Source organism: Amblyraja radiata, chromosome 12, assembly GCF_010909765.2.
Source record: "Amblyraja radiata isolate CabotCenter1 chromosome 12, sAmbRad1.1.pri, whole genome shotgun sequence".
Taxonomy (NCBI): domain Eukaryota; kingdom Metazoa; phylum Chordata; class Chondrichthyes; order Rajiformes; family Rajidae; genus Amblyraja; species Amblyraja radiata.
The window spans coordinates 3115757-3259935 of record NC_045967.1 but is presented as its reverse complement, the minus strand read 5'-3'; the positions used below and the strand labels follow the sequence as shown (position 1 = coordinate 3259935).

General features: G+C 42.9%; 1 protein-coding gene across 5 annotated transcripts; it reads left to right on the top strand.

Annotated features, from left to right (window-relative positions):
- The first annotated feature begins 23975 nt into the window (after positions 1–23975).
- On the top strand, positions 23976–138961 carry brwd3 (bromodomain and WD repeat domain containing 3). Of its 5 annotated transcripts, none has more exons than XM_033030113.1 (40): positions 23976–24221; positions 24360–24418; positions 24500–24529; positions 24616–24675; positions 28933–29083; positions 29937–30035; positions 37850–38010; positions 38950–39171; positions 42990–43090; positions 43979–44049; positions 45732–45832; positions 47114–47154; positions 53208–53312; positions 55336–55489; positions 55798–55932; positions 56735–56863; positions 62290–62515; positions 63702–63887; positions 64817–64979; positions 69031–69124; positions 77221–77358; positions 79211–79287; positions 81652–81823; positions 86277–86423; positions 90661–90768; positions 93986–94110; positions 95166–95248; positions 96621–96732; positions 105826–105887; positions 109394–109549; positions 109686–109806; positions 116825–116950; positions 117066–117144; positions 122462–122509; positions 122978–123127; positions 123734–123886; positions 127551–128242; positions 131338–131429; positions 132654–132812; positions 135975–138961. In XM_033030113.1, the coding sequence occupies exons 1-40, from the start codon at positions 24185–24187 to the stop codon at positions 136568–136570; spliced, it is 5721 nt and encodes a 1906-aa protein (XP_032886004.1). In that variant the 5' UTR covers positions 23976–24184; the 3' UTR covers positions 136571–138961. The 5 variants fall into 5 exon arrangements, 4 of the variants coding, with proteins under 4 accessions (XP_032886004.1, XP_032886005.1, XP_032886003.1 ...); XM_033030114.1 differs by having other exon boundaries at positions 79208–79287; positions 86310–86423; XM_033030112.1 differs by having other exon boundaries at positions 79208–79287.
- The last annotated feature ends 5218 nt before the right edge of the window (positions 138962–144179 follow it).

The following is a 144179-nucleotide window of genomic DNA, read 5'->3' as shown; positions in this document are numbered from 1 at the left end:
GGATTTTTCCCATCGATGACAAACCAGAGAGATATTAATGGTTTTTTTTTAAATCACCATTCTCTTTACTGCCCCTGCTGAAGGGAGGGGGAGAGACTATAAAACCAGGAAGTGGTGTGCCTCAGTCTCTGCAAGATGGATGAAGACAAAGGGTCACGCCTCTCTGAGCTCTGAATAACACTGAACACATGTATACTCAACTGTGAGTCTGTACATTTGAAGTTTGAAGTAAAAAGGCACTGCCTGCAAATGGTTGTTTGGGTGCTTTGGCTTGAAGTTGAAAGGCACTACTTACTGCAAATGGTGGCTTGGGTGCTTTGGCTTGAAGTTGAAAGGCACTACTTACTGCAAATGGTGGCTTGGATGCTTTGGCTTGAAGTTGAAAGGCACTACTTACTGCAAATGGTGGCTTGGATGCTTTGGCTTGAAGTTGAAATGCACTACTTACTGCAAATGGCTGTTTGGGTGCTTTGGCTTGAAGTTAAAAGGCACTACTGCAAATGCACTTACTTCCTGTTTGCACTGTATATTGATTTTGGATAAAACGCTACCAATTACGGCTGTGATTTTTGGCCATCTAACTCATTCCCCCTCTGGAATTCTTCCCATCAATGAAAAATAAATGTGTTATTAGCTTTTAAAGATTTTTGAGAATCTCTCTCAATCACGCCGTGAAGGCCACACCTCTTCGGTGGGAGGGGGAGGGGTTATGGTTATTAAACTCGGAAGTGTGGGTGTGGCTCAGTCTCTGCATGATGGGGGGGGAAGAGATCACGACTGTCTGAGCTGTGAATCAATTGAACACACTGAATGTCTACTGAACTGAGTTTGGTGTTTTGTCTGGTTTTATGGTGGTTTCACCCTGCATGAAATGGTATGAAGCTGCATTTGAATTTGGTGGCCTTGCACCCTGCTTGAAGCGGAATGAAACTGCACTTGAATTTGGCGGCCTTACATCCTGCTTGAAGTGGTAGGAAACTGCACTTGAATTTGGTGGCCTTGCACCTTGCTCAAAGTGGTAAGAAACTGCACTTGAATTTGGTGGCCTTGCACCCATGCTTGAAATGGTAGGGAAATGGATTTGAATTTGGTGGCCTTGCACCCTGCTTGAAATGGAATTTCATGGAATAGCCATGAGTCACCAGCCAGCCCACCAGCCGTGCGTGAGCCGCCAGCAGATCAGGCTTGAGGGACTGACCTGCCACTCCAAGAACCCATACCAGCGCTCCAGAAAGCCCCCCCACTGGCCACCAATATTGGAATTGGTGGAGAGGTGGAATATTGCATCGGGGGACAAGCCCTCCTGTGTGAACATGGGACCCAACGGGTCCCACTTAGTCTAGTTTATTATTATATGTATGACTGCAGGCAACGAAATTTCATTCAGACCGAAAGGTCTGAATGACAATAAAGGAATCCAATCCAATTCAATCCACTCTTGTTTTAGTGTGTGAGTGTGCTACATTCTGCAGTGTTGATTTCCATGGAAATTTGCCAGATTCTCAGAATGTTTTGGTGAGATACGTGGGCATTGGGAACACACGTTTAACTTTGCAAAAGAGGGTGAAATCCAGTTTCAAGACATTAATACCTATCTACTCGAGTAGGTTTGATTGTGCGATATCATATAGATGACAATTAATTAGCAGCCAAGTTAACATTATTCCCAACTTTCATTTTTATAAAGTTCAGAATTGGAAGTTAAACAAAGTATAATTGACTCTACCACTTGGGAACAAGATTAACATGTACTTCAGTGGAGTTCCTCAGGGGTACTGATGCCCCATTCACTAAGTAGCACAACAATCCGCTTCTTACGCTAGCAAACAAGCCAAGCCACACTTTAAAGAATGCTTTTCTTTAACAGGGACTTGGTTTGTTACCTGTTATTTCAATGTCAGACACAAAAAGCTGGAGTAATTCAGCGGGAGAGGCAGCATCTCTGGAGAGAAGGAAAGGGTGACATTTTGGGTCGAGACCCTTCCTCAGACTAGTTAGGGATAAGGGAAATGAGGGATATAGACGATGATGTAGCGAGATAAAGAACAATGAATGAAAGATATGCAAAAAAGTAACAATTATAAAGGAAACAGGGGTTTCCCCAGGGAACAGGGGTTCCCCTCTATCATGGATGAGGCCCTCAATCGTGTCTCCTCGATAGCCCAGAGCTCCGCCCTTGCTCCCCCTCCCCCTAATCGTAACAGAGAGAGTCCCAAAGTCCTTACCTTTCACGCCATCAGCCATCACATACAACACATAATACTCCAACATTTTTGCCACCTCCAACAGGATCCCAGTCACTTCTTCCCATCCCCACCCCTTTCCGCCTTCCGCAGAGACAGTTCCCTCTGCAACACCCTGGATGACTCATCCAATCCCACCCAAACCACCCCCTGCAACCGCAGAAGATGCAACACCTGTCACTATACCTCCTCCCTCGACTCTGTCCAAGGACCCCGACAGTCCTTTCAGGTTAGGCAGATGTTCACTCACACCTCCTCCAATCTCATCCACTGTGTCCCGTTGTTCAAGTTGTGGACTCTTATACATCAAACGTAGACTGGGCAATCGTTTCACTGAACACCTTCGTTGAGTCTGCTCGAACCTACCTGATCTCCCGGTTGCTAAACTCCTTAATTCTCCTTCCCACATTGACCTTTCTGTCCTAGGCGTCCTCCATTGTCAACGCGAAGCTAAATGCAAATTGGTGGAACAGCATCTCATATTTCACTTGGGCAGCTTACAGCCCAGTGGTATGGTATGATCTCTCCCCCTCTCTCTCCCCGCCAGCTTCTTGTTCATCACCCAACAAACGTTCATTCATTGTTCTTTATCTCTCTACATTCTCATCCATATCTCTAGTTTCCCTTATCCTCAACTAGCCTGAAAAAAGTTCTCGACCCAAAACGTCACCCATTCGTTCCATGGCCATCTGAAGGGGGGAGGCGTTGGGTGTGCTCGCACCCCCATTTTTTCCCCCCAGAGTAAGAAGAAATTCTCCCCCAAGGAGAAAAAAAAAAATAGGAGCGCAATCAGCGTTTACCCGAAATACTGGTTCCGGCCTGCTGGATGATTTGGGGGGGGAAAAATGCGACAGTCCGCATCTGTGCAGTTGGGGGAAGCCGGTGACGCAGTAGCGATGCAAAATGACGCTGTCTCTCCTCGCATGTGCAGTGGGCCCGGGCGGGATCAGATCGCCATTTGAACTCCACACCAAGGATCTCCACACAATCGGAGATCGCCTCGATGTCTACTCTGGGTAAGTAGTGGAAGACTTTCTTGTTGCATCATATTTTTAATATAATTTGAATGTTACAAAAATCTGCATGTTTTCAGGGTCATGGATCTGTCCACAGTAATGCAGCAGATGATGTTGCTGCTGAGGAAGCTAGGGAGAAGATGGAGTTGGAAGATCTCCTTGGTGCCAAAGGTTAAAAGATGGAAAACATTATCACCAATTTTATTCAGAGCCAATTGTGATTCTTTATGGTTAAAAACGAAAAAATGTTGACACAGGATTTTCTGACTAGATTTTCTGACCTTTTTGTGTAATTGAAATGCACTCATTTTTGTACCAAAATCAGCACTGTATGGTAACCCCCCTTAAAACTAAGTTACAGAGGTATGAATTAAGTAGAGTATGATTTTAATTCCCATGTTCAAATTATGACATATTTGCAGATCTACCCCTTCCATCTTATAACAAAAGTACTTAACCAAAAGTACGTAGCCAAATTTAGTATAAAATATTGGAAATTTATAAAATTTACATTTTAATGGGATTATATACAGATGTAACATTTCCATTTTGAGATCGGGGGAGGGTGTTTCTGAGGACAGTTCTCAGCTAGTGACACTTCTTCAGTTTGGAAGGGCATGCAAGAAATTACCAGCTATAAGAGGAAAGCCCCCTGCTCTTTGGACAATCATCAGCTGACCAACGACCTGAATGAGTTTAACTGCAGGTTTGAAAATCAGAAACGTACCTCCACCCCTCCCCAACAAACACAGCCAGACCCCAGTCTGCAAAGAATGGACCCTTCAGCCACTCCTCCCCATTCACCACTTACAAGGATACAAAGGACATTTATTATCACATTTGGTGTAGTGAAATTTGACTTGCCATTGCAGCACACCAACAAAAATAAGACACAACATTAGAGAATATACCAATAAACATAAAAACATCCCCCCACAATGATTCCCACTGTGAGGGAAGGCAGCAAAGTCCAGTCCTTTCCCCTGTTCACCCATGGCCGGGCCTATTGAGGCCTCCGCAGGCGCCGCTATGGCAGCCTGATGCTTCTGGCCCTCTCGCCGGATAATGGAACTCCGGCGTTGGGAGAACCCTCTCAGCGGCTTGGAGTGTCTGGAATGGCCGCTTCCTCCCCAGAGACCACGGCTCCCAAAGTCCATGGTCCGCGCTGGTCGGAGCTGTCGATCTCGGCGAGAGATCCCAGGCTCCGCGGTGTTTAAAGTTCAGCGCTGCCCACAGCTGGACGCTCCACAGACCGCAGCTCCGCGATATTGGAGTCGGCAGTCTCAGCACTCCGGAGCCCACCGCACGGCGACCCGGGTAAGGTATCACCTGCTCCGTGATGGCGCTTCAGCGCTGTGCCGCCGCCGAAGCTGAAGTCCTGGCCGGTCCCGGCAGGAAACGCCGCTCCAGTCCCGTTGGTAGGCCGCGCGGAGTTGGGAAGATACGGCTCGGAGAAAAGCCGCATCTCCGACCAGGTAGGGACTGAGAAAAACAGTTTCCCCCTTCCCCCCCTCCCACCCCCCACATAAGAAGACTAGGCCTCCAAAACAAACACTTTTTAACTCACTAAACATTTTTTTAAAGGGTGAAAGGACTAACAGCTGCTGGCAGGGCAGCCATACTCGACGGCGCCCCCTACTTCACACCTACTTAAGGAAAGACTCCAGTATGAAAAGACTGGACCCTTTCCCACCCCAACCAACACGTCACACCCACTCACAGCCTGACCTCCGTCTGCAAAGACTGGGCCCTTCTACACCCACCCCTCTCAAATCACTTCACCCACAATTACCCACACCCTCCTTGCTGAACAACATCACTTCATCAACAATAAAAATAGAGGAGGTGGAGAGGTTTTTCAGAAAACATCTCCAGGACCTTACAATGTTTCCCCCTCTACTCTCAATCTGATCTGTGCCAAACAACAGGCACCAATCTACAGACATATTTAACCAGTCCCTGCAAACATGTACTGTCCCCGCCTACTTCAAAGTCTCCACTATTGTCCCTGTACCCAAAAAGGCAAGGATTACTTGTCTTAATGACTACAGGCCTATCGCACTGACCTCTGTAGTCATGAAGACCCTCAAAAGGCTTGTGCTGGCCAAGCTGAAAAATATCACAATCCCCCTGCTGGACCCTCTGCAGTTTGCATATCGGGCCAATAGATCTGTGGATGTCGCAGTCAACCTGGGCCTGCACTTCATCCTCCAGCACCTAGACCGCCAGGGGACCTATGCAAGGATTTTATTTGTTGATTTTAGCTCTGCATTCAACACCATTGTGCCAGAGCTACTACACTCCAAACTCTCCCAGTTGACTGTACCTGAACCCCTCTGTCGGTGGATCACCGGCTTCCTGACGTACAGGAAGCAGCATGTGAGGCTGGGAAAGCACATCTCGGACCCGCAAACACTCAGCATAGGAGCACCACAAGGCTGCGTACTCTCCCCTCTCCACCAATGAATGCACCTTCACAGCCACCTCTATCAAGCTTCTCAAGTTTGCGGACGACAGAACCCTGATTGGACTGATCCACGATGGGGAGGAATCTGCCTACAGACAGGAAGTGTCACAGCTGGCGTCCTGGTGCCATTGCAACAACCTGGAGCTCAATGCTCTTAAGACAGTGAAATTGATTGTAGACTTTAGGAAAGCTCACCCCACTCACCATCAACAACACCACAGTCATATCTGTGGAGTCTTTTAAGTTCCTGGGAACCATCATCTCCAAGGACCTTAAGTGGGGGCTACCATCGAATCCACGGTCAAAAATGCACAACAGAGGATGTACTTCCTGCGGCAGCTGAGGAAGCACAATCTTCCACAGCTGGTCAGGCAGCATCTTTGGAGAACATGGATAGTCATAGGGTGACACAGTGTGGAAACAGGCCCTTTGGCCCAACTTGCCCACACTGGCTAAGAATGTCCCAGCTACACTAGTTCCACTTGCCTGCGTTTGGTCCATATCCCCCCCAAACCTGTCCTATCCATGTACCTGCCTAACTGTTTCTTAAACAATGGGATAGTCCCAACCTCAACTACCTCCTCTGGCAGCTTGTTCCATACACCCACCATCCTTTGTACACCTCTATAAGATTTCCCCTCATCCTCCTGCGCTCCATGGAATAGATTCCCAACCTACTCAACCTCTCCCTATAGCTCACACCCTCTAATCCTGGCAAAATCCTCATAAATCTTCTCTGTGCTCTTTCAAGTTTGACATCTTTCCTACAACATGGTGCGCAGAACTGAACACAATATTCTAAATGCGGTCTCACCGTCTTATACAACTGCAACATGACCTCCCAACTTCTATACTGAATACTCTGACTGATGAAGGCAAAGTGCCAAAATACATTTTGACCACCTGATGTACCTGCGACTCGACATTCAAGGAACCATGCAACCATCAACCATTCCTCTACCCACCTGGCCAATTGATCCAGATCCTGCTGCAATTTTTCAGAACCATCTTCACTATCTGCAAAATGACTCACTTTTGTATCATCAGCAAACTTGCTAATCTTGTCCTGTTCTGAGACATTGCACAGAGTGCTGGAGTAACTCAGCGGGTCAGGCCGAGTATAGAAGTTGGAAGGTCATGTTGCGGTTGCATAAGAAGTTGGTGAGGCCGTATTGAGAGTATTGTGTTCAATTCTGGGCACCATGTTATAGGAAAGGTGTCATCAAACTTGAAAGGGTACAGTGAAGATTTACGAGGATGTTGCCAGGACTAGAGGGCCAGAGCTATAGGGAGAGATTGAGTAGGCTGGGACTCTATTTCATGGAGCACAGGAGGATGAGGGATGATCTAATAGAATCATGATTTGACTAGATCAGATTGAGTCTTTTGCCCAGAGTAGGTGAATCGAGGAGCAGAGGACATAAGTTTAAGGTGAAGGGGAAAAGATTTAATAGGAATCTGAGGGGTATATTTTTCACACAAAGGGTGGTAGGTGTATGGAACAAGCTGCCAGAGAAGGTAGTTGAGGCAGGAACTATCGCAACGTTTTAGAAACAGTTAGACAGGTACATGGATCAAACGTGGGCAGGTGGGACATGCTGGGCCGAAGGGCCTGTTTCCACACTGTATCACTCTATGACTATCTTTCCCTCTCAAACCCATTATCCTGCCTTCTTCCCATTACCTCTGACACCCATATCAATCAAGAATCTATCAATCTCCTCCTGAAAAATGTCCATTGACTTGGCCTCCACAGCTGTCTGTGGCAATTAATTCCACAGTTCACCACCCTCTGACTTAAGAAATTCCTACTCATCTCCTTTCTGAAGGAACGTCTTTTAATTCTGAGGCTGTGGCCACTGGTCCTAGACTCTCCCACTAGTGGAAACATCCTCTCCACATCCACGCCATCCAGGCTTTTACCAGGCTGGGACAGACTGCAACGGCTTCACACCATGTCCCAAAGCTTGTGTCCTGTAACTGCATCACCCAAGGCAGCAGAGACATTATAGTAGAGGGCAAGCACCGTAACAAAGTAGCTCACGATGGTTTGGGTAACATTCAGGAATGTCTATACATGTCACATCATGAATATTACTGACGAAGCGTCTTGACCCAAAATATAATCTATACCTTTTCTCCAGAAATGCTGCCTGACCCACTGAGTTACTCCAGCACTGTGAAATGTCACCTATCCATATTCTCGAGAAGCTGCCTGACCCACTGAGTTACTCCAGCACTCTGAAACGTCACCTATCCATGTTCTCCAGAGATGCTGCCTGACCCACTGAGTTACTCCAGCACTTTGTGTCTATTTTCCCTTCACCCATCTGCCCAAGCCCACCCTCCCCCCTCCTTTCCTATGTTCCTTTTCACCCATAAACCTCTCTGCCTTTACATTTCACTCCCGTTTCAAATCTGCTCTACTTATCCACATGCATTTTTCTTCTTAACTTTTTAGTCAGAGTGATGCAGTGTGGAAACAGGCCCTTCAGCCCAACTTGCCCACACCGACCAACATGTCCCATCTACACTAGCCCCACTCACACACATTTGGCCCATATCCATCTAAACCTGTCCTACCCATGTATATGTCCAAATGTCTCTTAAACATTAGGATAGTCCCAGCCTTAACTACCTCCTCTGGCAGTTCCATACACCCGCCACCCTTTGTGTGAAAAAGCTACTTCTCAGATTCCTGTTAATTTCTGAAATATTGGTCATACATTTGGTGCACAATTGCTCCAAAATAAGGCTCAGAATGCATCAGAGAGCATCTAAAACCTCAGAGCATTCAGGGCCCTTAAGCGGGCCCTGGACCCCAGCATTGAGGGATTTCATGCTTCATGCTCGTGATGTGCGCAGCGCGCACATTATTTCACATTCAAATTTTTGTAATCCTGTCATGCCACCCCCCTTTTTGAAAAGCTTCATGCGGGCCTGCCTTCTCTCCAGAGAAGCTGCCCGTCTTGAGTTGCCCCAACTTTGTGTGTCCATCTTGAGTTTATCAGCATCTGCATCTCCTTCCTTTACAATACTAATGTCAGATTAGGTGGCATTGCAATCTTTCCACCCAGGTGGTGTTTGTAGTGTAAACAATTTTTCAGTTTAAAAAAAAAAGTGATCTTTTCAACTTATTCTATGCATGACGTCGCATTCATATTTACTTTAAAGCATTCAACCTAGAAAAGAAATATTGATATTTGACAAAAACAAAGTTAGAAAGAGAGAGCTGGTGTTTGTCTGCCCCCTGCAGGAAGAGCATGACTTCTGTGTTTTAGTTTTAAGGGGCTGTCCCACTGCGGCGACCTAATTCGCAAGTTTAGAAGAGTTTAGGAGAGTTTGAAAATAATATCATGTTGAAGATCTCCTTCGACTATGTAGAAGGCCTCCTTCGACTACGTTGAAGACTAGCTTCAGGAAAATTGGATACCGAATAGTGGAGAGTGAAGACGACCTCCTTCCACCTCCCTTCGACTATGTTGAAGACTATCTACGACTACCTTAGACTACCCTCGATTACCTACGAATAACATGCCGACCTACTTTGACTAAACCTACGAGTAATAAAAGTATCGATTTTTTCCTTTTTTCAACATGTTCAACACTCGAGCATGAAGGAGAGTTACAAAGACCTCCTAGGACCTCGTGTCGACCATGCTGCGAGTACGAGTCGAGGGCAAACTCGCCAGAACTCGCGGATTAGGTTGCCGCAGTGGTACAGCCCCTTTAGATATACAGCACAGAAACAGGCCCTTCAGCCCACCGACCATCATTCACCCACACACTAGTTCTATGTTTTTCCCCTTTCGCATTCTACACACTAGGGGCAATTTCCAGAAGCCAACTAACGTACAAGTCTTTGGAATATGGGAGGAAACCGAATCACCCAGAGAAAACCCACTTGGTCACAGGGAGAACATACAAACTACGCACAGACAGCACTCGTAGCAGAATCGAATCCGGATCCCCGGCACTGTGAGGCAGCAGCTCTACTGCTGCGCCACTGTGCCACCCTTATGACATTTCCTTTGCAAAGCCAAATAGTGGCAGTGTGATTATCACTTAATTAATTATTCTAATCAAACTAAATTTTCTTGGGATGGTATTAACATTTCTTTAGAGATGTTGCTTCAAATGATTAAATAAACCTTTTTATTATGAATTCAAATATTTTAAAGACGTTTAGATTATTAAGGAGCATAGACTACATTTCTCCTGTTATAGTGATGCAGGAATTGTTAAAAAGGTCACAGTGGAAATTCAAACCGAATTGTCATGTCCATACAGTATGTGGTTTACTACTGCTCCTTTTGGAGTTCAGTGCAGATAAGTGTAAGGTGTCATATTTTGGAAGTCAAACTGGCAGGACCTTCAGATTGAATGGGAGGGGTTTAGGGAGTGTTGTGGAGCAGAGGGATCGGGGAATACAGTATACAGTTCCTTGAAAGTGGCATCACAGGAAGATATGGTGGTGTAGAAAGTATTTGATACATTGTCCTTCATCAGTCAGGGTACTAAGACTCAACTACAAGCTGCTCTAAGAAACTATCTCATAAGTACTCTACAAATTGCCACTCTTGGGGTCCAGTACCAATCTGATTTTCCCAGTTGACCTGCATGTTGACAATAAAGGATGTATCTATCTATCTATCTATCTATCTATCTATCTATCTTGAAATCCCCCACGACCACTGCAACATTGCCTTTCTTACATGCCAATTGTATCTCCTGATGTAATTTGTGCCCAACTTCCAGGCTACTCCCATCAGGGCCTTTTTACAGGTTACTCCCATCAGGGCCTTTTTACCCTTGCAGTTTCTCAAGGATTCTACGTCTTCAGATCTTATGTCACCCCTTGCTAAGGACTGAATTTCATTCCTTACCAGCAGAGCTATCCCATCCTATAATGCTATATTTAAGAGGGAGTTAGATGTGGCCCTTGTGGCTAAAGGTATCAGGGGGTATGGAGAGAAGGCAGGTACAGGATACGGAGTTGGATGATCAGCCATGATCATATTGAATGACGTTGCAGGCTCGAAGTGCCGAATAGCCTACTCCTGCACCTATTTTCTATGTTTCCATCCCCTCTACCCACCTGTCTGTCATTTCAAAATGACGTGTAACCTTGGAGCTCCCAGCTCCTATCGCAGCCACGTCTCTGCAATACCCACAACATTGCACCTACCAATTTCTAACTATGCTATAAGCTCACCCATGGTGGCCTGAGTCCGGGGTTCGGCCGCGGGCCAGCGGCTGCGTCAGCAGGACTGGTGGGCGGCAGCTTCGACCACCCCGGGCCGCGGTGTTTGAGCCGCGGGACAGGTTTTAACATCGCCCGGGGGGTATCGCCTCAGCGCAGAGGGAGAAGAGGAGGGAAGAGACTGGAGACCTAAGACTTTTGCCTCCATCACAGTGAGGAGATGTTGGGTGGACTCACTGTGGTGGATGTTAATATGTGTTTATTGTTGTTTTTTTATTGTATTGTATGTATGACTGCTTCAATTTCGTTCAGACTTCGGTCTGAATGACATTAAAGGTTATCTTATCTTATCTTATCTTTTTTTGTTCTGTATACTACATGCATTCAAATACAACACCTTTGGCTCAGTTTTCACTACCCCTCTTCTCACATTGGTCCTGATTTTACTTAACCCTAGTCACTTATCATTCGACCACTTGGACAATAAAAACATACGTCAGGCAGTTGTTTAATCACTGACAGGAGTCGCTGCCTCAAAAAGGCAGCCAGAATCAGAGACCCACATTACCCTGGTCACACACTCATTTCAACCCTGCCATCAGAAAGGTGGACCCGGAACCTGAAAACTGTAATGTCAAGGTTCAGGAACAACTTCTTCCCTACAGCCATCAGGCTATTAGACACTGCAAACTCCAAATAAGCTGAACTACATAGGCAGGGGCATTGGTTTTGCCTTTTTGCACTATATTTGTTTGTCTATTATTATTTTGTACGCATGTGCATGCGGGCCCGCACGCGAGCTTGTGCATACACACACATTGAACTTTTAGTTTCTCATTTATTATATTATTTACAGTACACCATGTCTACATATTCGGTTGTGCTGCTTCAAGTAAGAAGGTCATTGTTCCATCTGGGACATATGACAATAAAAAACTCTCAACTCTCTTGACTTTGTCCTACTACTTCTGGAGACTTCAGAAGTCTCTCCTTCCCTTTAACTTAATCTATACATTTCAATTTGTTGACCCCATCCCCCACTACTTAGTTCAAAGCCCCATGTACAGCCCGGGCTTTGAAGTTTGCCAAGGGCCTGGTCTCAGTCGAGTTCAAGTGGAATCCGTCCCTTCAGAACAGCTCCCTCCATCCCCAATACTGCAGCCACTGACCCACAAATTCAAATCCATTTCTTCCACACCAATCTTTAAACCATGTGTTCAACTCTTTAATCTTAACAAACCTATGCCGATTTGCACGTGGCTCAGATAGCAATCCAGAGATTATTACCGTTTTGGGTCTGATGTTCAATTTAGTGCCGTGCTGCTCAAATTCCCCGAGCAGAACCCCTTTCCTTGTTCTACGTCATTGGGACCCATACGGACCAGGATGACTGGATCTTTCCCCTCCCACTCCAAGTTTCTCAGCAGGTCAGATGGGAAGTCCAGAACCTAGACACCAGGCAGGAAACACAGCCTTCGGAAATATCGATCATGTTGTCTTCGAATATCATGTTCCGTTTTGGTCACCCTGATATAGAAAATATATTAAGGCTGGAAAGAGTACAGAGAAGATTTACAAGGATGTTGCAAGGTCTTGAAGGGCTAAGCTTTGGGAGAGGTTGGGCAGGCTAGGACTATATTCCTTGGGACATAATGGGGATGAGGGAAGACCTTAGAGGTGTAAAAGATCATGAGGAGAATAGATAGGGTGAATGTACAGAGTCTTTTTTCCCCCCAGAGTAGGGGTGTCAAGAACCAGGGGACATAGGTTTAAGGTGAGAGGAAAGATTTAATAAGAACCCAAGGGACAACTTTTTCACATGAGTATATGGAACAAGCTGCCAGAGGAGGCAGTTGAGGCAGATACTACAACATTTAAAATACATTTGGATAGCTACATGGACAGAAAAGATTTGGAGGAGTAAGGGCTAAACGTAGGCAGGTGGAACTAGTGTAGATGGGGCATCTTGTTCGGAACTGGCAAGTTGGGCTGAAGGGCCTGTTTCTGCACTGTATGACTGATTTGATGACGAAGCAGAGAGTTAAAGTTATGGAAATCAAAAATAAATGTGGAACGCAGAATATACTCAGTAAGTCTAGTCTCGTCTGTGGGAAGAGATAGAGTCTACATTTCAGGGCAGAGACCCTTCATCAGTTCCAACATATCAGGAATATATTTTCCCAGAGACTCACCTGACCGACTAAGCATTTCCAGGGTTAAAGTCACTTTGCTTTTGTCATGTCAGTACAGATCACATCCGCAAAAGACCATTTAACATAAGTGTTGAATTCTGCACTGCATCAAAACTTTTGAAAGATGTCTTTTGGATCATTTTATTCATCTTATGATGTTTAGAATGTATAATGGAATGGAATTGATCCAATAGCCAGCAGAAAGCTTTCCCTGGCATGTTTGCTCAGGACAGTGATGACAGTGCTGCAGGTAATAGGCGAACACAGGCAGGGGGATTTTTGTTGGTGACAGGGTTGGACAAAGGCCAGAGATGAAGAAAATGTGTGAGACAAGAACAATGAAGAGTTGTAAATTGTGAAGTCACAGGAAAGAATGTAGGTGGATGGGTGGAGGAGGAGAGAAATAGGTGCAAGTCTAGGTGGGGTACAGGGGAGATGAGGGGAGGATTGTTTAAAGGTTACCCAAAATTGGGGGATTCAATGCTCATATAGTTGGGTTGGAAGCCATCCAAGTGGAATATGAGGTGCTGTTCTCCAGTTTGCGTGTTTCTCACTCTAGAAATAGAGGTGGCCCAGGACAGAAAGGCAATATGGGAATGAAAAGTTAAAATGATTAGCCACTCAGATGTTGGGTAGGCCTTGGCAGACCAAGCACAAATGTCTGGAGAAACAGTCACCAAGTCAACGCTTGGTCTTGCCGATGTACAGGCCATATCGGGAATATTGCTCACTCCTTGGTCCCTAACTCCTTGGTTCAGTCATGTCTTCCCACCTAAAATACCCCCTCCCCAGATAGTTTCCCCTGCAACTGGGAGATCTGGTAGGCCTTAGCAAACCATAACACAATATATTATTGACAGATTTTGAAAGGTTAGAATCCCTGGCTTTGTCTGCCTCTACGAGAGTGACACAAATTTACAGGTTAGCCAGAATCCCTGTTTTCTGCCCCTCTATTAGTGATGCCAATTTACAGGAAGTTCAGAAAACTGTTCAATCTCCATTACGTCTTCTCTTACACCATGATCAGAACAACTCTCGTCACAGACAACACCTGCATTAAGGCATACATGAAGGACAAGCTCCCAAATACCATCAATTCTCTCTTCCTCAGAAGGAAGAATGGAGCACAGATTAAGGTTCTTGAAACTACTCAAGCCCAGTTTGAAGATAAATAAGTGCGCAAAAGCATTACAGGAAAAACTACGGTAGTTGTACGTCCTTTGGTATTTCTGGAATCTTGATTGAGGTTCTAACGGCCTTTGACTTCATAAGAGATGAGAAAGTACAGTATGATCATCATGGGTCACTTACCAGATCTCAAGTGTTTCCTCTAAACAAGGAGAAACAGAAACGTTAGCATATTCCAAGGCAAATTAGCCAATTGGATTAAAGATTTGGAATTGGAAAGAGTTACAGGGAATTGCTTTTCTGATTGGAGGTCTATGATCAGTAGAGTACTGCAAGGGTTGGTGCTGAGTTCCCTGCTGTCTGTTATATACATTAATAACTTTATTGGCAAAGTGGCTTACATCAAGATCATTTGCAGATTACACCAAAATTGGTGGTATAGTAGAAAATGAGGAATAAGCAATTTACAACAAGATCTCAAACAATTGGGAAAACATTGCCAGAAGTGAAGAAGGTACAATAATGACTTTTAAAATACAATACACACAGACGTATTGATTGGTTAGGGTTTAGAGTGCCAAATATAGGAACATGGGAGCACAATATGGCAATTTGGTCAGTATGAACAAGATAGGCCAAAGGGCACATTTCCATGCTCTACATCTCTATGACTATTACATTTTTCTGTAGGTAACCAGGACCTAAAATGTAGTAGCAAACTAATGGTGTACTGGGCAGCTGTAATCCAGCCCACCTATATGCAGAGATAAACAAATGATGGAAGGCAGTCAAAGCCCAAGTATCACATCATCATAATAGCCACCTTTGTGTGTGGCTGCATCAGGCAGAGCATAGAGCCAAAGCACTTGGGCACGAAGTGTCACGACCTGCTAAAGGTCTACCCGTGTTGCAAAGGATGGACCTGGCACAGATGCCACGCAATATACTAGTCAGCTGGACTGCCGCACCATCTGTCATTTGTGGCAAGGTTCTACCGGACCAACACCGTTGACCACAAGACCATCAGGCAGTGGTCAGCAGGGAACATCCTGCAGGCACGATAGGGGGAATTGACTCCATGGATCCTGTGATACACGTCCCAGAGCAGACTGCCCAGTTTATCTGGCAAATGTGGGAGGTCATGGAGTCTGAGTGCCCTCCAGACGTCCACATCTGCGCCAGGTGCGTCGAGATGGGGCTCCTAAGGAACCGTATTAGGAACCTGGAACAGCAACTCAATGACCTGTCTGCTCAGGGAGAGCGAGGAGGTCATAGAAAGGAATTACAGGGAGGTGGTCACTCCAAGACCGCGGGAGACAGAAAACTGGGTCACGGTTAGGAAGGGCAACGGGCAGAGGCAGGGACTGGTGAGTGCCCCGGTGGATGTACACCTTAAAAATAAGTACTCATGTTTGAGTAAGGGTGGGGGAGACAGTCTACCTGGGGGCAGCAACAGCGGCCGGGCCTCTGGCACAAAGACCGGTCCTGTTGCTCAGAAGGGTAAGGAAAAGAAGAGGAGGGCAATTGTAATAGGGGACTCTATAGTCAGGGGGTCGGATAGGCGATTCTGTGGACGCAGACAGGAGACCCGGATGGTAGTTTGCCTCCCTGGTGCCAGGGATGTGTCTGAACGGGTCCAAGAAATCCTGAAATGGGAGGGAGAGGAGCTTGAGGTTGTGGTACATATAGGTACCAATGACATAGGTAAAAAAAGAGAAGAGGTCCTGAAAGAAGAATTTAGGGAGTTAGGTAGAGAGTTAAGGAGAAGGACTGCAAAGGTAACAACCTCAGGATTACTGCCTGTGCCACACGACAGTGAGAGTAGGAATGGAGCGAGGTGGAGGATAAATGAGTGGATGAGGGACTGGTGTAGTGGGTATGGATTCAAGTTTCTGGATCATTGGGACCTCTTTTGGGGAAGGTGCGACCTGTACAGAAAGGACGGGTTGCACTTGAACTCGAGGGGGACCAATATCTTGGTGGGGAGATTTGCAAAGGCTACTGGGGAGACTTCAAACTAGTATGGTTTGGGGGAGGGACTCAAATTGGGAAAGCTAGTAGTCAGTGTGTGAGGCAGGAGGCAGAGAATGGTAGCACTCTGACCCAAAATGTAGGGGAGAGAGAAGAAAAAGACAATAAACAGAGAATAAGAGAGGGTGGGTTACTTAAATGTGTATATTTTAATGCTAGGAGCATTGTAAGAAAGGTGGATGAACTTAGAGCCTGGATTGACACCTGGAAGTATGATGTTGTGGCGATCAGTGAAACATGGTTGCAGGAGGGCTGTGATTGGAAACTAAATATTCCAGGATTTCGTTGCTTCAGGTGTGATAGAATTGGAGGGGCAAGAGGTGGAGGTGTTGCATTGCTTATCAGGGAAGATATTACAGCAGTGCTTTGGCAGGATAGATTAGAGGGCTCGTCTAGGGAGGCTATTTGGGTGGAACTGAGAAATGGGAAAGGGGTAGCAACACTTATAGGGGTGTATTATAGACCGCCAAATGGGGAGCGAGAATTGGAAGAGCAAATATGTAAGGAGATTGCAGATATTAGTAGTAAGCACAAGGTAGTGATTGTGGGAGATTTCAATTTACCACACATAGACTGGGAAACACATTCTGTAAATGGGCTGGATGGGTTGGAGTTTGTAAAATGTGTGCAGGATAGTTTTTTGCAGCAATACATAGAAGTACCTACTAGAGAAGGGGCGGTGCTGGACCTCCTGTTAGGAAATGAGACGGGTCAGGTGGCAGAGGTATGCGTTGGGGAACAGTTCGGGACCAGTGATCACAATACCATTAGTTTCAATATAATTATGGAGAGGGTCAGAACTGGACCTAGGGTTGAGATTTTTGATTGGAGAAAGGCTAACTTTGAGGAGATGCGAAAGGATTTAAAAGGAGTAAATTGGGACAGTTTGTTTTATGGGAAAGATGTGGAAGAGAAATGGAATTCATTCAAAGGTGAAATTTTAAGAGTACAGAATCTTTATGTCCCTGTTCGGTTGAAAGGAAATAGTAAAAATTGGAAAGAGCCATGGTTTTCAAGGGAAATTGGACACGGTTCGGAAAAAGAGGGAGATCCACAATAATTATAGGCAGCATGGAGTAAATGAGGTGCTTGAGGAGTATAAAGAATGTAAAAAGAATCTTAAGAAAGAAATTAGAAAAGCTAAAAGAAGATACGAGGTTGCTTTCGCAGTAAATCCAAAGGGTTTCTACAGCTTATATTAATAGCAAAAGGATAACGAGGGATAAAATTGGTCCATTCGAGAGTCAGAGTGGACACCTAGCTGCAGAGCCAAAAGAGATGGGGGAGATATTGAACAATTTATTTTCTTCGGTATTCACCAAGGAGAAGGATATTGAATTATGTGAGGTAAGGGAAACAAGTAGAGTAGCTATGGAAACTATGAGATTCAAAGAAGAGGAAGTACTGACACTTTTGAGAAATATAAAAGCGGATAAGTTTCCAGGTCCGGACAGGATATTCCCTAGGACATTAAGGGAAGTTAGTGTAGAAATAGCAGGGGCTATGACAGAAATATTTCAAATGTCATTAGAAACGGGAATAGTGCCGGAGGATTGGCGTACTGCGCATGTTGTTCCATTGTTTAAAAAGGGGTCTAAGAGTAAATCTAGCAATTATAGACCTGTTAGTTTGACGTCAGTGGTGGGCAAATTAATGGAAAGGATACTTAGAGATAATATATATAAGCATTTGGATAAACAGGGTCTGATTAGGAACAGTTAACATGGATTTGTGCCTGGAAGGTCATGTTTGACTAATCTTCTTGAATTTTTTGAAGAGGTTAATCGGGAAATTGATGAGGGTAAAGCAGTGGATGTTGTATATATGGACTTCAGTAAGGCCTTTGACAAGGTTCCTCATGGAAGGTTGGTTAAGAAGGTTCAATGGTTGGGTATTAATGGTGGAGTAGCAAGATGGATTCAACAGTGGCTGAATGGGAGATGCCAGAAAGTAATGGTGGATGGTTGTTTGTCAGGTTGGAGGCCAGTGACTAGTGGGGTGCCACAGGGATCTGTGTTGGGTCCACTGTTGTTTGTCATGTACATCAATGATCTGGATGATGGTGTGGTCAATTGGATTAGTAAGTATGCAGATGATACTAAGATAGGTGGGGTTGTGGATAATGAAGTAGATTTTCAAAGTCTACAGAGAGATTTATGCCAGTTGGAAGAGTGGGCTGAAAGATGGCAGATGGAGTTTAATGCTGATAAGTGTGAGGTGCTACATCTTGGCAGGACAAATCAAAATAGGACGTACATGGTAAATGGTAGGGAATTGAAGAATGCAGGTGAACAGAGGGATCTGGGAATAACTGTGCACAGTTCCCTGAAAGTGGAATCTCATGTAGATAGGGTGGTAAAGAAAGCTTTTGGTGTGCTGGCCTTTATAAATCAGAGCATTGAGTATAGAAGTTGGGATGTAATGTTAAAATTGTACAAGGCATTGGTGAGGCCAATTCTGGAGTATGGTGTACAATTTTGGTCGCCTAATTATAGGAAGGATGTCAACAAAATAGAGAGAGTACAGAGGAGATTTACTAGAATGTTGCCTGGGTTTCAGCAACTAAGTTACAGAGAAAGGTTGAACAAGTTAGGGCTTTATTCTTTGGAGCGCAGAAGGTTAAGGGGTGACTCGATAGAGGTCTTTAAAATGATGAGAGGGATAGACAGAGTTGACGTGGATAAGCTTTTCCCACTGAGAGTAGGGAAGATTCAAACAAGGGGACATGACTTGAGAATAAAGGGACTGAAGTTTAGGGGTAACATGAGGGGGAACTTCTTTACTCAGAGAGTGGTGGCTGTGTGGAATGAGCTTCCAGTGAAGGTGGTGGAGGCAGGTTAGTTTTTATCATTTAAAAATAAATTGGATAGTTATATGGACGGGAAAGGAGTGGAGGGTTATGGTCTGAGCGCAGGTATATGGGACTAGGGGAGAATACGTGTTCGGCTCGGACTAGAAGGGTCGAGATGGCCTGTTTCCGTGCTGTAATTGTTATATGGTTATTATATGGTTAAAATGGCTCATCGCCAGAACACCAACAAGCACCAAGACCTGGCTTGGCTGGCAGTGAGGGGAGCCCTCCTAGTCGGATCTTTCCTGCACAGTCAGAACCTCACTACTGGTGTATGCGGCTCTCGGGACGGTTGCCCACCTCTTCGCAGGGTGTGGATTTTCAAAGAGTCTGTTTGCAAGGGTCCCTTTCACGATTTATTCCGAACAGCTCCGCAACAGAGGACTCCCTGATTTACGGATTTTCCAAGGGACATAGTCGGAGACGGATGTCGAATGCTGCTGGAAGTTCAACAACTCAGTAAAAGACACTCTTTGGTCTTTGTTGACTTCCCAGGAAAGCGAGATGTCTGTCAGGGAATGATGTGGACTGGCCCGCTCCAGACTGCAGGAGTATGTGCTGAGGGATGCACTGAAGCTTGGTGCAGTCAACGGCAAGGTCCTGTGGGGGAGGGCAACAGTCTTGGGTCTTTCTGCTGCTAGACATTCGGGGGAGGGTGTGGTGGAGATGCCTCTCAAATAAGGGAAGGGTTTTCACCCCAGGAGGCCACATGAATGGCAAGGGTACGGTGTAAAATTGCGAAAATACTACATAACAACAAATTTAATGTATGTATAACCTCCGAGAATGTCAGAAGAATTTTTTGCACAGTTCCTTTATTGTATTCCTTCCTTGGCTCCATAGAATGCTGCCTCACCCGCTGAGTTTCTCCAGCATTTTTATCTACCTTCCTTTATTGCATGTATTGTTTTACTGTGAATTAATTTTATTTAGAATTTTTTTTAAATCACTGTTGCAAGTTTGGGTCTGACCCTGAGCTCCCAGACTGAAAAGTCACCTATCAATGTTCTGCAGAGATGTTCGACCTGTTACTCCTGCACATTTTTTTTTGTTAACCAACATCTGCAGTTCCTTGCGTCTACAAACCCATTTGCTGGATTGCAAAAAGGCGGCACCCTGACACAGGCCAACAGAAACCGTTCCGACCCTGCTCAATAAGTGGATGACATCGCTCACTTGCCTCCTAAAGCAAAATCCTTGCCAAGGAAGGATCAAAAAACATTCAGACCATTCTCACAGCTTCCTTGAAAATATCACTTACTTGTAGAAATCTCGAGCACAAGACCTTTCAAAGGGGATGAAAATCATCAATGCAGGCCAGGAGCATTTCAGTCCTTCCGAATGAGACACGGAAGCACAGAATCATTATGCAAAATCCTAACTCTGTCAACCCCCTATTGAATCAAGCAGCAGCTGCCTTTTGGGACAGCCTACATATCCGACAGACTCAAAACATCTCAGAACTGTAGTGGAAACAAAATTCTTTAACCTAATTTTAGCCAAGGAGGCCAAGGAGTGCTTTGAACTGGAGCATTACAGGAAGCAAGCCAGATGTTTACTCAAACTCCTAAATTAATAATCTGAAATTATACATGATAAATTGATTTATCAAGCATGGATTTCTTCAATGCATGGATTTGAAGTGCTTTTTAATTTAAGGTAGTCTTCATTCAATGCGAACATTGACTTTCCATGCCTCAAGTATTCTGAAATCCTTGTGATTTGCTGAATAGTAGGCCACGGCTGCCATTTTGGCTGCAGACCGAGGTGACCATTAATGGCAGCCAACGGAGGCAATTCCTGGATGCGTGTGGGGCGGCAGGCATCAACGGGCCTCACCCCACCGCTGCAGGTAGGGACTCCACCCGCTGTCGCGGGTGTCGTTGGAGACCGGCTGTGCTTCCGCGCCCTCTGCAGAGACTGGAAGCTGCCGGGGAATCCGTTGCGGAACTGCCGACTCACGACCGGCTGAGGCTCCACCCCGCTGCTAGGCCAACCACAGCCCGCCCGGATGGGCAGCCAGCAGCCAGGGATCGTGGAGGTCCATGATGGTAAGTAGCAGAAGGATGTCTTCGGGCAGCCGCCCCAGGTAGACCCGCTCGATCGAGAGTCTAGACCTTAAGCAGCGGCCGTCGGAGTGTCGGGTAGGCGACGACCGGTGGTTGCTGGGCGGCTCCGGGCGGGAGAGAAAGCGAGGGCCGAGGCTTCTGCGCCGCTGTCTGCTGCAGTGAGCTGGGGATGCGGGCGTGCGACCCAGGCGACCTGCGATCAGCGGGAGTCGAGCGGCCCGACCCCGACGGTAGGGCCCAAGTCGGCGTCCGGGTGCAGCGCAGAGTTGACGGCTGCATCCATAGCGTTAATTATCGTAGAGCTGGGCTGTCGACTGCAGACACAAGGTCACCACGGTAGAGGCACCAAACGTTGTGAACAAACGGGTTACTTTATTCAGGCATAATAAGTTCGAAATACATACATGCTGGTCTTCTAACACAAAATTGTTGTTGCTGCCGCGAGGCTGTTGCCTCGTGGGCTCGAGCTGAGCTCCTGCTGAGGTGGCAGGACACTCACGCGAAGCGAGAGGAAGAGAAAAAAAAAAAGAGAGGGTTGACCCGGGGTTCATTATATATACCAGGACACACCCCTATACCCTGTGACAACTCGTCCCTGCCATTGCCCAGTCACGTGACCGTACCCCCGACTGCTGAGGGTTCGTGTAGCAAGTGGGTCGCCACATTGAAATGAAAAAGCAGCTATAAGACGGCCACAATGGATAGAACAGGCAATGGGCTGACCCTTCAAAGTGTTTATAAATATATATAGCAAAGATACTAGAGATATATAGCTAGTGTGACCAAAATCTTAAAGATGCTGGTTTGTGTTAATTTTTAAAGCAAGAACTCAGACGCTCAGGCAGCATTCGTGGTGGGAAACGGACAGTCGATGTTTAAGTCAAGACCCTTCATCTGGAATTTTTAAACTAAACCAAATTTAAATGCTTATTCCCATTGGGAAAGGTTTATGACCAAAATAATAAAGCAATGCTTGGTACATTACAGGTTTGTTCGTGAACAAAGGATGGTGAAGTATTAAAGGTTCCAGCACTGTAAAACCTAGTAGGAAAGACTTGGAAAAATGTTAGAAATATTGAAGCTACAGGCTAGCCAGGCAAATGGTTGGAGGGAATTCCAATGCTGTCATTTGGAAAAGTATATCGTAATAAATGAATGTCAGCACTTTTAAAGACACATGTCAAATAAAGTTTTGTTTTAAACAAAATAAATAAACAAAAAGGATAAAGTCATTATGGGTTTATGAAACTGATCATTAGCTTTTTTTTTTAAACACCACAAATGCAATAGTGAAATCAAAGACCACATCAGAGGCAACAGGAAGACACCCAGATTAAAAATTAGGATGGCAAAGCATTTACATTTTTCTTACTGTCTTGATAGATGGAACCTAAACAGGGCACAATTTCATAGTTATACACAAAGTTCTAGAATAACTCAGCAGAAGATACACAAAATACTTGAGTAACTCGGCGGGTGAAGTAGTTACTCCAGCACGTGTTTTGTTTTAAACCAGTATCTGCAGTTTCTTAGTCTCCATAATCTCTACGTTTGCACTCCAAAAAGAGTCCAAGAGGAAAAAGAGTCCAAGAGGAAAACAGACACAGAAAAATCATGAACTGTTTTCCGAGAAGTAGATGACAAGAAATGTTACTTTACCAGCAAAAATATCAATAAACGTTACTTTACCAGTAAAAATATCAATAAACAGATTTTAAGGTGACTGGAAAAAAAGACAAGACATTTTAATGATGTTTTAACTGTACATTGCAGCCATCAGGAGTGCCACTGTTTGGAAATGTGACAAAACCAAATTTAACAGGAACAGTGAGGAACAAACTGGACAAATACTTCAAAAATATGGAGCAACGTGCAGTGATGTGCTATGACAACATAGAAAGAGGGAACATAAATATAGATGAAAAAGATCCATTTATGTATGTTATCAAATCAGATTTAAGCAGCACAAGGCAATGAAAATAAACTAAACCTCATCGATATTGGTAATTAACAAATAAAGATAAACCCAATAAAGCCGAGTTTCTCTGAAAACATATTAGTCATTCAGTACTTCGATGACACATCGCTTCCGGAAAAAGATAAAGATAGCAAGTTAATAGTTACCCCAACTATTTCCCTCATTGTATTCGAGAATTCCGCAATAACACTGCCTCGGTAACCCGTTGCACAATACACGGACTTTGAGAACCACCAGAAAATGATGGCTTTAATAAGACCACGACTCGAGTCTGAGCAACCCTGGTTGGTACAGCACTTCCCCACCCATCCAGGTGCAGAGACTTCATGTCCAGGTACAAGCTTACTACTGGTACAAGCTTACTACTAACACATCGCAAAACACTAGTTCAACAAACGGTTCCGCCGTTAACTGCCCAGTTGTCAGGCCTAATGAACAGTAAACGCCTCTTATTATCAACAGTCCCGCCCCGGAGCAGGCTCTTTAAAGCAGTTAAAGACAGCTGCCGTGTTGTCCGTTGGCTGCCTCCAATGTCGATCAAGTCAGCTGTTTCCGCCATCACGTTCAGTTGCCTCAAGCCGGACGAGTTACAGAAAATAGACGTATCCCTCCGCCACTCCTTATAAAATAAATTTACGTTAGGCATTAAATCCCTTTTTTTTAAGGAATGTTATTGTGGGGAAGCGATTGAGCCAAAGAGATCTAGCCATAGCCATGGTGGGTTATGAGGGGAAAGGGAGAGGGTAAAGGGGAAGATGTGGAGGATTATTTGGCGGTGGGCGGGTTGAGCGCGGGTGGTGAGGAGGCGGGCCGGCGTGCCCCCTGAATGGCGATCGGAGCGTGTGGCGCTCGGGCAGCGCCAGCATCAACATCAACCAGGCGGCCGTCTACATCGAGCCCGGGCAACACCAACACCAGGCGGCCGTCCACAGCGAGCTCGGGCCGTGGGTAGCGTTAATACCAGCACCAGCCGACCGACCCCAGCCAGCCCGGGCCCAGCCTCAACATGTCCGACTGCAGCCGAGTATCGCAGCTCGAGTGCGGTAAGTGTCGCCGCCTGTGTCCCCGCTCTCCCTGGCGGCGGCGGCGGTGGTGAGAGGAGATAGAAAGACATTATTTTAAACGCGAGAGCCGGCGCCCTGTTTGACTTTCTTCCTTTCTCTCCCCACCTCACCCGGCAGAGCTCTACTACTTGATCGCCCGCTTCCTCCTCGCTGGACCCTGTCAGAAATCGGCGCGGGTAAGTCAAACCCATCACTTTTTCAAACTGTATATGTATTTTTTAAACATATTTATTTCATTCTCGGTTCTTTTCGCGCAGGTCCTGATCCAGGAGTTGGAGGAATATCAGGTAAAAACACTGCGAGGCGGATTTGTTGTTGCTTTCACCGGCGCTTCCTGCTTGACTCACTCACTCTTCACATTTCCATCCTCTAGCTGGTCCCTCGGCGTCTGGACTGGGAAGGGAAGGAGCATCGGATGAGCTTTGTGAGCCTGGTGAGAGTTAACAAAAGCGCTCGGCAAAATGAAACGGAAGGAATACAAACTTTTTTTTATTGCTGTATTTTCTGGAGGAGTTAAATCTCCCGCAAAAAAAAAAAAAAGCTGCCTTTAAAGAAAATCTCTTTACAAATAAATGGTATCAACAAAAGTTTAGTAGCTTTTCGCTTGATAGCCCCCTTTGAAATTGCGGCAGTTGTACACAAAAAATGCGAGGTGAAATTATAACTACAATGAATTAGAACAAAGCAATTTTAGTTTAATCAAAATTATTATGGTACGTTTATTGTGGTTTGGGAGTTAATAGGTTATGGAGGGATACTGCGATTCGGTCCAATCGGGGTGCGCCTCTGATTTGCTGCCGCGGTACGGTGAAATGTGACGGCGTCTCTCATAGGCGGGTTGGCAAGCAGGCCTGACACAGGAAACTAATGTCGATCACGTCTGAAAATTCATTAGTTGCCTTGGACTGACTGCACATAAAAGACAGCTGGAATATCTTATGGCAATGACCTTTTTTCCCCTCTATTAGTTACCTTTAAATTTACGTAGAAACATTTAACAGATATTCTAAAACTAATGATGTGTGTTAGTGATTATCCACCTCATTTCATTAATAATCGAACAAATAATAACAGTTTAAAATGATGCAAATGTGAATGTAGAGCTGTTTGGAAGCAAGAGATTTTTCTGCTCAGAATCTGACCTATTTCTGACACTTTAACATGGGATGCCATAAATCATTCAGTGAATAACTGAATATGTTTCTTGTCATCGTGTTAAGTGTGTTCATATTCATTGGTTAAAAATGAAATTTATCAATTGATTGTATCTTTCTTTATATGCTTTCATTTTATTTGCACGTGCTTTAAAGGAAAGTTTTGTGTTGTCTTGTAGACTAATTATTTAAAAGTAATAGATTTTCTGTAGTCATTTGGACAAACTCGAAAGTTCTAAAAAAAATTATCAGTGTGAAGAAGGGTCCCGACCTGAAATGTCAATTATCCATGTTTTCCAGAGATGCTGCCTGACCCACTGAGTTACTGTCATCTTTTGTAAACACTAGCATCTGTAGTTCCATGTATCTCATAACAAAATGATGCTTTAATACCATAATTGAAGTTTCAGCAATGTATAAAAGATGTTGGTAGCAGGTATTAATGATCAATTACATATAACAGCTATTAATATCATTTAGTAAAACATTTATCCAGAGATGCAAGAAAATGGAATGTTTTAGTATATTGCTGACTAGGTATGAGCCCATACTGAAGATGCCTAGGTATTTCGCTCCGTAGTATCAGTTATTTCTCCTATTTGCAATCAATAAACTTGCATCCATTACACTTGTCTGTTATTAGTCTGATTGAAGCAGGATTTTTTCAATTGGGATTTGTAGATATGAGAGAGAATTGTCCCTTTATCGTGCCATTCCACACGCCATAGCTGGATCCTGTCCTTGATTTTGGCTTTAAGTTTTGACGTTTAGTTGTCCAATGTTAGTCATATAACTAAAATGAAGCCGATACCAGGTTCTTCTAAATCTTGTAATGACAAACAATGTGTTGTTAGCGCAGTGGTAGAGTTGCTGCCTTACAGCGTCAGAGACCCGGGTTCGATCCTGACTACGGGTGCTTGTCTGGACGGAGTTTGTATTTTCTTCCTGTGAATGTATGGATTTTCCTCAGGGTGCTCTGGTTTTCTCCCACATTCCAAAGACTTGCATATTTGTAGGTTAATTGGCTTCTGTAAATTGTCCCTAGTGTATAGGGTAGAACTAGTGATCACCAGTCGGCATGGACTTGGTGGGCTAAGGGCTTGGTGGACCACGCTGTATTGCTAAGCTAAACTAAGACTTGGATAGGAATGATTTAGAGGGATATGGGCCAAATGCAGGCAAATGGGAATAGCCAAATATGCCAACTTGGTCGGCACAGACAAGTTGAGTTGAAGGCCTGGTTCATGCTGACTTGTTGCAAGATAGTTGTGCATAATATCAAAGCCAAGAAAATGCTGTTTTATTCTGGGGCCCATTTGTAGCAATTTAAGAATTGATGAAATTGTGCCAGTAATTTTCAGGCAATGATTGAGCTCAGTATATAAGATTACTTTTAAGGCATTGATGATTTATTAAGAAGTGCACACAATCTTTTTGAATTTCATGACTTGCCTCAATTCCAACTAAAGAAATCCCTGATAGAAAATATTATCTTCATGCATAGGTCTAAAAAGTTCACTGAGCAAACTCTACTTTTCTTTGCTTTTGTGGATTTGGTAATGCCAGTACCATGGACTCCACCTGATGCTAGAAAGAAAATGGTTGACCCCCAAACCTCTCTGGTGATTTTCATAGCATGCATGACACTTTTGAGTTTGGTGGCTTTACTTCCGGTAGTTTTGTGTTTGAAAAATGAGTCTGTGTTATGGCCCCTAAGTCATTGTTTGTCATTTCAAGATTTGGATATTTAGGCCACTACTTTTGGCATCTTTTGTTTGCTCTCCTGAGTTGCTGTTTGCCCATTTCCACAGAAAAACCATCCGAATACTAACATTTTCAGTCTTTTTAGATTGAAGAAAGTGCAGCAAGTTCTGATTCTGTGCTGCATTCATTACTTGGACAGAAGGTCAGCTTATGGATCATTTATTTTCCATGGTGCGCACAACATGCTGGAGTAACTCAGCGGGACAGGCAGCATCTCTGGAGAGAAGGAATGTAATCTCCAGAGATGCTGACTGTCCCGCTGAGTTACTCCAGCATTTTGTGTCTACATTCAATTTAATCCAGCATCTGCAGTTCTTTCCTACACATTTCTTTTCCATGCTTGTACCATGTTCTCCCTTGGTACTAGTGTGAAGAAAACTGCAGTTATGGGATGTGGCATTGTGTCTTCATCTGCAATCAGCGTTAAAAACATTTCACTAGAAGAAGAATTTTTGATCTTGGGCCCATTGAGGTGGCCAATATTTATCTTAAAGAATGCAATATTACTTTGGAAAGGCAATTACTTTGGAAAGACAAATCACTTAACTTCCAGGACTGAGATGTTGATCAATAAGATCTGCTGTATGGCAGTGAGTATGTATAGTGTCAAGAATTAAGACTCTACAGGTTCTGCTTATTGTCTGCAATGTATTCTTGGCATCCCATTGAAGGGAAAATAAGGTTTTCAACGTAATTGTTTTGTCAGAGACATAGATGTCTTGCATCCCAGCATTCATTAAGCACATGCTGGGCAGACATGTACACATGGAAGATATCTGCATCCTCAAGAATGTACTATATCAGACAGTGATCCAAGTCAAAATATAACTGAAGTAGTGTTCCATGCTCCATTTTAAAGATATTACCAAAGAATAGTAAAAGCCTCAAACATTAATAATGATAAGGAGGAGGTAGCTGTTGACGGTATTTGGTTGTTGGTAAGGATGTAAATGATCAGCTTCAGCTCCATTGTAGACTACAGCACCATAGCAAGGACACAGAATTATTGGTCACCCTACTTGATTAATCAATATCAATTTTGGTGGTTGTACATATGGTAAACTCTTTTTTTCAGAATTAACTTGGTTAGTCACCATTAGAAATGCAGTACATGCTATGGATTCCTCAGAGCTTGTTAGCTGTACATCTACCATCTACAGATGGAAGGATGCCAACTGATTATTCTTGTGTAAGCAATTGGATATTGTGAATTGTGAACTAAATTTCCTTTTGCCGTGGCTTTTAATATATTTTGTTATAACTATTTTGTGACTTCAAAACTTTCCTTGCAAGTTAGTACAAAATTATATTTAGATTTAAATTTTATTTTTGTTCTTTCCTTTATAATGCTGATATTCTGGGTTATATTATGGATTGTATAGGATAGGCAAAAATAAGCTTTGTGGCTTCAGCCTATTCCTTTTTCGGTAATTGATTATGTGAATGTTGTGTGAAATGGATACAGTGTTGGTTCATATTCACACAGATTGTAAAATATTTGTTCTTTGTTCTTTTTAATGTATGACCAAAATAAACCATTCATTCATAGCAAAGCAATAAATGTAAGCCAATATTTTGAAAACTAATTTTTGAAAGTATTGTGGAACAGGAGAGCTGCAGATTATTTATGTTTGTATTTACCATGTGCTTTAAATGTTTATTCTTAATTTTTATATTTGGATTATATTTACATTCCCAATGACTGCTCGGGTACAATGCTACTGTGCACCAATTAGAAACCATTTAACAAAGTATTTGAATGTTGATTTTAGGTATTAGCCAACAAACATGTATCTTCAGATCACTTGCTGCAAATCTGTCAACGGTTTGGCCCCCTGTTGGATAAGGAAATCCCACCCAGTGTTCCTGGAGTGCAAACCTTACTGGGAGTTGGGCGACAGTCATTGTTACGGACTATAAAAGGTAAATAAAATGGATGATTCCATTTTAGGTTTCCTTACTGATTTTGGCAATGATGGTGGAGAAGTATTAAATGAGTTCTGAATTTAATTGTTTTGGTTATTTCATAGAAATGTTTCTGGTCTGTTGTGCGTTGAACCTTATTTTTCTAGGAAATCTATGGATGGGTTACTAAAGATAGAATCTCATTGGCAAAAGCAGATTATTTAAAAGCACACGGATGCATGTCATTATTATACCTAATTTGCACAGACGTTTGAGATAGTTTGTGGTCTTGATAGAGCTGGGAATTGGCATTTCTCCATATGTCTGTTCACATTACGTCAGTGATAGATAATGGTTTTTTTTCCGTGCTTTATTTAATGTAGCGGCAGATTCCCCATTCTTATCTGAAATTTGGGCTAGTATATTCATGTGCTTGGAGGGTTTGTTTTGGTCTTTTGCAGTAAGGTGTGGCCTCTGAACATCAACCCTAATTAATGTTACATTCAGAAGAGTAGTTAAGAATTTGAGTTGGTATTTTCCAACCATTTAGAGTATCAACCCTAAACGACTATCTATTTGTTCTACAAATGTTGCCTGGCTGCTGTTTAGTGTAATTAGAATGCTGGTTTTAGTATGCTTTAATTACCATGCAAGCCACAAAACATACTGCTGTGGAAATATGCCATTGTTCCTTTTTGTTGTTTGGATAGAATTTAAATCTTAACATCATTGGGGGTAGCTTCTTGCATTGTAGCAGTTTAAGAGGTGGTTCACCACGATCTTCTCAAATGTACAAATGCAGGTTTTGCCAGTAAAACATGTATACCAGCAATTGGGTTAAAAAAAGTTTTGGTGTTTGTTTAACCTACAGATTGCAAACATGTAGTGTGGAAAGGTTCGGCCTTCGCTGCTCTTCATCGTGGAAGACCACCAGAACCTCCTGTGAGCTACGGAAAATGTCCAAATGCTGGTAAATTGGAAATATATTGAAAATTTGTTCCAAAAACCACCTCTGGTTGGTACATCTGTATTATTTTTGCATTACAAATTAAAAGGTAAGGTAAAATTAAGTGAAGGGTCTTGACCCAAAACATCACCCATTCCTTCGCTCCAGAGATGCTGCCTGTCCCGCTGAGTTACTCCAGCTTTTTGTGCCTATCTTTGGTTTAAACCAGCATCTGCAGTTCCTTCCTACACATTAATTTCACTATGATGGAATGAAGGTTAAGGATCCCCTTATAATGAGCAAACAAAAAAGTGCTGCAGGAACTGTGGGGGGAATAGACCAATAACGTTTCAGATTAGGGCCCTTCCTCAGACCTATGGATTGGTATTGAGTGAGTGGAGGGCTGCACGTTTGGACGAGGTGATATTGGAGTGGAGAAGTCGAGACGGTCAATGGTCCTGCAGCATTTGGAGATGAAAAGGATGAGAGAGGGCAGAAGAATGGTGGGGCAGTCTAAGAGGAGGAGGAGTGTTGGGGGCTGGAGAAGGTGTTGTCCTTGCCAGAGACAAAGGCATGGTGCTGATGAACGAAAAGGTCACTGATGTTGGGCTCAGAAAATGTTGAGGTGTGGGCGTTGTGTACAAAGGTTATGCCTCTGCTGAGGACAGGCTGTTCAGCATTGGAATGAGGGTGGTCAAGGGTGATGGGGTAGACATGATAGGATGGGGCTGAGGGCAGACACAGTTGAGAAGGGCAGAGGGCTGGCAGGGCTTAGGAGGGGTACTGTGAAGGGAAGAGGAGCTCGGAGGAAAGGAGGGTGTATGGGCTGATGTAGGAATGGGTGTTAGGGGAAGTGGCGTGATTAGCATCAGGGAATGGTTGGTGAGACCCAGTGATGTTGAGGGCCCTGGTCTGGACAGTGGGACCTAGCAGAGCGAATGGTCCTGGCCTGTGGGTGACCAGGGAAGTTGCAGGAACTGGTAGTGGTGAAGTCTCAGTGGCCTGGAAGTGGCTGGGAACGTTGCATGAAGAAGACTCCTGACCCAAATTGTTGTCTGTCCATTCCCTCCACAGATGCTCCCCGTTCTGGCGAATTTATACTTTGTACAGTCCAGTCACCATTAGGAGGCTATAGACTAGTCTCACCAATATCCTCTTACTGATTTTTTTAAAGTTGATTTTATGTCTTGATCTTCTAAGCTAACATTTCTGACTGAGGTATGGACCTCATTCTTTATTAAGCGAATTGTCCCGGAGTCCTTTTTCGTTCTGTATGTTTATCACATACTCTGAATTATTCAGTTCTCATCCTTGAGCACTGAAATGTCTCTAATTGCCATTGGATTGTGCCCATTTATTTACATTTGTCATTATAGTATTTGATCTTGATAAAGAGCCTTCCAATTTTGTAATGTTTCTGTTTTCCCCACTGACTCTGCACACTTGAGTTTGTATGTTTCATCTCTTACATGCACGATGTAAGGTCCAGGGATTCCCTAAGAGTTTTAGCTCGGAGGAATTAACTCCGCTTTGAGCTCATGGATGTAATGCAGAGGCTCTATAAGGTGCAGGTCAGGCTGCATTTGGGCACCCTATCAGAGGAAGGATGTGCTGGCTCCTGGGAGGGTCCATAAGAGGTTTGCAAGAATGATTTCAGGAATGAGTAGATTAACATATGATGAGCGTTTGACAGCACTGGACCTGCACTTGCTGGAGTTTAGAAAAATGAGAGGGGACCTCATTGAAAAGGCACAGAATAGTGAAAGGCTTGGATAGAGTGGAAAAGAAGGAATTTTGTATTTATTTTTTGTCGGGGATGGGGCCCTGGTACGTATTGAGCAAGGATTGTTCGACGTACCCGACAAAGAGGCAGGCGTAGCTGGGGCCCATGCGTGTGCCCATAGCTACGCCTTGTATTTGGAGGAAATGGGAGGAGTCAAACATGAAGTCATTGAGGGTAAGGACCAGCTCCGCTAGACGGAGGAGAGTGTCAGTAGCTGGGTATAGGTTGCTTCTCTGGTCGAGGAAGAACCAGAGGGCTTTGAGACCATCCTGGTGGGGGATGGAGGTGTAGAGTGACTGGATGTCCATGGTGAAGATGAGGGGGTGAGGGCCTAGAGAATGGAATGCGCGGAGGCGGCGGAGAGTGTCTGATAGAGTGGATGTGGGAGAGCCTAGGACTAGAGGCCATAGCCTCAGAATTAAAGGACGTTCTTTTAAGAAGGAGATGATGAATTTCTTTAGTCAGAGGGTGGTGAATCTGTGGAATTCTTTGCCACAGAAGGCAGTGGAGGCCAAGTCAGTAAATATATTTAAGACAGAGATAGATTGTTTCTCGATTAGTGTAGGTGTCAGATGTTATGGGGCAAAGGCAAAAGAATGGGGTTAGATGGGGGAGATGTGATGGATTATCATCTTGCTTGGAATAATATATTAAGCTTGATAGAACAAACCAATCTGCTTGATAGGTTCTATTTCTGAGTCTGCCACCAGTGCACTATGGCTGCCAGTGTGTAATCTGTAAAATGCACTGCTGTGGCTTGTGTTCTTGGAAGGACAAGAGCAGTCGGCATATTTGAATATGCACGTGCTTTTTTAAAATTTAGTTTATTGTCACGTGTACTGAGGTACAGTGAAAAGCTTTTATTGTTTGCTAACCAGTCAGCGGAAAGACTATATGTGATTGCAATCGAGACGACCACATGACAAAGGGAATAGGGAATTAGAAATTGCATAAATTAAGTACAGGTGCACAACCTTTTATCCGAAGATCCAAATAACGAAAACCTCCGAATAGCGGCCATTTTTTCGGTCCTTGAAGAAAGGTCCTTGAAAACGTTCACCGAGGGCGGCCCGCAGAGGTGACAGCGGAACCTCCGGTCGGTCCTCGAAGAAAGGGGAACTAAATCCCCATTCATAAAAGAGAAGATGAGGGTATATTGCGCGGGAGGGTTAATAATTGACAATATGCTGCTGCCTGCCCGCTGAATTAAAAAGTTCCCACGGTAGACTCACGATATACAGTGTTTCGTGAGTCTTGCGTGGGAACTTTTTAACTCAGCGGGGCAGGCAGCAGCAGATTGTCGCTCGCTTCAGTATCACCCCACCTACACCCCTCTGCTTCCCGGCCATGTGTGTGACCCCTTCCCTCCCCTCTCCAGCTCCCCGCCCATTGCACCGGCGCGGGGGCTTTGCACTGTCTTCACGTCGGTGATTGCAGCAGGGCAGTGCCAGTCACCGGAGACGTCAGGACCAACGGGACACCGACCACCAGGCCCACCGCAAGCACGGAGATCCCAGAGACCCACAGCCAACAGCAGCCCAGCCCAGCCCCACTCCAACTACAGAGGAACCTGGGTTGCGGATGACGGGGCGCAGCTCGGGGCGTCGTAGGGGCCCATCGGGGAGCGGCCATGCAAAGCCACGCCGGGAGATGTAGGGCCCTGCCCCGGTCTTGATGTTGGAGCCCCCGGCGGGCGCTAGCAAGTCCGCGGCAATTTACAGCCGCGCCGGGCGTTGTAAGCCCCCCCCTCCAGGTCATTCTCAACCTCTATGATGTTTGCTCTCAACCCCGTAATTCGGGCGGGAGAAGTCACCGCTGCCGGTGCCCCGCAAAGCAGTCTCCCACCGGAGACCCGCGAGCTCCCCGTGTCACCATCCACCGGAGTCGGGTCGCAGCAGCTCGCCCCCGCAACTCTCCACGCTCCGAAGCTGGCTAGCTCCACGGAGGTAGGTCCGTAGGTCCACAGCTCCCACCGCCGCCCACCGACCCCCAGGCCCACTGCAAGCACGGAGATCCCAGAGACCCACAGCCAGCAGCAACTCCAGCCCAGCCCCGCTCCAACTCCAGAGGAACACGTAGGGGCAGAAGCTGATGGTGTGCAAGGTACGTCTTGTTCTTGGGGTGGCGGATGAGGGGGCGCAGCTCGGGCTGTGGGCGAACTGCCACTTGTCGCTGTAGCGGCCAAAGATCATAGAGGAGCTCCTCTATGATCTTTGGTAGCGGCCCATCGGGGAGCGGATTCCTCTGGAGTTGGAGGGGGAGAGGGGTATTGTGCTGTTTGATCGCCCCCTGCTATCCCAGGGACAGGGAGACACATCGGCTTTTTAGACTGGTGGGCAATCACTTCCAAAGTTCTGCCCACACAGTCAGTACACTTCTCCTACACTGTATTTCATACAAACATTTATTCTGCAAGAAAAAACGACATTGAAGACTCAAACTCGCGATCGAGTAACTGCCAGGATCAAGGCGCAAGCTCGCGACCTTGCGGATATGAGCCGAGCACTCTACCACTGAGCCAGCCATTAAAATCTACGCTAAAAAAATTCCATTCCGAAGACCGACAAATTCTGAATTACGAAAAGTGTCTGGTCCCAAGGCTTTCGGATAAAAGGTTGTGCACCTGTAGTATATTTTCTGCTATTATTTGTTTTTAATGCTTATTCACAAAAGTAAATGTTTCCAAGTATTTAGGAATTTTGGCTTTTTTAAGCAGCTTCTGGACTATTATTTTGGATTTTTAGACCAGGTTTATTAACTTCCCTCTTCTGTGTTAAAGGGTGATAATAAACAAATGGTTTGAGTTGAATTACTAGAGTTAGCCCCTGGCTATCTGACCTAAACATGACATGTCAGTTAGATGTATGTTCTGCTTAAACAACTGAGTTTAGGACAGGACTGATTAGTCTAACATTACTGTAATGTGAACATATGTTCTGGGTGGTAAGCTCTGGGGAAAAAAAGTCTTAAGTGCTTGGGTTTCACTTGGGTTTTAGTTATACTACTCTGTGGGAAGGGAAGAGATTCTTTTGGGATCTGGTTGTGGGTTTTTTAAAGTATTCACTGGATACAAGTGAGGTACAAGTTAATTGGAGGATAGCAAATATACCGCTTCCCTTTTCTCATGGTAGTTTAGTTTTAGTTTAGTGTATTGTTGCAGTGAACAACTTTTGTTGCGTGCTCAGGCCAGGTGTCAGCTCTTCCTCATACTAGTCCTTTCAGCATAAACCCGCAGGTGAACACCAGGCCATCATCTCCCAGACTGGTACTGATCTAATCATCTCTGACAATCTCCCCTCCACAGCCTCGAACCGTCTAGTTCCCCAGGCCCATACTTCCTGTTTCTATCTCCTTGCCAAAATCCACAAAGAGGACTGCCCTGGCAAACCTATTGTTTCTGCCTGATACTCACAAAGCTCATCTCCAAATAACTTGCTTGCATCTTGTCTCCACCCTTGTCCTGTCACTTCCAACCCGCATCTGAGACACCTCACATGCCCTTCAACACATCAGTAACTTGCAATACTGAGGCCTCATCTTTACTATGGACGTCCAGTTTCATTACACCTTGATTCCACACCAGGAAGGTCTCTGGACACTCCATTTATTCCTTGAACAGAGATGCAACCCGTTAACCTTTACTAGCACTCCCCCACATATGGCCTCAACAATTTCTCTGAGTCCTCCCACTTCGTTAAAGGTGTAACCACGGGCACTCGCATAGGCCCCAGCTATACCTGCCTTTTTGTTATGAATTTCTTTTTTCTGAGTCTGACAAAGGGTCTCGAACCGAAACGCCCGACCCGCTGAGTCACTCCAGCACTTCGTGTAATTTTGTTTTTAGGGAGATTTTGCCCCAACTTTATAAAAAAATCTCAAGACCTCAACTGGTGTATTGGTCATTTAGGTATAAGGGGGATGCAGCAGAGATTCACCAGGATGTTGCCTGGAATGGGGTAGTTCAGTTGTGATGGGATTCTGAAGAAGCTGAATTGTTTTACCATGGAGCTGAGGTGGTTGAAGAACATGATTGAAAAAATATAACATTGTGGAATTACAGTGGCTTGCAAAAGTATTCATACCCCTTGAACTTTTCCACATTTTGTCACGTTACAACCACAAACGTAAATGTATTTTATTGGGATTTTATGTGATAGACCAACACAAAGTGGTGCATAATTGTGAAGTGGAAGGAAAATGATACATTGTTTTCAAATTTTTTTACAAATAAAAAACTGAAAAGTGTGGCGTGCAAAAGTATTCAGCCCCCCTGAGTCAATACTTTGTAGAACCACCTTTCGCTGCAATTACAGCTGCAAGTCTTTTGGAGTATGTCTCTACCAGCTTTGCACATCTAGAGACTGAAATTTTTGCCCATTCTTCTTTGTAAAATAGCTCGAGCTCAGTCAGATTGGATGGAGAGCGTCTGTGAACAGTAATTTTCAAGTCTTGCCAGAGATTTTCAATTGGATTTAGGTCTGGACTTTGACTGGGCCATTCTAACACATGAATATGCTTTGATCTAAATAATTCCATTGTAGCTCTGGCTGTATGTTTAGGGTCGTTGTCCTGCTGGAAGGTGAACCTCCGCCCCAGTCTCAAGTCTTTTGCAGACTCTGACAGGTTTTCTTCCAAGATTGCCCTGTATTTGGCTATATCCATCTTCCCATCAACTCTGACCAGCTTCCCTGTCCCTGCTGAAGAAAAGCATCCCCACAGCATGATGCTGCCACCACCATGTTTCACAGTGGGGATGGTGTGTTCAGGGTGATGTGCAGTGTTAGTTTTCTGCCACACATAGCGTTTTGTATAAAGGCCCGTTTTGTGGAGTGCACGACTAATAGTTGTCCTGTGGACAGATTCTCCCACCTGAGCTGTGGATCTCTGCAGCTCCTCCAGAGTTACCATGGGCCTCTTGGCTGCTTCTCTGATCAATGCTCTCCTTGCCCGGCCTGTCAGTTTAGGTGGAAGGCCATGTCTTGGTAGGTTTGCAGTTGTGCCATACTCTTTCCATTTTTGGATGATGGATTAAACAGTGCTCCGTGAGATGTTCAAAGCTTGGGATATTTTTTTATAACCTAACCCTGCTTTAAACTTCTCCACAACTTTATCTCTGACCTGTCTGGTGTGTTCCTTAGGCTTCATGATGCTGTTTGTTCACTAATGTTCTCTAACAAACCTCTGAGGCCTTCACAGAACAGCTGTATTTATACTGAGATTAGATTACACACAAGTGGACTCTATTTACTAATTAGGTGACTTCTGAAGGCAATTGGTTGTACTGGATTTTATTTAGGGGTATCAGAGTAAAGGGGGCTGAATACTTTTGCACGCCACACTTTTCAGTTTTTTATTTGTAAAAAAATTTGAAAACCATGTATCATTTTCCTTCCACTTCACAATTATACGCCACTTTGTGTTGCTCTATCACATAAAATCCCAATAAAATACATTTAAGTTTGTGGTTGTAACGTGACAAAATGTGGAAAAGTTCAAGGGGTATGAATACTTTTGCAAGCCACTGTATAGATGGGTTGTCTGCAGGAAACCTTTCCACATATCAGAGGTAGATAAATGTAGAGGATGCTTTTCGGGTAATGGGGAAGAGATTCCGAGGAGATATAATGGGAAACTTCTTTATCCAGATGGGGGTAAATACTTGGAATGCACTACTGGAGAGAGTGGCTGAAACTGGTTGTAGACAGTATTTTAAATTTGTCTAGGTGAATACTTAAATCATGTGCATTGAGGGTTACAGACTCCAGGTGCCCATCCATTAGTGTGACAAGTTGGGACAAATTAACTGTTTCCATGATGTACAGTTGCAAGAGAGGCTGCAGTGCAATAGAGAATGGCAACTTAGTTTGGATGTATACTTACAGGTATGCCAATTTTATCGTGCAAGTGAGAGATGTGTGCTATTTTGCTGACATGTTTGCATTTTACAAATAAAAGTTGCATGCAGAGAATATTTAAGTTAATTTTAGCTTGGCTATTATCTGATTTGTTTATCTTGATCACGAGACTCAGTAGAACTTTCTCATATTTATTTCAGTGAATATTATCACTTCGAAACAACTGACGGGATGTGGAAGACAGAGCCATGTTTTTCCTGTTGTGGCTTACCAGCATGTGAAAATGTACAAGAGGATACTTGGGCATCTTTCCTCTGTATACTGCATTGCATTTGATCGTTCAGGGAGGAGAATTTTCACGGTGAGCAGACCATTGAGCATTCAGTGTGAGCAATTCCATGGTGAGAAGACCAATGTAGAAAGTACATTAAAAATGGTCTTGGATAGTTAACTTGTTGCTTAGTGATGAGGTTAATCATTGCAACAACCTGGTCAATGTCTAAAACAATTTAAATTAATAAACTAATAAAAGTATTCTATTTGGGATATATTTGACAATACTATATGCATTTAGTATAGACTGGACATTATGTAACGGTGACTTCTGCCATGGAATTTTTGCCAAATTCCATGTCCCTTTCAGACCAAGAGATGTGACAATGCTGTGTACCTTACCTTGTGGTCATCACTCATGAAGAGTCCACCAGGGATAAATTGAGATAAATAGAGATAAATTGTCTTTATGATAGAGATAAATTGTCTTGTGCTGATCAGATGGCAACGTATCAACAAAGCTTATGTGGAACTTTAAATAATTTTGAATTTTAATGTGTATTGGTCAGCATGAGAATATGCTGCATGGGAAGGTTGAGATGAATTGCCCAGGTGCATTGAAATGGGCTAGCTCGAGAAAGGGGCAAAAGGGTTTATTGATATATATGGAGATGAAGAAAGTGGTTCTTGGAGTACAAACACTGGTGTGTCAACTAACGGATTTCTGCAATTAATTTAACATTCCAACTAGTTTCTCAAGAGAGGGAATTGAGGCTTTGGAGATACTTACTTCAGAAATGGCACTCATCTTGGGTTTTACCTTTTAATCCTACTATATATAAATCTATATATATATATTCATTTTAACATATGTTTCTAAAAAAATTGAAGTGTTTAAAGGAAATATAAGGTTTCATGGCTGCTGCAGTAGCCAGGGATTGCATTTTTAAAGTTTGAGAGATGTAATTTAATAAGGCGTAACTTGCTTAAATAGTAGATATGTGAAATTTCATTTTACTCTTTTTAGGGTTCAGATGATTGCTTGGTAAAGATTTGGGCCACTGATGATGGACGACTTCTGTCTACTTTACGTGGGCACTCAGCTGAAATTTCTGATATGGCTGTTAACTATGAGAACACATTGATTGCTGCCGGCAGCTGTGATAAAGTGATACGTGTTTGGTGCTTAAGGACATGTGCTCCTATTGCAGTACTGCAAGGACATACTGGATCTATAACATCTTTATTGGTAATGGATTTGTATCTCCCTACAGCATACTTATTTATATTTTTTTGTTTTATTGAACATAGTGGAAGATGTTACTTTGCATTTAACCATTTTCTCATTTATTTAATTCTTTAATAAATTTTATTGAGCCATCAAAAAATGGGTACAGATTATGTTGCCATATCCAAGCTCATTTTTTCCAAATGTACATATCAAAAAGGGACATTTGAGTATTATACAAACAATATGGACGGGCATGTTTATAAAAACAACACAAAAATAAATAAACAAATAAATAAATAATGAGGGAGAGAGCAAAAAATTAATAATATAAATAAATAAATACATAGGTAAAGTGCAGAAGGTGAAAGCAATTGAAGTAGGAGCTATTGAGTATGGGTGACAATCTTCTTGTTCTATTTTGAGCCAATTCAGAGGGATGTTTGAGGTGTCAAGCCAGCAAGCAAAGGACTTGATGGCGGAGGCTCAGTAATATCTGAAATTTGGAAGAGCAAGCCCGCCGGTAGTTTTTGATTTGTAGAGCTGATTTTTGTTTATCTTATGAGTTTTGTAATTCCGCAAGAAAGGTATTATTATCGAATCTAATCTCTTAATAAATGTTTTGGTAAGAGAAATAGGAATGTTCTGAATTAGATATAGTAGCTGGGGTAAGAAGATCATTTTAATGGTATTCACTCTTCCGAGTAAGGAAATTGAAAGAGTTTTCCAGAATTGGATTTTGCTTTTTAGGTTTGCTAATAAGGGAAGGAAATTGGCCTGTAGAAGGGAAGAGTAACGCTTTGTAACCTCAATCCCTAGATAGGTAAATTTATCTGTTGTTACTCTGAAAAAAAAATTCTCCAATGTATCTGAGGGAATGGTATGAACTGGCAACAGTATACTTTTATTCCAGTTAATACTGTAGCCTTTAAATGTACCAAACGGGTTACTTTTTTCCAGTATCTATATAGCTTTTTGAATCTCCATAACACGGAGATCAAAGTTAAGACCATTGCATTCTTCCTCACTCAATTTAGGGAGATTGCATTTATTAAGAAAGTCATTCATGGCAGGGGAGTTTGCGGTGCATCTAGGCGTATATAGGGTGGGATCAAACTATTTTCGCATTTATAAAATTAGCATTAAATAGTCTTCAAATTATTGATGCAATCTTTAAAGCATTACAGTAACAAGCCTTTTTTACTGGAATATTCATTTATAGATGAAGGCAGTTCGAAGAAGGATCCCATCTCAAAAAATCATCTAGCCATGTTCTCCAGAGATGCTACCTGACTTGCTGACTTTCCTCAGCAATGTCTTTTTTAATAAACCAGCATCTATAGTTCCTTTTGTCTTCATCTATACTGATCCATTTATCAGTACATGGTCCATAGACTTCTATGCCCTGACATTACGTCCCTGTCTAAATGTTCTTAAATCTGAAAAAGATCTGTCTCCACCACCCATTAAGGCAAGGTAATGTAGCTTCCAGCCACCCACTGGGTGAGAAGCTTCTTCCTGAGATCCCATCTAAACCAATACCCTCTAGTTTTAGATACCTCTGTAATGGGAAATAATTTTCAACTGTGCATCCTATCTGCCCCTCACGGTTATTTATACCTCTCAGGTTCTCCCTCAGTCTATTACACGCCATGGAAATCTTAGCCTATTGAGTGCCTCGTCATTACTGAAACATTCCAAGTAATATTCACTACATCCTCTCAGTACAATCACATCCTATAACACTACATATTACAATATTCCAGCTGTGGTCTAACCAAAGCTATATTATAACCTATCTGCTATTGCCCAGCCAATGAAGGCAAGTATCTCGTATGCCTTCATCATTGTATTCACTTGCAGGTATCATTGGATCTGTCCACAGAGATCCCTTTCTGCCTCAAATCTCTGGAAAATTGTTCCATTCATCGTCTATGAATGTCTGTCCAACGCTTGGCCTTATTGAGATTAAATTCCATCTATCAGATTTTTGCCTATCTTACCAACTCATCAGTATCATCCTGTAGCCAGAGACTATCTTCCTGAATATCACAACACTACCAATTTTCATGTCACCAGCAAACTTACTAACCTTACTTCTCACATTCATATCCAAATAATTAATGTATAAAACAAATTGTAAGCAGATTCCAGAGTTGCACCATTGGTCAAAGGTTTCCAGTCATAAAAGCAACCCTCTTATTACCAAGTTAATGTTAAACATAATTTGCCTTTGATTCTATGGGCTGCCTGTACGTTTGTTGGAATGAGGGGAAGAAGGAGCTAGAACGAGGGAGGCAGTGTAGAGCAACCCCCAGCCGAGTCACTGACATCTTCCACAAGGTGCACCAGCGAGCCCTTCTTCACCAGCTGCCGCACTGTCCAGTTGACACGGCTTTGGCCATTCCTCATCTTCCCCCTCCACCACCGCCTCCTTCTTCCCCTCAGTTGCCAACACCTGACTCCAGGGAGAAGGAGGATGCGGCAGTGGTCGAGGGGGAACTGACAAAGCAACTGCTGACAAGAAAAAGCTGCAGCTGATTAGAGGGGAGGGAGCCCCACAGTGATTGAACGCCTCCTGTCGGGGGAGGCAGCCGGAAGGTTGGCATCGCTCCAAGTACACAAATTATCCTGACTGCACATGACCTAGGTTGCAGTGTCAGGCAATGGTAGGATGACCATTGCCGGGTTGGAAGTTGGAGCCAGAGTTATACATCACAGAAACAGATCCTTTGATCCATCAAGGCCACTCTGACATGAAATTATAAAACCTCTGGGCTCAATTTGTTAAATCTCCTTTGAAATAAAAATCTAAATTTGCTGAAATATTTGCAGAATCGGGAATTTTGCAGGACCGCAATCAATACATCCATTATTTCTGCATCACTTCTTTTATTGCCCACACCATTTAGTTTGGGGGGATTTGGTAACCTTTAGTCACATTATTTTGCAAGTTTTTTTATAATAATCTATTTTATACAGTGTTTTAAATTCTTACTTTATTTCCTATTAATAATAACCCAGCCTCATTCATGAAAGGACCTTGGATACTATTTTTTAGGTGATTGTAGAAATGAAGGAGTTAAAAAAAAAAGTGGGTGAGGAATTGAGTTGATGCTTGATAATTCGGCCATGCAATTCAACAAGCATGATTGTTATGAGTGAAACTCAGAAGTGCAGAAGGATTTTAGATTACCTTAAGTTTCGGAAAGGTGGAACGAGAGAAGCTAGTCAAGAGCTTTTTGAAATAGTGATGTGAAAAGATGGCAAAACAATAAATGAAGATTTCAATAGCATTGAGCCGAGGCAGGCACATTGTCAATAGACCATAGACAATAGGTGCAGGAGTAGGCCATTCGACCCTTCGAGCCAGCACCGCCATCCAATGTGATCATGGCTGATCATCCACAATCAGTACCTCATTCCTGCCTTCTCCCATTATCCCCTGACTCCGCTATCTTTAAGAGCCCTATCCAGCTCTCGCTTAAAAGTATCCAGAGAACCGGCTTCCACTACCCTCTCTGTGTGAAAAGTTCAGGTGAGTTTGCTGAATCAATGAGTAAAGGGGTGTCAATTTCTGCTAACTGTTCTGAGTGACAAGGGTGATGTTGGTGCAAAGTGCAATTCTAATCTGTTTGGCTGGAGCTAATGAAATGAATAGAAACATTGAATGCTGGCAAGTCATGTCTGACTGAACTATCAGTTCCTGCAGGAGGAGAAATATGCAGTCACTTAAATTTAAACCTGACCGTTTTAGAAAGAAAACCTACAGATTAAAGTAGTCGTCATGAATCTTGTTTGTACTTTCAAATGTATTGATTCCATTTTTTGTACTTCAGTTTTGCCCTGGCACCAGAGGAACAACACGATACCTGACGTCTACAGGTGCAGATGGGACCATATGCTTTTGGCAATGGAATATGGAGACTATAAAATTTAAGTAAGTTATTTGAAAAATGTTCAGTCCTGTATTGTGGGAGTGACTCTTTTGGTTTACATTTATAACTTTTGGGTTTTTAGTAACTTATTTTTGATGAAGAGATCTGACCAATTTTATTCCTGGAATCTCTAAGCATTTCTTAGCTGAATAGAATGTAAAAGGTCTATGATAAAATATCATGGAAGTGGAAATGGAAGTGATTTCCTGTAGTCAAGTCAAGTCAAGTTTATTCGTCACATACACATACGAGATGTGCAGTGAAATGAAAAGTGGCAATGCTCGCGGACTTTGTGCAAAAAGACAAACAAACAAACAACCAAACAAACTACAAACAGAATGGAACATATTATTTTACATATTAAATATTGTGGGCGGAAGGAAAAAGGGAAAAAACAGCACTTAAAAAAAAAAGCAGTAGAGTGGTACAGTAAAAGTTAGTCCCTGGTGAGATAGGAGTTTACAGTCCTAATGGCCTCTGGGAAGAAACTCCTTCTCAACCTCTCCGTTCTCACAGCATGGCAACGGAGGCGTTTGTAAAAAGGCCTCTGTAGTAAATAAAACAAATTTCTATTTGGTTTCAGTTGTGAGGCAGGAAAATTTTTTTCAATATAGGCTTTCTTTACCACCTCTAGTCTGAGGGCATACTTTATTCTTGATATTATTTAATGCAAGTTAAAGCAACAAGTAGTGTGAGAGGAATGTTGGTCAGGAGAAGGTAGAGAGAATGAACTGTCTCCATTAAATAAACATAAATTGTTTACCCGCTCCAGAACCAGCAGCCATGATATAACATATCAAAGAATGCACAAGTACATTGGTAGTATTAGGAGTTTAATTTCCTATTCTTGTCAGTGTTTTTGTATTGAAACTATTATTCCTATTTCATAGTGAACTTCCAGTGAAATTTACAGATAGATCCAGGCCAGCAAGTCAAATCTCCTGCTCTTCTTTCAGTTCTGGTAAGCATTTCTTATTTTCGAGAACAAAAACATCTTTTCGAGTGCCCTCTTGCCATCACCACCCATTTCCCCCATCCCAAGAGATCACATTCCATCGTAAGGATGGAGGGAATGGATAATGGTCAGAAAAGTACACTCAAAAGGGTTTCCTTTGGCAACTGTGTAGAAAGGAACAGTTGCTGGTTATTTTAGCCAGGTTTTTAGTATAGCACTGAAGAGAATGTTCTTCAGAGCCAAAGGGGAGGAGGACCCATCTGACCAAATTAGCAGTAGTCAGGGAGTTATACAGCACAGAAACTGGCACTTCAGCCCACTATGTCAATGCTGACCATCAGTTACCCATCTACATTAATTGTAATCACTGACATTTGGCCTTCGCCTTCTATACCCTGGCATTTCAAGTGCTCATCCAGATACTTACTAAATTTACTAAAGTGAAAATGCCCACTTAGGCAGTGGATCCAGATTTTAACCACTAAATTCTTCCTCGAACTCTTAACTTTTTTTTTTCTAGTTTTTTTTGGATATCTCTGTTATGTGGAATAGTTTCCCACTATCTGCCCTCACTATGTCTCTCCCCATAACTGAAGTCCACCAATCCAGGCAATATCCTGTCTAACATAATCACATCTTTCATAAGAGTGGTGACCAAACCCATGCACGGTACTCCGACTGCAGCCTAACCAATGTTTTTTAATGTGTAGGGAAGAACTGCAGATGCTGGTTTAAATCGAAGGTTGACACAAAATGCTGGAGTATCTCAGCGGGATAGGCAGCATTTCTGGAGAGAAGGAATGGGGACTGAAGAAAGGTCTCTACCTGAAACTTCACCCATTCCTTCTCTCCAGAGATGCTGCCTGGCCCGCTGAGTTACTCCAGCATTTTGTGCCTACCACTGTTTTTTAATGCTCTATCACAACTTACGTGCTCTTGTATTGCATGATCCAGCTCATGATGGCTAATATCCTGAATACCATCTACACCATCTAAACCATGTTGCCACCAAAAGGATTTTGGTACATAGAAACATAGAAAATAGGTGCAGGAGTAGGCCATTTGGCCCTTTGAGCCTGCACCGCCATTCAATATGATCATGGCTAATCATCCAACTCGGTATCCCGTACCTGCCTTCTCTCCATACCCCCTGATCCCCTTAGCCACAAGGGCCACATCTAATTCCCTCTTAAATATAGCCAATGAACTAGCCTCAACTACCTTCTGTGGCAGAGAATTCCAGACTCACCACTCTCTGTGTGAAAAATGTTTTTCTCATCTCGGTCCTAAAAGACTTCCCCCTTATCCTTAAACTGTGACCGTTTGTTCTGGACTTCCCCAACATCGGGAACAATCTTCCTGCATCTAGCCTGTCCATCCCCTTAAGAATTTTGTAAGTTTCTATAAGATCCCCCCTCAATCTTCTAAATTCTAGCGAGTACAAGCTGAGTACACCAACATCCTTCTGTTCTTCAATATTCTATCGGGCCCCACTATTCATTATGCCAGTGCTATCTTTATTAGTGCAATGCCTCCAACATTCCTGGATTAAATCCCTATCATTGCTCTCCACATTTTACTATCTTCCTTACTATCAACAACAAATTTATTATTGGGTTAGAATAAGAATAAGAATCTAATTGTTCAAATTCATTTGCTTTGTTTAAGATTTTACTTGCAATTTACAGGGGGGATGTTTATAGCAACTGGAAGTACAGATCATGTGATTAGGGTTTACTACTTGGGTTCCGGTTCGCCAGAAAGGATTTCTGAGCTGGCATCACATACGGTAAGATGCTAAACATTAAGATCACAATTAGTATATGTTACTATTACATAATTCTGTTGTCAAGTTAGTTTTACTAAGGAGGAAAGTTTACTCATTAACATGCCTCTCCTTTTATTCAAAGAGTGCATAAACGTTGCATGATTTGGCAACGCATTCCCTTAAAACATTTAACTTATTTTCAAATAGTATCAGTTCTGTAGCAATACATGTGGGTAAGCATCCACGTGAGGCTGGAGGAAAATATGTTGCTTATTAGGTACATCGTTAGTTTTTGCATTTCATTCTTTCATGGTTGGACTTAAATTACATCTCGGCCTAATTGTCAGCATTAGCATTTAATTTTATTCTAAATCCAGAAGGGATAGCTTAGGCATGTGCCCTTCTTTTGAGGAGACTTGCTGCATTCTACAAGGGGCTGGACACTGACTGATTAAAAAAAAAACTTCAATGCCATCTGAGAATATAATGAAAACATGAAATCCTACAGGCCACAAACATGTTTTTGTTTACATATGGATTGTGAGAAAAATAGTCTTATATAAGTTTTCAATTTAAGTCTTAATTTGTGGGATGAAAAGATTGATATGTGTTGCCTTTTTTGAGTTCATTGACATTTTTCCATTTTCGAATAAAAATAATTAAAATGTTAAAATAACATGATATACCACAAAATGTGAGAAATTACAATTAGGTTTACAAAATTGATGAATGAAATGTTTGGTGTAATTACTTTGTGGACACTGCAGTAGGAATGTACTTGTTTTGATGTCATTTAGTTCTTATTTTTACCTTTTCAAAATTGATTCGTACATTCTTGCATAAAAAATGAAAAAAACTTGTGAATTAAATACTGGCAATGATTACATTTGTCCATATTTGGGCATGTGCTTTTTGCAGCTTTATCCTCTGCTATCGTCCCAAACCCCCTGAGGTATACTAAATTGGCTAGTATTTCTCTTTAAAATAAAATGTAAAGCTCTTATCTCTGATTATCGATGCCTATAATTGTGTGTAGCTCTTATTTGTTTTTTTAACCTACTTGGCTACCCTTGACAAGCTAACATTTGGAATGAAGGCACATTTGTGTAACTAGCAAAAATGCTGTAAATACAGAACTTTTAGAGATTTCTGCGGTATTGACACACTTCCAACCATGTACAGATTAGAGCTAACTGATGGGTATTGCATTTCTTGTCGCACAATGTTTCCTGAATAATGTGCAACTGATTTGAATTGTGGAAAGGACCAACATCTTTTACTGTTTGTCTCATTCTTATTTAGGATAAAGTTGTCGCAATTCAATTCTGCAACAATGGTCACAGGTAAATTTATGCTATAGTGTTAGTGGGGTGTATATTTTGCCATGCTTGCTTATTTCATTGAAATTAGAAGTAAAATGAGAAACATTTTCTTCTCTATCAGTAAACATTGGCTAACAGCATACTAAATGGAAGTTTCCTATCTTTATTTGTTGTCGCCCTTTTCTCCAAGGTTCCTCTCCTGTTGTCATGCATCCTTTCATTTGAACCCATCTGTGGGATTCTGCCAATTCTAGTGCCGTCCGTGACTGTTGAGTACTCAATGACCTCCTTCAACATGGGACATGATAAAGAAAGTAGAAACAGGCCACTAGGTTATTTGTGTCTGATCTTTTATTTCTACACTACTTTCCTAGATGAGGCCTACATTCATTGATCTACATTTTTTAGATTTTGTATCTAAAAATCAATTGATTGCAGTTTCGAAATATTCTGGCTGACTGAGACTGCATAGCCACCTTGGGTTACAGAGATTTACCACTCTGGTTCACCAGACTGATTCCTGGGATGTCAGGACATTCATATGAAGAAAGACTGGATAGACTCGGCTTGTACTCGCTAGAATTTAGAAGATTGAGGGGGGATCTTATAGAAACGTACAAAATTCTAAAGAGGTTGGACAGTCTAGATGCAGGAAGATTGTTCCCGATGTTGGGGAAGTCCAGAACAAGGGGTCACAGTTTAAGGATAAGGGGGAAATCTTTTAGGACCGAGATGAGGAAACCATTTTTCACACAGAGAGTGGTGAATCTCTGGAATTCTCTGCCACAGAAGGTAGCTGAGGCCAGTTCATTGGCTATATTTAAGAGGGAGTTAGATGTGGCCCTTGTGGCTAAAGGGATCAGGGGGTATGGAGAGAAGGCAGGTACAGGATACTGAGTTGGATGGTCAGCCATGATCATATTGAACGGCAGTGCAGGCTCGAAGGGCTTATCTCTAACCTGAAGGGATGGTCATAGAAACATAGCCAATAGGTGCCGGAGTAGGCCATTCGGCCCATCGAGTCAGCACCGCCATTCAATATGATCACGGCTGATCATCCACAATCAGTACCCCGTTCCTGCTTTCTTCTCATATCGCTTGATTCTGTTAATCTAACTCTCTCTTGAAAACATCCAGTAAGAGTAAATTGGCCTCCATTGCCTTCTGTGGCAGAGGATTCCACAGATTCACAACTCTCTGGGTGAAAAGGCTTTTCCCCATCTCAGTGCTAAATGGTGCAGCAAGTTTTTTCCCTTAATTACAAGACTGTGACCCTTGGTTTTAGCCAGGGGATCATAAATTCTGTATCAGAATAAGTGAGTGGACAAAGAGTTTGCAGGTGGGGTATAATGTAGGAATATGTGAGCTTATCCACTTTAAAAGGAAGAATGTAATTTGGGGTCCTTATACTTGAAACAAAGGGTTGACTTCATAATCAGGATGCTAATGAAACGCTCGCCTAAATAGTAAGGGGTGTGGAGTATAAAAATACTAATGCAATTTTATCAGCCGCCAATGAGCCTGCACCTGGAATACAGTGTACAGTTTGACTCCATAGAACATAGAAAAGTATAACACAGGAACAGGCCCTTCAGCCAATAATGGCTGCACTAAACATAATGCCAAGCTAAATTAATATCATCTGTCTGCAAATGATCCATATCACTCCATATCCATGTGCCTATTTAAAAGCCACTTAAATATCACTATTGTATCTGCCTACACTATTACCTCTGGTAGCATGTTCCAGGCTCGCACCTCCCTCTGTGTTTAAAAAAAAAAATCTTGCTGTGCTTATCTTCTTTAACCTTTACCTCTTTCACCTTAAACTTATGCCCTCCAGTCTTTGACATGTCAACCCTGAGAAAACAGTTCTGATTGTGCACTGTATCCATGCCTATCATAATTTTATATGCATCTATCAGGGCTCTCCTCAGTTTCCACGCTCCAGAGAAAGCAACCCAGGTTTGACTACCCTCTCCTTATAGCTGTGTAAGAAAGAACTGCAGATGCTGGTTTATCCCCCAATAATAGTCAAAGCACTATGGACCAGAACCCTCTTTGACTGCAATAGTTCTTCATAGAATCACAGAGGTACAGCCCTTATGGCGCACTTCGTCCATGCCGACTATAATGACTTATCGACTCTAATACCACCTGCCTGCATTAGAGCTGTAACCTTGTGTGCCTTTCTTGTCCATAAGCCTTTTAAACATGCTCGGTGAGCCATGCATTAATTTCTCTAATCTTGTACATGGCAATTTGTATGTGGACCAGGTAATAATCCAGCAATTATTATCTTTGAGCATCTTCTTAATTTGGCTCTGAGCTGCTTGTACTGATTATACTAAGGTATTCATCATTTTTATCTCTATCTCCTTGTATCCACTTGTGCTACTACATCTGTATCCTCTCACTACCATTTCATTTTTATCTGATTGTCTAATCTTGAGCAGATATCTCATAGCCCGGTACTGGGCAGGCAAGATAGCCTACATAACTTTTTTTTGGTGTGGAAACAATATCATTCATGCCCAACCTCCCAATCATTTTGCTGTGCCCTATTACCTCAACATTCCTGTTTGCTCCCCGGGTTTGACGTCACTTTGCTTCATAGAGCAATATAACACAGAAACAGCACTTGCAACCCAGCTTGTCTACGCTGACCAAGATGCTTATCTAAACTAATCCAATTTGCCTTCATTTGGTGCATATTCCTCTCGACCTCCGGAAGTGGCGGCGCTGCTCAAGCAGCTGCGGCTCACCTGCAGTCCATCTGTCTTTTTTTTGTTTTCTTTTGTCCTGTTTAGTTTATTTCGTTTATTTTAGTTGTGTATGTGTGGGGGGGGGGGGGGGGGTGGGGGGACTCTTTTTAGTCTCTTCCTTTGGGGGGGATGCGACTTTCTTGTCGTATTCCCCCGCCTCTGTCTGTGCTGAGGCCTATCGCGGAGCTGGCGGCCTCCAACTGGGACCGACCTAGAGGCTCCAAGATAAATGGGAGCCAGGACTTTCCAGGCTGGCCGACTTCGGGGCTGTGGTGGCGTTGCGGTGACCCGACTTCGGAGGCTCGGCTGCGGGCCAGTGGACGACGACGTCGGGAGCTCGCAGGTCCCAGGTTGGTGACCGGTTGTCTGGAGCTCCCGCAATGACAGCTTCGTCCGCTGGACTGGAGGGTGGCAGCTTCGACCGCCCCGTGCCGCGGAGTTTGACCCAGCCTGTTTGCGGAGCTTGGATGCGGCCGCTGGACTTACCATCACCTGGCAGGGTCCCTACATCGAAAGCTGGATCACCTCAACGCAGAGGGGGACGAGGAGGGAAGAGACAAGGACTTTAAAGTGGCCTTTTCACGGGGCGAGTTGACGCAAGATGTCACCAGAGTGAAGAGGTCGTGGTCCAGCACGAGTCTCGCACGATATAACGGCAGTAGATAAAGAGTTCCCACGGTACTCGGCATTTCTGCTATTTGTGCGAGTGACTTGTCCGTTTCCCGAGCTTTCCCGTTAAATCTTGAATGAACATCGTGAACTACACGTGACACAAATGATGTAACTTTTTTTTTCACACACTATATATATCCTCCCTTGGTTGAATTGGCTCATTTGGAGACATATTTTACTGTGTATGTGGGAGACACAGATGGACTGAGCACAGTACCTCGGTCTTACTGTGTGTGGGAGAGGGGAAGAAAGAGACGTACACTCACAGAGGCAGAGTCTCTCAGCCTGTGTAAGAGGGAGGGAGAGAGAGAGAGAGGCACACACAAGGTGGATGTGAAATCTCACCTGCCTGTTTCAGTGACAGACACCCGCCGTCAGTAAATGAAGACACCCCCATCTGTCTCCCCCTCCTCTCCCTCGACTCCCCCACCTTTCTCTCCCAACTCCAGTCCCGTCCCGACCCCCTGGGAAACTGAATAGAGCAACAGTCAACTGCTGCCTGTGCGCTGATATGACAATAAAGGCTACTTTACTTTACTGAGTTAAAGAGTTCCCACGGTAGACTGTAAAACTGGGACCCTGGTTCTGGACTCCCCCAACACCGGAACCCTTCTTCAGACAGCCTAATCGGAATTGAGTCTGAAGATGTGTCTCGTCCCGAAACATCAGCTTTTTTTCTCCAGAGATGCTGCTTGACTCGCTGAGTTACTCCAGCTTTTTGTGTCTGTCTTCGGTTTAAACCAGCATGTGCAGTTCACTCCTTACACGGGTCTCTGTACAACATTGATTGGTAGCGTTCCGGACCCCTGGACCCGAGGACTTCGACCTGTATCTCTCAAAGAAGTACGTGAAAAATTTCTCACGGACCATAAAAATGCGTAACCTTTCAGTAAAGTCCCTTTTAAAGTCCCTTTTAAAGATTATAGTTATTTTCTTGAATCTCATTAACATAACTCATGAATAAGTTGATGTCCATATGCGGATGCAAATCTTTATTTTTATTTATTTTTTAAATTCAATCCCACATAAGATAATTTTTACTCACCTTCTGTTCCCTCTGTCCAGCTTCCGGGTTCACCGTTCGCAGGAGTTCCCACGGTACCCGCAAGAGTTATTACGGATATCGCACTGGCCACTACGTCCATATAATGTTGCAATACTCAACCACAAGTGTACAAGTCAATCTTGGAGAAATTCAAACTTTCTTGAATTTTCTCCCGAGTGACCAAGTTACACGATGACCTGCCGTTAGCGCTACGGTGGTCCACGGTGGTCCACGAATGCCGCACTGTTATCGCACGAGGTTCCCACGATGTTAAACTCCGGTTAACTCTTGCGTCAAGTCGCCCCATGAAAAGGCCGCTTAAGACTTTTGCCTTCCATCACAGTGAGGAGCCTGGTAGACTCACTGTGGTGGATGTTAAACTGTTAAGTGTGTGTTTTGTTATTTTATTCTATGTTATGACTGCAAGGTATACAATTTCGTTCAGACTGAAATATTTGAATGACAATAGCAGATACTTTACTTTAACATTTCAAATCCATGTTAGACACAAAATGCTGGAGTAACTCAGCAGGACAGGTAACATCCCTGGAGGGAAAGAATGGGTGACGTTTTGGGTCAAGACCCTTTCAGCAGGTCTTGCTGAATTACTGCAGCAATTTGTGTCTTAACTTCAGTGTAAACCAGCATCCTACACTTTTCCCATCCATAAGCCCATTTAAATCTTGTAATTCTTGTAATTCTATGTGTTCTTATCAACTCCTGGCAGCTCATTCCATGCCCTCTGTATAAAACTTGCACCTCAGGCCCCCTTTTTTTACCCCTATCATTTTAAACCAAGGCCTTTCAGACTGCTCTTCCTGGGGAAAAGACAACCTTAATTTATGCCCCTCATTTATGCCCCAGTCTCTCCTAACCCAAGCCCTCCAGTCAAGGCAGTGTCCTGGTGAATCTCTTATACACACTTTCTTGCTTCATCACATCCTTTTTCTAACGTGGTGACTAGAACTGCACATCTCACCATACCAAACATCCAGGTCTGAAGAAGGGTTTCGGCCCGAAACGTCGCCTATTTCCTTCGCTCCATAGATGCTGCTGCACCCGCTGAGTTCCTCCAGCAATTTTGTGTACCCCAGGTTATGTTTGCTTTCCCTAACGTGTGGCAATGAATGCAGCTCAACTTGAAGGTGCCTGTATGACACTCATCCATATCTCCTATAAATCCGACTGTTCCCATCAGTATCTTTGCAATTTACTACATCACTCTCGTTATCTGCATGTAATCAGTTCCAGCAGATCCATTATCTCGGAATTTAAATGTCACAGCATTGGTGACTCTGGAATTGTCCCCACTAAACGCTGCTTTTCTGCCTATCTTTCCTCTGTTAAGGTAACCTTTAAATTAGAATTAGAATTAGATTAGATTCCTTTATTGTCATTCAGACCTTTCGGTCAATGTTGTCTCTTTGATCAAACCTTTAGTCATCAGGCATGACCTCACATGATTTAATTTGTGTTTGCTTCTATAAGGTACTTTGGGACATTGGCTATATTATTTTTTGTCAGTGTGATGTTGCTTTTAGCAGTATCAAACATACTTGAACCATTTTTCTCCTTCTCTTAATTTTGGCTAGCTTAAGATTTCTTAGTGGCAGCCGAGATGGAACAGCTAGAATCTGGCAATATCAACACCAAGAGTGGAAGAGTATAGTTTTGGATATGTTTACAAAATTACCGGGGTAAGTTATCATGGCATTGCTTTGTAGCATTTGTGCCAATAAATATCATGTAAGCTTCTATAATTTAATAGGAGTTGATTTTCTCTGAATTGCATTTCAAGTACAGTTAGTTTGTCCTGTAAATATATTGCTCCCGATAAATTTCTAGCAATTGCTATCTATGAATGACTGGTTTGAAAGACTTATTTGTGTAACCGAAGGCAAGTTTGTTGTTGATTAATTTTGGATCGCCTTTGAAATGTGCCTAACACAGTTGCAGCATTGTTATCTCTGGTCAGTAGTAGCCCTGTTCATCTCAAGTCAGAAGGTCATGTGCAGTACAAAGTAAGTGCTGCCTTCTCAGTGATGATGGCCATTCCTTTTTTTCTCTCTTACCCTCTGGGTGAAGATATAGGCACTTGAAATCCTTGGCGTCCAAATTTAAGAACAACCTCTTCCTCACTGCTGTTAGACTCCTGAATCAATCACCTTTCATATCTCCTTCCTGCAGTTGCTGACATGTACTCTTACTCTTAACTCTACCTCGTTTGGTTATTTTGTTACTGAACTTCATGTTTTGTATGCATTACTTCAGATTACACTGCAATCTTTGCACCATTCTGCTGTTTTGCATTCATCAGGGGGCGCCGATGATGGCTGCTGAGCCAATGGTCTGCTGTCTTTTCTTTCTGTTTTGTTATTTTAAGTATGTATTAAAAGTATGTTTTAGTGTTTCTTGGTTTCTTTTGTGTGTGTGTGTGTGTGTGTGGGGGGGGGGGGGGGGGGGGGTGGTTTGGGGGAAACTTTTTTCAATTTCTTACCTTGACGGAGGTGCGATGTTTTCCGTGTGACATCTTCATCCCCCATTGCGGCCTAACCTCGTGGAGTGGCGCGACATTTCCTGGAGACCAACTGGTGCTTCAACGCAGGTGTGGCGCGGACTTACCATCGTGGAGCTTGCGATTCCTTCTCAGGGATCGACTGGAGAGCTCCAACCATGGGCGGCCCTGTGGACTTTAACATCTTGGAGCCCGGTTTAAACATTGCGGTCCCTGGTTGGAGACTGAGTCGGGGCACCAAGCCATGGTGCGTTTTAACCATCCCGACGAGGGAGTTCCATCACCCCGATGCGAGGGCCTCGGATCACCGGCTGCGGGAGCTTTGATAACCCCAACATGTTCGACAACTCTGACCGCGGAGAAGAAAGAGGGAGAGATTGGACTTTATTGCCTTCCATCACAGTGAGGAATGTGGGGAGCCACAGTGGTGGATGCTTATGTTAAATTTTATTTTATGTGTTTGTGTGTCTTGCTGCTTTTCACTTGGTATGGCCATATGGTAACTCAAATTTCACTGTACCTTATGGTACATGTGCCAATAAATCCATCTTTAATCATTGTATTTGTCATTATCATACATATTGTGTATTTTGAACATCATACAAGCAAGGAACGTCATTGCAGCCAGGTGTATATGACAGTAAACAAATCTAAATCTGAACAATGCTTATTTGGATGACTGTAGAAAGCCACATTTCAATATTTGGAAAAAAAACGTTTTACTGGATTTCTGGCTAATGTTTATGTTTTGATCATTGATTATATCTATTATAAAACAAAATTTGTTGGGTATAAGATGTCTGTGGTGTTAGAGTACAAAACAGTTATGTTCATTTAATTTAGTGAGCTTTGTCTGCCAACGTGTGAAATACACTATACAGTTATGTCACCAGTGTTTTATCACACGTGATTTTTCATCTCCGTAGAAGAAAGAAATTGTTTGACAAGAAGTTTATGTAGAAGATGTGCTTATTTGTGAAGTTTTAAACCTAATTAGTTTGGGTAATATTGTTTTGCACATTAAGCTAATTCTTCTAAATGCCAAATCAAAAGATTGTTTACTCATCGATTTCTATTCATTTGCTCAGAACATTGAGATTAATTCTGTAGTCTTTAGATTTTAAAATGTAAACAACAGAATCAGCATATGTTGAGCACAAATGTTCATAAGAAAATGTTTTGATTTGTATCTTTTTTATTCGTAGGAGCAATTCAATTTCCATGGAAGACAAAATCAGTAAGTTGAAAGTGACCATGGTAGCCTGGGATCGCTGTGACAGCACAGTAATCACAGCAGTGAACAATTTTCATTTGAAAGTGTGGAACTCCTACACTGGCCAGCTGCTTCATGTTCTCTCGGTAGGTGAACCAGCTTAATACAATGAATTCACTGGTTTGCAGTTGAATCAAATGGCATGTTGGTTGTTAGTTTCAGTAGTTGTGGGACTAAAGTTTGTACTTATTCTGCTGTGGTATGTGGTACCCAGTGCTGTTCTGCATTTCAGTGCTCAAAGAGGATTGAGGGCAAAGTAAAATGTTCTAGAGAGCGTTTACTTTGTCTACCCACGAGTAAATGCAAGGCTGAAAAATTCAAGATAACCTTTCTAGTTGTTAGTGTATAAAGTGATTTATACAAAAATGTTTACTGCAATGAAATCTTTCTACAGGGTCATGATGATGAAGTTTTTGTGCTAGAAGCTCATCCATTTGATTCCAGGATAATGTTATCTGCAGGGCATGATGGCAACATTTTCATCTGGGACCTATCAAAAGGAACCAAACTCCGGAACTTTTTTAACATGGTGAGCATTTTCCTTCGTCTGGCTGAAACGATCAAAGTATCTTCAATTATGATATTCTGTACATTGGTATCATATGAACTGAGTGTATTAAACGTTCTTAATTGGATTTGTTATAGCCAACGAACTGAACTTTTAAAGTCATAGTCATATAGCATGGAAACAGACCCTTTGGCCCAATTTTCCCCTATCAATCAAGATGCCCCATCTATATTCCAGTCCGACTTGCCCGCATTTGGCCCATATCTCTCTAAACCTTTCCTATCCATCTACCTTTCTAAATATCTCTTAAATGTTATAGTACTGGTCTCAACTGCCTCCTCTGGCAGCTCATTACATGTACCCACCACCCTCTGCATGAAACGGTTCCCCCTAGGCTGCCTAACCTCTCCCTATAGCTCAGTCCCTCAAATCCTGGCAACATTTTTGTATATCTCCTCTGCACTTTTTCCAGCCTAACAGCATCTTTCTTCTAGCAGGGTGACCAAATTGAATACAATACTCCAAATGTGGCCTTACCAACGTCTTGTGCAACTGAAACATAACATCCTAACTTCTCTACTCAACTTTGAAATCAAATTGTAGTTGAAAAAACAGTGTTTTATCCTTTCAGCCATCCAGTTTGCATTTTAAAATGCATGTAAAATTTTACAGCATTACTATTGTTTCATCTTTGCCTACTTTGCATAATTTTGCTCATTTTAATAGATGATCTGGGATTGTCTACCCTAACAGGGTATTTAAAATGCAAAATATTGTTCAATCCATCAATGTAACCAGAAGAGGTTTTATTTATTTTCTACAGATTGAAGGTCAGGGTCATGGTGCTGTGTTTGATTGTAAATTCTCTGCGGATGGATATCATTTTGCATGCACTGACTCTCATGGACATTTACTGATCTTTGGATTTGGCTGCATTAAACCATATGAAAAGGTAGGTTGTTTAGTGCACACTTTGAAAACATTTATTGCAATTCAGAGTCTGGGTGTTCTGTCGTAATATGGTTTCCATGGCATGTTGATTGAGTGCTGCCGGGATAAAAACGGATATTGCTTTAATCAGCCTGTTAAGCTGAAGGAAATTTATTACATTTTAACTGTAAGCTACCAACAAAGTAATGGAACTAATTTCTATTAAACTTTGAAGTACATCACCAATGTATCTTTACTCTGCAAATCTCTTCATTTTATCTTTGTCCTATCTTGATTTTTAAATCTGAAACTCTTGCTTGATGTAAATATTGAAATTGTTTCACATAATTATCCTTGGCTTCTATGCAGCATTTTGGAAGGGGAAATAGCCATTTTACTCGGTTAAATACATTGCACATGATGGATCTGAGCATTAATCGGGGAAGATATGAAAACACAAACTCTGCACTAGCTATAGAATCCAAACGGAAATTATTTCATATATGTATATCATGTGGAATGTTTTATTCTTGTAATTTGTAGGGAAAGTGAAAATAAAGTTCATTCCAGAGCAGTAACATCTTGATGGAGGAATTGAAAATTAACCATTGTAGAGTAGAAAGTTAACTTCGAGAAAGAGGCTGAAGTAGCAGTGTTAAATTATTTGCATGGAGAAGGCTGAATTAGCACTAAGCAGCACTCAATTAGCATTCTTGGTTTTGAGAACATTAAAGTTAATAATGTTGAGCATCAATGCAGCTATTTTTAATGAAATGATATTTTCTATCTTTACATGATATTTAAAACATCTTCAAATTGTCTAATAATGTAGCATGGCTTCCCTGTGTGAAAAATATACATCTTCTAGATGCGCTGGGACGCATCCTCAGTGATGTGACCTGGGGTCATTGGGTGCTTCGGGTCTCACAACATCAGACACACTCGCCCAGGTGACCCAGCCGGGGTTGATCAAGCCCCGACTTGCGTCCCAGCAGCAACTGCCCACGGATCAGCCATCTTAATAACTACTCTGCAGGGGTTGGGAGACTCTAGTGGGTGGAGGGACTGGGCTCTGTGGGGTGAGTCCTGGCCGGGCTCCTCCTGCGCCTCACCAGGTTCAAGGCCTGTGCGCTGCACCTCTTTCTCCTTCTCCGAGCATTTCATTCTTGTCTGATGGATTTTTAGGCCACGGTGGGTCATTAGGCCTTTCCGTAGCTTTATTGGGTGTCTTTCTCACGAAAGACACAGACTGGGGTGCTAACCCAGCCTGTCCCGGGTGCCGTCTTTCCGTGCCATCAACTGTCTCTCCAGTAGTCACCAAACTATCCTTGGTTGTCACCCAGTCTATTCCTAGGTATCACTGGCTGAGCCAGACTTCAGTGTGAAAAATATACATCTTCTAGATGCGCTGGGGCGCATCCTCAGTGAGGCATTATTCACCAAATATTGGTATCTCTTAGCCAGGATTATCTAAGGCACTGATCAAAGACTGAGGGGAAACCTGGAGAAGGTTTTATAAAATTATAAGGGCATGGATATAATACAGAATCTTTTCTCAGGGTGGAAATATCAAATACCAGAAAGCATACCGTTAATATCAGAGGGAAAAGGTTTAAGGGAGTTATGTGGGGCTATGTGGATATTGTTTTACGTATAGGTGCCTGAAACACACTGTCAGCGGTGATGGTGGAAGCGGGTACATTTCTGACAATTAATAGGCCTTTCGATTGAAAGATGGATATGAAATGAATGGAAGAATATGGATTAAATGCAGGCGGAAGAGATTAGTTTAATTTGGCTTCATGTTCAGATACGGTGGACCGAAGGGCCCAATCCTGTGCCGTACTGTTTTATGTTCGAAGTTGGATATCAATTGGGACATAAATAGCTGCTCTCTAACTCTGGAGCATTTCAATAATCAAAATTTGTGGTTTTATGCACAATCATTTGGAATTTGATTCACAATTGGAAATATGTAAAGTGAGGACATGCACATCTTACGGATTAGATTGAGTTTGTGAATGAGAATGCCAGTTTTGTTAAAATCTATCTTAGAAACATAGAAAATAGGTGCACGAGTAGGCCATTCGGCCTTTCGAGCCTGCACCGCCATTCAATATGATCATGGCTGATCATCCAACTCAGTATCCCGTACCTGCCTTCTCTCCATACCCCTGATCCCCTTAGCCACAAGGGCCACATCTAACTCCCTCTTAAATATAGCCAATGAACTACCTTCTGTGGCAGAGAATTCCAGAGATTCACCACTCTCTGTGTGAAAAATATTTTTCTCATCTTGGTCCTAAAAGACTTCCCCCTTATCCTTAAACTGTGACCCCTTGTTCTGGACTTCCCCAACATCGGGAACAATCTTCCTGCATCTAGCCTGTCCAACCCCTTAAGAATTTTGTACGTTTCTATAAGATGTCCCCTCAATCTTCTAAATTCTAGCGAGTACAAGCAGAGTCTATCCAGTCTTTCTTCATATGAAAATCCTGACATTTCTGGAATCAGTCTGGTGAACCTTCTCTGTACTCCCTCTATGGCAAGAATGTCTTTCCTCACATTAGGAGACCAAAACTGTACGCAATACTCCAGATGGGGTCTCGCCAAGACCCTGTACAACTGCATTAGAACCTCCCTGCTCCTATACTCAAATCCTTTTGCTATGAATGCTAACATACCATTCGCTTTCTTCACTGCCTGCTGCACCTGCATGCCTACTTTCAATGACTGGTGTACCATGACACCCAGGTCTTGTTGCAGCTCCCCTTTTCCTAATCGGCCACCATTCAGATAATAGTCTACTTTCCTGTTTATGCCACCAAAGTGGATAACCTCACATTTATCCACATTATACTGCATCTGCGTGCATTTGCCCACTCACCCAACCTATCCAAGTCACCTTGCAGCCTCCTAGCATCCTCCTCACAGCTAACACTGCCCCCCAGCTTCGTGTCATCCGCAAAACTTGGAGATGTTGCATTCAATTCCCTCGTTCAAATCATTAATATATATTGTAATTAGCTGGGGTCCCAGCACCGAGCCTTGCGGTACCCCACTAGTCACTGCCTGCCATTCTGAAAAGGACCCGTTTACTCCTACTCTTTGCTTCATGTCTGTCAGCCAGTTCTCTATCCACATCAATACAGAACCCCCAATACCGTGTGCTTGGTTCTCCCCTATCCACTCTACTAGTTACATCCTCGAAAAATTCTATAAGATTCATCAGACATGATTTACCTTTCATAAATCCATGCTGACTTTGTCCAATGATTTCACCACTTTCCAAATGTGCTGCTATCCCATCTTTAATAACTGACTCTAGCAGTTTCCCCACTATCGATGTTAGACTAACTGGTCTGTAATTCCCCGTTTTCTCTCTCCCTCCCTCCCTCCCTTTTTAAAAAGTGGGGTTAGCTACCCTCCAATCCTCAGGAACTACTTCAGAATCTAAAGAGTTTTGAAAAATTATCACTAATGCATCCACTATTTTTGGAGCTACTTCCTTAAGTACTCTGGGATGCAGCCTATCTGGCCCTGGGGATTTATGTGCCTTTAATCCATTTAATTTACCTAACATCACTTCCCGGCTAACCTGGATTTCACTCAGTTCCTCCATCTCATTTGGCCCCGGGTCCCCTGCTAATTCTGGCATATTATTTATGTCTTAGTGATAACAGAACCAAAGTAGTTATTCAATTGGTCTGCCATGTCCTTGCTCCCCATGATCAATTCACCTGTTTCTGACTGCAAGGGACCTACATTTGTTTTGACTAATCTCTTTCTCTTCACATATCTAAAAACTTTTGCAGTCAGTTTTTATGTTCCCTGCCAGTTTTCTTTCATAATCTATTTTCCCGTTCCTAATTAAGCCCTTTGTCCTCCTCTGCTGGACTGAATTTCTCCCAGTTCCCTGGTAGGCTGCTTTTTCTGGCTAATTTGTATGCTTCATCTTTTGTTTTGATACTATCCCTAATTTTCCATGTTATCCACAGATGCTCTACCGTCCCTGATTTATTCTTGTGCCAAACTGGGATGAACAATTGTTGTAGTTCATCCATGCAGTCTTTAAATGCCTTCCATTGCCTATCCACCATCAACCCTTTAAGAATCAATTGCCGGTCTATCTTGGCCAATTCACGTCTCATACCCTCAAAGTTACCTTTCTTTAAGTTCTGAACCATTGTTTCTGAATTAATTATGTCACTCTCCATCCTAATGAAGAACTCAACCATATTATGGTCACTCTTGCCCAAGGGGCCACGCACAACAAGACTGCTAACTAACCCTTCCTCATTACTCAATACCCAGTCTAGAATAGCCTGCTCTCTCATTGGTTCCTCTACATGTTGGTTTAGAAAACTATCCTGCATACATCTCAAGAAATCCTCTTCCTCAGCACCCCTGCCAATTTGATTCACCCAATCTATATGTAGATTGAAGTCACCCATTATAACTGTTTTACCTTTGTTGCACGCATTTCTAATTTCCTGTTTGATGCCATCCCCAACTCCATTACTACTGTTAGGTGGCCTGTACATAACTCCCACTAGTGTTTTCTGCCCCTTAGTGTTTCGCAGCTCTACCCATATCGATTCCACATCCTCCAAGCTAATGTCCTTCCTTTCTATTGCATTAATCTCCTCTCTAACCAGCAAAGCTAACCCACCTCCTTTTCCTTTCTGTCTATCCGTCCTGAATATTGAATATCCCTGGATGTTCAGCTCCCAGCCTTGGTCACCCTGGAGCCATGTCTCCGTGATCCCAACTATATCATATTCATTAATATCTATCTGCACATTCAACTCATCCACCTTATTACGAATGCTCCTTGCATTGAGACATAAAACCTTCAGGCTTTTTTTTACAACACTCTTACCCCTTATACAATTATGTTGAAAAGTGGCCCTTTTTGATTTTTGCCCTGGGTTTGTCTGCCTGCCACTTTTATTTGTCACCTTGCTACCTATTGCTTTGACTCTCATTTTACACCCCTCTGTCTCTCTGCTCACACATTTAAGAAACCCACCACCTCTTATTCTCTGTTTATTATCCTTTAGTCTTCTTTCTCCCCTACATGTTGGGTCTGAGTGCTTCCCTTCTCTGCCTCCTGCCTCACACTGTCTACTAGCTTTCTCTATTTTGTTTTGAGTCCCTCCCCCAACCGTTCTAGTTTAAAGTCTCCCCAGTAGCCTTTGCAAATCTCCCCGCCAGAACCCTATGTTTCTGGATTGCTATGTGTCTGGCCTTTGAACTGCGCTCCTATAACACCCTATGATTTCAGGAAAGGAAGACATGGGAATCATGAAAGAAACAAGTAGAATATAACATCGAATTGTTTTGTTTTCTGTAATCTTTTTCGGATGAAAGTAGACACTTAATTTATGAATTGCTCCTTATGTTGCCAATTGTTGAATTCAAATGTAAACATTTTTCTCCTAATAGATTCCAGACCAAATGTTTTATCACACTGATTACCGTCCTCTTATCCGTGATTCCAATAATTACGTCCTGGATGAGCAGACACAGCAGGCACCTCATCTCATGCCTCCCCCATTTCTGGTTGATGTGGATGGAAACCCCCACCCAACACACTATCAACGGCTGGTGCCTGGTCGAGAGAACTGCATGGATGAACAGCTTGTTCCACAGTTGGGCTATATGGCAAATGGTGAGAATGAACCTTTGGTGACTTAAGAAAAACATTTGCGTGATAGTTCAGTTTTAAACATCGTCTGCAATATAAAATAATGTGGATTCCCACTGAATTCTGAGTCTCCCTCTACGAAATAATATTGGAACTATTTGTGAATGCTATATATTCATGAGTGAACCCTATCTTTTTGCCTCTGAATTATAATTATATGAGTGGTATCGTTTCTTATCGTAGGGTATGTTGCCATAACACAAGATGTTATCAGGTATTTGGGATCACAAAATTTAGATGAGATCTGGTGTCACTGGGACAAGTGCAGTGAAGTCAAAAACTCAGGTGCAAAAAGTAACTGTTACAACTTCCTGTGTGTTTGAGATTTATTCTTCATTGTAAGTTTTGTTCTTTAATGTAAGTTTTGTATTCTGCAGACAGAATTTTATTTTAAAGGCAAACTGGATTGAAGGTTCAAAGCCAGTTTTGGTTAACAAATGATGTTTCATGAAGAATAATTTAGCACTCAAGCCCATTTAACCATTCTATTAGATTATAGCTGATCTACACCTCAACTCATTTTTTTCTGTATTTGGTTCCTTTATTACTGATAATTTTCAATTTCCCTTTTGGAAGCTCCAGTTATTGCAATGTCCAGTTTATTGAGAAGAATTATAAATTTCTATGATATTCCGTATGATAAAATTGAATTTCCTCATGGATAACCTTGCTTTTCATGAAATAGTTTCTTGGCATCTTCAGTGTTTTCAGTATTTTAAATACTTCAATTAGATTACTCATCAGTCTTCTATATTCAGGGAATATGTGGTACATTTCTCTAAATTAGTCTTAAACTCTTGAGGCAATTTAGTGAATCTGCGTAGAAATCCTTCCAATTCGATATAACTTTCCTGACACATGGAGCAAAATTGGTTGTAGTTTTCTAGCTTTGTTCCGACTTAGGTTATATACAACTTAGCCCAAGCCAAATGGCTACCTACAATAGTTCACCTTTCCTAAAAAAATATGAGATTGTTGAAAATATCTAAAATCCTTTTGTCTTTATTTCCATGATGTTTTGATTCATTTGTTGGAAATTTTGTACTTTCAGTAAATTGTTATCTTATTGATTCTTTTGTAACTAAATATATCAGAGGAAAGAGGATGCTTGCTTGTATTTGAAATATAAATGCCAGTGATTCTCTTTCAGGTAATGGAGAAGTTGTGGAACAAGTCATCAGCCAACAGACAGATGATCAGTATGAGAATAACCAGGAAACCAGTGTTCTGGATGATGCTATTAGAGAACTCCAGCGAGAACATGAAATGAGGCAGAGAAGTGAAGGAATATCTATACCAGATGATCCTTACAGTAGATCAAATTCGCTAAACAGTGGTGGGTAACAGTATATAAGAAAAATAGCAGGCTTATTCATTGAAAGCAGATGCAACACATATATGCCTTGTTACATAGAACTTATTTAATGTAGTGCATGTTAGGATTTCTCTATGAAACGTTGATGTTTCATACAAACCAGACAGATGCATGAATTGCCATATACTGTAGCTGATTGAATCCTCCCCAAGATAATCGCATAACATATTGGCACTATTGTTGCTTTATTGCAAATCATGGTAGTTTGCTTTTGAAAAAGGTAAATTATTTCCAAATGTTTAGTGAAGTCAGATTTATTCGTCACATGCATAATAAAGTGAAAGAACACACAATACACAATAAAAATGTCGTTTTGCATTGAATCATGACAATTACTATTTGAGGGATTGAGAATAATTTGACATGTTCCCCATTGGGGACAATTTTGGTGTGGTTTGGCAATAATTGGGTGGGATGTGAAATGTCTCTTTGATGCCCTCAAGTCTAAATGATGTGATCACCGCTCAGCTCAGTCAGCAAGACAAGCAGTAGGCTTAAGGAATGGATGAACACAATCCTTGCCTCGTCAATGGAGCTGCTGTAGAGATAGACAGCTTTCAGTTGCATAAGACATAGGAGCAGAATTAGGCTATTCAATCCATCGAGTCTGCTCTGCCATGTAGTTAGACTGCACTGTATTATAATTTAATAGTTATAAGTTGTGTCTTGTCTTGTGCACTCATTTTTTGGGCTATGCCATCACTTAGAATAGGGATGTCCAAGGCTGTTTATAGGTGGATTGGTATGATCTGGTAATTACAATTGTTGTGACAATTTAACTCGTACTTTGTGGACTTCTTGAAGTAAATCGTTATTTAACTGTCAATCTGCTGAAATGCTGCATATTTTAGCACATTTCCTACACATGCTAAGGAACTTTTCTGTTATAGCCTTGCTGTCTTCACCGAATCTCGGACTTCGAAGGAGTGGTCAAATTGAAGGTGTCCGACAAATGCACAATAATGCTCCGAGGAGTCAAATTGCTACAGAGGGAGACCTGATGGCATGGAGCAGGAGGGTTGTAGTTACGGAGCTTTCACCTGGAATTAGAATGTAAGAAACAAATAAAAATTATTTGTGCCTTGATCCACTGAAAGCACTATTCACTATTTCTTAACATGTGTACCCTGTGTTATGCAAGTTCAGGTGGCAAAAATCATCCATTAGAGAATTCACATTTCGCTACCAAAAATAAATCAGGATATGGAATAAAAATTTGCTCTTACAAAATTTGTGGGGGGGGGGGGGAAAACAGGACAAAATGTATACTGAATTAGTTTACGAAGCACAATGATTGTATGCTGATAGTTCACAGAGGGAACTCGCTTGAGGGATTTGCTTTGGAATCTGCCAATCTCTTCTGTTTTTATAGTTCTACTGTAAAGCAATAGTTGTGTTCCTAAGAAACCTTGGATTACAGAAAATTGCTTTCTAAAACTAATTGTCAATGGGGAAAAGGGGGTTCGGCGCTGGAAAGTTTCAGTTATAATAAAGTTATTTTTCTTATTGGATTTCCAAATATTGCATTTTTAATGATTATTATACGTTTAATTCTGTTACTGTAAGCTTACATATACTAAAGGTTGTTTGTTGCATTGTTTAATGGACCGTCAATGCAGAAGTGTCAATAGAAGCAATTGCTTGTGAATTTCAATGCCCACCTGTGGTGAAAATGGTTGCTATGTTCTCGAGGCGGCAAGCCGATGAAATGAAGTAAATATTTCTGCTGATACAGGTTGAACATCAATTTTCCAGCAACTGATGGTCCGCCCACCCCAATAATCCGGACAAAATTATGAAAGCTCAGTTGAATTTCCCTGAGCAGCCACAGGTGGCATTGTGAGTGTCGAGTGCTCTTTCCGGTCGTGTCCCTCTAAAGTGAATGAGTTATTTGTTTATATCCAAACATCCTTGGCGTTGTCCAATTCTATCTCTGCTGATTCAATGTTTAAAATTTTCCTCCACCATTCTGTTCAATTTTCCTCTTACCCTCTGGAACTCCGATTTTCCGGTCAAACCTCTAATTTACTGGGCACCTGTAAATACGATGCTTGCCAAAATCCCTATTCAACTCTGCTCTGAATCCTTTCTCCTAACTGTTTTGCAAAGACAATACAGTAAACACTCGTTTTAACAATCCCTTTAGAACTGATTTTGGATATAGCGGACGGACCTGCCAACCAGGCACGTGCCGTGAGTAATTACTCGGGGTAGGCAGTCAGTCGGCTTTAAAAAAAATCTTAAACTGCACATGCGCAGATTGTTCTCTCCGTAAGCTGTCAGTTGACTTTTATAATGTCTTCAAAAGCACCTCCAGAGGTGAGTGGGGGCTGGCAGAAGGAGCTGAGGTGGCGGCCGCTCGCAGCCACCCGAGCTGTCTGGTCTCGGCGGCCGCTCGCAGCCACCCGGGCTACTTCTCCCCCTGGCCACAATGCGGTGGCTCCGCGCCCGGAGCGTCGCGGCAAGTGAGTTGCTGGCATGATCCCCGACCCCCTCCTTCTCCCCTCCCCAGCGGCGCTGTCCTTTTACAGCTGCTTCCCATCAGCTGCCAGCAATGAAGGATAGACTTGGCTATCCCTCAGTACAACAACATCGTTCTTGATGTTGCCGTACTGAGGGATAGCCAAGTCTATCTTTCTTGGCTAACAACCTTCCAACTTCGGCTTCCAAGACGCATGTAAATGTTCGTGCCTTTTTGGGTAAAAAATAGCGTCTTCATTGCCGGGAAATACGGTATTTAAAAACATATAGCACCAAGAAATCTACTTACCACATCATTTGTACACGAACTCCATTCTTCTCTCTTTGTTTCTTAAGATATTCTTAAGATAATGGCAATCCATGTTTGAAAAACCTGCCAAGAAACTTGCGCTGCGCATGCGCAGTACTGCAAAGGCAGAATTTCAGCTGCCTTCAGTCCCCTGGAAATTGACGGCTTGAAGCATCGTCGACGGCACGTGGGCTGCACAGACCTTCGCATGTTACATGCATTGCGGATGAAAGGCACGGAAAATTATGCCTTCCTAAGAGATCGCTCTCTTAGGCATAATTCTCCCATGCCTTTACTATTTATATTTAATAATTACCATTTTGTAATTTTAGTCAGGGTAGGCAGTGCCTACCTTGCCGACCCTGACGGCACGTGCCTGCTGCCAACACACCCCTGGCTCGCACCGTCTGCCTGGTTGTTTTGAGCTCCGGCTTCTGACGCCACTCCCAGTTCTTAAGGTGCACCAATGAACCCTTCTTCACCCTTCGCATGGTCCAGTGACATGGCTGTTGTCACAGCTCATGTTGTCGCCCCTGGGGACAGTGCTTTCTTTGGGTCACCACCACCGATAAAATGAGCTTGGTTACCCTGGGCCTCCTTCCCCTCACCTGCTGCTGTTTCTTGCTGCTGGTCCACTCCACGCTCGACCATCTTTGCCTGCTTCTCCCGCCACTCTGTCCAGTTGGCCTCTTCCGCCCCCCCCTTCCACTGTTGCCAGAAAAACAGATAATCCAAAAAGGCTCAGGAACCAAGGGTGCTGGAAATTCGGTGTTCAACCTGTAAGACCATAGTTAAACAGCAACATGCATGTAACTTATTAAAAAGTGTGAAAGACGTAATTATGCATCTTCCTCATGTACAGTGTACCCCTACATTACAGAAGGAATGCGTTCCTTGTAAACCATCTGTGGGGAGGTTATGTCGAAAGAGTTTTTTTCACCCAAAGACTGGTTTATTCCCAAGAGAACTCTTTTTTCTACTTGTTAATTTTCAAAATAACTGGGGATTTAATGTAGAAACTTCCATTCGTTGATCACTTAAGTGGTCTCCTGTGAACACAACTCAACTTCTAACAATGGTTTCAATACGGGGTAAAAAAGGGTTTGCATTGCAGAAAATCGCAATACGAATGGTTTACAAGAAATGTGTTCATTCCTTAATGCAGAGGTATGCTCTACATGAGGAAGATGCATAAATGCAAGTATTTTACTCTGCACAGCTTACAAAATATTAAGACCACATATTAACACAAACTATTTTCATATGAAGACCCTCAAATCATAAGTTCTTGGAGCAGAATTGTGTCATTTGGCCCATCTACCTATTCAATCATTGCTGATCTTTCCCTCCAAACCCCATTCTCCTGTCTGCTCCCCATAACCCTGACACCCTTACGTGAAGAAGCTATCAATCTCTGCCTTAAAAATATCCATTGACTTGGCCTCCCTTGTCATTGCTGTTCCACTGTCATTCCTGCTAGGGTCCCTTTCCAAAAACCTTTAGCCAGCCCCTCATGCCTCTGTAGTCACCTTTGCTCAACAGGAATGCAAGCATCTGATTTCATCTTCTCCCTATAAAATTCCAGGTTAAATTTTTATCATATATGGCACTACCTCCTTTGGTTTCTTTTCTTTAAGCTCCCTAATCAAATCCAGTTCATACACAATCCCAAGTCCAGAATTGCCTTATCCCTGGTAGGCTCAACTACAAGCTGCTCTCTACACATTCCCTCTCTTGGGATCCAGTACCAATCTGATTTGCCCAGTCTTCCTGCATAATAAAATCCCCCATGACAATCGGAACATAATTATCTTTAACTAAATTAGTTAATAAATTAATCTTTTATGTATTCAATTTAAATTAATAAAGGCAATTAATTAATTATCTTTTAATGTTAATATATTATCTTTGTTCTAGAGTTATTTGAATGGAGTAACTATCCTATTTCACAGCAGCATGTATTTTTGTTTGTTTTCAGCAGATAATCTGTACAATATAGCTAGGTTTGAATCCAAATTTAAAAAGAATAGTTATTGCTGAATAGTTATGGTCTGATGAAGGGTCTCGACCCAAAACATCACCCATTTCTTCTCTCCAGAGATGCTGCCTGACCTGCTGAGTTATTCCAGCATTTTGTGTCCACCTTCAATTTAAACCAGCATCTGTAGTTCTTTCCTACACAGTTATTGCCAAATTCTGCTTTCATCAAGATTCATTATTACCTTTCATGCCACATGACTTACAGAAATTTAGAAGAGCATTGTAAATTGTAAATATATAAATAACCAACTTTAGAAAAAAAATAACTGTTGACCACTGAGAACTGTTTTTCAGATTTCAGGAGGAATTGCGTCTTTGCAAAGGAGATGGAGAAATCAATCTGTACACAACTGAGAAAAAACGTAAACCATTACAACCAACACAGAAGGTACATACAAAAAATGTGTTCGTTTGACAGAGCTTTGTATGATGTTTAGTAATATTAGTCTCTAATTTCAGGCCATCTTGTTTCTGTTCCCATCAGACTTCACTTTGAGATATCCACCAAAACTTTATAATTATGAGAATTTGTATTATACCTTAACTAATGAATGAACACAAGCTCAACATTCATTGCACCCTTGTGAATGTTGGCAGCATTTAAAATGTAACTAGACGAAGTGCGGACCTTTAGGGCCCGCTCCCCCAATGCAATATTCCACCAAACTGCGCATGTGCGGCTGCTGCATTCAAAATAGTGCCATTATCAGCTGAAATTACGTTGAAGTTAATATGTTGAAGAGACGACCCGTGGAGGCGTTTGTAAAATAGAAGAATTGATACAAATACGTCGATAGATGCTCCTGAACACATCATCAGTGATGTAACCTGGGGTCATTGGGTGTTTCGGGTCTTTCAACATAAGAAAACGTACCCGTGGAGCCATTGTTTCCCCTTGTGAGGCCAGGCATGTACAGGGAAAGGGAAAAAAGATGGTGATCTGAAAATCTGGAAAGGGCCCAACTGCGCAGGCGCGGCTGAGGGGTTCCCGTTGTGACGTCAGAGATCACCGTTGTGAAGTGCAGGGGAACCAGCTTCCAGTGGAAGTGGAAGTGGTGGCGGCAGGTTCGTTGGTATCATTTAAGAATAAATTGGATAGGCTTATGGATGAGAAGGGAATGGAGGGTTATGGTATGAGTGCAGGCAGGTGGGACTAAGGGAAAAAAAATTGTTCGGCACGGACTTGTAGGGCCGAGATGGCCTGTTTCCGTGCTGTAATTGTTATATGGTTATTATATGGTTAACCCTCCCCCAACTGCGCATGCGTGGATCGGGGCGCTGTTTTAAGTTATTTTTAATTTTAATTACCAGTTGGGTCTCCGTTGTGAGGCTAGGTAAGTATACGCAGAAAATAAAATATGGCGATTTTTGTTAAATGAAATTTGAGACGTCATTGACGGGAGGGCAAGTGGAAAAGTTGTTTGAAGTGTTTTTTGTAAAGTTTAAAATAAATAACATAAAATATAACAATCTGAATGAAACTTGGTACTGCACATCGCAGGACAATGGGGTGTAAGGTGGGCCAAAAATTGTAGCGCTATCATGTGCCTTGGTTGAGTTTCCGGAACTCACGCACACGCTCGCATATATACGGACAAACAAACAAGATGATAGTTTTAGTAATATAATATAGATATATATATATCTATATCTATATACTATTAAAACTCTGTGCCTGCCGTCTGGCTGGCTGCCTGTCTGCCTTTTGATTCGTTCCCAATACTCGCAGATGTCCAATTCGGAATGGCCGATGCTCGCAGATGTCCAATCGGAATGGCCGATGCTCGCAGATGTCCAATCGGAATCTGCCGGCTGCATTTCTTCCTTTGATTCATTGCCACGCCGAATCCAGACACTCAATCTCCGACATCATTTCCATTTCGGTAGAGATTTCGCTTTTCTTTCTAAGTATCCGCTCCTCATTACATTTCGTCGTCTTTAAGTACATGTTTTTAATCAAATCCTTCTCCCTCCCCCCCCCCCCCACTCACTCATGTTGTCGCCTCCTGCTGGCCAGTGACCATAAAGGCTGCTGGCGCCCGCATCTCAACCTCAAGAGACGCCATTTAAAAACGGCCTTTCGGGGACGGCTTTACTTCGACGACCACGTCTCCCGTGGGGGCTACGGGTAGGGAACGGCTGCGTTGGGGGATTATACTTTTAAAACTCTGTGTGTGGGGGTGCTTGGTGTGTGTGATGCCGCCCCGCCCCGCAATCGCACGTTGGGGAAACGGACCCGACTTCGAGGACCACGTCGAACCGTGGGGGCTACAGGTAGGGAACGGCTGCGTTGGGGGAGCAGACCCAACGGGTCTGCCATTGGTCCAGTATACTATTAAAACTCTGTGCCTGCCGCCTGCCGTCCGGCTGGCTACCGTCCGGCTGCCTTTCTGCCTTTTGATTCGTTCCATCGTGTGATGTCACAATGACCAATACTCGCAGATGTCCAATCGGAATGGCCGATGCTCGCAGATGTCCAATCGGAATGGATCCATTTACATGTACGGCTGCCGACTGCATTTCTTCCTTTTTGATTCCTTGCCTCGCCGAATCCAGACGCACAATCGCCGAGATCTTTTCCATTTCGGTAGAGATTTCACTTTTCTTTCTAAGTATCCGCTCCTCATTACATTTCGTCGTGTTTAAGTGCACCTTTTTAATCAAATCCTTCACCCACCCCCCAATATTTCAAAAATAAACTGGCTTCTCACCCATAGAAGCAGCCATTTCGGTAGACATTTCACTTTTCATTCCAACTATCCACTCATTAGATTTCGTTATGTTTATGTCCACATTTTTCATTAAATCCTTCACCCCCCCCCCCCCCCCCCCCACACTCACTCATTTTGTCGCCTCCTGCTGGCCAGCGACCATAACGGCTGCTGGCGCCCGCATCTCGCCTCAAAGACGCCATTTAAAACCAGCCGCACTGCTCATTCCTGAGCCGCTTGAGTTGGAGGACCACGTCTCCCGTGGGGGCTACGGGTAGGGAACGGCTGCGTTGGGGGAGCAGACCCAACGGGTCTGCCCTTGGTCTAGTATATATATATATATATCTCGAAAAAAATGCTTCTTTATTAAAGAACCAAATGGCAATTCTTGCCACCAAATGAGACTGATTCAGATTAGTTTACTGTCATTTACACCATGGTGCAATAAAATCCCTTAATCACATGAAGCTTATGGAGCACTATAAGTATATATAGTAATGACAGCACCATATAGTGATAAAGTGTGAAAACAGACCCTTAGGCCCAACTTACACCGGCCAACAATGTCCCAGCTACACTATGCCCACTTGCCTGCGCTTGGCCCATATCCCTCCAAACTTGTCCTATCCATGTACCTGTCTAATTGATTTAAAAAATGATGGGGTAGTCCCAGCCTCAACTACCACCTCTGGCAGCTTGTTCCATACACACACCACCCTTTGTGTGAAAAAGTTACCCCTCGGATTCCTATTAATTCTTCTACCCCTGTCCTTGAACCTATGTCCTCTGGTTCTCCATTCCCCTACTCCCTCTGGTTCTCCATTCCCCTACTCTGGGTCCGTGTCGACCAGCAATCCCCGTTCATTAACACTATCCTACATCCATTAGGGACAATTTATCAAGCCAATTAACCTACAGACTGTACATCTTGAGTGTGGGAGGAAACCGAAGATCTCGGAGAAAACCCACGCATGTCACGGGGAGAACATAGAAACTCCGTACAGCCAACACCCATAGTCAGGATCGAACCCGGATCTCCAGCGCTGCATTTGCTGTAACACAGCAACTCCACTGCTGCGCCGTGACCGCCCTCTGATCTATTCCTTTCATGATTTTGTACACCTCTATAAGATCTCCCCTCATCCTCCTGCACTCCATGGAATAGAGACCCAGCCTCCTCAACCTTTAACCTATAGCTCACACCCTCTGGTCCTGGCAACATCCTTGTAAATCTTTTCTGAACCCATTCAAGCTTGACAATATCTTTCCTATAACATGGTGCCCAGAACTGAACACAATATTCTAAATCCAGTCTCACCAACGTCTTATACAACTGCAACATGACCTCCCAACTTCTATACTCAATACTCTGACTGATGAAGGCCAAAGTGCCAAAAGCCTTTATAACCACCTTATCTACCTGCAAGTCGACCTTCAAGGAGCCTGTACTCCTAGATATCTCTACTCTACAACACTACCCAGAGACTTACCATTTACAGTGGAGGTCCTGCCCTTGTTCGACATCCCAAAATGCAACGCCTCACACTTCTCTGTATTAAATTCCATCAACCATTCCTCTGCCCACCTGGTCAATCGATCTAGACCCTGCTGCAATCTTTCACAACCATTTTCACTGTCTGCAAAACCACTCACTTGTGTATTATCAAACTTGCTAATCTTGCCCTGTATGTTCTCTTCTAAATCATTGATGTAAATGACAAACAGTAACGGGCCCAGCACCGAACCCTGTGGCACAGCACTATTCACTGGCCTCCATTCCGAGAAGCAACCTTCCACCATTACCCTCGGCTTCCTTCCATGGAGCCAATTTGCTATCCATTCAGCTATCTTTCCTTGGATCCCATGCGATCTAACCTTCCAGAACGGCCTACTTTGCGGCACCTTGTCAAATGCCTTACTGAAATCCATGTACTCAACATCTACAGCTCTACTCTCATCGACCTTTTTGGTCATGTCTTCAAAATACTCAATCAAATTTGTGAGACAATCTCCCACGTACAAAACCATGCTGACCATCCCTAATCAGCCCTTGCCCATCCAAATGCCTGTATATCCTATCCCTCAGAATACTCTCTCATAACTTTCAAACTACAGATGTTGAGTCCACCGGCCTATTTCCCAGCATTTTCCCCGCAGCCCTTGAAAAAAGGCACGACATTTGCCACCCTCCAGTCTTCTGGCACCTCTCCTGTATTTAAAGACGACTCGTAGATTTCAACCAGGGCTCCCGCAATTTCCTCTGGTTTCCCGCAATGACCTTGGATAAATCTGATCAGGACCTGGAGATTTACCTACCTTCATACATGACAGTACCTTCAGTACTTTTTCGATGGTAACACTGATTATCCCAAGTGCCTCCATCCTGCTGTCTTTCTCCTCTGTTGAGGACCTTGCCCATCTCCTGTGGCTCCACACAGAGGTGACGGTTTTGATTCTGAGGTCCCACTCTCTAGTTACCCTTTTCCCCTTGTGTATTTATAAAGTCTTTTGGGATTGTCCTTAATGCTACCCGCCAGAGCTATCTTCTGGCCTCTTTTTGCCCTTCTGATTTCCTTTTTCAGTTTACTTTTTAGTTCCTGAAACTCCTCCCGAGATGCACTTGATCCCAGCTGCCTATACCTGTGCCATGCATCCTTGTTTTTGACCAACGCTTCAATTTCCCTCGTCAGCCAAGCTTCCTTACGTTTGCCTGCTTTGCCCTTCACTCGTATCCTGAGCTTTTGTCAGCACACTTTTAAAAACATCCTACTTGGCCGATGTTCCTTTCCCCTCAAATAACCTGCTCCCGTCAACTTGAGCCAGACCTTCTCTCCTACCCTCAATGTTGACCTTACCCCAGTTGAGCATTTTAATACGTGGACCCTCTCCATCCCTATCCATATCCATCTTAAACCTAATCGAACTGTAGTGACTGGTCACAAAATGTTCCTCCACAAACACTTAATTAACTTGCCTTTCCCAATACTAGATCCAGCATTGCCCTGTCGCATGTAGGGGCATCTACATACTGTTCAAGAAAAAACTCTGAACACTTTTGAGGAATTTCACCCCATTTTCACCCTTCACACTATGATTTTCCCAGTCTATATTGGGGGAAGTTAAAATCCCCTACTACAACCTTATTTAACCTGCAGCTGTTTGCAATCTGCTGGCATATTTGTTCTTCTAATTCCCATTGACTATTCGGGGTTCTGTAGTACATCCCCAACAATGTGACCATCTATTTCTTGTTTCTCAGCTGTACCCACAGAGCCTCACTAGATGAACCATCCGTAATGTCACCTCTGGTTGTGTACATTGCCCCTTTATTCCCAGATCGGTTCTATTCCTTCCCTGATTACTCTCAAGCCTGTGGTTGACATACAAACAGTTCCAAAGCATTTTATAATCTTGCCTGCCAATGATATTTCATGCCTTGAACTCCAACTGTGCAAGCTTCCTTAGTTCAGAGTGCTGATTGCAGATCCAATCTGGTAAACCACATGATCTGGGGTGGTGTTACGAGATTGATGTTCTTGGACCTGCTCTCAACTGGGAATTAGGGTTGCCATGGAGTACTCATTTTACTTTTATGCTCTTAATATTTATATTGAAAGCTGAGAAACTATTTGGTCACTGGGGTTTGATGGAATTTGATTCTGAGCAATTACTAACACCATATCAACACTGATTGATAATACATCTATTGATGCTCCTGAACACATCATCAGTGATGTAACCTGGGGCCATTGGTTCTTTTGGGTCTTTCAACATCAGACACCCTCACCCAGGCGACCCAGCCGTGGTTGATGAAACCACGACTTGTGTTCGGGTGGCATTCGCTCCTCCCCATGGACCTTCTCTCCTGATCCAGCCCCATCTCAAGGCTTTCTCCGCTGCCTCTGTGGTGTTCTTGATGGCTCTTCTCGCCATTCCGTTGATGCCCAGTGCACTCAAGGTTTTGTAGGGCGATTGCCCTGCAAAACCTCTGCAGCCAACCTCAATGGGCATACACCTTGCCTTGCAGCCCTGCTTACGGCAGTCTATGACCAGCTCTTCATGCTTGGTCATCTTCCTTTCATGGGCCTCCACCAGACGGTCCTCCCACGGCACTGTCAGTTCCAACAAGATTATGTTTTTGGTCGCCTCTGAGACCAGGAGGATGATTGGCCTCAGGGTGGTCATGGCAATGTGCTGTGGGAACGTCAGCTGTTTCACCAGGTCTACAGAAAGCTGCCAGTCCTGCACAGTCGCCAGGATTCCTGACTGATTCCTGGCTGCTGTGGTTCTTGGCAGCTGCACTCCGACCTTCACCAAGGTGATCATCTGGGTGGTGGGCCGTGCTCGTCTGCAGCTGTTGATTCCCATGCTGATGGCTTCTGCAATGGGTTTAAGAACCTGGTCGTGACGTCAGGTGTACTGGCCCTGCCCAAGAGCCTTTGGGCAGCAGCTCAGGATGTGTTCCAACGTCTCCTTGCCTAAGCATTGCGGGCAATCCGGAGATTCCGCTTTGCCCCAGATGAAGAGGTTCGGTGGGCTGGGCAGGACATCGTACACTGTCTGGACCAGGAACTTGATGCGCTGTGGTTCAGCCTGCCAGAGCTCAGTCCATGTGACTTTTCGATCCATGGCCTGCTCCCACCTTGTCCTGCCCCCTGCTGCCTCAATCCAACTGCTCTGGTAGACCTCTCCTCCTCCACTGCCCTCACTTTCTCCTGGACCAGCCTGCGCCTCTCCTTCCCCTTGGCCTTGTCAAACTGGGGAGTTGGGAAGATTCCCAGACCAGCTCTTCCCCGAGTCGCTGCTCCCACCAAGACTCTGGCGTATCCGAGACTCTGCTTGCAGCACGGCTTCGCCAGCTCTCCACTTCCTCCCAGTTTTCCACCCCTGCCCGAGCCACCTTGGGGTCGCTGGAGTCCCTGTACAGCATCACCTCTCTGGCCCGAGTCACCTCAAACTCCTCCTCCAGGGGCAGCTGGAGCTTGGTGTTATTTCCGTAAAGGGCAATCCTGTTAAAGCTCCTGGGCAGTCCCAGCCACCTCCTGAGAAAGCTGCTGACTTTCCTCTCCAATCTCTCTAGGATGGATATTGGGACTTCGTAGACAAGCAGTGGCCAGAGTATCCTTGGCAGGATACCATGCTGGTAAATCCATGCCTCGAACTTATCGGAAAACCCCGACCGGTCCACTGCTCTCAACCACCTCTCCAGCTCCTGACAGGTTGCCTGGTCTGATGCTGTATCCTTCAGGCTGCTGATAAACACCTTGCCAAGACTTCACTGGCCTTTCGGAGACAGTTGGGATTGGTGTCCCTTCGATGAGAAACTATTTGGTCAATGGGGTTTGATGGGATGTGATTCTGAGCAATTACTAACACCATATCAACACTTAATATCTTTTAAAAAAATCTTGGTAAACATGGTAAATATGTTGTGAATCTTGTGTTCACTTCATCTATTATACTTGATTCATTCACTACAGGTATGTGACTGAAATTCATGGAATTTGCAGAGCATTGAGTTTGAAGAAGGGTCTCGACCCGAAACGTCGCCTATTTCCTTCGCTCCATAGATGCTGCCTCACCCGCTGAGTTTCTCCAGTATTTTTGTCTACCATTGATTCTGCAGATATTAGTATTTTGCAGTAATATCACTCAGTGACGTAATTCCTGTAATTATAATAGGAAAATATTTTTCCAAAGTGATGCTGGGTAGTGGGAATTTGTATCGTCCATTGAAACAATGTAATGTATACCTTCCTCCTTCATGTTGTAGAACGATGGTCAGGATTATTTTCCACATTCAGGAAGGCGAATTCAACGGCGAAATCAACATTTTTATCAAACCCGTTCAACTGTGGAACGTCGTACTCGCAGTATTCATCGCGTGGAAGAACCAAATAATTCTTCGGAGGTTAGTAATATTGAACTCCAATTGAACTATTATGAATCCTGTGGTAAATATTTAAAGAATCTATAAACCGTATAGCACAGAGGAAAACTGCATAGCTCTTTATGCTGGTACCAGTTTTCTGAAAGAGCTATCTAATTAGTCCCATAATGATGCATTTTCCTCAACACCTAGCAAAATCAATTGTCACATTTATAAGAATTACGAATAGAAGATGGCACTTCCAGCCAATTCGAGCATTGATCAAGATCTTCCAAAGACCACTTGCCTGCACTGCATCCAGAACTTGCCAGATCTCTGTTTAAAGAACTCATTGACCAAGCCTACACATGTTGTACCTCTGTTGGTGTGGGATTTGGTTCTGAGCAGTTGCTAAGGATATAAATTTCTAAATTAGTTTTTAAAAAGATCTTGATAAACTAAATGTACTGTGAATCTTGTCATCTCTTCTGTTAAGCTTTTATTCTTGATCCATTTACTACGGACATGCTTTTGATTTTCCTGGAATTTGCACAGCATCAAAACCCGAACAGTAATAGTACTCGGTGACTAAAAAGAGAACAGTAATAATAACTGGAAAATAATTTTCCATGATGATTTTGGACAGTGGGGATAGGTATAGAAATAATGTTGTAAAGATGTTGTACAATGGCTCATTGTTGGCTATGAGGGAAGCTGACAACGAAGTATACAAACAGTAAAATTAATCCAGAGGGCAGTGAAACTAGTCGGAGAACTAGTGGGGGAGGGTAGAGAGAGAGAGAGAGGGAAAGCAAGGGTTATTTGAATTTAGAGAAATCAATATTCATACTGCAGGGTTGTAAGCTGCCCAAGCAAAACATGTGGTGTTGTTCCTCCAATTTGCGTTTGGCCTCACTCTGACAATGGAGGAGTCCCAGGACAGAAAGGTCCGTGTGGGAATGGGAGGGGGAGTTAAGGTGTTTCGCAACCGGGTGATCGCATAGGCATAGGCGCAGGCGGACTGAGTGAATGTGTTCCACGAAACGATCATTCAATCTGCGCTTGGTATCACCGATATGTAGACCACACCTACAGCAGCGGATGCATTAGATGAGGTTGGAGGAGGTGCAAGTGAACCTCTGCCACATTTGAAAGAACAGTCGGGATTCATGGATGGAGTTGAGGGAGATGGTTTCGGGACAGGTGTTGAGTTGTGCAGCACAGAACTGGGCCCTTGGGCCCACCATGTCCTTGATGACCATTTTGACCAACTACAGTAATTGCACCAGCAACCACTTTGTTAAATAAAATGCTTTATGCTCAGCTCCCCTTTAAAACTTTTTACTCTCAGCTTAAAATTATGCTCTCTTGTTTTTCTCTCATATACTACAATTCAAGTCATCCCTTGGCCACCACTCCAAGAAAACAAGCCTACTCTATCAATTATTTTCCCACAACTAATCTTCCAAATCGGTCAACATCCTGATAAATACGTACTCTATCCAGTGCAATCACATTCTTCCTATATAGTAGCAACCAGAAATACACACAATACTGCTAGTGTGGTCGAACCAGTGTTTTGTAAAGTTGCAACATAATGTGCCAATGTTTACATTTTATGCCTCACCTATGCAAGCGAGCATGCCATATGTGTTCTTCATCACTGTCGATCTGTATTTGCCATTTTCAGGGAATTATGGACTTGTCTGTGGCCATTATCTAATTAACATTTGTTTTCATCACCCCATTATTAAGAAAATAACTTGTAATTTGAAAGCATCCATTTTGGAAATTTGTAATACTGTCACTCAAATTCCATAGAGTAATCCAATATAGAGTGAGATGACAGATAGCAAATACTCATTATTAATACTACACTTCTGGTATTAAGCAGGAAATGGAGACAGTTGATGGAAGTGATGGATCATCTGAAGATGTTGAAGAAGAGTGGCAGAGTGAAAGCACTTCCAGGTTGGCAGCCTTAATACATTTTTCTTGACCATTAGTGGCCTCTCAATCTTCTTGATGAATTATTCTTGGGAGTTCAGTGGGTACTAATCCTCGTGCTTAATTCATGTGATTAAAGTTTCCCTCATTTGTGTCATGGATATTGGTAGCAAGGCAGCCATTTAAGGCCTTTTCCAAATTCCTCAATCCTAAGGGGTGTGCAAGTAGTGCATGGAGGGTTCAGCAAAGTCTTGTGGGGGAAAAAAAATGTTCCAAGTATGTGAACAAGAGACTGGAGGATATATTTCACGAGAAAAGTAGCTTGCAGGCACTGGCATTCGTTTGCTTCATTTTCCTTCAAGCTGACAAGTTTTTGAGACGTGTAAGAAACGTGGTACGATGCTGCAGTGCATTTTGTCAATGATTTGCACTGCAACCTTGGTGGTGGATGATGTGGTAGTCGTGAATCGGGTTGATTTGCTATGGAATGCGCTGTGCTGCTTGTGTTTTATTAGAGCTGCACTTTTCCAGACAAGTGGGGTTTATTCAATCAGACTCCTTCCTTGCTGTATTTAATAGGTTAGGCTGTCAGGACATAAATCTTACTGTACTTATGTGCATTTTTTCCACTGAGTATTAAATGACCATTTGTGAAGGATGTCACAGCTGAGTTCAGTCTACTTTATTTTTTAATGTTCAATGCATTAATCATAGCTTATATCGCTAATTTTGCTGTTGTCCCAAATTTAATGTTCGAAATGAAACAACAGTTGAAGTTAACTATCATGGGTTCAGTTGAGAGGGGTGGTGGGCAATAATAAAGGAGATTATTGTGGGATGGGGTACTTAATGGGTGATTGGAACCTTGGGGTCACTCTTAGGAACTGAATTGAGACCTGCAAAACAGCCACCCAATTTTTGTTTGGTTTCTCCAATGCAGAGGATCGGGGTTGAAGTCAAGGTTGTCAGATAAATGTTCCCTGTTTGTATTAAAACTATCCAACTATCACCATGCACCTGGAGCTTTGACTCTTTGTCATCTGCCTGCTGCCATTGGTATTTGCAGCATTCTCTATTGTTTCAGATTTCTAGCGAGTAGTGTTCTGCACAATTCCTTCATGTTATTTTGTTTCTTTTGCCTCATTCATATATTAACTAGATGGCACTGAAAATGGTAATGCTATATGCTCAAACTTGGTTTTCACCCTATCACAGGCATTTCCTTCATCAAACCACCGTGTTGGAGTGACTCAGCGGATCAGGCAGTATTAGGCGAGGGAATGGATAGACGACGTTTTGGGTTGGGGCCTTTCTTCAGAGTTTTCAGTTTGAAGTGTCCTGATATGAAACATCACCTGTACATTCCCTCCCCAGATGCTGCCTGACCTCCAGCACTTTGTTTTGATCAAGATCTGCAGTTCTGGAGTCTCTACATGCATTTCTTCAGTATTCTCCACTCTTCTCCCTGCAATTTAAAATGAAAAAAATGGGGGAACTCAGCAATAGAGCTGAATCTGTGGGGGAAGCTAGGAATTGTTGACGTTTCGAGTTGAGAGCCTGCACCAGGACTGAGAGTGGGGGGGAGGGTGACCAGTATATAGAGGAGAGGCGAAGTTGAGACATGGGCCAGTAGATGTTGTGGATTCAAAGTGATGAAAGATGATGGGTGGAAGGAGCCAGCTGGAGGAGTGATGGAATCATGAGACCGACATGGTGACAGGCAAAGAAAGTAAAAACAAGGAGTAATAGATTCAGGTGGAGGGCAGGGGAGGATGAACATGGAGATGGCTGCTAGAAGATGATGAGCAGGAACACAAAAAGGCTATCATTGCTGGAAGATAATAATGGGACCCATGAGGTGGTTCAGATGGGGGAGGGAATCTGGTCGGTGAAATGTGTGGGAAGGGGGTGGAAGATGAAAATGGATGATGCAGGTTAATTGATGTCTGTAAATTGCTCGTGCTCTTTGTGTAGAGAGTGGGAAAGTGGGATAACATTGAACTCGTTTGAACTGGAGATTGATGGTTGGCATGAACTCGGTGGGGGAAAGCACCTATTTCCATGCTGGATCTCTAAACTAAACCAAACAAAGTATTTGATGCAAGTAGGAAACATTATTTGAAAATCACGAATTCATTATTGAGGCCTCTACATTGGAAAAACCACATGGCTTGGATGACTGATTGCAGAACACCCAAGTCCTCAATTGTACCCTGAGCTTTCATTTGACTCGGTTTTTCTCTCACCATTCTTTCTTCCAGCAGTTTCTGTTTTTTGTTTCAAATTTTCAGATGGTGTTAATTTTAGTTTTCCATAATTTGCTAACGAACCAAATTGTAAAATTTAGTTTAAAATCTTATTGTGCTTTTCCCAACATTCTAAATTTAGCGATTCTTCAAGTGAGTATTCAGATTGGACAGCAGATGCAGGCATTAACTTGCAGCCTCCCAAGCGACTGGTGAGACGAAAAGTAAGACACAACAGGAGCAGCTCTGACGATGAAAAGATGGGTGAAAGATTGACTGTAAAACGTAAAAAATCCAAACAGTCCAAGCAAAAGGTACATTTTCTTGAGATTTTTACCTGGCTTGTTCGGAAGGATTTTTATATAGACCTTACATTGCTGATGCAAAGTGAAATAACTCCTGTGATCCAACGTGCATTTGAGTGTTGCTTAACCCACCTGCAGATTATATTGGGTTGAAATCAAAATTGTTAATAGCAGGATCCAGATATAGCATTCAGATTTACCAACTGAATAGTTTGCATTCATAATATCTGATAGAATCGTAGCTGAATATCTTCAAGATGTTGCAAATAATTCATACTTTGCTTAAGGTGTTATTATTGATTTTGTTACTCAACGGTACATTTTCAGTATATATCTTCCCTGTCGTTCAGAGTTACTGTGACCCCAGATCTTTATATGTAAGTATTTATTCCACTGTGATGCAATGAATGCGAGTGAATACTGTATGTCATTGGAAATCTATCAATTAACTTGCTTGAAATATAAAAGTTTAAATGTCAAACAAGTCATAAATCCCTTGTCCCATTAGACTACATCTACTATAAATAAAAGAGAGCAGTAAAATAGTAATTTTAATATGAACTCTTTGGAATAAATTGTGTTTAACCAAATAAAATTACAATTAAAACACAAAGTACTTGTGCTATAAACTCCAAGATAAGCGCTCAACTAAGAAGACCAAGCCCAAAACCAAAGTATTATCTAACGAAATACACCAACTTACAATAAATGACTCTATATGCAAAAAAACCCCACTACCATCATATTAATTAGCTCTTTAAAAAAAATCAAATCCTGTATATGCAAGTATATCATTGGGGTTATCAAGTGGGCACCTCCCTTCATTGATGTTTCATTGAATTATGCCCACAACACTCCTGAGGAGGGCTCAACAGTTGGTTCTGGCATCCCAGAACCACCCTTCTCAATACCTGCTCTCACCACCTATGCTCCCAGTATCTACTAAATAAAGTAAGCTGCAGCCAATGAGCTCACTCTAACAAATGCTAAACACCTGCATCCTATCTGCCACTAATCCTAGCCAATCATTAAGCAACTCAATGAGTTGCTGCCAATTCAACATATCTAAGCCTTTTTATTTCATAAGCCTAATCCACTAAGTTCTCACAAGGCACCGTCAGTTCTATAAAATACGCTATCTGCTGACTAACTGACCATAACACTATATCAGGCCTCAAACTAGTAGTAATTATTTCCTGCTAAATCTACCCGCATCTCCCAAACATTGGCTTCCCGTAACTGGCCTGACTCACACCTGTCAGTAAACTTCCCTCCTCTACCTTTCTCTCCCTCACGGACAAAATGAATTGCTACACTCCCAGTCCTGAATTCACCTGTACTCTCCTCTCAATTGCTGCTGAGATACACTTCAATACATGGTTATGCCGCCAAGTATACCAACCCTGAGAAAGACTAGTCCTACATCCTGATAAAATATGCCTCAACATTGCCTCCTCTGAACACCAGGGGCATACCGGGTTCCCACCTACCCATTGTTTGAGGTTCTGTGGTGATGGCAGCACATAAATAGCCCTTATAAGGAAACTTGCATTACCCCTCCGCCATACACCACAGGTCCCTCCAGCTAAACCACCTCTTTTCTACACTTTCCCAGTTGATCCACTGTCCTTGCTTAACTGGAGCTACTGCCCTTACACGTCTCACTGCTTCCTCCTGACGATGTACCTGCTCTACAACCGATTTCCTCCTCTGTTGGACCTGCCTTACGCCACACCGGTTTCCCTGTGCTGAGCCCCATGCATCCTTTCCCTTGCTGCACCCTACCAACAATGTCTGTATGCCTCAGAGATGCTTGTGCTTCTTCCACTGCCTGCTTTGAGTTCCACTTCCTTACTCTAGTTACACTTGGCACCAGATTACCAACCAAGGTATCCTTACTCCCTGATAATTGCAACTCTAACCTCACCTTAGCACACTTAAACATCTCTGTTAGGCTAGACAATGGTAAATGGAGACTACCTTTCCCATATAAAGCCATATTACTAAGACACCGTTAGGAACTCCTAACCATTTCCCAATATATAAACCAACCAATCTCTTTAACCTTTCCGCCTTAGAAATTGGCACCTCATGTACTGTCAATGGCCACATCAACCTGGGGAATAACCCAAACTGCAAATACCACAACTTCAACTTGCCTGGAAGCCTTGACTTCTCTATCCTTTCTAACCTGTCAGTAACATCCTTTCTAAGTTGCTGAACCTGTACAGTGTCGTCCAACTTCCTGTTATACCACCTACCCAAACTTTTAACTGTTTTCTCCATTATGGACGGAATTTCTTCTTCATCTACACAGAACCTTTTCTCTACTACCTTTCCCCTTGTCAAAAAAATGCTCCGTGACTTGCTAGGCTTAATCTTCAATCTAGCCCATTTAAGATTATCATTTAACTTCTCTACAACCTTCTTGTCCAAGTTACTGTTGTGGTCCCCAAGGTTATATCATCTATATTGGCCCTGATTGGAGAGAGGCGCAGTCCTTCCTGCAGTCTCTCCCCGCCGATGACCTACCGTGATGCTCTAATCACGAGCTCCATCGCCATTGTACGTGCTAACGGGGAAATACAATGCTTTCCATAATGTTTGGGACAAAGACCCATCATTTTTTTTATTTGCCTCTGTACTCCACAAATTGATATTTGTAATAGAAAAAAAATCACATTTTGTTAAAGTGCACATTGTCAGATTTTAATAAAGGTCATTTTTATACATTTTTGTTTCACCATGTAGAAATTACAGCAGTGTTTATACGTAGTCCCCCCATTTCAGGGCACCATAAGAAGGATGAGAGGGGATCATATTGAAACACATAATATTATTAAGGGTTTGGACACGCTAGAGGCAGGAAACGTGTTCCTGGTGGAGTCCAGAACCAGGGGCCACAGTTTAAGAATAAGGGGTAAGCCATTTAGAACAGAGATGAGGAAAAACTTTTTCACCCAGAGTTGTGAATCTGGAATTCTCTACCTCAGAAGGCAGTGGAAGCCAATTCTCCAGATGCTTTCAAGAGAGAGTTAGATAGAGCTCTTAAAGATAGCGGAGTCAAGGGATATGGGGTGAAGGCAGGAACGGGGTGCTGATTGTGGATGATCAGCCATGATCACAGTGAATTGCTGTGCTGTCTCGAAGGGTCGAATGGCCCATTCCTGCACCTATTGTCTATTGTCTATTGACATTTAAGGAATGGAGGGATTAAGTGCAGGTAGATCAGTGATGGTCTCGGCATCATGTTTGGCTCAGATATTGTAGGCTTGTTAGAGACATTGAGACATGCAGCATAGAAACCGGCCCTTTGACCCAGCATGCCCATGCCGACCAAGATTCCTCATTAACATTAGTCCTATCTGCCCGCGTTTGGCTCGCTTCCATCTCACCTTTCCTATTCATTTACCTGACCAAATGCCTTTTAAATGTTGTATAGTACCTGCCTCAACTACCTCCTCAGGCAGTTCTGCATTGACCCGATCTATTCCCCTTGATTTTGTACACTTTTGTAAGATCATCTCTCAGCCTTCTGTGCTCCAAGCAATAAAGTCCTTGTCTGCCCAACCTCTCCCTCAGGCTCGCAACTCCTGTACAAGAACCCACGTACAACTGTAACATAACATCCCAACTTCAATACTCAATATCCTGATTATTGAAGGCCTTCTTGACCACCCTATCTACTTGTGATACCACTTTCAGGGAACTTTGAACCTGCGCTGTTTGATTCCTCTGGTCTGCAACACTCTCCAGGGCCCTGGCATTCACTGTGAGGGTCCTGCCACGGTTTGATCTCCCAAAATGGAACTCCTGACACATGGATAAACTATATTAACCATTTCTCAGCCTACTTGCCCAGCTGATCAATGATACCATTTTTGCTATCTACGATACCGCCCATTTTTGTTGTTGCCTGCAAACTTACTGATCATGCCTTGTACATTCACATCCAAATTATTGATTTAAACCACAAACAGCAATGGGCCAAGCACTGATCCCTGAGGCACTCCACTAGTCCCAGGCCTCCAGTCTGAAAAACAACCTCTGCTTTCTTCCATTAAGCTAATTATCTATCCAGTTGGCCAGCTCTCCCTGGATCACATACAATCTAACTTTCCACAGTAATCTATCATGTGGAACCTTATCAAGTCCTTTTATGTTTTACTGTTCTATATTCTATGTTTAAAGATGGGACAATTAATGTTTTTGACTTGAGGTTTACTTTACCACTTCTCTCTGCGGCTTGCAAGGGCCAAGCCACTTTTCTATCATCTTATTGGTATTTTTTATTGATGTGCACTCAAATTAAGATAGGTGCTTATAGATATTAAATACATTTTCCTTTTAATTGCATGTGATGAATTAATAAACAAACCTTGTATTTCCTACTTTTATTTTATGTATAACATTGATTTTTCACATCCATTTCTACTTCACTAATTCATATGTTGCATGATAGATTAAACTTTCATGTAGGTTTTTCCTTTTCCAGAGGCCAGGTGAACTTGCATTGGATGGTGTGCCTGTTGAAGAATGGATTCCTCCTGCTTGGATCAGCGATACCGTTCCACGCAGATCGCCATTTGTGCCCCAAATGGGCGAAGAAGTAAGTTTTTATTTAGTTTCAGTTTAGAGATACAGTGCGGAAACAGGCCCTTTGTTCCACCGAGTCCACACTGACCTACAATCCCCACACATTAACGTTATCTGCACACACTAGAAACAATTTATAATTATACCAAGCCAATTAACCTACAAACTTGTACGTCTTCGGAGTGTGGAAGGAAACCAGAGATCCTGGAGAAAACCCACGCAGGACGCCCATACAGGCAAGCACCCATAGTCGGGATCGAACCCGGGTCTCTGGCGCTGTAAGGCAACAACTCTACAGCTGCGCAACCGTGCTGCCCTTTCTCACCTTTTCAAATGTACAAAGTATGTCTGTGATATGAAATTGCATTTTGTGTCTATAGTGCATTCGGAAAGCATTCAGACCCCTTCACTTTTTCCACATTTTGTTACGTTACACCCTTATTTTAAATTATTGCAAATAAATAAATAACTGAAATATCATATGTACACAAGTATCATATTTACATAAATATCATATTTGCTATGACACTCAAAATTGAGCTTAGGTTCATCCTGTTTCCATTGATTATCCTTGAGATGTTTCTACAACTTGGTTGGAGTAAATTAAATTGATAGGGCATAATTTGGAAAAGCACACACCTGTCTTTATAAGGTCCCACATTTGATAGTGCATGTCAGAGCGAAACATCAAGTCATGAAGACGAAGGAATTGTCCATAGACCTCCGAGACAGGATTGTGTCTAGACACAGATCTGGGGAAGGGTATAAAACAATTTCTGCAGCATTGCAGGTCCCGAAGAGCACAGTGGCCTCCGTCATTCTTAAATGGACGAACTTTAGAACCACCAGGACTCTTCATAGAGCTGGCCGCCTGGTCAAACTGAACAATCGGGGGAGAAGGGCCTTGGTCAGGGAGGTGACCAAGAACCCGATGGTCACTCTGACAGAGCTCCAGGGTTCCTCTGTGGAGATGGGAGTACCTTCCAGAAGGCCAATTATATCTGCTGCACTCCACCAATTAGGCCTTTATGGTAAAGTGGCCAGACGGAAGCCACTCAGTAAAGGGCAAATGACAGCCCGCTTGGTGTTTGCCAAAAGGCACGAGAAACAAGATTCTCTGGTCTGATGAAACCAAGATTGAACTCTGGCCTGAATGCCAAGTGTCACGTCTGGAGGAAACCAGGCACCGCTCATCACCTGGCCAATACCATACCTACGGTGGCAGCATCGTGCTGTGGGGATGTTTTTCAGCGGCAGGAACTGCGAGATTAGTCAGGATCGAGTGAAAGATACACGGAGCAAAGTACAGAGAAATCCTTGATGAAAACCTGCTCCAGAGCGTTCTGGACCTCAGACTGGGGCGGAGGTTCACCTTCCAACAGGACAACGACCCTAAGCACACAGCCAAGACAATGCAGGGAGTGGTTTTGTGACAAGTCTGTGAATGTCCTTGAGTGGTCCAGCTAGAGCACAGACTTGAACCTGATCGAACATCTCTGGAGGGACCTGAAAATTGCTGTGCATCAACGCTCCCCATCCAACCTGACGGGTTGAGAGGATTTGCAGAGAATAATGGGAGAAATTACCCAAATACAGGTTTTCAAGTTTGTAGCATCATACCCAAGAAGACTTGTGGCTGTAATTGCTGCAAAGGTGCCTCAACAAAGTACTGAATAAAGGGTCTGAATACTTATGTAAATATGATATTTCAGTTATTTATTTTTAGTTACTTTGCAAATGTTTATAAACACCTGCTTTTGCTTTTTTATTATGGGGTATTGTGGATTGATGATAAAACAAATGAATTTAATCCTTTTTAGAATACGGCTGTAATGTAACAACATGTGGAAAAAGTGAAGGGGTCTGAATACTTTCTGAATGCACTGTTTTGCAATTTGTTTTAATATTTATTATGTAAATATTGTAGAATGACAATTTTAATCACTTCCTCGTTTTCATTCTTTGCCTTAAATATTGAAACATCTGATCACTACATCTAACATGCAGCGATTTTTATAACTGCTGATTAAAATATTAAAAAAACACAAAAAATCACTGTCAGTATTGTTCAGACACAGCCAGGTGTCCTAAGATTTTCTAATTTTTCTCTGTGAAATACTCTGCCAATGTACAAGAAAAGAACATTACTTCAGATTTGTGCACCAGAACAAAACACCCAGCTCGCTGTATAGTTGACCTTGGTACTTGAATAATGTGTTCATCAGTTCAGACCTCACTTTTAAGCACAGTTTAGTGCTTGATTGAAGGGATATCCTTGTTTTCTAGTTGTCTTCCATTCATCTGTTACCTTGAGCTCTGCTTCTGCTATGGTTTAGTGTTAACCTTAGAGCAAATGCTATAGATTTAACCTTTGGGCATGACCACTGAAACTGTGATGCAAATGCTTGAAAGCATCCATTGAATTGGAAAATGATATGACGCCTTAGGGTACTGAAGGACTGCAGTTCTTACACAGATGTCCTACAATTGAGCTTTCCCACCAAAGCCCCAGGATAGGCCAAGAACCCTGGACTTACAACAACTGGGACTTGAAAATGACGCCAAACTGTTGAATCTGTATACTGTCTCAGTGTACTGCTGCCATACACTGATTTGTTCAGCTATTAGGTCATAATCATAGTCATACAGTGGAAACAGGCCCTTTGGCCCAATTTGCCCACTATCCTGGCGACACCGGTCTAAACCTATCCTATCCACGTTGCTCTAAATTTTTCTTAAATGTTGTGATAGAACCTGCTTCAACTACCTTCAGGTTCCTATTAAATGTTTCCCTCCACCTCACTTGAACATCTGTCCTTTGGTTCTCAAATATTAAATAAGATCATAGATCATACGATCATAGATCTTGAGCTCAACTCTTTTTGTCTGCCCATTTCATTTATTTCTGGCTACCTCGTATTGTAAAATTAATTGTTGAATATATTCAATGATGTGGCCTTCTTGGCACTCAATAAGTTTTCAAATAATTCATAGCCCAATGGAGATAAGTTAATTCCTGCTTCTCCCTGTTGTAAATGGACAACGCATGAGGGCAAACATATTTGCCATGTCTTCGCCATGGAACCCGTTCAGAATCTTGAACATTTCAATGAAATCACCTTCCATTTGGCTTCATCTTGGGAATCAATTCCCTGGTCTAACCTATGCAAATATCTCCCCTTGCACAAGGACTCTGAAACTGTACTTAACACTCCCAACTGTACCAAAACTATTATATACCTTTATACTTCAATCCTCTTATAATAAAGGTTAACAGTCCACTAGTCTGACCACTAGTCAGCATTCTTTGTATTTTGTGTATGAGAACTCTTGAGAATTTAGTTTCCCCAACACCGGGTGCTTGCTACCATAAGTAGATAAGGCGAATGGGAAAACTCAGTAAAGTGAGAGGGAGAATGGAATAAATAATGGTAGTGCACAATACTTTCCTTTCTGGGAGGGCCAAATTTACAATTCAAACCACTTTCTCCCAGGATTCGAAATACACATTTACTGATACATAAACATCCAGTGTTAGTCATGTAACAAATGTCATGGTTCTTGTTGCTCACTCCTCATCTTGTTACTCCTTAACTGTCTTTGTTTCTCTGTACAACCTTGCCAAAGATCTCATCTTTTTCACTTTTTTTTAAAATGGGCCGATCAAACAGAAATAGCATATCGACTCTGTGGAGCCCCTAACACGGGTCATCGTATTCTTAAGCTGTCTCCTGGTTGGGCTGCTCAAATGAAAAACCATTGCTCAACCAATGAAGATTGGGATAAAAATAACGTTCTAGCATTAGGATTATGTGGTTCTGTCTGGAGCAGATAGCATAGGAAGTGCGAGCAGGCAGTCAAATAGGAATAGATTGACATGTATAATAATTAGTGGATGTGTAGCTGAATCCAATGGATCCACCCGGTCGTACACCAGAGGAATAGGACGATTTATTGATAGTGTTGGTGGAACTCTGGGATTGAGTGGCCAATTTCTGTTATTTAAATATAAACCACTGTTATGTTAATTTTCAAAGTAACTTGTTGGTATTGGTTCGAAAGAGCTGAACAAACGGAAACAAGCTTTTCAAAAAATCCAACAGAAAGCACAGTTGTTAATGAGAAGTTGTTTTGGAAAATTAAATTGATATTGGTCAGGATAAGTGTGGAAAGGGAATTGTTCATTGAACAGAAAATCATCTAATTTTAATTCCTTATGCTCTTAGTTAAGAATTTTGTTTATTTTCCAGGCTGTATATTTTCGTCAAGGACATGAAGCATATGTGAAAGCTGTTAAAAAAGCAAAAATATACAATGTAAACCTTCAGAAGCAACCATGGATCAAATTAGAACTCAGGGTGAGTGTGGCTTATGTAAAGGTAAATGCCTTAAAAATCAGTTCAATTCTTTTGCACCCAACAAATTATTTTTAAAATGGTCTTGTGTAAGATAATGTAGCTATTCACAATTATTTCATTTATATTCTCTGTGAATGAATGTTCTATTTTCAGTTCAGAATTTTAATTGCTATACTTTATTGATCTTGTGATAGTCAGTCAAAGAAGCTGTGTAGCTTTCAGAAGAGTTAATGATATTTATCAACTGGTATTTTTTTCAAGTCAGTTATCCAAAGGGATTAAAATGTCAGTCAAAAATACATTTGAACAAATTGTGCCCTATTTGAATATGATCATTATATAGGCACACAGCATGGAACTAAGGCCCTTCAGCCCACTGTCTGTGCCAACCATTAAACACCCATTTTCTGTCATTCCACTTTCATCTTATTCCCATCAATTCACTCCAGATTCTTACATTTATCTACCATGAAACCAAATTTACAGTGGCCAGTTAGTATGCCAATATGGACTAAAAACATAACAGGTTGGAAGTACTTGGTAGTTCGGGCAGTGTCTGGAAATAGAAATAAAATAAATATTTCAAGCCGAAGATCTTTCAGAGAAAGCTAGTTAACCCCATCTGCAAGGTGGGTGAGTAGGAATGGAAAATATGGAGAGTATATTTCTGGTAATGTAGGGCCAGGTCTTCAATAAACATGCTACAGATAAAATTATCTGGTTGATAGATGGATTCATTGGATTCCTTGGCGATTGTAACAATTGCAGGGCTGCCAACTCTCACGCTTTGAGCGTGAGAATCACGCCCTCGAGCAAACTCTCACACCCTCACGCTGATCAGAAATTTCTCATGCTCTGTGGTGAGAAATTCTGTGATCAACGAAAATTTAAGAACTCTGATAAACTGCATGGTCCGCGGGTGTTGGAGAGCCGGGGCTGAGGGAGGGATGGAAGCAGCGGGCGGATACAGATGCGGGGAGTCAGGGCTGGTGAGTGCTTGCGGGGCTGATGAGTATTTGCGCGGTTAGCGAGTCGCTCGCTGCAGCTTCGGCCATGGAGCACTCCGGACAGTGCGAGTGTCCCGGGCCGTCGGAAGCGTCGCGCCGCTGCCGCGAGAGTCTCTATGCCGAAGGGACAGACTCTCAAAGGGAGGTGGAAAGAGAGGGGAAGGAGACAGGGGGGAGAGAGAGAGAGAGAGAGAGAGAGAGAGAGAGAGAGGGGGGGAGGTGAGAGAGGGGAGAGACAGAGGGGGGGGGGGGGTGAATGGAGAGAGAGAGAGAAGAGGGAGAGGGGGAAAGAGGTATGGGAGAGGGGGAGAAGAGAGAGAGAGGGGTAAGAGGGAAGAGAGGTGGTGGAGAGGGAGGAGAGAATGGGAGAGAGGGGGAAGAGAGGGGTGGTAAAAGAGAGAGGGGGAAGAGGGAGAGAGGGGGAAAGAGAGAGATGGGGCAAAGGAGATAGAGACAGAGGAGAAAGAGAGAGTGGAGAGAGAGCAAGAGGGAGTGAGGTGAGAGAGAGAGAGAGAGGGTGAGAGGAGAGACAGAGGGAGAGATAGCGGGGGGGTTGAGAGGAGAGAGAGTGCATCCTGGAGGACAACCAGTGGCTGCTGGAAGTAAGTACCAAGCACTGGGTAGATACGGCGGAAGATAGTGGACTTCAAATGGGGGTGGTTGGTGAAAGCATCCTGCTTGCCTGCTAGATTTCCACTTACTGTAGCTGCAGGAAAAATGTTCCCGATGTTGGGGGCGTTCAGAACCATGGGTCACAGTTTAAGAATAAAGGGGGGGGGGCAGTTAGGACTGAGATGAGGACAAACTTTCTTCACGCAGAGAGTTGTGAATCTGTGGAATTATCTGCCACAGAAGGCAGTGCAGGCCAATTCACTGGATGTTTTCAAGAGAGAGTTACATTTTTTTCTTGGGGCTAACGACATCAAGGGATATGGGGAAAAAACAGGAAAGAGGTACTGATTTTAGATGAATAGCCATGATCATGGCAGTGCTGGCTCGAAGGGCCGATGGCCTATTCCTGCACCTATTTTCTATGTTTCTATGCTTGAGTATATGGCAATAAAACCCAATCACTTGATTTTGAAGCATTCATGCATGGTGGAGGTATAATGTAGTCATAGAGTGATACAGTGTGAAAACAGGCCCTTCGGCGCAACTTGCCCACACCCGCCAACATGTCCCAGCTACGCTACCTGCTTTTGGTCCATACCTCCAAACCTGTCCTATCATGTATCAGTCTAACTTTTTCTTAAATGTTGGGATGGTCCCTGCCTCAACTACCTCCTCTGACAGCTTGTTCCATACACCCATCACCCTTTGTGTGGATAAAGTTACCCCTTAAAATGTTACCTCTTCAAAATACTTCATACAAAAAACATTGAAATCATACTTCTACAGTGCACTAAAACATGATTTTAATACATCAAATTTCAAAAAGTTCCTACCCTGGGAGGGGGGACACCCTTCTTCCACACCCTCTCCCCACTTGGTTGCTCCACTCCCTCACCGGGTACCCCCAAGGCCAGTGATCAGTAATCGCACAGCCTCCCCCCTTTCAAAAACGCTCCAATCCAATTTAAAACATATATATTGCATTCAAGTGTAAGTTAAAAGACTCGCTACAGTATGCAACCTCCCCCCCCACCCCGGTCGCTATGCTCCCTCGGGCTTGGTCTCTTGCAATTTCTCACTCCCAACTCTCACCCAATGTTGACAGCCCTGCAATTGTAATATGTTGCTATTAGAGGATTTAAGGGCGTCACAGCGGTAGATTTGCTCCTATGCAGCGCCAGAGACCTGGATTTGAGCCTGACTATGGGTGCTGTCTGTATGAAGTTTGTTCGTGACCATGTGAATTTTCTCCAGGTTCTCCAGTTTCCTCCCACATTCCAAAAACATGCAGGTTTGTAGGTTAATTGGCTACTGTAAAGTGTCCCTAGTGTGTAGGATAGCACTAGTGTACGGGTCATCTTTGGTCGGTGCAGACTTGGTGGGCCAAAGGACCTGGTTCCATACTATGTCTCTAAACTAAAAGTGTTTATGAACTAAGTTGTTATTTTATGATCAATACTATTATAGGCCATGATATGGTAGAAAAAATATAAAAAGATAGTTTAAAAATAATGAACATGCAGATTTTTATAGATAAATATCCATGGATTGTCTATTTTATGCCTAAACAAATTTCCTATTATTTTACTAAACAATAGGAACAAGAGATTGTGAAGGTCATTGGGATCAAGTATGAAGTTGGACCGCCTACATTATGCTGTCTGAAGCTTTCTCTGTTAGATCCTATTACTGGCAAAATGACTGGAGAATCTTTCTCTATTAAGTAAGTAACTGCAATTTCATCGAGAAAGAGATATGCAGTTTCATCATAATAGGCAGATATTCTGATCAGTTGAAGAACAAATACTTCCCTTGCAAAGCAAACTCTGTCACGATTTCTTAATCAGCACACAAGAAGCGAAGTTTGTGTTTGTATTAATTGCATTTACTGTACCCCCAAGGTAGTTGGCATAAAAGGAATGGCATGGTAATGACTGAAAAGATGCTCAATATGTTTCCCTGACGAAGTTGTAGAATTTTAGCTCTCAAACATGATGGCAGAAGTTGGTTGTCAAGGGATTAATAGGTTCTACTTTTTCCACAATTAAATTATATTCTATTATAATATATTATATATGGCGCGATCTACTATAACATGACGTTTCTTCGGAAAGCAACTATTGCTTTATAACAGATCTACCTATACTTACTGTATGGAGAAAATGCAACAATCCCTTCTGATTCCTTTGGTCGGTTTATAATTTTAGCAGTAAGAGGAAGACACTTCTGCTATTTTATGGAGGACAAAGGACAATACAAATTTTTAATTCATAATTTCACCTATCACTTGATGTCTGATGGTACACAAAATTGCTGGGGAAACTCAGCGGGTGCAGCAGCATCTATGGAGCGAAGGAAATAGGCGACGTTTCGGGCCGAAACCCTTCTTGGGTTTCGGCCCGAAACGTCGCCTATTTCCTTCGCTCCATAGATGCTGCTGCACCCGCTGAGTTTCCCCAGCAATTTTGTGTACCTTCGATATTCCAGCATCTGCAGTTCCCTTTTGAACACTTGATGTCTGATGTTCTGTTCCCTGAAATTAGCAAGCTGCTTGTGAATCTGAATGGAGAGCAGCTGGAAATTCTGAAGTTTCTTTCTGCTACCTCCTGGTTTGCTCTTAACATGTTTTTCTCTCGTATGTATCGGGTTGTGCTGGACCCATCCATTTCTATCCTCAACGCCCAGTTTTGGATATAAGAATTTTCAATTCAGATTTATTGTAAAATGTGCTGGTGTGAATTATTAAATTACAACGACCTTCTATTTGACAATTTACAGATACCATGATATGCCAGATGTCATTGACTTTTTAGTTTTGAGGCAATTTTATGATGACGCTAAAAAGAGAAACTGGAAAGTTGGTGAGTTCGTTTTTCTCATCTAGATTAATTTGTTATCATTTTGGGAAAGCCAGTAAAAATAAACTGTCAACAGCTTTGGAAGTTGCTTTACTTTCAACAAAGCACCAATTTTTTTTTCTAGTATTGCAAGTGGATATTAAGCACATTCATTGGCATCAAAGTTGCGTTATTGTAATTTATTAATTTTTATATTCTTGAAGGTATATATTGTGGCACTTTTGAATTGAAAATATATAAATCAATGAAAATTCAAGGAAAGAGGAAGTCTCCGTAGAGATGGGTTTAATCTATGTGGAAGTTGAAAACATGGATACATTCTAAATGAGTACTTTGAGCTGGTCCTTACAAAATTGAATGAAATATTAACGTTAGAGGAAGTATGTAAAATACTAGCATTTACTACGTCCATCATTTTTATTTTTTTTCCTCGAAGATTCAATACTATTCAAAAGCAGATAAATTACCAGAACCAGATACAAAAAATTCTGTTTCTTGAGCAAGAATGAAAGTGGCAAACAGTCTGACTAATTTACCAATCCACTCGATCGAAAGGACTGATGGTATCGTGCTACTATTGTTCATTTAAAGAGGATATAGATATACTGAGATATTCGAGGCTGGTTATTGTAGCAACTAGTGAGCATGGGGAATATCAATGGTAAAAATGAGCATATTGAATTTCAGTCAGCATGGAATTTTAACCAGAGGAACTGAGTAATAATAGAATTTCCTGAAGAGATAACAAGAGGATCAACGGACCTTTAAGATTTCAAGTATTCAAAGAGATCAGGATCAATCTTGGGCCAGCACTGGATGCTTCATATTTTATGTCAATTGTTTCTGCATGTGCAGCGCATTAATTTCTGACTTTGTGGAAACAGCCAGATGACATAATAACAGTCATAGTATCACACAGCACAAAAACAGGCCCTTCAACCCATCATGTCCATGCTGGCCATCAAGTACCTATCTATACTGAAACTGTTTTCCAGCACTCGATCCATAACTTTCTATGCCATGGCATAGAATAGTCCAGTTCATCCATCATGCCTGTGACTACTGACTTACAATGGCGCCAGGTTAGAAAATCTCACTCTTAAAATTTTGACTGTTGTTTTCAAATGTCTTCATGGCCTTGTTCTTTTCGCCACACTTCCTAATTTATAACTTACTTTATCCTACAAACCAAAATATCTGTGATCCTACATTTCTGGCTGTTAGTGCATGTCTAATTTTATTTGTTCCACCATTTGGTTAATCTAAAATAATGGAGAAAGGAGAATGAAAATTCACGTGAGGGTTAGGTTGTAATTGATATTATTGAAGTGCTTTCTCAGGGATATTTAAAGGTTTTCTGTTTCTGATTTACCAGGAGACCGCTTTCGCAGTATAATAGACGATGCCTGGTGGTTTGGGTCTGTGGTGAATCAGCATCCGTTTCAGCCCGAGTATCCTGACAGTTTGTTTCAGTGTTATAATGTCTGGTGAGGAATTGGTTTATTTTGAATGCTGTTAGAAACTTGTACAAGTATATTAAACTTGATTTGAACGTTTTTTTTTTTTTTGTAAATGGGTAATTTGACTATTTATTCCATATGTCCAACATTTTAAATCCTTTGAAATGCTCGCTGATACACTATTCTGCAAACAGCTAGTTCCATACTACTGACATTTGTCCTTCTCCGGTTTGAATTAATTTGTAGATTTGAAAAGAGTTGTATTGTTTAAGCAGTAAATGGTATATAGGAAACGTGAGTTTATTTTTTGTAATTACACAGAATCGCAAATAGTGTAATTGCAAAGTAGCTGATAGGTACACAAAAATGCTGGAGAAACTCAGCGGGTGCAGCAGCATCTATGGAGCGAAGAGGATTGCCTATTTACTTCGCTCCATAGATGCTGCTGCACCCGCTGAGTTTCTCCAGCATTTTTGTGTACCTTTGATTTTCCAGCATCTGCAGTTCCTTCTTAAACAAGTAGCTGATAGGGATTGAAACTGCTGGTGCACTTAATAGGGTTCAAGTAACGTAATTTGCTATTCAGCATTTTTGTTTGAAAATTCATATGTTAGATTTCATTAGATTTTCCATTTATTATTTGACGGTATTCAATTGCTGAGAAATTAATTTTAAAATTAAATTAAAAAAAAAAACTGTTTTCCTTCTGTGCAATCAGAGATTCAAGCTGCACACAAAACAAGCACGCTTTATTATCTGTGAATCACCAGGTGCAAGACTGGGAATAGAGTGTTTAATAATATAAACTCAGTTGTTCTCTTATTTGTGTCCATATCTGTTTTTAACTATGTGTGTTCTGTGCAAATTTTTAATATCAATCTGTTCCTGAAGCTGCAGGTGAATCCACGGATATTCTGTTCTACATAACCCCCTGTGTGGTAAAACTCCACCCCCCTCCCTCATAATTTTTCAACTTCTCATCTCACCCTTCAGCCAGCTTCACTGCAGGGAAAGCAGTGCCAACCTATTCAATCTCTGCTTTAACTCAAGCCTTGCAATCCGGGCAATATTCTTGGAATCTTTTTTGCTCCCTTTTTTTAATAGCATGGCAACCATAACTACTTCAATAAAAGCACAACATTAGCCACCTTTCTGCCATCCAGTGCCTCATTTGGGGCTAGCAATGATACAAATGTCTCTGCGAGCACCAAGAATGTAATCTCTTGCTTCCCACAATGTCGTAGGAAATCCATGGTTAGGTCCTGGGAAATTACCGACCTTGATATATTTCAAGATTGCTAACATCTCTTTCGTAATGTAGATGTAAAAACGTATTGATCTAAAATAGAATACCGCACTGATCTTTAAGGAGATCTATTCTCTCTTCCTAGTTACCCTTTGGTCTAAATATTCTTATAACATTTGTTTGGATTCTTTACTTGTCCTCTTTTTAACCTCCTAGATCCCCCGTCAAATGCTGCCCAAACTCAACGCCTCATTTATCCTAACCAGAGCTTCAATATCCCTCCTCAGCCATGTTTCTTTAATCCTGCCAATCTTGCCCTTCACACTAACAGGAACATAGAGGCTCGTTTCTACATTTTAAAATGGGTCCTTAACAAACTTTTTCACAGAACTATGTGTCCAGGTATCAAACTGCACAGAGAAAACAGCTTCTTGCCATCTATACTGCCAATCCCTCTCCAGCACCTGCAGTTCCCTTTGTCTCCTCTTAGAATCATGTGCTTATTTGCAATCATTTCTCTTTCTTCTACCCTCCAGCATGTATAGAACATAATACAGCATGGAAGGTACACAAAAATGCTGGAGAAACTCAGCGGGTGCAGCAGCATCTATGGAGCGAAGGAAATAGGCAACTTTTCGGCCCGAAACGTTGCCTATTTCCTTCGCTCCATAGATGCTGCTGCACCCGCTGAGTTTCTCCAGCATTTTTGTGTACCTTCGATTTTCCAGCATCTGCAGTTCCTTCTTTAACACGTAATACAGCATGGAAACAGGCCTCTGGCCTCAACACATCCATGCCAACCAAGGTGCCCCATCTAAGCTATTGTATTTCCCGGCAATGAAGACGCACCTGCTAAATTTTGAAAAAAGGCTGGCGGGACATAGAATTTCTTACGCTCAAAAAAATATAAAATGAAAAATAAAAATAAAGAAAGTAACAATTCAATTTGCCCAATTTGCCAGATCGCCTCCATTCTGAATGACTGAATGGGTGGGTGGAGGGTGACGGCAGGTGGAGAGATGGTGGGAAAAATGGGAGCACACCGGGACAAGTTGAATCAGTTGTGATCTTATTGAATGACAATACTGGTTCAAGGGACCAATTGTGGTTACTCGCACTAACATAGGAGTAAGCTCCACTACCTGCTGTCCTGTTATCCATCGCCCTCTGACCCGCTCTGCTCTATGATCTTTGCTCTTGAGCTGGTCCCCTCACTGTCCGGTCTCCGAGCCAGGTCAAATATGGAAATTTCGAAACTAATACCAACTGCTTTTGTGCGCGTGTGTTGACAAGGCAGCAGCATTCTGATTCTCACTTGACCGACAACCACCACACACCTCCAAAGCATGTCCCATTGCAAATTTACATTGAAAGACACAGACCGGGCAGTGAATGCCATGCAGTGTCACCCAGCACAGCAAGTGTGGCCATGTCCTGCTCCCGGCGGCAGTCGGAATTTAAGGATTTGCGGGAAGCGGCTGACATGAGCGAGGTCGGAGAGCGGCAGGAGAGAAGTGTTGGGGACATGCTTTGGAGGTGTGTGGCGGTTGTCGGTCAAGTGAGAATAACAGAGAGAATAAGAAGTGGCCGGGGAGGGAAGTAGCTCGGGTGGCTGCGAACGGCTGCCGGGACCGGACAGCGGAACCGGCTGCCACCTCAGCGCCTTCTGCCGGCCTGCTCACCTCTGGCAGTACTCTCCGTCTGAACACCACTCTCCTGCCTCGCTCATGTCAGCCGCTTCCCGCAAATAAGAGCTACTTCCCTCTCCGGCCACAACGCGGTGGCTCAGCGCCTGGAGTTGCTGGCATGATCCCGACCCCCTCCTTCTCAACGCTCCGACCCGGGCCAGACTCCCCCCACGCTGTGAACGGAGCACTCTCTCTCTCCCCCTCCCCCCCCAAAGTTGCCCTTTTACAGCCGCTTCCCATCAGCTACCAGCATGAGGGATAGACTTGACTATCCCTCAGTACTGCAACATTATTCTTGATGTTGCTGTACTGAGGGATAGCCAAGTCTATCTTTCTTGGCTAATAACCTTCGGCCTCCAAGACGCAGGTAAATTTCCGTCCCTTGTTTTTGGGTAAAAAATAGCGTCTTCATTGTGGGAAATACGGTAATCCCATTTTCCTGCATTTCAGCCATATCCCTCTGAACCTTTCCTATCCATGTACCTGTCCAAGTGTCTTTTAAATGTTGTTATTGTACCTGCCACAACTACCTCCTCTGGCAGTTCATTCCATATACCCACCACCCTGTGAAAAAATTGCTCCCCAGGTTCCTATTAAATCTTTCCCCCCTCACTTTAAGTTAACGTCCTCTGGTTCTCGATTCCCCCTCCCTGCAAAGCTAGGACATTATTTCTTGGAGCACAGGAGGCTAAGGCAAAGGACCGAGTCTTTTGGTCATTAACCCGATTAGTTCTCATGATTTTATATACCTCCATAAGAGCACTCCTTAGCCACCTGCGTTCCAAGGAATAACGTCCTAGCTTGCCCAATGTCTCCCTGTAACTCAGGCCCTTGAGTGCTGGCAACATCCACTTAAAACTTCTCGGCATCATTCCTATAGCAGGGTGACTAGAACTGAATACATTGTACCAAATGTGGCCTCACCAACATCTTGTACAACTGTGTCAGAACATCCCAACTTCTACACTCAGTACCCTGACTGGTGAAGGCCAATGTACCAAAAGCTTTCTTTATCACTCTATTTACCTGTGCCATTACTTTCAGATAACTGTGCACCTGTACTCCTTGATCCCTCTGGTTTACAACACTCCCCAGGGCTCCACCATTCACTGTGAAAGTCCTGCCCTGGTTTGAATTTCCAAAATGTAATACATCACATGTATCTGCATTGAAATCCATTTCCCATTCTTCAGCCCACTTGTGTGGTCTGAAAAATAAATATGGCAGTCAACAGGAAGCTCAGGATTGGCCTTGTGGACTGAATGCGAGTGCTCCCAGCAGAATCACCAGTCTAGTCTCTGCAGTGTAGAGGAGACTACATTGAGAATGCTGAATGCACTACATTGGATGGGAAGAATTGCTAGTGAGTTGCTGCTTGAACTGGAAACACTGATTGGATCCATGGATGGTGGAGAGGGAAAAGGGTAAAAGATAGTTGTAACTTCTGTGTTTTCATTGGAAATTGCCATGTTAGCTCAGAAGAGACTGAGGAAGCATGAAAGGAACAATTCTGAAATGCTGATCAGTGAGGGGAAGATATGTTTGCAGCTGCAACTTTGTTGGAGTTTGTGAATGTTATGCTGAAATGATCCTTTGAATGCAGAGGAAGGTAAGAACAAAAGGCACTTTAGCTGTTCTTTTTACAGTTAGAGGGAGTGTGAGCAGAGGTACGGGAAAAAGATGAAATGTAGTCACAATCTCTTCTCTATGTTAGGAGGGAGCCATAGTTCTGAAAGAAAGAAGATGTCTCATCATCTGAGCAGATACAGTGGACATGCAGGAGCTGGAAAAATTGAATAGTAATCTTGCAGGGGGTACAGCAGGTGGAAGTAAAGTGTCAAGTCAGCTGTAGGAGTCGTTAGACCTGTTGTGGAAGTTTGTGCATTTCGACCACAACAACCCTGAGCATTCTGTTGCCTGCATACCGCACTCGTTATATCTGGGTTGTCTATCTTAAGATGGAGGTGGAAAGATTCAGAAATGGCAGGGAAGAATGAAAAATGGGCCATGTGGAGGTCAGTGCATGGTGAAAATTGGCATCAAAAGTGGTGAAAATGTTGGGTCGTGTACAGATATAGGAAGCAGCACCAAGGTAGATGTTGATGTACTCACAACATAGTTGAGGATGTGGGTTGGTCAAAGTGAAGCTTGATTCACAAATCTCAGAAAAAATGTAGGAGTAGCTTGGGTCCAGAAGAAGTCTGGAGAAAGTGAGTTGGGTTGAAGGAGAAATTGTTCAATGTGAGGTTGAGTTCAGCCAAGCGAATTAGTCCATTCTTCCATCCTCACTAACGACTCGCAATGTGAACAGGATACAGACATAAGGTGTTGCACATTAAAAAGTCAAACCAGGGCAGGACCTTCCCAATGAATGGTAGGGTCCTGGAGGGTGTTAGAGAGCAGAGGGATCTGGAAGTGCTGGTACATAGTTCCTTGAATGCAGTGTCATAGACTTTTGGTACATTGGCCTTCTACAGTCAGCGTATTAAGTATAGAAGTAGGGACCTTCTGTTACAGTTGTACATGTCCTTGATTGGCCACATTTGGCGTATTGTGTTAGGTTTTGGCCACTGTGCTAGAGGTAGTGGAAAGTGTCTGAAGAAGGTCCTGAACTGAAACATTAGCTTCCATGTTCTCCAGCGATGCAGTCTGACCCGCTGAGTTACTTCAGCATATTGTGATGCAAAGATGATTTAAAAGGATGTTGTCAGGATTCAAGGACCTCAGCAATAGGGAAAAATTGGGAAGTAAGGACTTTATTCCTTGGAGTGCGTGGGTAAGGGGTGATCTTATAGAGCTGTTTAAAATCATGGGGAGAATCAAGAGGGTGAATGTATAGAGTATTTTACCCAGGGTAGGGAGTATCAAGAAGCAGAGGGCATAGTTTTAAGGTGAGAGGGGAAAGATTTAATCGGAACCTGAGGGACAACATTTTCACTCAGAAAGTGGAGGGTGTGTTGAATGAGCTGCCAAAAGAGGTATTTGAGACAGATACAATAACAACATTTAATAAATGGTACATGGAGAGGAATATGGACCAAATGCGGGCGAATGGGACTAGCTTAGGCAGCACTTTAGCGCAGTGGTAGATTTAGAGCGCCAGGGAACTTGGTTCAATCCGAACTACAGGTGCTTGTCTGTACAGAGTTTGTGCTTTCTCCCTGTGACTGCATGGGTTTTCTTCTGGTTTCTTCCTACACTCCAAAGATGTACAGGTTTGTAGGTTAATTGGGTTTGGTAAAATTGTAGACCGTCCCTAGTGTGTAGGATCGTGTGAATGTACGGGGTGATCGCCGACCAGTGCGGACATGTGGGCCAAAGGGCCTGTTTCTGTGCTGTATCTCAATAGTAAAGTCTAAAGTAAAAGTAAAGTAAACTTGAGAATTTGTGTGGAGGGAAAAAAGTAAATAAATCAACACCTTTTGTTAATTTGTGTTTCTTGCCTCATGATGCGGCTTTACAACCCACATCACTGGTGACTTCAATCTACATATAGATTGGGTGAATCAAATTGGCAGGGGTGCTGAGGAAGAGGATTTCTTGGAATGTATGCGGGATAGTTATCTAAATCAACATGTAGAGGAACCAACGAGAGAGCAGGCTATTTTAGACTGGGTATTGAGTAATGAGGAAGGGTTAGTTAGCAGTCTTGTTGTACGTGCCCCCTTGGGCAAGAGTGACCATAAAATGGTTGAGTTCTTCATTAGGATGGAGAGTGACATTGTTAATTCAGAAACAATGGTTCTGAACTTAAAGAAAGGTAACTTTGAGGGTATGAGACGTGAATTGGCCAAGATTGACTGCCAATTAATTCTAAAAGGGTTGACTGTGGATATGCAATGGAAGACATTTAAAGACTGCATGGATGAACTACAAAAATTGTTCATCCCAGTTTGGCAAAATAATAAATCAGGGAATAGTATCAAAGCGAAGGATGATGCGTACAAATTAGCCAGAAAAAGCAGCATACCGGAGGACTGGGAGAAATTCAGAGACCAGCAGAGGAGGACAAAGGGCTTAATTAGGAAAGGAAAAATAGATTATGAAAGAAAACTGGCAGGGAACATAAAAACTGACTGCAAAAGTTTTTATAGATATGTGAAAAAAAAGAAATTAGTTAAAACAAATGTAGGTCCCTTGCAGTCAGAAACAGGCGAGTTGATCATGGGGAACAAGGATATGGCGGACCAATTGAATAACTACTTTGGTTCCGTCTTCACTAAGGAAGACATAAATAATCTGCCGGAAATAGCAGGGGACCGCGGATCAAAGGAGTTGGAGGAATTGAGTGAAATCCAGGTTAGCCGGGAAGTGGTGTTGGGTAAATTGAATGGATTAAAGGCCGATAAATCCCCAGGGCCAGATAGGCTGCATCCCAGAGTACTTAAGGAAGTAGCTCCAGAAATAGTGGATGCATTAGTAATAATCTTTCAAAACTCTTTAGATTCTGGAGTAGTTCCTGAGGATTGGCGGGTAGCAAACGTAACCCCACTTTTTAAGAAGGGAGGGAGAGAGAAAACGGGGAATTACAGACCAGTTAGTCTAACATCGGTAGTGGGGAAACTGCTAGAGTCAGTTATTAAAGATGGGATAGCAGCACATTTGGAAAGTGGTGAAATCATTGGACAAAGTCAGCATGGATTTACAAAAGGTAAATCATGTCTGACGAATCTTATAGAATTTTTCGAGGATGTAACTAGTAGCGTGGATAGGGGAGAACCAGTGGATGTGGTGTATCTGGACTTCCAGAAGGCTTTCGACAAGGTCCCACATAAGAGATTAGTATACAAACTTAAAGCACACGGCATTGGGGGTTCAGTGTTGATGTGGATAGAGAACTGGCTGGTAAACAGGAAGCAAAGAGTAGGAGTAAACGGGTCCTTTTCACAATGGCAGGCAGTGACTAGTGGGGTACCGCAAGGCTCAGTGCTGGGACCCCAGCTATTTACAATATATATTAATGATCTGGATGAGGGAATTGAAGGCAATATCTCCAAGTTTGCGGATGACACTAAGCTGGGGGGCAGTGTTAGCTGTGAGGAGGATGTTAGGAGACTGCAAGGTGACTTGGATAGGCTGGGTGAGTGGGCAAATGTTTGGCAGATGCAGTATAATGTGGATAAATGTGAGGTTATCCATTTTGGTGGCAAAAACAGGAAAGCAGACTATTATCTAAATGGTGGCCGACTAGGAAAAGGGGAGATGCAGCGAGACCTGGGTGTCATGGTACACCAGTCATTGAAAGTAGGCATGCAGGTGCAGCAGGCAGTGAAGAAAGCAAATGGTATGTTAGCTTTCATAGCAAAAGGATTTGAGTATAGGAGCAGGGAGGTTCTACTGCAGTTGTACAGGGTCTTGATGAGACCACACCTGGAAAGTGGTGAAATCATTGGACAAAGTCAGCATGGATTTATAAAGGTAAATCATGTCTGACGAATCTTGGAGTATTGGAGTATTGCGTACAGTTTTGGTCTCCAAATCTGAGGAAGGACATTATTGCCCTAGAGGGAGTGCAGAGAAGGTTCACCAGACTGATTCCTGGGATGTCAGGACTGTCTTTTGAAGAAAGACTGGATAGACTTGGTTTATACTCTCTAGAATTTAGGAGATTGAGAGGGGATCTTATAGAAACTTATAAAATTCTTAAGGGGTTGGACAGGCTAGATGCAGGAAGATTGCTCCCGATGTTGGGGAAGTCCAGGACAAGGGGTCACAGCTTAAGGATAAGGGGGAAATCCTTTAAAACTGAGATGAGAATAACTTTTTTCACACAGAGAGTGGTGAATCTCTGGAACTCTCTGCCACAGAGGGTAGTCGAGGCCAGTTCATTGGCTATATTTAAGAGGGAGTTAGATGTGGCCCTTGTGGCTAAGGGGATCAGAGGGTATGGAGAGAAGGCAGGTATGGGATACTGAGTTGGATGATCAGCCATGATCATATTGAATGGCGGTGCAGGTTCGAAGGGCCGAATGGCCTACTCCTGCACCTAATTTCTATGTTTCTATCACTGGTAACATTGCTTGTGAAGATTTTCATCGTGAAATATATTCATAGTTATCTCGTTGCCTTTTAACAATGCAAGTCTTTCAGTTTTCAAGTGGATGCATTGATTTATTGGTAAAACCTTGTATCGTTTTGGAGCTTTGTGTCCGCGATTTAATTTTAATTGATGTGTGATATTTCTAGCTGGGATAATAATGAGTTGGAGAAGATGAGCCCCTGGGACATGGAACAAATACCGGAAAATGGTAGGACACTTTTAACTGTACAAGCATTTCTAGTTATTAAACATAATATCTCTGTGCTGTTTAAGTTTAAAGTTGGTGTTTATGGGTACAGCATGGAAACAGGCATTTCGGCCCACCAAGTCCACGGCGAACATCGATCACCGATTCACACTATTTCAATGCGATTCCTCTTACCCATTCACTCCCTATACACTATGGACAATTTTACAGTGGCCAATTAATCTACACACCCTCAGGTCTTTGGGATGTAGGACGAAACCAGAGCAACTGGAAATCCATGGGATCGCAGAAAGAACATGCAAACACAACACAAACAACACCTGAGGTCAGGATCGAACCCAGATCCCTGGCGCTATGAGGTAGCAACTCTATAAGTTGCACCAATGTACTGCCCACAATATTGTATACTTGACGATCAGAAATATGTTTTAACCATGCTGTCAATTAATTTATCTAATGTGTGACCAATAGAAATTAGGTGAACTAATTTTCACCTGTTTAATTATGCATATTTACAATGAAAGAAAAATATTTTCAAAATAAATATCGCTCTACTTTTGTCTTCCATGCTCGAAGGGCAACACAGTGGTGCAGCATTGGTCGAGCTGCTGCCTCACAGCATCAGAGACCTAGGTTCAATCCTGACCTCAGGTGTTGTCTGTGTGACGTTTGCACATTCTCCCTGTGATCATGTGGGTTTCTTCAGGGTGTTTCGGTTTCCTCCCACATCCTAAAGACATGCAGGTTTGTAGGTTAATTGGCCTCTATAAAATTGCCCCAAATGTGTAGGGAGTAGATCAACATAGAACTAGTGTGAACAGGTAATCAGTGGCCGACAAGGAGTCAGTGGGTCGTAGGGCCTGTTTCCATGCTGTGTCGGTAAGCTGAACTAGGTTCGACAGGCTGTCCTCGCGGTGTGCACCTTCAGTCCAATGTGGAACTCCATTTGTCCCAAGGCCATACAGTTGCAATTAAGGCTCTGTGGTCATTGAGTCCCTTTGCAACATGGACAGTTTGGATCTAATGGCTTGTTTCTGTGCTATGTCCCTATTTTTAAATATGTACTTTTTAAAACTCATCCTGGTGAAAATTAACCTGATGTTTCATTTTTATATTAAAGTATAAACCAAATATTACTGTTAAGGTGCAAATTAAAACAAATTCAAATTTATTCAAAAAAATAAATAAGAGATATTCAATCCCTCGCTTGGTGATGGGTGGCTGGAGGGGAAAAAACAGATTGTAGGGCTGGTGGTTGTTTCAGCATGGCTACATTTCTTTGAACTATGAAGAACACAAGGTAGCAGTTTCTGATTAGTTAATGCGTGGCATGAACAATATTGTTGACACAAGTCATCAATCTGCCTCTTTGTAAAGTTTTGGAAGTCAGCCTCTGCCTACTGTGGTCCCAAGGAAAATAACTTATCTGGAAGGAATAATCATAATCATGTCTGTTCATAATTGGACCATTCTCTCCATATTGCAGACGTGATTATTAAAGAGGATTCTTGGAGACAACATCTATTCTAATTTGGAAAAGCATGGTCTTACTAGGGATAGTTAGAATTACTTTGTGTGGGGTAGGTCCTGACTCAAATTTGAGTTTTTTTTGAGGAGTTGACAAAGGTGATAGATGAGGATAAGACTGTGGATGAACTTACATGAACTTTAGTAAAGCATTTGACAAGGTCCCTTATGGTTGACTGGTCCAGAAGATGACATAATCTATGATTCATGATGAATCGGTAACCAGAAGATTACTTCATATGATCCATGTTGAGTTGGTAAATTGGATACAAAAAAAGATAGTGGTTAAGTGTTTTTCCATTTGGGGGTCTGTGACCATGTGTTCTGCAAGGATCAGTGCTGGGTATATATAAACATTTATGATTTGAAAAAAAAATGTAGGTGGCCTGATTAGCATGTTTACTGATAACATAATGAATTAACGGAGATGTGGAAAATGACAGATTATCAAGATGCAACAGGATATAGATCTGTTGGAAATTTGAATGGAGAAATGGTAGATGGAGTTTCATCTGGACAAGTATGAGGTAATGCAGTAAGGAGCAATGATGTACAGACGGATATTGGGGTGTTCAAATCCATAGCTCCTTGAAAGTGGCATTTCAAGTGGATGGGGTGGTAAAAAAAGGCATATAGTATGCTTGCCTTCGTCGATCAGGGCATTGAGTGTAAAACCTTGTATAAAACCTTGTTTAGGCTATAGTTGAAGTATTGAGAGCTGTTCTGGTTACCACACTATTGGAAGGATGTTGAGGTTTTGCACAAGAGTTTCACCTGGATGTTGCCTGGGTCAGTGCATTTGGCTAAAAGGAGAGGTTGGTCAAATTGAATTGTTTTCTCTGGAGTGTCAGAGGTGTCCTTATAGAAGCATATAAAATTGAGAGGGATAGATCAAGTAGATCCGCAGTCGGCAAGCCGAATGCGACCCGTAACCCAAAATCATCTGGCCCGCAGGGCAGTCGCCCCGAACAGCGGCCAAGCTCTGGCCGTACTGCATCCTGCACAAAGCTGCCGGGATGGCTGTGCACCTTCTGTGAACACGTTTAAGAAAGATCTGTAGATGCTGGAAAAATCAAAGGTAGACAAAAATGCTGGAGAAACTCAGCGGGTGAGACATGCAAGGATTGCATGAGGCTGCCTCACCCGCTGAGTTTCTCCAGCATTTTTGTCTACCTTCTGTGAACATGTGATTTGATGCCTGCCATCCGGGGCGGGATGGGAGCGGGATCCATGTGTACACGTGATAGATGTGGCCCGCCATCCGCTCACAGACATGCGTCCCGCCCCCTATGCAGAACAAGGTTGCCGACCCCTGAAGTAGATAGTCAGAATCTTTTTACTAGAATGGAAATGTCAAATACTAGAGGGTGCAGATTTAAAGGAGGGGGAAAATTTAAGAGAAATGGGAGGCAAGCTAACTAGACACATGGCTTGGCTCCTCACAGTTGTTTCCCTTTTCTCCCCAGCCCACCCTGCACATAATGGAGGATTGTAGGGCTGGAAGTGGTTAAAAAGATGAGGTGGGATGTCCATGTAATAATGTGAATGTAAAAATGTAAAGTTCCAGGATTGGAAATTAAAAAGGCAAATTTATAAAAAGGCATTCTACCTCAAAAGTTGAGCATTTGCTTGTGATCCTTTCAAGAATGTTGATACTTTTTGGATTACTCTTTTAATTGTAGTTAACATTTTTAGTGCCTTCATTTTAATAAATTTGTAAATGTTCCCTGTAATTCTCATTTTGGATTTAGTAAGAAAAACTGCACTTCTAGAAGTAATTGGGGAATGTTTCCCATGTAAACATTCTTAGCAAATAGTCTCTATGGAAGTTCATGTCTTAAATATGTGTAGCTACACAGTAATTTTGAATTTGCATTTTAGATCATGCTGAGTGTTGCTGTTCATTTAATGCAATTATAGAGGCATTATTTGCAAAGCTACTATCTTTATTTAAGGCACTTTGTGTACACTTTTTGCAGCTACCTACCCTGAAGAAATTGGTGCTAGCGTTCCAGTCACACCGGACGAGCTTAAAGACTTGTTATATAAACCCCAAGAAGGTGATTGGGGATCCTGCTTTGCAAATGAAGAATGTGAACGTATCATTCAGGGAATTGATCAACTGCTAGCACTTGGTACTAACTTTAATTTCCAATAATCAACTCCATTGGTGTCAATAACTTTTAAATTTGTGGTTTATAGTTTAATTTACTTAAGATGCTTTGGATCACTTTTTCTGAGAAAATGACCAAGTTTTAATTGCTTTGGCAGAAATAGCAGCACCATTTTCTGCTCCAGTGGATCTCAATGCCTACCCATTGTATTGCACTGTGATTGCATATCCAACAGACCTGAACACCATCAGGAGGAAATTAGAAAACAGATTTTATAGGTAGGTATATCTTTCCATTTATTAAGGTTTGATTTGTTTGCTGACTAGATTTGCAAGAAATATTAATGCTTTAACAATCCCCTTTGTGGTATTTAAATAAGGACTGTCTTTTGTGAGGCTAGTTAATTTCTGACCCGAACAGAGAGGGTGACCTATGCTTTTAACCACACTAGATCGTGATTACTGCTGGACTAGTCAATGTCTGTCTGTGGAGAAGTTAGCCATTAATCTGAAAGGAAGTCTTTGCAAGGTTTCAGGCATTTTTACTTCAGTCTGTATTTTCTAGATTCGACAACAGCCTCTTTCTCCCTCAATCATTTCTTCTTCTCGTGAGAAAGAAATGTAATTGGCTGTTTAATAATGTTAAATTCTCATTTTAATGGAATACATTTCCAATCACCAGTGAGTCGCTTGATCTTGCTAGTTACTAAAGTAAACTGTACATTGGTACACTGCTTTTATTTTTAGTATTCTTCTTGATCTTGATGACGACTGATTTTGGGGGGTGGGGGAAAGAAAAAGGTGGAAGAGAAGAGGGGAGAGAAGACAAGGCCTAGCAAGTAAAGTAAAAGGTGGATACAGGTGATGGAGGCTTATGATTGGGGGATGGTTGGACAAAAGGCAGAGATGAAAAGACAGACGGTGTGTAACAAAATAATTGAAGAGTTGGGAATTGTGAAATTAATGGAAGGAATGTAGCTGGTAGAGGAGGGGGGAGAGGAGAAATGGGTGCAAGTCCAGGTGGGTCACGGTCAGTGCTTCCATCCCTCAAAAAAAAATTTGAAATAGAATTCCAAATTACCTGGAATTCGACGGTATTTTCCGGCTCAGTAAGCCTTCCCCAACTGTGCATGTGTGGCTGCCGCCCCAACTGCGCACGCGTAGATACTGGGCCCACTGCGCAAGCGCGGGGAGATGGTGTCCCTACCGCCCCACTGCCGCCATTTTCAATTGTGACGTGGCTGACGGGCCTCCCCCAACTGCGCAGGCGCAGATGGCCGTAAATATACAGGTACATACTTTTTTTTCGCAAATCATCCCACGGGCCTGAATGTAGCCTATCGCGTCTCCCCGCACGTGCGCAGTTGAGGCGGCAGTCGCACATGCGCAGTTGGGGAAGGCTTACTGGGCTGGGAAATTTCCTGAAATTACTTTATTTCCCTAAAATTACCTGAAGGCAACCAGAATTTCCCGAATTTCGGGTAATTTCCTTCAAAGTGGAAACATAGAAAATAGGTGCAGGAGTAGGCCATTCGGCCCTTCGAGCCAGCACCGCCATTCAATATGATCATGGCTGATCATCCAACTCAGTATCCTGTACCTGCCATCTCTCCATACCCCCTGATCCCTTTAGCCACAAGGGCCACATCTAACTCAATATAGCCAATGAACTGGCCTCAATTACCTTCTGTGGCAGAGAATTCCAGAGATTCACCACTCTCTGTGTGAAAAATGTTTTTCTCATCTCGGTCCTACAAGATTTCCCCCTTATCCTTAAACTGTGACCCCTTGTTCTGGACTTCCCCAACATCGGGAACAATCTTCCTGCATCTAGCCTGTCCAACCCCTTAAGAATTTTGTAAGTTTCTATAAGATCCCCCCTCAATCTTCTAAATTCTAGCGAGTACAAGCCGAGTCTATCCAGTCTTTCTTCATATGAAAGTCCTGACATCCCAGGAATCAGTCTGGTGAACCATCTCTGTACTCCCTCTATGGCAAGAATGTCTTTCCTCAGATTAGGAGACCAAAACTGTACGCAATACTCCAGCTGTGGTCTCATCAAGACCCTGTACAACGGCAGTAGAACCTCCCTGCTCCTATACTCAAATCATTTTGCTATGAATGCTAACATACCATTCGCTTTCTTCACTGCCTGCTGCACCTGCATGCCTACTTTCAATGACTGGTGTACAATGACACCCAGGTCTCGTTGCATCTCCCCTTTTCCTAATCGGCCACCATTCAGATAATAGTCTACTTTCCTGTTTTTGCCACCAAAGTGGATAACCTCACATTTATTCACATTATACTGCATCTGCCATGCATTTGCACACTCACCCAACCTATCCAAGTCACCTTGCAGCCTCCTAGCATCCTCCTCATAGCTAACACTGCCCCCCAGCTTCGTGTCATCCGCAAACTTGGAGATGTTGCATTCAATTCCCTCGTCCAAATCATTAATATATATTGTAAATAGCTGGGGTCCCAGCACTGAGCCTTGCGGTACCCCACTAGTCACTGCCTGCCGTTGTGAAAAGGACCCGTTTACTCCTACTCTTTGCTTCCTGTCTGCCAGCCAGTTCTCTATCCACATCAATACTGAACCCCCAATACCGTGTGCTTTAAGTTTGTATACTAATCTCTTATGTGGGACCTTGTCGAAAGCCTTCTGAAAGTCCAGATATAACACATCCACTGGTTCTCCCTTATCCACTCTACTAGTTACATCCTGGAAAAATTCTATAAGATTCGACAGACATGATTTACCTTTCATAAATCCATGCTGACTTTGTCCAATGATTTCACCACTTTCCAAATGTGCTGCTACCCCATCTTTAATAACTGATTCCAGCAGTTTCCCCACTACCGATGTTAGACTAACTGGTCTGTAATTCCCCGTTTTCTCTCTCCCTCTCTTTTTAAAAAGTGGGGTTACATTAGTTACCCTCCAATCCTCAGGAACTACTCCAGAATCTAAAGAATTTTGAAAAATTATCACTAATGCATCCACTATTTCTGCGGCTACTTCCTTAAGTACTCTGGGATGCAGCCTATCTGGCCCTGGGGATTTATCGGCCTTTAATCCATTCAATTTACCTAACGCCACTTCCCGGCTAACCTGGATTTCACTCAGTTCCTCCATCTCATTTGACTCCCGGTCCCCTGCTATTTCCGGCAGATTATTTATGTCTTCCTTAGTGAAGACAGAACCAAAGTAGTTATTCAATTGGTCTGCCATGTCCTTGTTCCCCATGATCAATTCACCTGTTTCTGACTGCAAGGGACCTACATTTGTTTTAACTAATCTTTTTCTCTTCACATATCTATAAAAACTTTTGCAGCCAGTTTTTATGTTCCCTGCCTGTTTTCTTTCATAATCTATTTTCCTTTTCCTAATTAAGCCATTTGTCCTCCTCTGCTGGACTCTGAATTTCTCCCTGTCCTCTGGTAGGCTGCTTTTTCTGGCTAATTTGTATGCTTCATCTTTTGTTTTGATACTATCCCTGATTTCCCTTGTTATGCACTACCTTCCCTGATTTATTCTTTTGCCAAACTGGGATGAACAATTTTTGTAGTTCATCCATGCAGTCTTTAAATGCCTTCCATTGCCTATCCACCGTCAACCCTTTAAGAATCAATTGCCAGTCTATCTTGGCCAATTCACGTCTCATACCCTCAAAGTTACCTTTCTTTAAGTTCAGAGCCCTTGTTTCTGAATTAATTATGTCACTCTCCATCCTAATGAAGAACTCAACTATATTATGGTCACTCTTGCCCAAGGGGCCATGCACAACAAGACTGTTAACTAACCCTTCCTCATTACTCAATACCCAGTCTAGAATAGCCTGCTCTCTCGTTGGTTCCTCTACATGTTGGTTTAGAAAACTATCCCGCATACATTCCAAGAAATCCTCTTCCTCAGCACCCCTGCCAATTTGATTCACCCAATCTATATGTAGATTGAAGTCACCCATTAGAACTATTTTACCTTTGTTGCACGCATTTCTAATTTCCTGTTTGATGCCATTCCCAACTCCACTACTACTGTTAGGTGGCCTGTACACAACTCCCACTAGCGGTTTCTGCCCCTTAGTGTTTCGCAGCTCTACCCATATCTGGAAACACTGGTCACAGTGGAGTTGGGGGTGGGGGTTTGGTAGTTACCTAAAATTGGAGGAATCAATGTTCATGCTGTTCGGTTCTAAGCTACCCAAGAGGAATATGCAAACCTCTGTCTCAACTGGAAGGATTGCTAACGTCTCTGAATGGAGGTGAGGGAGGAGGTATAAGGACAGATGTTGCAACTCCTGCGGTTGCAGGAGAAACTACCTGGGGATGAGTGATCTAAGGAGTTGCGGAAGTAGAGGTCTCTGCAGAAGGGGTAGGGATGGGAAGATGTAAAGATTAGGTGGGATGACATTGGAGGTGACAAATGTCGTAGAATAACGTGTTGGATGTGGAGGCTGATGGTGTGAAAGTTGAGGACCAGGTGAACTCTATCCTTATTCAGTCAGTATCGGGGGTGGGAGCGAAAACACAACTACAGGGCATAGGAGACGCAGGGCGAGGGATCTATATATGACAGCAGGGGGGGAAATCGCATTTGCCTAAGAAAGTGGACATTTTAGATGTCCTAGAATTGAAAGCCTCAACTTGAGAGTAGAGAAAAAAATTGAGATCAGGGTATAACGTGTTTGCAAGAGGCAGGATAGGAGGAGGTGTAGTGTAGATAGCTCTGGGTGTCGGTGAGTTTGTAAAATACATCAATTCAATAGTCAGTCCCCCATGATACAGGCAGCGAGATCAAGAAAGGGGAGAGAGGTGCCGCAGATAGTCCAAGTGTATTTGAAGGCAAGGTGATAGTTAATTGTTAAGTTAATGAAATGAACGAGTTTTGCACGGGTGCAGGAGGCAGCCCTAATGCTGTTGTCGATGTAGTGGTGAAAAAGTTGGGGGAAGGTGCCACGGTATGTTTGGAACAAGAACTGTTCCAGTGGGGCTCATGTGAGTGGCCATAGCTACACCTTTAATTCAAAGAAAGTAGGAGGAGTCCAAAGATTGTTTTTTAAGAGTGAAGACAAGTTACACAAGGCAGATGAGAGTGTTAGTAGAGAGAAATTGATTAGGTGTCTGTTCAAGGAAGAAATGGGAGACCCTTGAGACCTTCCTGGTGGGGGATGGAGGTGTAAAGGTATTGCATGTTCATGGTAAAGATGAGGCAATGGTGGCCTAAAAATTAAAAGTTATTTCTGAGTTGGGTGTGTGAGGTGTCTCGTATGGGGTTGGACAAGGGGATAGAATAGAATCAAGGTAATTGGAGATGTGTTTTGTAAGGCAGGAGCAGGCAGAAACAATGAGTCTGCCAGAGGAGTCCTGTTTGTGGATTTTGGGAAGGAGACAAGCCGGCACAGCTAGTCTACATAATGACAAGGGTAGATGCTCTCATGGGCAGAGCGGCAGAGGTGATGAGATCGGAAACAGTCTGCGAGATGATGGCCTGGTGTTCATCTGTGGAGCCATGGTCAAGGGGCTGGTATGAGGAGGTGTTCGGGAGCTGGCACCTGGCCTCAACATGGTAGAGGTTAGCTTGCCAGACTATAAGGGCACTTCCCTTATAGACAAGTTCTGCCAGGTGGAGGAGAGTGTTAGTAGAGGGAAATTGATTATGTTTCTGTTCAAGGAAGAACTGGTGAACCTTGAGACCTTCTGTTCAAGGAAGAACTGGAGGGCCTAGAAACCATCTGCTCAATTTCAATGTCAGAGCAGGAACAGGAGAATTGAAAAGCTAGCCTTTGGATTGGCTGAGTGAACAAAATTGGCAAATTGAACAACTAATGAAAAGAAGGCAAGGTGTAGTGAAATGGCCTATTGGGAGTGCCGTGATGGGAGACAGACCGTGTGGAGTGGAAGTGTGAGTCTTTGGCAAGGAGTCTGAGCAGAGGGGGACAGGATGAAATGGTACAGTCTGCTCTTTGTGATGCTTGTACTTTTTATTCCTTGGTTTAGTACAGTAGAGATGGCAGGTAAAATGGTGCAATATTTTTCCTGCAGGCTGTAGGAAGCCAGGAAAACTGCTGGGTGTCACTGGTGACTACACCTGTGGACTATAATTGTTGTATCCAGGCGCAGCTTCTTACATGAGGGAACTGGAGCTGCAGCTGGATGACCTCTGGATCATCTGGGAGAATGAGAGCTTCATAGATAAGAATTACAGCACGGAGGTTATGCCTAGGGTACAGACAGTCTGAAGAAGGGTCTCGACCCGAAATGTCACCCATTCCATCTCTCCAGAGATGCTGCCTGTCCCGCTGATTTACTCCAGCATTTTGTGTCTATCTTCGATTAAAACCAGCATCTGCAGTTCTTTCCTTTACATAAACCTCACCTTCTCCCACCAACCGAACATTACAGCCCACCTCTTGCACTGTATGGGCTTTTCTTTGCATAATTTATTTTCGTTTAAAGATACCGAGCAGAAACAGGCCCTTTGGCCCACTGAGTCTGTGCCAACCAGCGATCCCCACACATTAACGCTACATACAAATTCGTTGTATGTGAATACTTGGCCAATAAACTTATTTATTCTACACATACTAGGGACAATTTATACTTGTACCAAGTCAATTAACCTACAAACCTGTACGTCTTTGGAGTGTGGGAGGAAACCGAAGATCTCAGAGAAAACCCACGCAAGTCACGGGGACAATGTACAAACTCCGTACCGACAGCACCCGTAGTCGGGATTGAACCCTGGTCTCCGGCGCCACAAGCGCTGTAAGGCAGGAACTCTACCTCTGTGCCACCGTTCCGCCCTGTCTTGTAGAATTCTGTGTGTAATTTATGTACTATTTCTTTTTTGTGTGTTAGTATCTATGTGCCCGTGATGGTGCTGTGTGCAAGATTTTTCATGTACCTGTAATTCATCATACTCGAGTATTAGACAGTAAACTTGAAACTTGTTTCTATTTTTGAGGAAATGCATATCTGATGCCCTTCAATGCAAGATAGCTATCAAGGAATCCAGAAGAAAGTTCTTTACCCAAAGAGTGTAGGAATGTGGTTCTCACTGCCACATGGAGTGGAATATGTACAAGCAAATGTGAGAGAAGGGATCAGAGGTTACATTGATCAATTTAGTTGAGAGAAAATTGGAAGAGTATAAATGCTACCGTGGATTGAGGCAAAATATTCAGCTTTGTTCTGTATGGGAAATGTAATCCTTTGATTTTATTTCTTTTGACTGTATAACAAAGAGCAAAATGATTGTGACAATGGTCTACTTGAACTTGAATTTTAGGACGATTTCTTGCCTAATGTGGGAAGTAAGGTACGTTGAACATAATGCTGGAACCTTCAATGAGCTTGGCAGTCCAATTGTCAAGTCGGCAAAGTTAATCAGCGATGTGTTACTGAAATTTATTAGGTGAGTTGATGACTACTTTTTGCTTAAGAAAATACATAAAAATACACGTTGCTATCATTTATAATGTTTCATATATGCTTTGGTTTTAACACCTGCATTTTGTTTTTATTTATAGGGACCAGAACTGCACCAATATTTTAGAGCAGTATGAAAAAACTAAGATAGAGGAGCTCAGTGATGATGAAAATGACAAGGTAAATATTCTTACTCAGGATTTGGATTATTATTCACGCTATCATTGAAATTATTGTCAATTTAACCTGCTTCCTCTATAAAATATATCAAATTCAGCAAAATGCTATTGTGAAATACAATGATTTCCCTCCCCTTTTTACAGATTCTCTTCCTACAGGTGCTTACTTAACATGAACATAAGAATAGGAGCAGAAATAAACCACTTGGCCCATGAAGTCTGTTCCGCCATTCAGTTTGATCATGGCTTCTTCCCATGGCCTTTTCTGTGCAAGTTCCCCCTGCGTCTCAATTCTCCTAATCTTACAAATATCTTAAAAAAATTATCTTTAAATATCTTCAGTGATCTTGTCTCCACATATCTCCAGGATATAAATTTTCAGAGAATCTTACATTTCAATGAAATTAGCCTTCGTCCTTCTGAACTTCAAAGCATACAGATCTAATTACTTTAGCTGCATGTGACAGGACAACCCTCATATCCCAGCAATTAGCCCAGTAAATTTCTTTTGGATTGCTTCAATGCTAGCATAGCCTTAAATAAAGGGGACCAAAACTCTGTACATTACCCCAGGTGTGGCCTCACCAATACTCTGTACAAATATATTTCTAAACTCCATTCTATTTGTTATTTGATTTCCAAACCACTTGCTACACCAATCAAGCAACATCCGTGGAAGAGAAACAAGTCAACTTTTCAGGTCAAAAACGCCTTCTCGGAAGATGTTAGATGCTGCCCTGCTATAGGAAGGATGTCATTAAGCTGGAAAGAGTACAGGACATATTTACAAAGATGTTGATGGAACTTGAGCAACTGCGTTATAGGGTGAAGTTGGTTAGGCTGTGACTTTATTCCTTGGAGGATAGGAAATTAATGGGTGATCTTGAAGAGGTGTATAAAATCATGATTGGCATAGACAGGATGAATGCCCAGGCTGTGTAATCAAGAGCTAGAGGGCAAAGGTCTATCGTGAGAGAAGAAACTTTAATAGGAACTGAGGAACAACTTTAAGTCAATTTCAGGTCAGAGCAAGGGCAGCAGCTTTGTGAAGCAAGCTCGTTGATTGGTTTGGAGCAACTCGATTTCCAATTGGAGCAGGAGCAGAAACCTTTAAAATTAAGTCCAGGGACAGGTTTGGGCGAGTCAAATTCAGGTCGGAGCAGAAAGTGGAAGCTTTGAGAAGCAAGACCATTGATTAGTTGGAGCATCCAAATTCGCTAATTGCATAGCTAATAAAAAGAAAGCAAGGTGTAACGGAGTGTTTGTGTTGGGAGAAAGGTTGTGTAGAGTGGAAGTGCCATGCGAAGGGCAACTCTGTGTCTGGGGCAAGAGTCTTCGGCAAGGAGGCTGAAGACACGCGGCAGGAAGTAGAGTTACAGTCTGTTGTGCCTGTGGTGGAGCTAGTAGTGTGATTGTTGTGCTTTTTGTTGCTTGTATCAATGTAATAGAGATAGCAGGTAGAATTGTGCAATGTTCATGGATAAGATTTATAGCGAGATAGTTATGCCTGAGGTTCAGGAATAGCGTAGGTGGGTGACCACTAGGAAGGCTGGTAGGCAGAGGGTGTAAGTGACCCCTCTGGCCGTTCCTTTTCAAAACGGGTATCCAGTTTCACTGGGGGGTTGACCCTCCGGAGTAGAGCAGCAGTATTAGTATCAGTAGCACCGAGCCTGCTTTGTGGCTCAGCAACGAGGGTAGTGGTAGATGACTCTTTAGTTAGGGAGATGCACAGGAGATTCTGTGGTGGCAATTGAGACTCCAGGATGTTGTGTTGCCTGCCCTGGTGCCAGGGTTCCCGATGTCTTGGAGCAGCTACGACATTCTCAGGGGGGAGGGTAAGCAGCCGGAAGTCGTTGTGGATCTTGGCACAAATAACATAGGGAGGAAAAGGGAAGTTCTGATGAAGTTTTAAAAATGATTATAGGACGTTCGGCAAAAGGTTAAGAAGCAGGACCTCTAGGGTAGTCACAAAATGCTGGACTAACTCAGCGGGACAGGCAACATCTCTGGAGAGACCCTGAAGGATCATGACTCGAAACGTCACCCATTCCTTCTCTCCAGAGAAGCTGCCAGTCCTGCTGAGTTACTCTAGCATTTTGTGTCTATCCTTGATTTAAACCAGCATCTACAGTTCTTTTCTACATAAGATGACATTACTGATGCTTCATCCAGTGAGTCTGTATCGGAGGACCTAAGAAATAAAATTTTGGTGATCGGCTTGTTGGGAGTGTACGACAAGCCCCCAAATAGTTAGCGGAATTGGAAAGCAAATATGACAAGAGATTGCAGGCAGCTACAACACTAATGTAGGGGGGGGTTTAAACTTTCCCAATATTGTCTTGGCCTGTCATTGTGCTCAGGGCTTGGACGGTGGAATTTGTGAAATGTGTTCAGAAAGTTTCCTTGGATACCTTGCAGAGGGTACTACATGGGAGAGGACAAACTGGAAAGGATATACTCTTAAGAAATGGAGAAGGGCAAGTGACTGAAGTGGTGGTGGGTGTAAACCGTTTGGGCAAGGCAGGTGGGTGTAAGGAAGCGTGGATGACGAGAGAAATTGAATTCTGGTCAGGAAAAAGAAAGAGACATGGGACAGGTCTGGGAAGCTAGAATTAAGTGTTTTCACTCGAGGTGTTTTGGGAACTGTGGAACATACTAATGGTAATCAGAAGGGCAAAATGGGGCTGGAGAGAGCTCAGGCAGATAATAATAAGAGAGATACAAAGAGATTTTATAAGTACATTAAGATAACGGCACAACATTAGCCACCCACCAGTCTTCTGGCACCTCGTCCATACCTAATGATGATTCGTATATTTCAGCCAGGGCACCTACAATTTATTCTCTAGCTTCTCACAGTGTTCTTGGATATGCCTGATCTGGCCCGGGAGATGTATCCACCTTCATATGCCAATGACGGAGTAGACCTGATGGGCCGAATGGCCTAATTCTACACCTATCACTTATGATCTACGTTGTTCCTTGAAAGTTGTGTCACAGGTAGATAGGGTGGTCAAGAAGCCTTTCAACACATTGGCCTTCATTAATCAGAATATTGAGTATAGGAGTTGGAAGGTCATGTTACAGTTATATAAGATGTTGGTGAGGCCACATTTGGAGTATTGTGTTCAATTTTGGTTACCCATTTTTTGGACAAATGTTTTTAAGGTGGAAAGAGTACAGAGAAGATTCAGGAGGACATTACCAGGACTCGAGGGTCTAAGTTATAAGGAAAGGTTGAGCTGGCTAGGACTTTATTCGTTGGAGTGCAGGTGGATGATTTTATAGAGGTGTATAAGATCATTTGAGGATTAGATAGGGTCAATGCATGGAGTCTTTTACCCAGAATAGGGGAATCAAGAACCAAAGGACATAGTTTTAAGATGAGGCAAGAAAGATTTAATAGGAACTTGAGGGACAACATTTTTAGGCAAATGATGGTGAGTGTATGGAACAGGCTGCCAGAATAGGTAGTTGAGGCATGTACTACCACAACATTTAAAAGGCATTTGGACAGGTACATGGATAGGATAGGTTTAGAAGAATATGGTCTTAACACTGACAGGTTAGACTAGTGTAGATGGGGGCATGTTGGTCAGAGTGGCAAGTTGGGCCGAAGGGTCTGTTTCCGTGCTGTATGACTATGACTCATTCACACAGTGGCTGGTGGGTACATGGAACAAGCTGCCACAAGGAGTGTTTTAGCCCGGTACTATCCCAACATTTAAAATATTTTTGCACAGCTACATGGTTTGGAAAGATTTAAAACGATATGGGTCAAACACAGCATATGGGACAAGCGTAGAGGCCATCTTGGTCAGAGTGAATGAGTTGGAGGTAAGGGTCTGTTTTTGTGCTTTATGACTCCAACTGGGGAGGGAGAGGAGTAGAAAAAGATTATTTACATGTTTAAAGGATAACTTGGAAAGTTGTAAGACTAAAGACCATATGGAGATAAGTTAAGAGATCAGGGCGTGTGAATACTGACTATTCATGAAGCATTTAAAAGAAACTGGATGAGAAAAAGCCATGAGCATGATTGTGGGAAATAATGAGAGTGCAATTCACCTGACCTTGAGAATTCAATATTCATTGCAGAAGTTGCAAAGTTCCTGGATGTCATTCTAATCTAATGGGGGTGGAGGAGTTTGCAGTCAGGATGGAAAGGGATTGGGATTAAGAATTAAAGTGGCATGCAACAGGAAACTCATGATCATCCCTGCGCATTGAGTGTAGCTGCTCTGCAAAGCAATCACTCAATCTGTGTTGGTTTAACCACACTAAAGGAGGCCACATTGTAAACACACTGAATGCAGTGGACTAAATTTGAAGAAAAGGAAGTGAATTGCTCCTTCATCTGAAATGATTGAAACAGATCCTGCCTAACCTGCTGCGCTCCTTCAACAGTTTGTTTTTTTTGCTTAAGATTACAGCATCTGCAGTCTTTTGTGTAGTTTAGTTTAGAGATACAGCATGGAAACAGACCCTTAGGCCCACCAAATCCACACCGACCAACGATCCCTGGACACTATCCAACGCACACTAGGGATAATTTACAATTTTACCAAGCCAATGAACTCACAAACCTGTATGTCTTTGGAGTGTGGGAGGAAACCGGAGCACCTAGAGAAAACCCATGCAGTTCACTGGGAGAACGTACAAACTCCTTACAGACAGGATCAAACCTGGGTCTCTGGCACTGCACCACCATGCTATCCTTGTGCCCCATAGACTTTATGTCTTTGGCCAAAAAGTTGGAGGGGAGATGAGATGCTCCAGTTTTCTCCCATATCCCAAAGATGTGCAGATTTGTAAATAAACTGGCCTCTGTAAATTGCTCCTGGTGCGTTGGGAGTGGATACAAAAGTGGGATAACACAGAGCTAGTGTGAATGGGTGATCGATGGTCGCACGGACTCGGGGTGCTGAAGAGCCTGTTTCAATGATGTATCTCAAAACTAAAACTAAATACCATTCATCTATATCAGTACTCGTACTCATAACCCTTATCAAAGCCAAAGTTGAAGGTGCTTTGAGACCAGGGAATTTTCGAATTGACTCTGACATGATTTGTGTTGTTTTTGTGAGCTGAATAAGGCTCGCTGCATGATTTAAGTCAGTTTGGACCATAAGAAATTCCTTGCCTATATCTGTGACCAGGCATTCAATCATGCAATGTTTTGCAACAAATGAGTTTACAGGTGTTTGCAGTTAAATGATAAATCTGATTTGCAAAATATGCCTAAATAAACTAATCTGCAAAATATTCAGATTTCACCGTAGATTTACTTAGATTCAATTTATTTTTTATATATTTAGGCTTCAGAGTTGGATTCAGATGCTCCTGGGACCTCCTCAGACACAATAGTAAGTACACCAATGCAATTATTAAAATAGTTTGTTATTATTTTACTGTTTTATTGAGTTGATTTTCCTTCATTTATGTTTATATATTTCTTGTATAATTATGCCATCAAATTCTGGAGTAAATTAAGGTGGCAAATGTGAGAATTGTGGCATTGTTCTTGGATTGATAAAGAAGATTAACAAATTCACTGAACATCGTGAATACATTCTAAAACTTGAGATTTATTTGTTAATGGTGTTTTTTTCCATTCACTGCAAGAGGGACTTCTCCATTTTCTACACCCTCTTCTTCTGAAGATTTGTCATTTTAAATTACAATTGATAATAACGTAATTTTCTGTGCCATAATTTTCCAAAGTTGGTATATAATCAAATGCAATGCCATACATCCTATTTGAATATAATAAATGCTAGCATTTCCCCAACTCAGAATGAATAGCTTTTAATTGAATGCATTTGTTTTAACAGTTTTGGCTCCCAAGCCAACTGAATAGAAGACCATCGTTAAATGTTGACGTGCATACTTGGAAGGAACAGTGCAAGGAGTTTCTGAATCTTATGTTTCAGCGCGAAGATTCTGAACCTTTCAGGCAGCCAGTGGATCTCTTCGCTTATCCTGTATGTTGATTATATATTTAACAAGTTTTAACAAAGTCAAGCGCACTTCAACTTAAGCTTCCAATTATATTTTAGTATATGGGTTTGTTTGTGGAAGTTTGGCGTTGGTATTAAGTATTTGTAACTTCATATTGATATTAAATTCTAGTTAGCTAAATTATGCGTTAAAACATTAACTTCAAAGGAAACGCAGCGGGTCAGACAGCATCTCTGGAGAGAAGGAATAGATGACATTTTGGGTTGAGACCCTTCTTCAGAGAGGAACTCAGCAGATCAACCAGCATTTGTGGAGGCAAAGAGGTTGACATCAATTTGAAGTTGAGACTCTGCTTCGTGACGTTTGTTTCGATTAGACTTGGACTTCATGTTCGGGTCTTATTTATGCCATTTTTGCAGCAGGAACATCTTGCACGAACTCTGCAATCGTAATGCAAATGTACTCTTTGAATTTAATTATTGAGAATTAACGAAGTAGGTTCTTGAAAAAACACCGAGCTCTCCAGGTTCATAAGAAAAAATATTCATAATTGCAACATGTTTTTATTTGATGTTAATCTAGTATTGTTCAGTTGCCATATGTGTTTACATTGCCAATTCCCTTTGTAGGACTACAGGGATATCATAGACACCCCAATGGACTTCAACATGGTGAAAGAAACACTTGAAGCGGAAAATTATGAATCACCTGTGGAGTTTTGCAAGGATGTTCGATTAATATTCAGCAATGCCAAAGCGTACACACCTAACAAGAAATCAAGGGTAAAAAGAATAGTTTTTGGAAAAGCATGGAAAATGCTTACTGTTGATCATTTCCTCACTGAGAGATCAGTTATCAAAAATATTAATGCAATATTTTTCTAGTGAAAATAAACAGTTCTTGGTTCATAAGGTCATACGTGATAAGAGTGGAATTAGGCCATTCAGCTCATCAAGTCTACTCCGCCATTCAATCAAGGCTAATCGATCTCTCCCTCCTAATCCCATTCTCCTGCCTTCTGCCCATAACCTCTGACATCTGTATTAATCACAAATCTATCTCTGCCTTAAAAATATCCATTGACTTGGCCTCCGTTGCCTTCTGTGGCAAAGAATTCCACAGATTCATCATCATCTGACTAAAGAAATTTCTCCTCATCTCCTTCCTAAAATAACATCCTTTAATTATAAGGCTATGGCCTCTAGTCCTAGACTCTCCCACTAGTGGAAACATCCACTCTATCTAAGCCTTTCACAATTCTGTATGTTTCAATGAGGTCCCCCCTCATTATTCTAAACTCCAGCGAGTACAGGCCCAGTGCCGACAAACATTTATCATAGGTTAATCTCATTCCTGGGATCATTCTTGTAAACCTCCTCTGGACCCTCTCGAGAGCCAGCACATCCTTCTTCAGATATGATGCTCAATAATGCTCACAATATTCTAAATGTGGCCTGTCAAGCACCTTATACATCCCTGTTTTTGAATACCAGCCCTTTAGAAATAAATGCTGGCATTGTGTTTGCTTTCTATGCTACTAATTTGACTTGCAGATTAACTTTTTGGGAATCCTCCACGAGCACTCCCAAGTCTCTTTGCACCTCAATTTCTGGATTCTCTCCCCATTTAGAAAATAGTCTACGCCTTTTTCTACTACCAAAATGCATGACCACACTTTGCTACACTATATTCCATCTGCCACTTCTTTGCCCACTCTCCCAACCTGTTCAAATACTTCTGCAGAGTCCCTGCTTTCTCTACACCACCTGCCCCTCCACCTATTTTTGTATCATCCTCAAACTTGGCCACAATGCCTACAATCCCCTTGATCAAATCATTAACATACCACGTGAAGAGTAGCGGCCCCAGCACCAACCCTTGTGGAACTCCACTAGTCACTGGCAGCCAACCAGAAAAATCTGCCATCCAGTCAACTTACTATCCATGCTAATATCTGCCCTTTGATACCGTGGGCTCTCATCTTCCTCAGCAGCCTAATGTGTGGCACCTCATCAAAGGCTTTCTGAAAATCTAAGTGTACAACATCTACTGACTCTCCTTTGTCCTATTTACTTCTTCAAAGAATTCCAGCAAATTTGTCGAGCAAGACCTCCCCTTCACAAAGCCATGCTGACCGGCCTATTTTATCGTGAACTTCTAAATACTCCATAACCTCATCCTTTATAATCGACTCTTAAAATCTTACCAACCACCAGTCGGACTAACCGGCCTGTAGTTCCCACTATTCTCCTTTGCTCCCTTCTTGTGCAGCGTGATAATATGCACACTTTTCCAATCATCTGGGACTACTACTGACTCTTGCCATTCTTGAAATATCACTATCAATGCCTGCACAATCTCTAAAGCCACCTCTTTCAGAACCCTAGGGTGAGATCCATCTGATCCAGGTGACTTATCCTTTCAGCTTCCCAAGCACCTTCTCTCTAGTAATAGCCACTCCACTAACTTCCACCCCCTGACTCTCTTGAATTTCAGGCATGTTGCTGGTGTCTTCCACTGTGAAGACTGATGCAAAAAAAGTTATTCAACTCCTCTGCCATTTTTTTAATTCCCATTATCACTTCTCCTGCATCATTCCCCAGCGGTCCAAAAAGATCTTGCCTCTTTCTTGCTCTATATATAACTGAAGAAACTCTTGCTGTCCTCTTTTACATTATTGGCTAGCTTACCTTCGTTTTTCATATTTTTTCCCTGTTCTCTTTTTTGTTACCTTCTGTTGTTCTTTGAAAGCTTCCCAATCCTCTGGTTTCCTGCTAATCTTTGCTATGTTATAGGCCTTCTCCCTTAGTTTTATACTGTCTTAGGCTTCCCTTGTCAGCCACGGTCGCCTCTTTCTTCCTCTTTGGACTGAAAAGATCCAACATCTTCCAGATTATTCCCAGAAATTCCAGCCTGCTGTTCTTTTGTCATCCCTGCTAGGGTCCCTTTTCAGTCAACTTTGGCCAGTGCCTCCCTCATGCCTCCAGTCCCCTTTGTTCAGCTGCAATACAGACAGATCCGATTTCACTTTCTCCCCCTCAAATTACAGATTAAAACTTATCATATTTTGGTCGCCTCCTCCTAATGGTTCCTTTGCCTTGAGTTCCCTTATCAAATCCGGTTCATTACATAATACTAAATCCTGACTTGCCTCTTCCCTGGAAAGGTCCAAGACAAGCTGCTCTAAGAATCCATCTTGGAGGCACTCTATAAATTCCCTTTCTTGGGGTCCAGTACCAGCCTGATTTTCAGTTTACCTGCATATTGAAATCTCCCATTACCTTTTTTACATGGCAATTTTATCTCCTGATGTATTTTGTACCCTATATCCTGGTTACTGTTTGGGGGCCTGTAAATAACTCCCATTCGGGTCTTTACCCTGAAATTTCTCAGCTGTATCCACAATAACTCTACATTTTCTGATCCTATGTCACCTCTCGTTCAATTTCATTCCAAACCAACAGAGCTAACTCACTCCCTCTGCCCACTTTTCTGTTTTTCCGATTTGACATAACCTTGAATATTTAGCTCCCAGCTCCGATCCTCTTGCAGCCACGTCTCTGTAATTCCCACAACATCATACCTACCAATCTCTAACTGTGCTACAAGCTCATCCACTTTGTTACTTATACTACGCGCATTCAAATACACCTTTAATTCGGTATTCACCTCCCTTCTCACACTGGTACCGATTTTACCCGACCTTATCCCTTCCTGAATTTCCGTTCCATTAATTTGGTAGACTTCTGTAACATTTCCTGCACTCTTCCTTTAACTGCACTCTCCCTTTAACTCCACACTTACACTTCCAATTTGCTGACCCCCCCCCCCCCCCCCCCTCCCCCCACTGTTTAGTTCATTATTACATATTGCAAGGGAGAAAAGATGAAATACAAAGGAAGCTAGCTAATAATGTTAAAGAGGAGTAGCAAGAGTTTCTTCAGTTATATAAACAGCAAGATGGAAGCAAGAGTGGATGTTGGACTGCTGTAGAATGATGCAGGAGAAGTGATAATAGGGAATAAATATTACATATTTACTTATTGAATATAATGCTTTCATCTATTTAGTTGATGTGAGAACATTACCTTATCCTAATATAATGTATTGAGTTTATTATAACGGACTGCAGCTCAGCAACCTCTTTCAAATATTTCACATCTAATAAATCAAGTGAGAGCTCTCAGTGGTTTTCAATAGTTCAGTCAGATTTTTTTTATGCTTGTTTTTTTTTTTACATTATAAGATGTGACTGAATACTTTATTCTTCCATGGACTTGGCCCTACTCCCACAGTGTTAGAGAACAAGTGATTTCAGTGAATCATGAACTTTATGTACGTTTGAAAATAATGGAACCAATCACATTTAGCTTAAATGCTGACAGGATCTAAACTGTAGGATTTTTGTAGATTAATTACTTACTTGGTGTAATTGTTTGGTTGCAGATATACAACATGACACTCAAGTTATCTGCCTTAGTTGAAACTCAAATTAAAAACATCATCTCTAACTATAAACTTGCCTTGAAGTGCCAAAAAAAGATCAAACCAAGACAAAAGTATAGGAAAAGATTCAAAAGCAGCAGCAGTTCACAATCCAGTAGCAAGAGCAGTTCACGGTCTGGCAGCAGGTCCACTTCCCAGTCAAGCAGCAGGAGCAGTTCTCAATCCGGGAGCAGTTCACGATCCAAAGGCAGGAGCAGTTCTCGATCCAGAAGCAGAAACAGTTCTCGATCCAGAAGCAGAAGCAGTTCTCGATCCAGAAGCAGAAACCGTTCTCGATCCAGAAGCAGGAGTGGATCTCGATCCAGAAGCAGAAGTGGTTCTCGGTCCAAAGGCAGGAGCAGTTCTCGATCCAGAAGCAGAAACCGTTCTCGATCCAGAAGCAGGAGTGGATCTCGATCCAGAAGCAGAAGTGGTTCTCGGTCCAAAGGCAGGAGCAGTTCTCGATCCAGAAGCAGAAACAGTTCTCGATCCAGAAGCAGAAGTGGTTCTCGGTCCAAAGGCAGGAGCAGTTCTTGGTCCAGAAGCAGGAGCGGTTCTCGATCCAGAAGCAGAAGTGGTTCTCGGTCCAAAGGCAGGAGCAGTTCTTGGTCCAGAAGCAGGAGCGGTTCTCGATCCAGCAGTCGTGCATCCAGGTAAAATAGTAAAAGTATTTACTTTGATTTTTTTTTAATGGTAAACCATAATGTGGGATGTATTTATGCTGCCGAAGAAATCATAAAATGTTCATCTATTTATAATAACAAACACATTAGCGTTTCATTTTTTGCCCATTTCTCACAGTGTATTTTTGTTTAATTTGGCTATTGAGAGAAGGAAAACCAGTTAGGTAGAATTGAAGTCAATGGAATTTTAGAAACAGATATAACACAGTTACAACTAGGTAGACACAGTTACTACTAGGTCTGAAGAAGGGTTTTGGCACGAAACGTTGCCTATTTCCTTCGCTCCATAGATGCTGCCACACCCGCTGAGTTTCTCCAGCACTTTTGTCTACCTTCTATTTTCCAGCATCTGCAGTTCCTTCTTAAACACAGTTACTACTATATTTGTTTAGTGCAAGCATTTGAAGAAAAATGTTTACCCAACAATTTGTGCATGCTCATATTGCTCCTCCTGCACAATGAATGTTCTCTGTTGCGGTACCAATGCACTCGGGCCATGACTTGTTAAAATGGTGTAGACTCCATTCTCGCTTCTCACTAATATTGTCGGCTTAGTTGTGAAAAATGTCAGAAGAAAAAAGTTGGCATTCAGGTGGTCTTTTCCATGTGTTTATTAGAGTATATGTCTTTTGAATGTAAATGTTCACTGACTAAAAACGTTTGGTTTGAGAAAATTAGAGGTAACTAGACCAAGTGCAGACCCGTTGGGCCTGTTTCCCCAACAAGCGTTTGCGGGGGGGGGGGGGGGGGGGGGCTGCGGCATCACACTCACATTGACCACCCCCCAAACACACAGGCGGGGGGGAGAGGGAGACGGGGTGGGGAGAGAAGAGGGGAGGGAGCGGAGAGAGGGGGAAGGAGGAAAGGGGAGAGATTGGGAAGAGAGAGGAGAGCGGGGTTGGGGAGAGGGAGGAGGAGGGGAGTGAGGAGTGGGAGGTGAGCGGGGAGGGCAGGAAGGGGGGGTGGGAGAGGGGGGAGGGGATGTTAGAGGTGGAGAGAGGGGATGAGGGGAAGGGGATGAGGGGAAGGGGAGAGAGGGGAAGGGAGAGGGAGGGAGGGGATGATAGAGGTGGGGATGAGGGGAAGGGGAGAGAGGGATAGGGGGGAGGGGGAGGGAGAGGGGAAGAGTGGGGAGTGAGGCGGACAAGGGTAGCGGGGAGTGGTGCAAGAGAGAGGGTGGGGGGGAGATGGGGGTGAAGAGGGGTGGGGGAGGGGAGAGAGAGGGGGTGGGAGGGGGAAAGAGGGTGTGGGAGGAGGAGAGAGGGAGGGAGAGGGGAAGAGTGTAGAGGGCGGGGAGAGTGGGGAGGGAGAGGGGTGGGGGAGGGGTGGGTGATGGGGGGAGATAAGTGGAAGAATGTGGAGGGAGGGGGAGTGGTGGAAGTGGGAGAGAGGGAGGGGGATAGGGGGAGTGGTGGAAGAGGCAGAGATGGGTAGGGGGGAGAGGGGTGGGAGGGGAGGAGGGAGAGGGGTGAGGAGAGAGGGAGAGGGGGAAAGGGAGGAGGAGAGAGGGGGTGAGAGAGGGTGGGGGGAGGGGGAAAGAGGGTGGGGGGAGGGGGAAAGAGGGTGTGGGAGGAGGAGAGGGAGGGGGGGGGGGGGAGGAGGGAGAGGGGAAGAGTGTAGAGGGAGAGCGAAGAGAGTGGGGAGGGAGGGGGGGAGAGGGGTGGGGGAGGGAGATGGGGGGTGGGGGGAGATAAGTGGAAGAATGTGGAGGGAGGGGGAGAGGTGTAGGGGGGAGTGGTGGAAGTGGGAGAGAGGGAGGGGGGTAGCAGGAGTGGTGGAAGAGGGAGAGAGGGGTAGGAGAAGGGGGGAGAGAGAGGGAGGGAGGGAGAGGGGTGGGGGAAGGGGGGAGTGAAGTGGAAGAGTGGGGGGGGAGTGGTGGAAGGGGGACAGAGGGGTAGGGGGTGGGGGGAGAGAGGGAAGGGGGTGGGGGAGAGGGATGGGGTGGGAGGGGGTGGAGATGGAGAGGGGGAAGAGTGTGGAGGGAGGGGGAAGAGTGCGGAGGGGGAGGGGTGGGGGGAGAGAGGGAAGGGTGTGGGAGAGAGGGAAGGGGGGTGGGGGGGAGAGGGAAGGGGGGTGGGGGAGAGAGGGATGGGGTGGGAGGAGGAGGGGTGAGGAGAGGGGAGAGGAGAGAGGTGTGGCGCTCACTTCAGCTCCAGGCTCTGCTCCAGCACAGGCAGCAGCCTCCCCTCCAGGCGCTGGGCGGCGGACATGAACTTGAGGGAGGCCACGGGCGGGGATCGACCTGAGGACCCTGAGCGAGGCGGCGGGCGGGCGGTCGTCGAACCGGGCTTCCCCCGCGGCAGCAGCCTCCCCACCAGGCGCCGGACCTGAGCGAAGATGTGGATGGGTGTGGACCCCGAGCAAGATTTGAATATGTAGGAAAGAACGTTTCGGGTCGAGACCCTTCTTCAGACTGAAGGGTCGTGACCCAATATGACACCCATTCCTTCTCTCCAGAGATGCTGCCTGACCTGCTGAGTTACTGTAGCAAAACTAAGATTTGAATGTTTTGGTTGCAGCCTGTTAAGGGCTGGTTAAGGGCGTTTAAAAATATATGTACATGCAAGTTTTAGTTGTGGTAATAGTGGGAATCTGAAAAGTATCAAGAATGTCATCAGTGGAATAGTTTATTATCAGCTTAGAGAACAAGAATCCAGGTATGATCATTGAGTAATACAGCGTGGAAACAGGTCCTTCTGCCCAACTTGCCAACATGTCCCAGCTGCACTAGACCCATCTGCCTGCATTTGGTCCATATCCCCCCAAACCTGTCCTATCCAAGTAACTGTTTAACTGTTTCTTAAACGTTTCGATAGTCCCAGCCTCAACTACCTCCTCTGGCAACCTGTTCCATACACCCACCACCCTTTGTGTGATTGTTTGGTTCATTGCAAATTTTAAGTTTTATTCTGCTGGGTTGATGTGTAATTGTGGAAAATCTCTCAACGTACAAGCTTTTATTATTCCACCATCTATCTAATGGGAAAGAATAATTTTTAGAAATGTTTGTTTTTGCTGGAATTGGTATTTTATTCTTGTTTACAATTTTGTTTCTTGTCTTTTAGCCACAAACACGGAGCAGCAAACACTCCTAATACAATTCTGACTTCTTCGCCACCCTATTTTGTAAGAACGATTTCATCAAGATCATCTCCAGGTGAGAGTGGCTTATAATCAGAAGGTGAATAGTTCATATCTTTCTGAAGAAGGAAGTTTGTGGAATCTGAAACATGCTAGCCAAATAAGCAGGAGGTTAAATATGAAAATAATTACACTCTCACTTGTAATTCTATGAGATGACGCTATAGGTGCTTGATGGTCAATGTGAACTCGGTAGGCTAATGAATCTGTTTCCATGCAATATATAAACCGTTTCTATCCATTTGTTAATTATTATTCAATGCGTGTAGGCTTTTTTCAGGCTGAGCCAAACTTTAATTGCCCATCCTTAATTGCCCATCCTTAATTGCCCATGCGAAGCTGGTGATGAGCTGTCGCTTAAACCACTACAATCCTTGTTAGGCGGAGAGTTCCAGGATCTTGACCCAGCAACAGTGAAGGAATGGCAATATATTTGCAAGTCGGGATAATACGTGTCTTCCAGATGGTGGTGTTCCCTTGTCTTTTATCTGTTAGAGGTCATTTATTTGAACTGTGCTGTCTAAGGAATCTTGGCGAGTTTGCTGTCATACATCCTGTAGCTGGTACAAACTGCTGCTATTGCACGTTGAAGCTGGAGTGAGTAAATGGTTTCAAAAGGACGAGTAAGGTTAAAGTAGATTTTGGTCTGAAACGTCATCAAAGAGACTAAAACTCCAATCAAATAATTACTTAAAGGGGGGAAAGCTTGGGAAATTATATGATATAAATGAAAACCTATGACCTTCCCATAAAGTCAGTATTGTTTTTTTTAAGATGGTTTAAGCATGGTGGCAGTGCCTTGTACATACATTGGGAGGTGTACTGGGGAAGACAAAAGCCCACCTAAATATCCTCTGCATTAAAAAAAATGGACAGATGTCAAACCTATTAAAACTTTAAAATATATATTTTAATTAATTTAAAAAATGAAAGTAATCTGTTATGAAAAAGCAGCTTAAGTTTAACTCACTTTAAAAATATACATATTAAATTTTTTTTGCTCCATTGCTGCAATCCACTTTCAACCAAATAATTGCCGTTACATTTCCTGTGTCGTTTAGGTTGTGTCTATTCAGCGTGAGTTCTGCATGAGTTCTGACAATTGCTGGAGTTCACACTGCACAGCTGGATTCACATTTGACAGACCCATAACATCTACATTAATTTGCTTGAATTAGGAGTAGAAACCTCTTACAGTGAGGCCTGATAACTGCATGTGTAACCTGTTTTATTTTTTCAGCTTCGGAAACAGATGAACTTTCAGGACGATTGAATATTGAGCTTAAACATCCACATGTATTGCCACTTCCTGAGTGGGATGCACAGGATAGGATTCAAAGTGATTCGGAGTCTGAAAATACAAGCATAATCAAGAACACACCTACACCAGTAAAGCAAGGTAATGGAAGATAAATCTGCCTTGTTGTTCAAGGACTTGTTTTGTGCAGCCATGTCTTGTGAGTGAAGGAAGTAAATGAGAAGCTTCCAGTACTCTGAACCTCAAGGCTACCTCAAGAGTCTGTCTGACCTCTTGGTGGCTGACAATGCTTCAGGTCAAAGGTGGACAGCTCCCTATCTCACTTTTAAAAGCATTTCACTTATCTGCCGTCCCCTTACCTTTGCCTTGCCCTACTTTAACATTTTAATTTGTAAATCAGTCCTATCTTCCACAACTATTTTAAAGCTGATTATGGTCACTGGTCCCATAGAAACATAGAAAATAGGTGCAGGAGGAGGCCATTCGGCCCTTCGAGCCAGCACCGCCATTCATTGTGATCATGGCTGATCGTCCACAATCAATAACCCGTGCCTGCCTTCTCCCAATATCCCTTGATTCCACTAGCCTCTAGAGCTCTATCTAACTCTCTTAAATCCATCCAGTGACTTAACCTCCACTGCCCTCTGTGGCAGGGAATTCCATAAATTCCCAAAGTGTTTCTCTCTCCACACCCCCTCCCCCACTCTAGTAGGGCCATCTACATATTGGAGAATATTGTAGAACAGAGAGCCCTGGTGAATGTTGCAGAACAGAGAGATCAGAGTACAGGTGCACTGTTCCCTAAAGATGGTAAATCAGGTGGACAGTGTGATGAAGAAGGTGTTTGGAACACTTGCCTTCATAGGGAAGGATATTGGGTACAAAGGTTGGAACATTATGACGCAGCTGCATCGGTGAGACCGCACTGTGCAGTTCTAGTTGGCCAGCTATAGGAAGGATGTCATTAAGATGAAAAGTGTGCAAAAAGATGTTCACCAGGATGTTACTGGGCTTGTGGGATTAAGTTATAGGGAGAGGTTGTGTAGGCTGAGACTTTTTATTTGGAGTACAGTAGGCTGAGGGGTGACCTTATTGAGGTGTGCAAGATCATGAGAGGCATGGATAAAGTGAATGCAGTCTTTCGTCCAGGATAGAATATTTAAAAACGAGAGGGTATAGGCTTAAGGTAAGAGCTCTTAAATCTCTGGAACCCTTCACGACTTTTAAGTGCCTGGATGTGACCTGCAGGGCAGCGGGCCTAATGCAGGTAGGTGGGATTTGGTCAGATAGTTTGTGGCGTGGACACAGTGAGCTGAAGGACTCCTATTATCTTTAACTGTTCTATAACTGAAGAATTAAATGCGTTGTCATTTCTGCTTAAATCATTGAGTTTTAATCAGCAAGAGCTGAGGCTCTCTGTTTATCTACATGTTCTTTTTCAAATGTTTTCTAAATTTCAAAAGGTTTTTGAAAATAGTTTAAATTACCAGCTTACATATCAGGAAATGTTAAAGAACTGATTTCTTCAGCTTAATCTTAATACTGTTTTTTGTAGCCTACATTTCTCAGACTAAAATCAATCAGATAATTGGTAGGCAATCCGCATTGGATGCGAGGCATTAAGACCAGGCACATGCTGTCAGGGTAGGCAAGGTAGGCAGTGCCTACCCTGACTAAAATCATAAAATAATAATTATTAAATATAAATAGTAAAAGCACGGAGAATTCTGCCTATCTAAGAAATCGATCTCATAGGTGGGCATAATTCTCCCGTGCCTTTCATCCGCAGTACATGTAACACGCGAAAGTATGTGCAACTCTTATCTTAAGAAACAAAGAGAGAAGAATGGAGTTTGTGTACAAATAATGTGGTAAGTAAATTTCTTTGAGCTACCGTACTTCCCGGCAATGAAGACGCACCTGCGTCGAAGACCCCCCCCCCCAATTTAAGTTGCTAAATTTTGAAGAAATGGATGGCGGGAAAGGATCAAGGGTTTGGTTTCGTCCGGGGGTCGGCAACATCGCCAGCATGTCCTGGGACTGGCTTCAGTTCCCAGATCCCTCGCGTCCCCGGGACTGGCTGCATTTACCAGGTCGCTTGCCCCATGTCTGGCTGTGACACCCAGGTCGGCTGCGTGCCCCGCGAATGGCTGCAGTTCCCAGGTCGGCTCGCTTGCCCCAGGTCTGGCTGTTGCGCCCATGTCGCCTGTGAGCCCCGGGACTAGCTGCCGTACCACAGGACTGGCTGTAGCGCCCAGGTCGGCTCGCTTGCCCCAGGTCTGGCTGCGTCCCCCGCGAATGGCTGCAGTTCCCAGGTCGCCTACCCCGGGACTGTCTGTTGCGCCCAGGTCACCTGCCCCTGGACAAGTAGAGAGAGAGAGCGAGCCCGGAACGAAGCAACCAGCCTTCTGCCCAGAAGCTACCTGCCAACCACCACCTCCACCGGTTGCGCCTGTGCTGAAGGACATCGCGACTGGCTGGCGGGCCGCCGGCAGAAGATGCTGAGGGTTTGATCCTGACTACGGGTGCTTCCCTCCCCGGCCACAATGCGGTAGCTTCGCTCCTGGAACGCCGCGGCAGCAGTGAGTGACTTGCTGGCATGATCCCCGACCCCCTCCTTCTCAACCCTCCTGCCCGTGCTGACCCGGGCCAGACTCCCCACCCACATGTGAAAGGAACTCTCCCCTCTCAGCGGTGCTGTCCTTTTACAGCCGCTTCCCACTTTACAGCCGCTTCCCATCAGCTGCCAGCAATGAGGAATAGACTTGGCTATCCCTCAATACAGCAACACCGTTCTTGATGTTTCTGTACTGAGGGATAGCCAAGTCTATCTTTCTTGGCTAACAACCTAACCTTCGGCCTCCAAGACGCAGGTAAATTTTCGTGCCTTATTTTTGGTTAAAAATAGCGTCTTCATTGCTGGGAAATACGGTATATGTTTTTAAATACTTTATTAAGGGATAAGGCTTTTGAAGACAGATTACTTTATAAAAGTCGACTGACTGCCTACTGGAGAGGAGAACAATCTGCACGTGCCCGGTTTTTAAGATTTTTACAAGCCGACTGACTGCCTACCCTGAGTAATTACTCATGGCACGTGCCTGATTAAGACATTCATGTTATTTTCTATTGAGCTTCATGGATTTATAATTCATCCAAAGAACGCTACATGCCATAAAAGTATAATTATGGCCTTAACTTCAGCTACTCTTTGTCCTGGGTTGTTACGAGGTTTATAGTGTGGAAAACATTAAAATTTAAATAACTATACTAGTTTGCAATTATTGTGTGTTTTCTTTTCAGATCAATTGTCTAGTGGTCCTTTAGTTAATGGCCATGAAATGCGCACATCTACTAAAAGAAAGTTGATGAGTGACTCAGAAGAAAGTGATTTGGACGATACAAACCAGGGGGAGATGGAAGATACTGCACAATTAGACAACGATGCATCAGCCAAATCTGGGTCCGGATCTGAATGCGGGCCAGAATCAGTTTCAGGGGTTGATAAAGATCATGTTGAAGGAGATCATGATTACAGCAAGGTTGTGAGAAGAAAGACAACAGGGAAAGGAAATATAAAAAACAGAGTAGGAGTAAGAAGAAAAAGGAGGAGGAGGAGGAAAGGTTTCAAATTTACCACGCCGACAAACAAATATAAAAGGGCACGACTGATGGATGATTGGTTTGATGAAGATGAATTGTGCATTGATCGATTAAATAAATGTTCCACAATTAGAACTAGAAACCAAGGCAGAAGAACTGTTTTATATAATGACGACTCTGATGATGGCTTTGTAGCAACTGACGAGCCCCTAAATCTTGGCACGTCAAGATCAGGAAGAATGAGGCGAATGACAGAGAAGGCTAAGGCAAGTCACCTAATGGGATGGAGTCAGTGACTGTTAAAGGACAGAACATTTTAAGATGAATTTATTTATACTGCAGGGATTTGATATGCACATTATTTTTACTAATTTATGTGGGAAGAGGGTGTTGATGGGTGGGTGGTGAGGGTATTGCTCAAACTATTATTTTTTGGCAATGGTGGTTATCCAGTCATCAAAATGCACTTCGGTCTCCCAAACCGATGCTAACTGACTGCTCAATCCAACCTTGGATACAGTATATCCTTAATGCATTAGAAAATATCACTGTGTCAGGGTCCTAAAGTCAACATCAGTTATATTTTGGCCACTTTACCACTGCAATTTTTCGCAAATCTGGACGGTGTTTTTATTTATCAAATAAACATGTGACATAATTTAACTAAATTCCAGCCATAACTTCTCCATATACAATAACAAGCATGTTCTGAATTTTGCACAATTCTTCCAGTCTCAGTGGCAGCTATTAAAGGTTTACAACATGACTAATTTCACTAATTAAGATTACACCTTATTTGATCTGCACTGGATTTATTTTTTGATTTAGTTCGAATTGTAATATATATTATGTGTGTTAACCTGTTTTTATTTTGAAGATTAATTTTGTATTCAGTTGTGTATTTTGTCTTCCAGTGATGGCGATAATGAACAAATGAGTGGTGCCTTTGTAAATGTGGTTAATTTATGTATGAGTGATATTTCATGGCGTTTTGTATTAATTTTGAACAAGTTGAGATATGAACTGCAAAGCTGTTTGAAATGGGTTTTTTTTTCAAATGTTTACACCCACAAAACAGACATTTAAAATTGCCTGTACCTTTTTCATTGTTTTATGTTTTTTTTTAAATCTTTCCATTTTAATGGTCTTTTCCACTCAACATTACGGTACTGCTTTCCTTCAACAAAGAAATTGAAGATAATTATGTTTTGCAGATTACTTTGTTGCTGCTGATAATGCCTGCGCTTTTGTGCTAGGGAAAGAGACAACTAGTTTAATATCACTAGTTAATTAGAGTATCGCAGCATTGAGTAACACATCTAGAAGCTTGACAGTCCTTTTACCAGATCAAAATTGTCAAGTTATTCATTCTGTTTTCATGTTAACTATGGGCATGTATTTGGGGGACCTTCTTAACACCTCTTTTGCTCTTTATGGCTTATTATACTCTGGTTTTACCTTCTACTTCTAATCCTCCCAAGAAGATGATGATGTTCAGCAACTACAACATTTAATTGAGAATTTGAGCTCAGACTGTTTGAATTGCATGAGAAAATACACTGATTTTTTTAGATGTTTCTTGAAAATGACATCTTATTCTCACTGAAGGAATCCTAACACCAATGGAAATATGGGACACAGTTATAAACTCCATTAGTTTGTGGGTGGCTTCTAAATTACATCTAATTCACCACTTTCTGTTCACATGCAGCTCTTTACTGAGTGGTCAATATAAGGATTGCCATGTTTATCCAGGTCCAGTACACAGTGCTAGTAAGATTTTCTGAGAAAATCATGATTATTAATAGATATTAATTCATTTTTAGCAAATTGTACTATTTAAGTTCTGTTCAAACCTGACACCACCCCCCCCCCCCCGCCTTCCCCCACACACCACCCATCAACACCATCTCCTCCATTCCCCAAATGTGAGATTAGCATTGTATAGGTGCTATAAAACTACTTCCTATTTAAAGTGTTTCACTAAAGTTGCTCGAGGAATATGGTTATCTGTACTCGAACTTGTGCAGGAAGATCGGGAGTCCTGTTTATTTTTCTACAGAAAATGTACATTGAACTCATTGTTTCTGTTATTTACTATAGATTCTGCAAATCTTTGTAAACCAGTCAGGATGTTTTGGAAATGCTCTAATCACGGCTGGACAATCAAACTGAATTGTATTGAAATACATTTAAAAATATATATATTCTTATTCAGTAAACATTGAAGTGCAACTCTAGTGAAATACCTTATTAATTCTACTCCAAAGATTTCATACTAAGAAGGTATTGTGTGCTCCATCTTCTCCCGCCCCTTCCTATAAAATCATGTGGAACACTTTCCCAATTCATGAAGAAACAATGTGTGAATTACTTTTGCTTATAGCTGTCGATTTGAACCAAAACCTTCCAGAAACGTGGCTTAAAAATGGACCAGATTGTATCAATAAATTGACTTTAAATAGATTTTTCACCAAATCCTTAATATTGGTGGCAGTCATTTTATATATGTTAGCATAAATCTATTTTAAAAAGTCAGCATTTCAGGGATTTTTCTTGCCACTTAGGCAGACCAAACGTAATGTTGATATGCAAACATATACTGTGACATACGTTTGACAATTTTTGTATTGTAAAAAGTGTACATATGTAACCATTTTGTTTATAAAATAGTTACTACACCTGTTTTATAATGTTCTTATTTATGAAATGTTTTTTGCCAAAGTGACTTTATTTGTATTTAATATGTTTTTGCTGTTTTGGGGGCATTTTATTAATCAGCTGTTGGTTAATTTCCTTCTCATGCTTCACAAACTAAATTCCAAACCCTTGATCTGCTTGGTGGGAGAGCATATTATATAGACTGGATAGGGATGGAGTTTTGGTGGAAGTCCAGAAAATGGGAATCCTTGATGTGCGGAGTGTATTGCGGGAGGGAAGCCCTCGAGAGGCTGCAAAGGCCTGTTAGCTTTTCTCTACAAGTTTCCTTCCCTTGTTTCCCTGGGCCCCATGTGAACATTTATCCACAGTTAAACTGCAAAGTATGTTAAGCCAAAGGTTGCGAGTCTCATAAGAATAACTAAGTTGCCAACCCACCTCCTGGAAGTGGCTTAGTTCACCCCTGTATAAAATCTAAAAATGGTCAGTTTGGAACATTTGTAATATATACAAGACCAAGTGCGGACCTGTTGGGCCCGTTCCCCCAAGGCAATATTCCACCACTGTCCCGTAGCCCCCAACTCCGCAGGCCCGGCTGACTGGTTCCCGTTGTCCCGCGAGTCACGGCAGCCTTCCCCCAACTGCGCAGGCGCGGCCGGCAAGTGGGAGCACGACTGTGACGTTTGTTTTGACGCTGTAACCTGTAAAATATAAGATCAATGTGAATGCATCTCTCCCTCTTCAGTCCACTATTTCCAATCTTCATTATCGTTCCTCTCCCCACCCTCCACCATCCTTCCTCTGCTTCCTCCCCTCACCCCTTCCCTCCCCTCCTCCCTCATCCCCTCCACTCCTCCATTACCTCGCCATCCCTCTTCCTGCCCATATCTTCCTCTGTTCCCCCTCATCCCCAGCACTCCCTCCCCCTCCTCTTCACCCTCCTTCACTCCCTCACCTCTCCCTTCCTTTCCCCTACCCTCAGTCACTCCCTCCCTCCATAACCGCTCCACCCTATCCCCCTGCTATCACTCCCCCACTACTCACCTCCCCCACTGCCCTCCTCTCTATCCTCCATTCCCTACCACCCCATTACCCCCCTCCTCTCCCTCTATCCTCCCCTCCCTCCTCACCTCCCCCACTTTCCCCTCCCTACCCCCTCCTCTCCCCCTATCCCACCCCTTCCCCACAATGAAAATCACGATTTTTTTTTAATGAAATTTGTTTTGATATATGTCTACTTACAAAATAGGTAAACTAGCATGTAATAGACGGAGAAAGATGGCTCCACACACACTCCTGTTTGGATCAAAAGCAGGAATGATTTATTTTCAAGTCAAAGGCTACTGAATGATTTACTGAGCATGGTACAGCTCATACGCATAAATTACATGGATGTTGTCACATCCTTTTCTTTTTGACATTTTGGCATTACATTTCCAACGATCCAAAACAAAGCAAACCTAAACACTTTTCATAATATAACACTGTAATAGTATGGTTTAACTTAACAGAATAAAACAACGGTTCTGTCTTATTTCACAATTTCAACCATAGCCACACTTGTGACCCTTCAATAACACAAAATAATGTTCACATGCTTTCTTCTCATAAGCATGTAGGTACATCACAACAATACATAGAAAATATGTGCAGGAGTAGGCCATTCAGCCCTTCGAGCCTGCACCACCATTCAATATGATCATGGCTGATCATCCAACTCGATATCCTGCACCTGCCTTCTCTCCATACCCCCTGATCCCTTTAGCCACAAGGGCCACATCTAACTCCCTCTTAAATATAGCCAATGAACTGGCCTCAACTACCTTCTGTGGCAGAGAATTCCAGAGATTCACCACTCTCTGTGAAAAATGTTTTTCTCTTCTCGGTCCTAAAAGATTTCCCCCTTATCCATAAACTGTGACCCCTTGTTCTGGACTTCCCCAACATCGGGAACAATCATCCTGCATCTAGCCTGTCCAACCCCTTAAGAATTTTGTACGTTTCTATAAGATCCCCCCTCAATCTTCTAAATTCTAGCGAGTACAAGCCTAGTCTATCCAGTCTTTCTTCATATGAAAGTCCTGACATCCCAGGAATCAGTCTGGTGAACCTTCTCTGTACTCCCTCTATGGCAAGAATGTCTTTCCTCAGATTAGGAGACCAAAACTATACGCAATACTCCAGGTATAGTCTCACCAATACCCTGTACAACTGCAGTAGAACCTCCCTGCTCCTATACTCAAATCCTTTTGCTATGAATGCCAATTGATATATGTGGTCTTCACTGCCTGCTGCACCTGCATGCCTACTTTCAATGACTGGTGTACCATGATACCCAGGTCTCGTTGCATCTCCCCTTTTCCTAATCGGCCACCATTCAGATAACAGTCTACTTTCCTGTTTTTGCCACCAAAGTGGATAACCTCATATTATCCACATTATACTGCATCTGCCATGCATTTGCCCACTCATCCAGCCTATCCAAGTCACCTTGCAGCCTCCTAGCATCCTCTTGCATCCTCCTAGCATCCTCAAAACGCATTACTTCTTGACATACTCGCTGAACAATTCCGGCGGTCTGACAGCTCTTCCTAACCTTGTCTTTGTGATGATGTTTCTTTCCGAAGTGTCTTTCTTTTCATTCTGTGCATCACTTCTAGTTTCTTCTCTTGTGTCACTTTGTTCTTGTTTAGATTTCTCTGTGTTATGAGTTTCACGTGTTGCATCTTTTTCTGGTGATGCATGTTGTGTTGGTTTTTTCTGTGTCAGCTCAGGTTGCAAAGGTGTCTCAGTCTTCTGCACGTCTGGTGGTTTCTCTGGAGTTATGTGTGGGGGTAGTTCTCTGGTCTTCTTCAGATCCACTCGATTACGTCGGATTAGAAGTCCTGTCTCGACTTTGTATGCTCTCCAGTCGTTTCTGATACAATACAATTCAATGTATTGTCATTTGGACCCCTTGAGGTCCAAACGAAATGTCGTTTCTGCAGCCATACGTTACAAAACAAAAAGACCCGAGACACAACACAGTTTACACAAACATCCATCACATCGTTGTGATGGAAGGCAAAAAAAAATTATCTCTCCACTGCACTCTCCCCCCCGATGTCAGAGTCAAAGTCAAAGCCCCCGGCTGGCGATGGCGTTTGTCCCGCGGCCATTAAAGCCACGCCGGGTGATGCAAGGTCGCGCACCGGGTCTTGGTGTTAGAGCCCCCGGCGTGCGCTCGCAGAGTCCCGCGGCCATTCCAAGCCGCGCGGGGCGATGATGTAAGGCCCCGCTCAGGTGCTCTTCAACCCCGCAACTCGGGCGGGAGAAGTCGCCGTTGCGGAAGCCCCGAAAAGCGGTCTCCCATCTGGTATCTCCTAGCTTATAAGGTTTGAGTCTTACGACATCACCTCCTTCCAGGATTGGCAGATCCTTGGCATGTTGATTGTAGATTTTTGACTGTTTTCCTTGCAAATCCTTCACCTTTTTCCTCTCTTACTCAATCTCAGCACCACGTGGTTTGAGGAAGTTTGATGTAGTTGGAAGTGTCGTTCTTGTTCTCCTTCCATGTAGTTTTTGTGCAGGACTACTGTTTACTCCTTGTGCAGGTGTGTTGTGCAATTCCAGTATTGCCAGGTAGACGTCTGTCTGAAGAAGGGTTTCGACCTGAAAAGTTGCCTATTTCCTTTGCTCCATAGATACTGCCTCACCCGCTGAGTTTCTCCAGCATTTTTGTCTACCTTCGATTTTCCAGCATCTGCAGTTCCTTCTTAAATATCTGTCTTGGAGTGGGTGGTTTTCTTCAGTACTCGCTTAGCTGCCTTGACTGCCGATTCCACCTTACCGTTAGCTTGGCTATGTCTTGGAGAAATTGTGTAGTGGTCAAATTCCCATTTCCTGGCAAATTTGACAAACTCCTCTGATGAGAAGTGTGTCCCGTTGTCGCTTACCACAGTGCTGGGAATTCTGTATCTTGCAAAGTGGTTCTTGAGTTTCACAATGACTGTCCTGCTCAGGTCATACAGTCTGTCTATTTCACAGAAATTAGCTAGATAGTCAACTGTGATTAAATATTGCTATCCTCAAGTTCGAACATATCTGTTCCCACTTTCTCCCATGGGTGATCTGGGAGGTCATGGGGCATCAGAGTTTCTTTCTAATTCTGTTTGTACTTCCTGCAGGCTTCACAGTTTGAAATGAATTGCTTCGCACCAGAGTTCATTCCAGGCCAGAAAATGCATTCTCTAGCACGTCTAAGGGTTCCTTCCTCTCCTAGGGGAGAGGTGTGGAGTGTGTCCTTCATATCTTTGTGTAGAGTGACAGGGATTACAACTCTATCTCCTCTGAATACTAGGCCGTCTTGCACACTCAACTCATCTCTGACGTCGAAGTATGGTTGTGCTGCCTCTGGGACTTCTGCTCTGTGATCTTTGGATTTCTGTTGGATTGATTGGGTTGGGCATCTCTAGGATAGCCTGGATCTTTTTCAGATCTGTAACTATGTCCAAGAAATGTGAAACAAGTAGTTTTCAGTACTGACTTCTTTCAGTTCAGCTTGATGCGTTTGTCTGCATCGCTGAAGAAGATCTTGCACTTGCATTGTGATTCCTTTCTGCATCTTCTCTGGTGTCCCCTACACCGAATAGGATGATGTCATCTGCAAAACATTCCACTCCCTTTAATCCTTCGAGGGCTTGTTGCAGCTTCTTCTGGAAGATCTCTACACTTACTTTCAATCCAAATGGCAACCTCTTCCAGCGATATCTCCCAACAGGGGTGTTCGTGGTTGTTAGGAAACTGCTCACCTCATCTAATTCGCAGTGGGGGTATCCTGATTTCAGATCTAATTTGGAGAAAATCTTTTCCTTGGACTACCTCTATGACTGGTAGTCTGTGGATCTCTGTTTTCAGGACTTTGTTGAGGGGTCTAGGATCTACGTAGAACCTCAACTCTGCTGTCCTTTTTCTCCATAACGACCAGCCTGCTACACCACTCAGTTGGTTCGTCGACTTTAGTCAAGATGTCCTGCTCGACCAGCTTCATGAGACCGTTCATGACCTACTCTTTCATGGCTACAGGTACCAGCTTTGCAGAACACTGTGATGGGGTCACATCCTCTGTTCTAGTTACCAACTTGACCTTGCCTGGTAGTCTCCAGGTCTTTTGTCGTCAAGGACATCTTTGTAGCTCTTGAGTAATGAGTCAACCTCGCTAACAGCATTCAGGCTCTTGAAATTCTCGTACTGAACCATGATGAGTTT

Bases quoted from the DNA above. Each gene is read 5' to 3' on its own strand.
- brwd3 (XM_033030112.1), top strand. From the start codon at position 24,185: ATGTCCGACTGCAGCCGAGTATCGCAGCTCGAGTGCG. The intron at 55,490-55,797 runs GTAGGTGAACCA...ATCTTTCTACAG, and splicing joins AGCTGCTTCATGTTCTCTCG to GGTCATGATGATGAAGTTTT. The intron at 69,125-77,220 runs GTACATACAAAA...TTCATGTTGTAG, and splicing joins CATTACAACCAACACAGAAG to AACGATGGTCAGGATTATTT.